This window comes from Fringilla coelebs (genome assembly GCF_963513975.1).
Source record: "Fringilla coelebs genome assembly, chromosome: 23".
Lineage (NCBI taxonomy): Eukaryota > Metazoa > Chordata > Aves > Passeriformes > Fringillidae > Fringilla > Fringilla coelebs.
Genome location: NC_140049.1, coordinates 5,785,868 through 5,922,009, shown reverse-complemented (window position 1 = coordinate 5,922,009; position 136,142 = coordinate 5,785,868). Strand labels below are relative to the sequence as shown.

At 49.0% G+C, this 136,142-nt stretch overlaps 4 protein-coding genes across 4 annotated transcripts in view; 1 reads left to right on the top strand and 3 right to left on the bottom strand.

Annotated features, from left to right (window-relative positions):
• Nucleotides 1-15,140: 15,140 nt before the first annotated feature.
• Nucleotides 15,141-23,453, top strand: RNPEP (arginyl aminopeptidase; the record flags this gene model as incomplete). The annotated part of the gene is made up of 11 exons (XM_084220535.1): nucleotides 15,141-15,563; nucleotides 16,092-16,232; nucleotides 17,869-18,017; nucleotides 18,562-18,678; nucleotides 18,795-19,030; nucleotides 19,790-19,903; nucleotides 20,142-20,254; nucleotides 20,586-20,694; nucleotides 21,265-21,489; nucleotides 22,088-22,230; nucleotides 23,184-23,453. 11 exons carry the CDS (start codon nucleotides 15,141-15,143, stop codon nucleotides 23,346-23,348), a joined length of 1,935 nt encoding a protein of 644 aa, XP_084076661.1. The 3' UTR covers nucleotides 23,349-23,453.
• Nucleotides 23,454-24,139: 686 nt separating this feature from the next.
• Nucleotides 24,140-60,170, bottom strand: LZTR1 (leucine zipper like post translational regulator 1). Its single transcript, XM_084220708.1, has 20 exons — nucleotides 59,978-60,170; nucleotides 59,843-59,905; nucleotides 59,540-59,596; nucleotides 58,845-58,924; nucleotides 58,393-58,501; nucleotides 56,675-56,758; nucleotides 55,165-55,222; nucleotides 54,482-54,621; nucleotides 54,105-54,306; nucleotides 39,982-40,092; nucleotides 38,736-38,828; nucleotides 37,745-37,840; nucleotides 36,518-36,701; nucleotides 34,515-34,684; nucleotides 32,559-32,715; nucleotides 31,148-31,274; nucleotides 29,930-30,079; nucleotides 29,610-29,715; nucleotides 28,836-28,916; nucleotides 24,140-26,087 (listed from the first exon to the last, which is right to left on the bottom strand). The coding sequence occupies exons 1-20, from the start codon at nucleotides 60,151-60,153 to the stop codon at nucleotides 25,971-25,973; spliced, it is 2,361 nt and encodes a 786-aa protein (XP_084076834.1). The 5' UTR covers nucleotides 60,154-60,170; the 3' UTR covers nucleotides 24,140-25,970.
• Nucleotides 60,171-62,545: 2,375 nt separating this feature from the next.
• IPO9 (importin 9) lies at nucleotides 62,546-102,305 on the bottom strand. Its single transcript, XM_084220731.1, is given in 24 exon segments — nucleotides 62,546-63,663; nucleotides 64,279-64,355; nucleotides 65,143-65,244; nucleotides 66,118-66,237; nucleotides 67,718-67,851; nucleotides 69,820-69,986; nucleotides 71,618-71,893; nucleotides 73,521-73,649; nucleotides 74,516-74,664; nucleotides 74,859-75,085; nucleotides 76,058-76,217; nucleotides 77,842-77,981; nucleotides 79,210-79,316; nucleotides 79,453-79,551; nucleotides 80,572-80,723; nucleotides 81,216-81,264; nucleotides 82,562-82,669; nucleotides 87,441-87,560; nucleotides 89,209-89,295; nucleotides 89,582-89,670; nucleotides 90,094-90,295; nucleotides 91,243-91,329; nucleotides 91,930-91,991; nucleotides 102,149-102,305. Coding segments are annotated over 24 exon segments (3,105 nt in total). The 5' UTR covers nucleotides 102,300-102,305; the 3' UTR covers nucleotides 62,546-63,552.
• A 7,781-nt stretch (nucleotides 102,306-110,086) lies between these two features.
• Nucleotides 110,087-136,142, bottom strand: part of KDM5B (lysine demethylase 5B) — a 56,824-nt gene continuing 30,768 nt past the window's right edge. The window contains exons 12-27 of the mRNA XM_084220827.1: nucleotides 134,594-134,756; nucleotides 133,500-133,619; nucleotides 131,671-131,865; nucleotides 130,941-131,122; nucleotides 130,080-130,204; nucleotides 129,604-129,754; nucleotides 125,490-125,604; nucleotides 122,917-123,272; nucleotides 121,676-121,814; nucleotides 119,753-119,932; nucleotides 118,739-118,897; nucleotides 115,892-116,377; nucleotides 113,928-114,039; nucleotides 112,446-112,600; nucleotides 111,478-111,804; nucleotides 110,087-110,940 (exon numbers count right to left, since the gene is read on the bottom strand). Coding sequence (XP_084076953.1) covers nucleotides 110,803-110,940; nucleotides 111,478-111,804; nucleotides 112,446-112,600; nucleotides 113,928-114,039; nucleotides 115,892-116,377; nucleotides 118,739-118,897; nucleotides 119,753-119,932; nucleotides 121,676-121,814; nucleotides 122,917-123,272; nucleotides 125,490-125,604; nucleotides 129,604-129,754; nucleotides 130,080-130,204; nucleotides 130,941-131,122; nucleotides 131,671-131,865; nucleotides 133,500-133,619; nucleotides 134,594-134,756 — 3,103 coding nt within the window. The 3' untranslated portion in view covers nucleotides 110,087-110,802. The remainder of the gene's footprint in view (nucleotides 110,941-111,477; nucleotides 111,805-112,445; nucleotides 112,601-113,927; nucleotides 114,040-115,891; nucleotides 116,378-118,738; nucleotides 118,898-119,752; nucleotides 119,933-121,675; nucleotides 121,815-122,916; nucleotides 123,273-125,489; nucleotides 125,605-129,603; nucleotides 129,755-130,079; nucleotides 130,205-130,940; nucleotides 131,123-131,670; nucleotides 131,866-133,499; nucleotides 133,620-134,593; nucleotides 134,757-136,142) is intronic.

Here is a 136,142-nt window from a genome sequence, read left to right as displayed (position 1 = left end):
TGTGCTAGGGGAGCTTTGCACAACTCAGTGAGCTCCCCCACCCTGCCTGCCCCTCTCCTCCCACTGCCCACTGCCTCTGGCCACTTCCCAGGGGACACCAGGGGTCTCAATGGGGCTTTCTGCCCACCCTGAGTGGGGACACCGGGGCTTCCCTCCCTGTCCTCGGCCGGCTCATGGCCAGCACCTTTGCCAGTGGCTTTGGGCTTGAGAGTCTTGGGACCGGGGGCTGGCACTTTCCCTGGCCGAGGGGACAGAGCCCTGTGGAGGACAGGGGACCCCGGGGTGCTCAGGGGGGCTGTGGGGTGCAGTTTGCCATGGGCTATGGCACGGGGCACCGGGATGGCAGACTGGTAATGGCTGCGGCCAGTAGAGTTGACATTGGCTGTCCCCTTCATCCTGGTGAGGCAGCTGCTGGCAAGGCTGTGGAGGAAGAGGAGAATTTGTTATAGCCCAGCTCAGAGAGGGCACCCACAGCCCCTCAGCTGCACCAGACCTTGGTCTTTGTCCCCACTGGCCATGGGTGCTCAATGTCCCCATCCTGGGAGAAGGCCACTGCACCCCACACCCCAGAGTGAGGACACACACGATGTCCCCTCACAGGGATCCACAGGACCAGGGCCTACGTGGTGTCCCCCCCTAGGGAGCCTGTGCAGCCCCACCCCTGTGTCCCCAGGTCCCTACAGCAGGTCCCTGCAGCAAGGACATTTGGGCACAGACCCTCAGCAGTTAAGGCTGCACCTGCACAGGCAGGATGGGGCCCTCTTGGCCACTCAAAACTTTTTCCTGGTCCCCAAAACCACCTCCCGATCAACCAAGACCACCTCCCAGACACCTGAGGCCATCTCCTGGCCACCTAAAACTATCTCCTGGTCATCTAAGACCAACTCCTTGTCACCTGAAACAATCTCCTGTCACCCAAGAGCACCTTCTAGTGGCAGGAGGACCAGCTGTGTGACCCCATCTAGTCGTGTCTGAGTCCCACCCCCACACTGGAGTGTCCTCCTCAGCCCCAATGTCCCCCCACATGGTGCCACCTGCCACATCTCTCCATGCTCCTGCTCTCATCTTGCTTGCCCCATGGTGACTTTCATGTCACCCCTCAGACAGTGCCCTGTGTCCCCACCCCCCTTGCCTTGGTGTTTTTCTCCATGTGATAAGGGTGGGGTCTCATGCCACCCAAAACACCCCCAAGCAGGGCCGTCCTTGCCACCACCAGTGACAGGGATGTCACAGCACAGTTGCAGTGAGGGGAGAAGTTCATCATTCGTCATGCCCACGGGATTTGGGCAGGCAGAGCAGAGCTCAACAAGGAAACCAGCCATGGAACAAAGCTCCATCTCGCCTGCAGCTCTTCAGGAAAAAAATCTCAAAACTCAAAGAAAAAGGTTTTTCTCCAGAGGAAGAATTGATCTCTAGAAAGATGTGGAGCTGTGATCCCGCAGGCACCAGGTGCCACAAATCTCCCAGGACATATATTCCACAGGTTGCTCCAGTATGGTTTCACTCAGCCTCCTTGAAGAAAAACCTCAGAGGAGGAGAAGCATTTTAGGGTCCCAGAGCATTCTGTGGGGACCATCAGCTCCAGGCTGGCCACCCATGGTAAGGGTTCCTCTACCTGGTGCTGGCTTAGTGTTGGATGGGTGCAGTGAGTGCATTGGAGGGTGTACTGGAGCCCACTGAGGCTGATCCTGGTGGGATGGGGAATGCAGCCTTCCAGGTACCCCCCCACACACCTCCTCTTTCAAACCACCCAGCCAAGAGAGAGCTTCTCCAGAGCTGGAGAGAAGCTGGGGGTGCAGGGAGATGGCTCCTTCACCCTGATGGGAACCCATCAGCTGAGCCCAGCCTCAGCCCTGCATCCACTGCATTTCCCAGCAGAGGGTATTACATAAACAGAGTCCAAAAATGTCCCAAAAAGTCCTGTTCTTCCCCATCCTGAGCTGCCCTGAGCCCTGCTCCCCCCAGGCTTTTGGGGGTCTGCAAGGACCAAACCATACCCCACATTCTCCCCACCCTGGGATGACCATCCCCTGCCACAGGCAGCGCTGAAATTCCCTTTTTCCGGGCCCGCATGAGCTGGATCATTTGATCGTGGAGCCGTGGGTCACAGGGAGAAGGGCTGATGCAGCAGATGAGATCAAGGAATCGCAGCACCAATTCCAGCACCAGCTGGGAGCTGCAGAGCTCCTTCCAAGGCAATTTTGATTAAGGGGCAGAGGAAACTGACACACACAGCTCTGGGCTTGCTCTCCCTGAAGCCTCTGAAACACTGGCATGTTTCAGAGGATATCTCCCCACATCCTGGCTGAGCTGGCTCTGTCTCTGCTCACATGGTCACGGCTGAGCCACGGCAGAGGTGGGGGAGGCAGTGCTGGCACAGGCACGGGGGGCTCTGGAGCAGATCTATCCTCGAGTCGCTGCGGGAGGTGGGATGGAGCACGGGGCTCTGCACTCCCATGTGGGCACACAGATCCAGCTCAGAGGGCAACCCCACAGGGGCTGGGGGCTGTGCTGGCACCAGCCCGCACCCAAGGGTGCTGCAATGTGGGCAGCAGGAGCCAGGCAGGGCTGGCCCTGTGCCAATGGGATTTCCCAAACCTACAAAGGTCACTCGTGGGAGTGTGGAGGCCAGGGCTCAGCACCCAGCTGGACACCAGCTCATTCTGGGGGCCTAATGTTCCCAAACCAGCTGTGAATATCAGCAGAGAGCAGCTCCCCTCTGTCCCTCCATCTGTGCCCCACAACCCACGCCTGCAAACCCCAACTCTACACTTTTTTCCCCTCTCTTTAAGGCAGCCCCTGCCCTGAGAGTGCTGTGCCTGGGGATAGAAGTTCACAGCCTTGAGCTCCTGCAAAACACCTTGTGCAAACAAAGTTGACCTTCACAGAACTACAGAACAGTTTGGGCTGGAAGGGACCTTACAGACCATCATCTCAATCCAACCCCATGCCAGGGCTGGGACACCTTCCCCTATTCCAGGTTGTTCCAAGCCCTGTCCAACCTGGCCTTGGACACTTCCAAGAATAAGGGAACCTTCCTTCCCATAGGTGCAAGGAGGACCCATGACCAGTTCCAAGTGACCCATTTCACCCCGAGGTCCCTCACACAAACACCTCCAGCACCAGCAGCTGGCACAGGTGGGTTTTCTCCTAACACAGAGGGAGAGCATCTGCCCCTCACTCCATAAAATCTGTCCCAAGCTCATCCTCAACCAACTCAGAGGCAAAATTTTTATCTAAATTTATGCTATGACCTTACCTTCCCCAGCACCCACTGAGCACCACCAGCATGCAGCACTTCTCCAACCCTGCCTGCTCCCTGGGCATGTGGCATCAGGGCTGTAACCAGGTTTTGTAGATTTTTTTTTCCACTCTGGATTTCTCTCTTGTGGACACAACTTCCATTTCTCCCCCTCTGAGCCCACCAGCGATGCCACACCTGCAGCAGAAGCCAAAGCTGCCACGCTGGCCACAAGAAAATCAATCCTTCTCTTGTGCTCACAGGGTTGAGGCTTCTCAGGAGGTGCCAATGCCTGCTGGGAGCCGGGCTCAGAGCAGCCCTTTTCCCACCACACACACCTCAGATGCCTCCAAGGATTCCACTGTGCTTGGTTCAGCACTACTGACCCCTCCCCAGGCTTCACCCTGCTCTAGAGATGCCATGGGCTTCCTGGGGGATGGTGAGGATGAAGTGGATGTGGCCCCGCTCCCCCTGTCTGTGACACCAGCTGCACCCTCATGCTGGGGTCCCACACCCAGGGATGCCATCAAAGGGATAAACCAAAGCAGCTCCTGCCAAGTCCCTATTGCCCCCAGCAGCTCCAGGAGGAGCCACTCCTTTGCCCAGGAGCCCCCTTCACATCCAGCATCAACCACGACGAACTAAAACCATTCCTGGGAAAGATTCAGCCCATCCTTGTTCCCAAAGAATTCTTCCTTTGCCTCCAGAGTGATTTTACCCTCTCTAGGACAGGGTGTCCCTGGCATGTGCCCCATGTGTGATGATGGCAGGGGAGCAGGCAGGTGCCCATCGCGCTGTGTCACGCTGTGTCACCCTGTGTCATGCTGCGTCACACTGGCATCCTGCTGCCTCTGCCTGGCTAAAGCAGGTCATGGCTTGACCCAGATAGACTCAGCAGCTCCTTTGCAATTAGTTCAAAAGGGAAACAACTTTCTCCTTCAGCCCAGGAACAGCTCTCAGGAGCAGGCTGCTGCTCCCCCTCTGGGTAACATGAGCCCTGGGAACATGGACCTGATTTAATTTGGGGACTTTCAGCTGCTGAGTGAGTTTTTGGCCCAATCACTCCCCTGGGTACCAGCTTGGGATCACTGGGTCCCGTGGTAGTGGAAAGCAGCAGGTACCCATGAGATGTTTTGGCACAAGGGGATATTGTGGAGCAGCCACAGCAGTGCTGTGGGCAGCAGAGCCATGCCTGGGCATCAGTGTGGAGCCTCCTGGGAAGCTGGAGGTGTTGGTCTCCCAGCCAAGCAGAGGATACTCATTTCAGGTGCCTCCAGAGCTCAGGTCTGGGGGTGAACTTCAGTTTTTAACCCCAGAGGTGAGGTGGGATTTGATCCCTTCGGACAATGCCATACACAGAGTTACAAGTGTTCACATTGAAGGAAAAGCCTTGGCTGAGCTGTGTCCTTCATCCCAGGAGAGACACAAGCCAGCACATGCCTGAAGGCATCTCCTTCAAAGAGGCATCTGTTGTGCCCAGAGCTTGAACTACTTCCTCAGCCTCGTGTCCAAATCCATCTCACACGTGTGATTTTAGCAGCCAGAAATGAACAGGGACCTGGAGCCTGATCTCCTTTCATGTCCCCATTTCCATGACCTAGAGGGGTCACTGGAGCATTCCCAGCACTGAAGCAGATCTGCTTTGGAGCCATCCATCACCTGAGCCGAGCTGGGAACAGCCTCCAGCCCTGCGGGGGCTACAATGAGTGGCTGAAGCCCCTGGCTCCACCTCTGTGCCTTGGAGAGGTCCAGGCACGGGGCTCCCATGTTTCCAAGAGAACAGTGAATGGCTCTGCAAGCATTTTGCTCTTTATTTTGTAGCATTTTGGGGTGACTTTTATGAGTGAGATAAAATTTATTTCTCTCCTCTCACAGCTTAAATCCCTGTCAGGGATGACATGCTGTCCTGTGTCCCAAGATTAATGTGGCAGGAGTCTGAGCATGGACACTGAGTGACAGAAAATGTGTTCAACCCATCAGCCTCTGCTGGCACCTTGCTGCTGTTCTGTGTGTGTTTCCCCACCCTGACTCAGCCTCTGGAAGGGGTAAGAGAGCTGAAACCAGGCTGATAAATAGGAAAGAGGGAGGATGGATCCTTCCCTGGGTGTGCTGGGATGCAGAACAGCTCTGTAAATTGGGACTCATCCTTGACACACCCTTGGGACCGGCAGCACAGGAACACCAGGGGCTGCAGCACTGTGCCAGGTGTCCCCACAGAGATGTTCAGGGGCTGCAAAGTGTCCTTCCTTTTTCTGGGTGAGGGTGGAGGGGGCAGCCTAGGGGTGAGAGACAGGAGGAGCTGAGCCCCTGCCAAGGGACAGGACCTGATGCTGTGAAGCAGCTGCCCCCAAAGGCTGCTGCCTGCACCTTGCAGCCCTGTGCAGCATCCAGCCCTGAGCTGCCATCAGGGATGGCCACGCTCCAGCACAGCCTTCTCCCTGGCACGCTTGGGAAGGGCGACAAAGAAAAGGCTCCTTGTGACACAAGGAACATAAAACTTTCCAAAGAGAAACAGAGGGAGCTGGGGCAGAAAGGGCCCTTCAGAGGAGAACAAGCTGCCGATTCAGGCACCAGGCCCAGCCCTCCAGCCCCCGTGCCCTGGGCAGGACCTGGCCTGCCCACCAGCCAGTGTCATTGCCTGGAACGCTGCCACCACCCGGGACACCAGGCTGGGTCCTTCCCCAGGGAGGTGCCACTGCTCCCCTCTCCCGTCCCTCCGGAGGGCAATGTCGGGCTGGGTGCAGGCAGGTGCTTCTCCTGGGTGCACGCAGTGGATGGGCAGGCAGGTGGAAGTGGAGGGCAGCCAGACCCAGCTCTGCCTGTCCTGGATGTCTGTTCCCCCCAGCACGATGCTGGGAGCTCTGTGAGCTGCTGGGAGATGGGCAGGGGCAGGCACTGAAGGACAAAAATCAGCTGTTGTCCAAGCAGACATCATAGAGAAATCACAGAATTGTCAGGTTGGAAAAGCCCTCCAAGATCAAGTCCAACTGCTAACACAGCACTGCCATACCCATCACTAAACCACGTCCCCAAGTGCCACATCCACACGTTTTTGGAACACTTTCAGAGATGCCCAGCCCATAGCCACAGCACTAATCCCTGCCTAAGCCCCTCTGCAGCAATCCCATTAGCCACTTAACCCACTTCAATAAAACCGGCTCTGAGCAAAGCTGAGCTCTGGGCTGGACCTGCTGAAGCAGCCGCTGCCACCGACCCGCGGGTACCCAGGAGACTGAGCTCTGCTCGGACTGAGCTGTGCCCAGCACAAATCCTGGATGGATGGGCTGGGACTGGGGCTGGGGCAGAGCCCGGGGGCTGTGCGGGGTCTGTGCAAGGGGCTGTGGGTGGGGGGGAGCGAGGGGGGGACGGTGCGAAGGGCTGGGCAAGGGTCGTCGATGCCCAAGGCTTCTCCCGGCCACACGGTGCCCGATTCGCCACGGCCCCTGAGTGTTCCCCCAGCCCGTGCCCACCCCGGTCTCTCACAGTCCTGGTTCCTCCTGGGCCGGGGTCTCGGGGCCCGGGGCAGGACCCCCGGCGGGTGGGTATGGGGAGTCCCCGGGCCCGGCGCTGCGGACGTTCAGGAGCCGCCGGTGCTGGACAGCTCCGCCTGCGGCGCCGCCCCCCGGTACCGCCCCCCGGGCCGGTGTCACCCCCCGCCCCGGCCGGTGTCGCCTCCACCCGGTACCGCATCCCGAGCCGGTGTCACCCTCCCCTCTGCCGGGTACCACCCCCTGAGCAGATGTCACCCTTTCCCCCCGAACCGGCGTCACTCTCCTCGGTCCGGCGCCGCCTCCCCCAGCCAGTGCAGCCCCCCAGGACGAGCGTCACGTCCTCGAGCCCGTGTCCGTCCCGTCCCCAACCCGGTGCCCACCGGGCCGGCAGTGCCTGTGGCCGGTGGTGCCACACGGGCCACTGTCGCTGGTGTCACTGTCCCCCTCGGGCCACAGCCGCCAGCCGGGGGCCGGCAGAGGGAGTCCCCAGGGACCAGCCCAGCGCCGGAGGCCCCCGGCCTCCCAGCTCCTCGGCTGCCTGTCTGGGACGGAGCCATCTGTCCGGTGCCTGGTGCCATCTGTCCCCAGCAGCGCTGCCTGTTATGTCCCGGTGTCCCCAACACCCATAGAGAAAAGGGTTGGGCTGTCTTTCCATGGGGTGACAGTTCACCAAACCCTCTCCAGATGCCCCTGCAGTGAAAGGCCACCTGGGAAGGTCTGGGTTGTGCCTGAGGCTCTCCCACTCTCCTCGGCCCCCCGCTCTTCCCGTGCTGTGTGGAAGAACAGCCATAAAGCCGTCGGTAGCCCTGCAGGTGCCTCCTCCAGCACAGGAGCCACCACTGGACACCACAGAGCCTGGGGTCTCTCCAGCATTCAGCACCACAGCCAAAACGTCTCCTATTGCACACCCCGAGGGCTTCAAAACCTTCCCAACACCACCCCAAAACCTTCCAGAACCTCAGTGCTGCCCCGGGGCCAAGGACCTCCCAGCACCGGATCAAGCCCTGGGCCAGGAGCCATCCCACAGCTCCGGTGACATTCAGCTGAACGCTTGTCTGGGCCAAAACTCCACGGAACCAGTTGCATCATTTATTCAGCCCTGTGTTCCTGCAGCATCACACACCTGGCCCTTTGCTCCTGAGAATTTTTAGCAAGACCAGATGTCGCGGTGTCTGCGTTCGCCGCCGCTGTGCGGAAACGGCCCCCCGGTCCTCGACCCATGAAACCTGGAAGGCCCTGATGGATTTTGGCTTGGCTGCTGGGCTGGCGGGGAGAGGCAGCTGCACAGCAGGGCTGCAAAACACATTAACTCAGCAGATGCTGTCACCTTTGCAGGCATATGTGAGCTCTGGGTGGTCAGGATGGTCGAGGGGGCAGCTGGGCTTGTCCCCCCCCTCCTGGCACTGGCAATGCATCCCCAGCACCCCCAGTGCTCCCTGTTGAGACCCTCAATGCCTGTCTGCTCCTTTCAGCACTCAGCTCTCTCAACATACAGCAGGCAGAGCGGAGTCATGGGGGTACCCAAAAAGCATTTTTCCCCCCTAAAGCAGGTTAAGGATTTAAAAATGCCACTGGGAACACAGGACAGTTATCTCTAGGGACACAGCAACAGGGTGTGCCAGCCAAGCGGGAGATTGAGCCCTAAGAGCAGAGACACAGAGCTGAGAATGTGCCATCATCACAGCCAAACTCCAGATTGGGGTGGTTTTAGATTCTGAACCTACTTTGGGTGAAGAACCAAGTGAATGAAATCAACCCATGGATCTGATTCCAAACTGAACCCCTCAATCCCTGCCCCATTCCCATCGCAGACCATTCCTACCATGAGCCAAACTTCCCTGTCTGGTCTCACCTGGCCAAGCAAGACAGGTCTCCCCTGATCCGTCCTGTAATAAACGAAGCCGCTCTTGCAGCCTGGGCTCTTCTGTGGGGTTTGCCCCGAGAGCCCCACACACCCACTGGCACCAAAGGGGGTTTCCCTAGGGATTACCAGGTATTTGCAATGGAAAGCAAAAGCCACAGGGAGCCCTTAATGGGATGAGTGGATTTTCCAGTAAGCTGTAAATCCACAGTGGCTGCTGGCAAACACCTCCCTGCTGGCTCCGGGGGCGGGTGTGTGTGTGGGGGTGTGTGTGTGTTGCAAGAGTCACCACTCCAGAGGGATCCACATCCCCAGGGTTTATCAGAACAACTCCAAGTGTGTTCATGATGCCAACATCCCAAGGGACTTGAGTACTCTCACTTAATAGATGTGTCTGGAAGAGGTTGCCAGGGGCTGGCAATGCCTGGCCCCAATACCCCTCGCCAGCCCAGCACAGCTCTAGTTCCACGACCCTCTTACACCTAAAATTAAACCTCCTCCCTCCAAAGGATGCAGCCAACAGAGCCATCATGAGGCCATCTGAAGGCTGCCTGAGTTTCCTAGAGGGGAGCCCAAGCATCCCTCAAGTTTCCCTTCAGTATCCCTCAGTCATCCCTTTGGCATCCCGCCTGCCCACGGAGGATGGCCGCACTCCTGCCTTCCCTCGCCCACCCCACACTGCACATCCCTCGGTACGGACGTCCCGGCAGGGAGCGAGGAGGGGATGCCGGGCCCAGAGGGGCGAGAAGAGAAGGCGGGGGAGCAGGGGTGGAGGAGAAATCGTGACTTAGAGCCTTGCCCTGCCCAGGGGGAGTTTCCGCTGCCGGAGGCGGCGCCGCCCGGCCGCATCCGCACGGGCCTCGAACGCGATCTGCGGATGAGAAGGGAGAACGAGCACAAACCCGGCTCCCCCAGCTCCCACCTCCGCTCCTCCGTGCGAGCAGGGGATCCGGGGAGCTCAGGCAAACAGCGGGAGGCGTTAACGCGAGCGCCGGCTCCCGCTCCAAACGCGCTCCGCAGCACAGCTGAGACCTTCGGAGCCCCATTCCCCGCTCCGGGGGCGGCGAGGGGATGCCAGGACAGCAGTGCCAGCCGGGCCCGGGCACGGGGGGCTGGTGCTCCCTCCGCATGCGATGCCTTGGGGCACTCCACTCCGCAGTGCCGGCAGGGTGGCAGCAGGGCCGGGGGCAGAGTGGCACCAACACCTCCTGCTGAGCCCTCGTGGGAGGGAACTTGCAGGACGTGATCCCACAATGAAACTCACGGCAGCCCGGCACCGAGATGGGGGGACCCGAGCCCCCCCATAAAAGTCCCGAGGGCAGCGATGGTGCCACAGGTGCTTTGGGGCCGGGATGGGGCACTGACCAGACAAGCTCAGAGAGGTGCAGGGGGACCAAGTCCCACAGCCAGAGACAGCCTCAATCCAGCTCCCACCCCACCAGGACCCCCGGGGACAGAGCAGAGCTTCAAACCCTCCCTGGGCCACTCATCCAGAACCTCTCCCCGCCCTGGTTAATGAAAATCTTGCTCTCCCCAATTATTGTCACTTCCTGTGATGGTGGATGTGGGTGCCACATGCCAGGGCAACCTCCAGCCCCTTTCCCAACAAGCGTCTCCTGATGCAGGCACTCAGTCCACAGCAGTGCCCAATGTCCAGAGCACTGCCCAGACCCTGCAGCACAACTCAGCAAAGCTCATTACAGGTCACTTGCTAATGAGCAAGACTCAGGCCGTGCCAGCAAATGCACCAGGGAAGCCACCAGAGCCTGCTGGGACAGGTTGGTGGCTGATCTGTCACCTGGAGCATTCGAGGAGTTCCTGAGGTGGTGGCAATGTGCCATCTCCCTGCAGCCTGTGCCTCAGTTTCCCTATGCACTGCCACCAGCCTCGTCACCACCAGTGCCACCGACTGCCCCAGCAGGTCCGGGCTCCCTGCAGAGCACTCCTGGGACTGGCACTCCTTGGTTAGGGCTTGGGGACCAATCCTGCCCAGCCAGGACAGGCCAGTGACAGGAGATGAGACATCCTAGGGACACACAGGGCAGAGGCAGTGTGGTCCCAGCTGTTCCTTCCCTGTCACTGCTGTTTTTCCCACTGCACAAAACACAAAGGGCTGTAGGAGGACAGAGGGTGCTGTACCTGCCCTGAGTGCCACTAAATGGATGCCCCAGACAGGTGAGGGGGGACTGTCACCCATTTGCCAGCAGCAAAGTGAAGGTGGTTCACAGGGTGGTGGGAACAAATGCTGAAGACTTCCATCCAATGCTGATGTCCCAACCCCATACTGGTGTCCCCATTCCAGACTGATGTTCCCAGCCCAGGCTGGTGACCAGGCACTTTGTTGGTGGAGCATTCCAGACCTCCCCAGGGAGCACATGCAGGTGAGGGGACATCCTGCTTGGTCAGTGAGCAGGAGTGGCTCTGCACGGGTGATGGGCAAGGAGAAACACTCTCCTCCCACAGTGCCCCCTCCAGCTGCACACGGATCCTGCTCCAGCCAGAAAGGAGGAACATGTCCCCAGGGTTCTCACCTGGTGGCTGCCCCAGTTGGTGGCACTGGGGACAGGACAGGGTGCCTCAGCCTGGTGGCATCAGGACCTATCCCCACAGTGGTGCCAGCCTGCCCCAAGCTCCTGCCACCAGCCCAGCCAGGGCCCATGGGGCTGCAGTGCCCCCACAGGCCATGGGATCAGTGGCTGCACCTCAAAACCCAGCCCTGGGGGTCACCTGATCCCCCTGTCTGTGGCCCAGGCCCCACATCCCGCCCCAGGCCTGGGCCCCGCTCCCATCCGCAGCCGGAAACACCTTTTTCCTGTCCGTGGGGCTGCATGGGGGGGGCAGCAGGAAAAAACCTCGTGTCCTGGCAGGTTATTTACATCCTGCTGCCAGTGGGGCCAGCCTGATTCCCTCCACGTCCCCACATGCACCCCAAGCTCTGCTCCAGCCCTGTCAGCCTCATCCCTGTCCCCATCCTATTCTTGTTCTCACCCCCCATCTCATCCCATCCTGTCCCTATCCCCACCCCATCCCTATCCTCATCCCACCCCCAACACATCTCATCATCTCACCTCATATCTCATCTCACCCCCACCCCTTCCCTATCCCCATCCCTGCCCCCATTTTAATCTTATTTCCCATCCCAGTTCTCATCCCCATGCTTTCTTCACCCCCATTCCTCTCCTCAATGCCACACCCCTCCCAACACACCAAGACTGGAGACCCCCTTTACTGGAAGGAGGATCCCAAATCCTGCTTTGGGGATACCATTTTCCTCCCAGTGAGCATCAGAGCTCACCCAGTCCCACAGTCCCCATCCCTGCCTGTCTCCCCTCTCCCTGGGCTCTCAGAGCCATCTCCCGTGTCCACGTCCCAGGAGCCTTCTGTCTCATCCAGTCCTAGGAAAATGTCGGGGGGAAACTGAGGCACGGGGCCGGCAGGGCTGGCAGTGCCCGAGGCCAGGGCCAGGGGCAGCGCCGGGGCGTGTGCGGGCAGCGCTGCCCCCGGGCGCGGGAGCCCCGCACCCCGGCACGGGCACTTACTCAGCGCCGCGAAATGACTCAGCCGGGATCCGGCCGGGCCAGCCGGGATTTCCTGACTCAGCTCCCCCGGCTGTGAAACTGGGGGGGTCCAGCCCCTCCTTCCAACAACACAGACACACACACACGCTGCTGCGGGGTGCAGGGAGCTCCCCCATCCTTGTCACTCCCTTGGGAGCACATGGACCCTCTCTGGCACCAGGGATAATGGCACGGCAGCCGTGGCAAAGCCTCGGGGAACGCAGACAGCGCCCCAAAAACCCACGGGCAAGCCCTGCCCGCACGGGGTCTCGCCCGCTCTGGGCAGTCGCGAATATGCAGCAGGGCCGGCTGCGGGCCTGGCATCCCGGCACACCCAGACTCCCCGGCTCCCCTCCCAGTTGTTTTTTTCCTAGGTGAAATCCAGGAAAAGAGTCGTCCCGGCACTCGGCGGGTCTTCACTGCCTCCCTCGCGCAGGGTGACGGCACCTCTGTGTCTCAAGGGGCACGGCCTGAGATGAAGTCATCCCAAAGTTTCCCCTCTGTCCTGTGCCATGCCGGTTTGGCTGCAACCCTCCCAGCTTCAAGCAGCGCGGGGATGGCTCCTTCTCCCTAGATGGTGGAGGATCCCCATGGGAAGCAGCCATGGATGCCTACAGCTCAGAAGCACCTTCCCATATCAAAAACGAGGGCAGACACCATGATCTGCCAGCACGGACCTGCTCTGCCTGTGGGGCAGCAGGACATTTTCGGCAGTCCCCGTGCTTCAGTTTTCCCCGTTACCCTTTGCTGGCCATTTTGCGCTCCTCAGGACTGAACTGGGGAGGCACCACAGCGTCTTCCTGCAGTCCCCCTCTGTCGGGGACAGGAACTGGGGGTGTCCAGGGGACACCGAAGGCACTGGGACACGGGAATTTGCCACGCTGCAGCTCCCACTGCTGAAACAGGGTCTCTGCAGAGAGGTGGGGACATCGTGGGGCACAGGAGAGGGGACGGGGGGGGGCTGCCCCGAGTGTGAGGCTGTGCCAGCCCCGACAGCTGCTGCCTGTGCTCCCCGGTCCCTGCCAGCATCTCTCGTGTCACCGCTGTTCCCCGCAGCATGACCCCAGCACCTCGGTGCTCAACAGGGTGTTCCCCATCATCTGCCGCCCGCACCGTGGCCAGCCAGTCCCCGATGGGGTGTCCCCCATCACCCCCCGCTGTCCCCTCTGTCAACGCCGATCCCCGCAGGATGACCCAGCCGGTGCGTCCCCGAACGTCCCCGCCAGTCCCTGTCGGGGTGTTCCGCACCAGAGCCCGTCTCCGTCGGGGTGTCCCTGCCTTCCAGGGCCACGCAGGATGTCCCCATCACCCCCACTCCCACCGGCGTGGCTCCCGAGTGTCCCCGCTGCCTCGGGGACGTGCCCCACGTCCCACCCCGGTGCCCCGCTCACCGCTCGCTGCCCCGTCCCGCGCGGCCCCGCCGGCAGCGCCCGGAGCCGCCGCCGGTGGCGGAGTGACAGCGCGGCCGGGGACCCGCGCGGGCCGGGCCGGCGGCCGGGGGAGGAGTCGCGCAGGCCCGTGCCCGGCCCCGCCGCTCCGGCCGCCCGGGGTGCCCGCCCCGGCCTCCGGCCCCCGGCCCCCGGTCCCCGGCCCGGAGAGGCAGGTGCGGGGCCGCCCGTGCTCCACTCGGTCCCCAGGGACGGTTCCGCCCGGTCCCCGCTGCCCCCGGTGCCGCTCGGCTGCCGAGCCGCGGCGCCTGGAACCGGCAACAGAGTCGGAGCCGGGGAAACCCCATGGACTCCCCCCAGACCCCCCCGGGACATCCCCTCCTCGGATTTCTCATGGATCCCACATGGCTGCCCTGAGCCCGTGGATCCCCCACGGATCCCTCTCGGTATCCCTCCTCGACTCTCCCCGGATGCCCTCACGAACTCCCTCCATGTGTCATCCCTCCATCCCCTCCCCATGGATCCTGACATTGTCCCCGCAAGCACCCCTTCACATCCCCCATGGATCCCCCCAGCGAATTTCTTATGGATCCCGGCCCCAACCACCCCCATCCCCCTCTTCCCCGGATCCCCGCCATGGATTTTCCCTCTGTCCCTCCCTGATTCCCTTCCTGGGTCGTGCCCCACCAGACCCCCGGCTCTGGATCTCCTCTCCATGGATCTTGACCCGCTCTGGATGCCCCTGTATTTCCCCGGATCCCACATGTATCCCCGACCCCTGGACACACCCGCCTGCACTTGCTCTTCCCCCGGATCTGTATCTATGGCCTTCCTCGAGGTCCCCCTGGATCTTCTCACGGACCCCTGTGCTGGGTCCCCCCTTCCCATCCTCTCTCCGCGGAGCCCGGCACGAACCCTGTAAGGGATCCCGTTTTGGGTCCCTATAGACAGCCCTGTCCAAGGGTGCCCCACCATGAGTTCCCTTGATCCATGGATTCCCAACCTCTGAATTTTGCTGCCTCCCTTCTGCTCCCCCCCATGGATCCCCACCCATAGATCCTCCTAGCTTCCTTGCCCCAACAAATTCCTCCCATCCAACTTCCCCCAGACATCTCTCGATTCTGCCCAACCCATAGATTCCCCCCTTCTCCTGAATTCTCTCTGGAACCCCCATAGGTCCTTCACAGATCCCCCTACATCCCCATAACATGGTTCCCACCCCATGTCCCCTCGATCCCCGCACCCATGGATCCACCCTATAGACGTCCCTCCATTTCCACCCATGGATCCCCGATGGATCCCACCCATAGATTTCTCTGCATTCACCACCCGTGGAACCCCGAGGGAACTCCCCATGGGTCCCCTCCATCCCCCACCCATGGACGGGTCCCCTCCATCCCCGCTCCATGGATTCCCGCCCCTTCATTCCCGCCCCTCCATTCCCGCCCCTCCATTCCCGCCCCTCCATTCCCGCCCCTCCATTCCCGCCCCTCCATTCCCGCCCCTCCATTCCCGCCCCTCCATTCCCCGCCCCGGCCCCGCCCCGTTCCCGGCCCGGCCCCGCCTCCGCGCCCGCGGGGCGGCCCCGCCCCCGGCGCGGCGATGGCGGCCCCGGCGGAGGACGTGGCCCCGGTGTGGGCCCGGGCCCCGGTGCGGGACGCGGCCTCGGCCAGCAGCGCGGGCCCGTGGTCGCTGCGGCACCTGCACCTGGACCTGCGCGTGTCCTTCGCGGCCGCGGGCGCGGGGCGGCTCCTGGGGCGGGCGCGGCTGGAGCTGCGCTGCGAGCGGGACGGCGCGGGCGGCGCGGAGCTGCGGCTGGACGCGCACCCCGCGCTGGCCGTGAGCCGCGCCGCGCTCCTGCCGCCGCCGGGCGGGCCCGGGGACGCGGCCGAGCAGGAGCTGCCCGTGGAGAGCCGGCCCTTCGCCAGCTATGGCAGCGCCCTGCACATCGCCCTGCCCCAGGCCCCCCGTGCCGGGCAGCTGCTCACCCTCCTCATCGACTACGAGGCGGGCGAGGGGCCCGGGGTGAGCGCTGGGACACCGGGGGACACCGGGCCCGGGGGGTGGGAGTACACCGGGAGACACCGGGCCCGGGAGGAGCAGGGGGACACTGGGGAACACCGGGCCCGGGATGAACAGGGGGACACTGGGGAACACCGGGCCCGGGATGAACAGGGGGACACTGGGGAACACCGGGCCTGGGATGAGCAGGGGGACACTGGGGAGTACCGGGCTCGGGATAAGGAGGGGGACACTGGGGAGTACCGGGCCCGGGATGAGCAGGGGTGGGGGTGAGGAGATACCGAGCCCGACAGGTGACCGGGTGGATGGAAGGGACGCCGAGCCCCGCGGGACACCCAGGCCCACAAGGACCGGGAGGACACTGAGTGTGGACTGGGGGCTGCCAGACCCGGGGGGAGCTGGGGGATGGTCCAGGGGACACCAGGCCTGGAGTGGGCAAAGCTCCAAGGGTGAGGAGCCCCTTCCCAGCTCCCTCCACGAGGAGCGGCTGTGGTCAAGCTGCCCCTCACTGGGGTCTTGGTCCCTCCCCAGGTGTGCTGGCTGTCCCCTGAGCAGACGGCAGGGAAGCAGAAGCCCTACATGTACACCCAGGGCCAGGCTGTGCTCAACAGGTCCTTCTTCCCCTGCTTCGACACCCCCTCAGTCAAGTTCACCTATTCAGCCACTGTGAAGGTAAGTGGAGCCCCAGGAGCTGCCCTGGCTGTTCTCTGACACCCAGCAGCAGCAAAACCCTCCATGAGTGCAAAGTTTGCTGGAGAAGAAAGTCCAAAGGAGGCCACGGAGATGATGCAAGGGCTGGAGCACCTCTGCTGTGGAGCCAGGCTGGGAGAGCTGGGATTTCAGCCTCCTGCCAGCCAGGCCGTTCACCTGCAGAAGAGAAGGCTCTGAGGAGACCCAAGAGCCCCTCCCAGTGCTTAAAGATTCTCCAGGAGAGCTGGAGAGGGACCTGGGAGAAGGATCTAAGTGCCAGGACAAGGGGAATGGCTTCTCACTGCCAGAGGGCAGGGTTAGATGGGATATTGGGAAGGAATTCTTCCCTGTGAGGGTGGTGAGGCCCTGGCACAGGGTGCCCAGAGCAGCTGTGGCTGCCCCTGGATCCCTGGAAGTGTCCAAGGCCAGGCTGGACAGGACTTGGGGCAGCCTGGGATAGTGGAAGGTGTCCCTGTCCATGGCAGGGAGTGAGACAAGATGATCTTTAATGTCCCTTCCAGCTGAAACTGCTCGTAGCTGTTGGGTCCCTTGCAGGGAATGTGCCAAAGCACTGGGGCATCAGAGCAAGGACACTGCTTCAAACCCTCCTCCTCAGGCTGAGAAATCACTCACCTGTACTTGGGCTGTTTTTCTCTTAGATGCCCTTTTGGATGGAGACAAGCAGCCCCAGCGTGCTGCTGCCTCTCCCCAGTTGCAGTGCTGGAGTGGGTGCATGTGCTGGCCTGGCTGTCCTGCCCAGAGCTCCTGACATTTGCAGCAGGAGGAGCTGAGTTTGGGGGAAACAGCTGGAGGGAGGTGGTGGTGCTGGGCCATGCTGGGTCCTGGTGGCAGTTTTGGGGCTGCCAGACTTCCGGGAAGGAGCAGCTGCTGTTCCCCAAAGATGGCACTAAATCCAGATTCCCCCCTTGCCTGTGTGTGGGCATGTGGTGACACTGGCACTGGGCTGCCATCCTGCTGTGGGCAAGGGGAATGCCTAATGGTGTGACACCAGCCAGTGCCAATGGCATGTGGTGGCATCAGCTGGTGATGCCAGGATTGATTTATTTTGCTCTCCCAGGGCAGAGCCCCTCTGGTGCCACAGGGTGAGCGTGGGATGGGGCTGTTGCTGAGCTCTGGTGTGAGCTCTGTATTCCCTGTGCACCATGAGGCTCACCCCCTGCTTGGCTAGGGCACACTGGATCACTCTCCCTGGGCTCATGGCAAATCCAGGCTGCTGGATTTGCCATGGCTTCTACACTGGCTTGAGAACAGGAAAAATGAGTTGTTGTGCAAGAACTGGGAGGGGAGTCAGTGGCTGAGGGATCTGCATCCTCTGCCCTTTCACACCTGCAGCTCCAGCATTTCCTTATCTCCTGGGAGCTCCAGGGGCACCCGGGGCAGCTCCAGGTACCCTGGCATTGCAGGGATGCAGCTGGGATCCTGAGTGGGAGCTCAGGGTGTTCCTGCTCTGCTCTGCTCCCCAAAGCCTGCAGTGCCCTGGGCCCCAGCACCTCCAGGCTGGGACACATTTGCCATCAGACACTGTGGTGTCCCAGCTGGCTTAGCTGGCCTGCCACTGTGTGTGCTGTGAGGCTGATGGCTCTGTCCACGTGGTCAGGTCCCCGAGGGCTTCACGGCTGTGATGAGTGCCACGAGCTGGGAGAAGCAGAAGGATAACACCTTTGTATTCAAGATGTCCCAGCCAATCCCCTCCTACCTGATCGCTCTGGTTGTTGGGGACATCGTGTCTGCTGATGTTGGCCCAAGGTAAGGGGCTCAGGAGGGCTCCAGAGCTGTGGGAGCTGCACAGTGAAGCTCCTGTGGCAGCCACTTTCTGCTTCTCCCTGCTCCATGGGGCTCTGGAGAGCAGAGACACTGGCCATAAACATGGCACAGTCAGTCCCTGTCTGTGTCACCAGATTGTGGGCTCTTGGCATGAGGGTCCTTCTCAAACTGGAGCATGAAAAGGAGCCTTGATGCTGGGTTCCCCCCCTTTCAGGAGGGTTCCTGGCTCTGCTCATGCCACCTTGCACATGAATGAGGGCAGTGGGTCCCATGCATGGAGGATCCCACATTTCCTCACAGGCTGGTGCTTTCTTGAGTTCTTGGCTGCCGCTGCAGCCATAAAAAAGCCCTTTGACATTCAGACAAGGAAAGAAATCACAGCAATTTGCACTACTGGTCTCTCTAGATGCCTTTATCAGCCGGGTTTTATTTTTCTTTGGAATAAACCTGTGCAATTTCTGTCTGATGAAGCAACAAGGTGAAAGTCCCCTAATGGTTAAACTTCCTCTTCTCTGCACTTGGCCAGGAGCCGTGTCTGGGCCGAGCCCTGCCTGATTGAGGCTGCCAAGAAGGAGTATGATGGGGTGATTGAGGAGTTCCTGGTGGTTGGAGAGAAACTCTTTGGACCTTATGTTTGGGGCAGGTATGGCTGGAAGGTTCCTGAAGGATCTGGCTCCTCAGGGACGGGGAGGGAGTTTCCTTCTGTCCCCAGTCCCGTCTTCAGTTGGAGCGGGGTCTGAGCCCAGCCTTCCCTGGCAGGTACGACATCCTGTTCATGCCGCCCTCCTTCCCCTTTGGCGGCATGGAGAACCCCTGCCTCACCTTCGTCACGCCGTGCCTGCTGGCCGGGGACCGCTCCTTGGTGGACGTCATCATCCACGAGATCTCCCACAGCTGGTTTGGCAACTTGGTCACCAACGCCTCGTGGGGCGAGTTCTGGCTCAACGAGGGCTTCACCATGTACGCCCAGAGGCGCATCTCCACCGAGGTCTACGGTGCGTGGCCCTGCCTGGCTGCGGGGTGCTGAGCCCTGCCTGGCTCTGGGGTCTGTCCCACAGCTCAGGGCATCCCTCCGAGTGCCAGTGGGGATGGAGCCCGTGCTGCATCTCAGAGGAGTTGAAGGGCAGCAGCTGCAAAGCCCTGTGGGGCTTTGTAAACTGAAAAAGAGTAGGTTTAGATTAGATATTGTGAGTTTGGGGAGGCCCTGGCACAGGAGGCTTTGGCTAACCCATCCCTGGAAGTGTCCAAGGCCAGGTTGGAAGGGGCTTGGAGCCACCTGGTCTAGTGGAAGGTGTCCCTGCCCATGGCAGAGGGTGGAACAAGATGACCTTTAATGTCTGTGATTTCTGGTAGCCTTTGCTCTGAGATGGACAGTTCCCTGCAACCTGGCCAGGAATGTGGGCACTGTGTCCTTGCCTCACTTTCCTCATCCTCCTGCAGCTCCCATGTGGAGCTGATACCAGCTGTCCTGAGCTCCCCCCTGGACATACAGTCCTGTCCAGAAGCTCGTGCTCTCCCAGCACAATTTGCTGTATCCACATGAATTTAAGTGGCTCGAAAAATCTCTCGCTGCCTGGGGCTGGCTTGCCCCACACCTTCCTGCAGCTCTGCCATCCCAGCTCCTCATGTGTGGGTTTCCTGCTCTCCCAGCTCGTGCACTGATGGTGTTCCTCTCCCGCCGCAGCGCCCGCTGTGCCCGCAGTGCGCAGGGCTCTGGCCAGGCTCCCTGAATGCCTCTGCTTGTCTCTGCCCAGGTCTGCCCTACACCTGCCTGGAGGCTGCCACGGGAAGGGCCCTCCTGCGCCAGCACATGGATGCCACGGGGGAGGACCATCCCCTCAACAAGCTGCGGGTGGTGATCGAGCCAGGTCGGTGTCCCTGGGTGTCCCTGGGTGTCCCTGGGTGTCCCTGGGCTCCGGGGGAGCGGGACAGTGGCAGGTGGGCTGGGGGGCCGGGCTGTCAACAACACCAGCACGGGTCATGGGACCTGGTGGCTGTAGGAGGGGTAGGATAGGCTGCACCCAGCACTGATGGAGGAATCTTGGTGCCTGTGAGGGCTGTGTTGCAGCTGGGCAGAGGATTTCTGATGGTTTTATCTTTTTCTAGGTGTCAATCCAGATGACACATACAATGAAACACCCTATGAGAAGGGGTACTGCTTCGTTAGCTACTTGGCCCATCTTGTGGGCAACCAGAGCAAGTTTGATGCCTTCCTCCAGGTGGGTGTGAGCTGCAAAGTCAAAATGCCACGACAGGAGGCCAGGGCACAGCAGGACCCTGGGAAGGAGAGGCTGAGAGGGTGGCTGGGGAGAGGAAGAAGAGGTGGGAAACGGAAATGTGAATAGGGGAATAAGATGAAGGCAGAGCCTCGCCTCGTGCTTGCAGCAGGTGCTGGGAATGTTAAGGGGTATCCCTGGGGATGCAGGGGGCTGGGAGCCCCTGGAGGGTACAGGGGTCAGAAGGGGTTCCCCAGTGAGGTGGAGCATACAGAGGACTGGGCAGCACTGCTGGGGTGAGAGTGTCTGGCATCAGCCCCATCCATGCCCACAGGCCTACGTGAACCGGTTCAAGTTCCAGAGCATCACTGCAGATGACACCCTCGGGTTCTTCCTGGAGTACTTCCCAGAGCTGAAGGAGAAAGGCGTGGACTCCATCCCAGGTCAGCACAGTGCCATCCTGGCCAGGAACAGGGCTGCCACTTCTCAGGCCCGCTCCCGTGGGTGTCAGAGCAGCCCATGTCCCCCGGGGCCTTTGCCTGTTGCTTTGTGTGTTTTACCGGGGATGCTGTTGCTGCCAGCCCGGCTCTGTTGGAGCAGGCATGGGTGGCACTGGCCAGCTGGGATCAGCCCAGGCTTAGGCATGTGCCAGCTCAGCCTGATTTTTTTCCATTCAAACTCAGTCCCTGCTCTGCACTTGGGTGCTGTTTCATGGGGTGTCCATGACTCAGCCTGGTGAGTCTGGTGAGCACTGGGATCAGGGCCAGCCAGCACTCTGAGCTTGGCCCAGCCTTGCTGGAGATCCAGGCTTGGCAGGAGCTTTCCATGCTGGAGCTGGTGGTGCTGGGGCTGATACCTGCAAGCACACCCTGAGCCTCACCCCATTAGTTTGAGGTGGTCACCATCTTTGGGCAGGTTTGGTGGCACTGGGAGGAGGTGGGGGAGTCTGGGCAGCAGCAGCTGGTGTGGGGCTCAGGGCTCTGTTCTCAGCTCTCCCTCCTGCCTCGCTGCAGGGTTTGAATTTGACCGCTGGCTGAACACGCCGGGCTGGCCGCCCTACCTGCCTGACCTGTCACCCGGGCAGCAGCTGATGAGGCCGGCGGAGGAGCTGGCAGAGCTCTGGGCAGCTGACAGCTTGAACATGGAGGCCATCGAAGCCGTGGACATCATGGGCTGGAGGACGTACCAGCTGGTCTATTTCCTGGATCAGGTTCTGCAGAAGTCCCCCCTGCCTGAAGGTGAGTGCCAGGGCACTCCCAGGGCTCTGGTGCCCAGAGGAGACACGGGGTGATGTGCCCAGGTCCAGCCAGTTGGCCGGGGGTGTGACTGGGGGGACACTCGGGTGTGTGGCCATCAGCCCCTCTCCAGCTGCTCTGTGGGTCCTGGTTCCAGGGAAGCCTCAGTTGGTGTGGTGGAAGATGGAGAGCCAGGGGAAGCATGTCCCTGGATTTATGGGGACACGTGCAGTCCTCTGTCCCCAGGCTGGCTCTGCTGGGCTGTTGTGTCCCCATGTCACTGCAACTCTCCTTGCCCTCTGCTGAGGAATCTCCCTCTACTTTGTGCTGGCACCCCAAGCCACCAGCACATGGCCTTGCAGGGCTACCCAGCCTGGGAGGCCCAACAAGGGCACTGTCCTGCCCAGGGCCAGCAAGTGCCTGGGGTGCTCCAGAGCTGGGGGTAGGGGGCACTTGGGCAGGGGCCAGGGCTGACCCGAGGCTGGGAGGACCCCAGAGAATTTGCAGCTCAGCTGGGATGGACTCACAGGGTTCCCTGGGAGCAGGAGCTGGGAGCTGGGTCAGAGCCCCCTGGGGGATGGTGACCGCTCCCCTCTCACAGGAAATGTGAAAAGGCTGAGCAAGATGTACCCCAAGATCTCCAAGGCCCAGAACGCTGAGCTGCGACTGCGCTGGTGCCAGATTGTCCTCAAGAACAACCTGGAGGCTGAGTACAGCAAAGTCAAGGACTTCCTGCACAGCCAGGTTTGTCCCTGGGCACTGGTGGCAGTGCCCAGCAGCATGCCAGTGGGGAAAGATGGGCATGGGGCACAAGGCCTTCAGTGCCAGAGAGACAGGGATTTGCTTTTGTTTTTGATAGTCCCACAGGATGGTTTGGGTTGGAAGGGGCCTTAAAGCTCATCTTATTCCACCCTGTGCCATGGGCAGGGACACCTTTCACTTGACCAGGTGGCTCCAAGACCTATCCAGCCTGGCCTTGGACACTTCCAGGGATGTGCCAGGGCCTCACCACCCTCACAGGGAATAATTCCTTCCCAATATCCCATGTATCCCTGCCCTCTGGCAGTGGGAAGCCATTCCCCCTTGTCCTGTCACTCCAAAGTCCCTCTCCAGCTCTCTTGGTGCTGGAAGGGGCTCTAAGGTTTCCCTGGAGCTTTCTCTTCTGCAGGTGAACACCCCCAGCTCTCCCAGCCTGGCCCCAGAGCAGATGAGCTCCAGCCCTCAGAGCAGAGGGGCTCCACCTCCATAGACTCCTGTCTTGCTCGGTCTTGTGCTGGAGACTCCAGAGCTGGATGCACTGCTCCAGTGTTGGGGTCTTATGAGAGGGCAGAATTTCCTCCTCACCTGCTGCTGGGGATGAGCCTAGGACACAGCTGGCTTTCCAGTCTGGGAGAGCACAGGGCCAGGTCACACCCATTTTGGCCTCCAAGTCCTTCTCTGAAGGACTGCTCTCCATTCCTCCATCCATCCTATCCTGACCCAGGTGCAGGACCCTGCACTTGGCCTTGTTAAACTTCTTGAGCTTCTCAGGGTCTGCTCCTTCTCCAAGGTTCAGGTGCTCCCCCTTCCCCAGATGCTGAGGTGCCAAGGGCTGCCCAGGGCAGCATTCCCCACCCTGTGCCATTTGCCACGTGCTCTGTGCCTCGCCGAGAGCAGGGACAGGGGCCATGGGGGCCGTCACGGCGCTGTCTCCGCAGGGCAAGCAGAAGTACACGCTGCCGCTGTACCGCGCCATGTGGGGCGGCTCCGAGGCCACGCGGGCCCTGGCCATGGAGACCTTCTCGGCCACGGCCCCGCAGCTCCACGTCAACGTGCAGAACTACGTCAAGAAGATCCTGGGCTTGGCAGCGGCCGAGGCCTGAGGCAGCCTGGGCTCTGCCCCTCCGCCGGTGTTCCTGCTGGCAGGACCTCAGTGCCTCCCTCTCGCATTTCCTTATTAAAATGTGGGATTTTTTTTTCTCAGTGTTCCTCCTGTTCTCAGTGTGCCACGCGCCACCTTAGAGTGACTCCCTGCCCCCTTGCCAGCCCTGCTCTGGGCACTTGGGATGGTGCTGGCTTCTCCTGGTGCTGGCACTGGAGGGATGGGCTTGGCCTTAGTGCCTGCTGGGCCGCAGCAGCTCCTGGCCCGGATCCACACTGCTCCTTGCCAGGCTCCTGCCCGGCTGCCACAGGTGTGGCGGTGGGGACATGGGGAGCTCATGCAGTGTGGCAAAGCTGAGACCTCCTGGCTTCAGTGCCCTGAACCAGGAAGCTTCTCTGCCTTGCTTCTCTGCCTTGCTTTTTGCCACCACTGGGGCTCACACTGGGTTGGAGGAAGGGGGTGCTCCTGCTCTCCCACCAGCATCCCAAGGGCTTTAAAGAGCCAGTGGGGCCTGCATGTGGCAGAGACTGTAGGAATAAGACAAAGCTGGACAGCCACAGTGTTCTTTATTCCTTATCAAATGCAGGGATATGACTTCACAAATTCCAGTACAGAACTGCCCAAGGCTGCAGGAGCATCAGTAACCTGAGAGCCTGCTGGCCATACTGATAGCAAGGAGCACCTAACTGCCCTGGGAAGCTCATGTGTACCCCACAGTCTGTGTGTGTGGCCCCTACAACACCTCCCATCCTGCCATCTCCTAGGAAACTCGGGGTGTCCTCTCAGAGAGCTGCATGGTCCTGGCACTTGCACAACAGCAGCCCACAAGCCAATCTCAATGGGCTACAAGTGTTGACAGTAAATCTCTGATCCAGCACTGTGGTCCCTACAGCCATGACTGAGCCCAAAGCCCCCCCCAGAGCCAAGACCCCATTGCTCAGAGGGTGCAGACGTTGCACATTCCCTCACAAGTGGACTCAGGATTTACAGAGGGCTGGTTATGGCATGTTCAGCCTGAGAGAATGAGGCTTCCCTGGGCAATGGGTGTCCTCTAGTGGATCAGCATTACTGGAAATAGACTGTAGTGTTGTTACAGTTGTTGCAGTGTAGAACCTTTCTCCAGCTGCCAACCTGGTTTCCCAGGAACACAGAGTCTGTCAGTACAATTATCAAGACCTCTGGTAAGAGACTCCACTATCTAAAAGGCATCTGGAAACAATCCCTCTGGTTTCAAAGGTGCCCTTGGCTCTCAGAAGCACCTGTCACCTCTGGTCTGACTCACCTGAGCAGGCCACCAGGGAGACAGGGTGGTCCCTAGAGCAGTTCCCTTGGATTAAATCTGTGATGTGTTCCCCCCTGCCCAGACTGCAATCCTCTTGGCACGTGCAGGTGTACCAGGCTCTGGGATGCTGATGAGGAGCTCACAGCTGCTGCCCCAGGAACACTTCACTGAATGGAAATCATGGCTGCACGGGTGGGAGTGTGAGGGCTGGGGGCTGCATGGCTCAACAGGGATCCTGCACCACTCCAGCTGCAGACAAGCAGAGAGCAGCCCCTGCAGCTGGAGCAGGACAAGGTTTTGACTCCCAGCTTGCCACTCCCTCCCAGGCCAGCCCCAAGGACTCTGGGCAGGGCTGGGACAGTTCCACCACCAGACACTTTACCAACAGGATCCAGCTGTGAGGAGAGGTGGGAAGCATCCAGCACGGAACTGGGGGCTGCAAGGGGAGGGAACAGCAGCTGCTCCTGCAGGGGCTGGAAATGGCATTCTGCCTTCGTTCACCTTCCTGCAAAGGCAAGGGCTCACAGAGACACTTCAATATAAAATTAGTAACAAGATGTAACACACTTATTTTTAACGATGTGACCTTCATCAAGTGCAGAACGTTTTTTGACTAATTTTTTTCCAGAATGAAATCCAAGTCAATCATGAAATGCCAGGAGATGATGTTAATTCTTTATTAATAAATAGATTTAGAAAGGCTTAGCAAGACAGGATTAATGGATTTGGTGGTCAGAGAGGACTGCTGTAATCTTCCAGTCTGACCTGCTGCAGAGCATAGGTCTGGATTCCTGCAGCCCACCAATCCAGGCAGCTGCACAGGGGCTTATCTGTTAATCTACACCATGGAGTCTCTGAAAAGTCACTACATTCTGGTCCAAGGGCCAGTCTCCCTGTGAACACCACGTGCTCTTGTTCCCAGTTTCGTTCTGACTTCCCCTTACAGCCCTCGGTCTGGGTCAGCTGAAGCTCTTTAAATAGTATTCTTTAAATATTGTGTTTCAAAGGATTAGTGACTCTTACTCATGACTGCTTGATTTTACAGTATGAAAGTAATAATGGGCTTGATTATGAACTTAGTAACTCCCCAAACCATGTGGAATTAATTCATGCCTGCAGTGATGTCAAGTCTACATTTGGGTAACAAATGTAACAAAGTCCAAACGCTGCACAAAGGTACAAACCCAGCAAATCCAGAGAGCACCTCAGCTCTCCCTGCTCCTCCAGGGCTGCTGTAGTGTGCAGACACTGAGCTACTCCATACACAACAGTACACCAGAGCCAGCTCTAAAGTGCCAGTGTTTTTCAGGAACAAATGAGAAGGTGGTTTCCCAAGGCATGTCATATGTCTGCACTCAGCTCTGCACACTGCTTGTCTGAGATGTGGGTAGCTAAGGAATCTATGATGTCAAGGAGGAGGAGCTGACTGAGCGAGCGGAGATTTGGCAACTTGGAGACCTTCAAGGAAAACAAAACAGAAAAACAGGAAGAAATTAAACCCCTCCCCAAGTCACAGCTCATGTTATTACCCTTTTACCCTTGGCACCCCATAGCAAGTCCAGCTGGGCACAGATGGTGCAAGAGATCCCAGCTGTGGGGCTGGGCTGCAGGGAACAGACCACAGGGCTCCAGACCCAAATTCAGACTGCTGGGAGTGGGGACCAGCAGGAACCTGCCCCCAGCACTGCCCCTGTGGGTGCTGACAGCCCCACTGCTACAGGACACTGACTGAGCACTCTCCTAAGAGCTGTGCTGACCAGCACAGCCTGAGCTCTGAGATCTGTGGTTTTGCACTCAAAATGTGACTCAGGGCCTGATCCCTTTGCTACTGCGCTCCTGAGGAAAAGCTCTTCTCAGTATCCATGCTGGTTCTGCTGGCATTCTTCCTGCAGTCAAAGCAGGTCACTGGAGCACTTGCCAACAAAAACCACCACATCAGATGGATGAGAATCTACAGCAAACTTTATGCTTTTGGACTGTTCAGAAGCTCAACTGTTTGCAAAAAGGAGCTCTACACATTCCTTCCTTCTCCTCAGCCTCATGGTAAGGAGCCAGTAGTCCCTCTGCCTAGAGGCACTAACACACAGCCAGCCTCCAGGCAGACCGTGCCCAAGCATCACTCCCCCTCCTTACCTGAGCTGACATTACCACCTTGCTCTAGGGAGCTGCACTGGGATAAAGAATAGAGATGTCCTGAGCAACCTTTGAAGGCCAGGAGGGAAGTGGCTGAGGATGCTTTCAAAAGGGCTCAGGACGTGCTTGCAGCAATATCCCAGTCTAAGGATCTGCCAGGACTGGGAGGGAGAGAGACCCCCTTAGCACTGGTGGGATGTGCCCCCACCCAAGGCACAAATGCAGAACAGATGAGGGTGTCACTGCAAACACATCACAACAGCAGGTTTATTAGGGCTTTTGCACAACACTGACACACAAGAGCCTGAAAACACATTGCCCAAAGCAGTGAACCTCTGGGAAACAGCTCTTCAGTAATGCTCCTGCTGTGGGGAAAACTCCTTAACAGTCCAAATCCAGAACAGGGTTAAGTAACTGGAAGAACAGGAGATCCCACAGCCAGGGAGCCAGCCTGCCTGAGCTCTGGTGACCCACAGGGCTTATGCCCGAGAACAAATCCCCCTCAGAGCTCATGGCTGGCCCAGGAGCAGAGCAGTGTGTCCGTGCCCAGCCACACTGAGTCACCCAGCCCAGGCCAAGAATCACACACTGAGGCCTCTCAGGCCAAGGGAAAACATTGCATAACTGAGATTTCTCTGTGCACATCTGCTTGACAGTCTTCCAGCCACGTTTTGATGAACACTGTTCTACCAGTCAACAGTTTAAATATAAAACATTTCCCCACATCCTGGTGAGGAAGTACAGCTGAGGAACACCCTCCAGCTCCCCTCACTGCCTCCCAGTGTTGTAATGTCCATTTCCCCTGTACATTCTGGGGAGAATCACACCTCTTTGTCTTCCCATGGCCTCCACAGGGAAGTGATACTGTGATATTTCAGCCTGCAGTGGCTGCAAGGCACTGACCCCAGCCCCAGGGATGTCCTGTACATGTCCTGTCCAGTCCAGTGGCACCATTCCCCATCCCTGCTGAACTGGGCTGCTCCAAAGGGCTCATGAGGCCAGAAGAAAACAGACAGGATGAATGAAGGCAGGGGCTGCAACCTCACGCTGTGAGCTCTCCTCTGGGACTGATTTCTGGATGCTGGCTCCACTCTCAATGCTTTTTATGCAATTTCAGTTATTTCTGAATGTAAAATGCGTCATGCTCCAGCAACTTTGGCATTTAATGAAGAGCCTGAACACCATCCTGTCTCCTCTCCAGACACTAATGGGACATAGCAGTGCTCTTCTTCCCCAGGAGGATTGTGAGTTTAAATATACAAAGCAGAGCGAGCTACTTGAATATTAACTAGGGAATTATTATCAGTATGTGTGTAGCATCCAGAAATCCCAATTCCTATGATTTATCTACCTATTTCAGCAATGCAAATAAGCTGAGCAATGAACTGATGACATGCTGGGGAACTCTCATGGAGGGATCACATCTCATAGGAACAATTAAATGACAATATCCTTATTCTCTCAAGTGAGAACAGGAGTATCAGCCCATCGGGCTCTTGACCTTTCCTGCCATGAATGCATAATCCCACCAAAACAGACCCACAGAATTTTTAAGATTGGAAAGGACCTCCAAGACCATAGAGTCCAACTGTTGAACATGGAAATCACAGAGAGCCCAGCCAGGACATGGTAATTTGGTTTAGAGCACATGACAATAAAACAGATATGACAGAGAATACTTCAAGGGGAGTATGAGGAGCACACTGATAACTGCTAGCAAGGGAGAGATTTGTGCCTCCAATATACAAAAAACTTACCCTGCTATACCCACTCCAACCCAACGAGGGCATGGCACAAAATTAACAGTTGGAACAACTGGAAATGGAAGCAATTTTGGGTAACTTCTGCTTGGAAGGGCTTCACATTTCTAGACTAGCTTGTTCTAGTCTTTAATCTACTTTGGAGTGAGAAATGTGCCTAGCAGTCCTGTCAGCGAGTGTCAGTAACATGCAGCCAGCTCTCAGCTGTCTCACATGAGGGAGAATTAAATTGATTTCTATATGAACATGTCTTTAACCAGGGCAGTGACAGAGGACAGCAGCTCTCAAAAGCCACAGAAAAGATGCAACCAACCTTGGTGAACTGGTGAACAATGATGTGCAGGCAGTGCCTCTTCATGTCCAGGGCCTGGGTCTTGTCAGCTGCCTCTAAAATCTAGAGCAGGAGCAAAAATGTGATTTCCTTTCTGCACAGCTCAGATGCACAAACAGCCCTGACCCAGAGCAGGTAGCTCCTCTTAGCTAGGGAACATCTCCACTTTGCATTACAAACTAAATATTTGCTGAACTATTAAAAAATAAGCCTTGGACTTAAAATGTATGGAGTCCTCAAGAGCTAATCAGCAGGACTTGCTTCTGCTTGGGCTGCAGAGGTTCAGGCTGCCTGCCTGGGAGCCAGCATTGGCTTTCTTACCACAAAATATCTTCTGCTAGCTCGAACTCCACTGCAAGATCCTGTCAGCATCACTGATAGAACAAGACTAAAGTCTGTCACCTGCACAGCACCATTTGCCCTGGAACAAATGTCTGCCAAAAAGGGTTTACAGCTGAGTGCTGAGCACGTGTTCATCTCCAGAAGACCCTTAGGAACACAGTACTGTAACAGGGAGTAAGAGCTCAGGAGGAGCCAGGTGAGCAGCACCTGCTGAACCCTGCAGCACAGGAACAGAAGTGACACTATCAGGCAAGGAACAATGCTGCTGAAGGCTGAGCTCCCACACATGTCATCACACAGGGCCACTGCCACTGGAAAGGTCTGGGCAGTGTCAGTGACCTGGCACTGGGGGTACCCACCTGACCAGCCCCCTTTTCCTCTAAGTGACTGACTGCAGTGCTTGGGGACAATTACCTGGAGCACATTCTCCACTGTGACATTCATTTCCAGGTTCTGCTTACAGTAGGCCTGGAGCCTGTTGTTGGAGAAGCCATAATAGTAAGGTGCTGCAAAGAGGTATCTGTTCATTCCATTGAGGAATAAACCAGAAAGAGAAGGTGAGAGCACTGATGGCAAACAAACCCCTGGGAGGAGTGGGAGTGCAGAGCCTGCTGGTGGCCCCCCAACAGACCACCCTCCCAAGCTGTGCCAGGCAAACCAAAGCTAACAGGAAGGTGACCTGCTGGGCATGCACTCAGACACATCTTCCAATTCCTTGGAATGTCTAAGGATACAGGGAGTCCTCAGGAGGCATGTTCACTTCTCCATAATAGATGTATCTAAGCATGGACTCGAATGCTTGCTTGCTGGGAACCATTTCACCTATAGAAATGTTCACTTGCCCATCTTCTGGCATGAATGAACGAAACATGGCTTCAAAGTAACTGGAAAGAGAAATAAAACTGATATAACACATTCTGCAGACAGATGGTTTAACCCAGTATTGTTCAAAGGCTGCTATTCAGAACTGCAGCTTCCAAAGCAACAAATTCAAGTGACAAAAACACCGCTCATTTATTTTTTCATGTATGTCTGCCAGTGAAACTCCAAATATAATCCCCCTAATTACCATCAGAACTACCTGAAATTTGTCTGTTTCTTGAAAATTAGGACACATGGTGCTTTGATTTTTTCTCTAATTTGCATAAGACCCAGCAGAGAGCTTAAAGCATTATGAATTTCCTTGGTATCTACAGGCTGCCAATCATCAGGACTGTTTTAAGAGCTGTGAAATGCTTCTGGTAAAATACCACACTAACTAATACTGAATATTGTTAGGGCTTTTTCTGGGAAAAAAATTGAGACGGTATTTGAAATAGAAATTTTACGTGAACCCTTAATGCTTGGTGGAACATAAGGTGCAGGTCCACAGAACACACAAGTGCAGGACAAATCCACTTCACCCACGCCCTGAGGAGGGAGAACAGTCCCACCATCAGCAGGGTGGACTCCTTTCTCTGCATAAAGCATGAGAACACTCTAGTCTCTGTCATGCACCATTTTTTGTTATGTTTATTCATAGCCAGTCTTAAATATCAGAAAGGGAGAAAGAAATTCAAGTTCCACATGATAAAATTGTTCACTGTCAGAAGGCTCCTTCTGACCTCAGTGGACATCTGTTGCTTTCCACTTCACTGAAACCACCTTATGCTTTCCACCCCTTTTCCCTTCCTGTGATTTTACAGATGCTTTGTCTTGCAGTGCAGCTTCTCACACACCCTCTGCAGAATCTCTGCAGTTCTAATTTCTTCCCATCTTTCCCTGCTGGGTATCAAATGGAAAAAAAAAAATTTAATCACTGCTGCTTAAAGGCTTATTACACTCTGAGCAAAGCTGCATCTTAGCACTTCATGCAGATTTAAGTTCCTCCCTGTCTTCTGAACCAAGCCAGCTGAGCACAGGCTGCCCAGCCCTGCACTGTCCTTCACACACAGCCTGGGTGCAGGGCTCACCTGGAGCGAGCTGCCAGGATGGCTTTGTGGGCTGGCCGTGGGTGCCCGTCCAGGAGCAGGATGATATCACAGAACTCAGTGCCAGCTCCTTCCAGGTAAGCCTTCATGTCCTGAATTAAAGATGTTCCTGAAATTAAACAGAATGAAATAAAGACATGATAGTCACCAGGTGACCAGGTACTATCCAACTAACACATGGCCAAGCCAGAGCCCCAGGCCCTCTTTTCTTTGGGATTCTCACTGTGAATTTGAGTCAAGTCCTTCCTCATAATCTTGGAGCAAAATGAGTTTCGTCCTTCCCCACCACAGCTGATTCCCTACTGCCCCTCCCAGAACCAAACGTGTCAGCTCTGCTTTCTGCCACTGACAGACTCCAGCTGTGGCCACACTGACAGGTACTCTCTACAGATATGAAAGCTGATTTTTCCCCTCCCTTTGCACTATTTCCAACCACAAGGAATGTAAAATTCCATGTCTCAATGAAAAATCTTTCCCACATCAGTAACAAAGGCTTCGTTTATCCAAAATTTTAATCAACCTTTGTAAATACACAACTGAGAATTTAGCACATCCAAGTCTGCTCCAGACTCACTCATATTTTTGAAGTTCATCTTTCAATTTTTAATGTTTGGGTCTCTCACACCATTCTAGCTCTGGATACAGAACTGGCTGTGCCACCTTCCCAGCCAGTGCACCTCACCCCCCTGGGACAAATGCCAGTCAAAGCCTTTCTACTTGACCTTCCAGGACAAGCCTCCTTCTCTTCAGTTCCCAATTATTTTTGTGCAGCACTCCATACCAACAGTGCCAATGCCTCTGAACTTTGTGGCCTTCAAAAATTTCATTATTACATTCCTTGTGTTGTGTGTCAGGATGTTAAAATGTTGAGTAAGACTAGTCCCAAATCAGCTCCTGATGAATTTCACAATAAAGCTGTAAATCACATCTTTCTCTTCTCCTCCCTATCTCCTGTTCCTTTCACACAGGCACACAGAGCAGTGCCTCATTCACAAGATCCTTCCTCCTGCTGCTCCTTGGTGAACACCTTCAAGCAGCCTGTTTCCCTGCTCAGCTTTGTCACCCTTCAGCCACTTACAGTGACCGTCCACTGCCTCTTTTGGATCATTCTTTACATCCTTCTGCTCCTTCTCTCGTGTCTCTGAACAGGATCAGGACGGTTCACTGCAAGAACACGACCCCATGTACATGGATGGGACACCATTCTGATTGAACCTCACTGGGAACAGAACTCTTATGCTCCATCTCAGTCCAGGAGAGAGCCTGAGCAATTATCCCAGCTGGGAACTGCTGGGCTGCAGGGGGCTGCTTCCCACACACCTCCCCAGGGCAAACAAGCCATTAGCAAAGCCAAAGCAGCAGCTGGAATGACTCCACAGAGCAGGGAGGGTACCGATGTCGAGCGGCTGGTCAGAGTGGGTTCGGACAGGAGGCTGCTGCTTCCTCCGGACAATCTCCACAATGAGGGATGAAGAAAGATGCTCAAACTCCTTCATCATTATGACTTGATTAAAATGGGACTCCTTCACGACGAAGTTCAGGCAATGTTCCTTAAAAATACACAATATTAATTAAGACACTGATGGTTTATTGTTTGAAGTCATCTTAGAGCATCCCATAAATCTTACATCAACCATCTTTTCCTTTGAACCTCCACAGGGATCCTGCAGCTGGAACTATCCAACAGTGATATCCTCATCCTTCCTAAAAGACCTTTTAGGCTCCTCCTTGAACAGAAAATTCAGGACAGTTCTAAGCATCTAGAAAAATTTGACTAGAAATATTAACAAGGAAGAGATTAACTGCCCACTGAACTGCTCCAAAGCTTTCTAAAACAGGAATCTCAGGAGATCCTGAAAACTTCATGGAGATAATGAAGATTGGTTGCTACCTCATAATAACTTTTAACATAATTAGATGCCAAAAGTTAATTAAAAGGGTGAAAAGATCTTAAGTCTTGACACTCTCCATCCAGGGTCCAAAGAGCTTACAGGATTCCTTGTGTGGGTTTTGCCTGAACCTTTTCCATAAAAGCAGCAAAGAGTTCAAGAGCTCAGGAAGGCCCTTGTGTAATAAACTTCTTACAAAAATCAATGTGGTGAAAAGGTGATAAATGAACCAGACCTAATGCTAAACAGTTAGAGACAAGAAAAGGGCACTTTATTTCCCAGTATGAACCAAGGCTTCCCCTCATTCCACTTTTATAAGCAATAAATACAATCTACACCAGCTCACCGTAAGATGGGTACAAGCTAACCCAAAGAATCATTTCTACTGTCTGTTTCTGGCAGTTTATTCCACCTGGGATCCAAAGGTATCTGTCAGGACTCTCCTGTGAAACATTTTAAATCATGACTGGGATTCCAGAAAGGACAGCTTTCTACAGAGGACCCACCCATGAGGACTAATGAGCACCTGAGCAGACAGGATGCCAGCTCAGGGTGATTCTGCCTGACTGGAGCCATGTGCAAGAGCTTCTGTCACTCCAGAGGTGACAGAGCAGGTGGGGGCACCAGATCCACCAGTGAGCTTCTGGGCAGCTGATGGCACCGTGATGCCATGCACCAAAGGCTGTGTCAGCATTTACATACTTGCTGCTGGCCCTGCTGCTTCCTCCTGGAGGCATTTCCTCTCCCAAATCCAGTGCACACACAGTGCCTGAGGAAGTGCTGGTGCACACTGCTTTCTGCAGCCTCTCTGTGCTTGCAGCCACCAGCACTATGGTCATTGGTGTGCACAGGCTGAACATCCTCAGAAAGCACTGCACAGTCCTGCTGTGGCTCTGGGACTGGGGCAGGAGTTGCTTCCCTGCAGGTTCAGCAGAACTGGCTCTGGGTACTGCTCTGGGATCAGCACAGCCAGCACCTCTCGGGCTGCAGCCAGGGGTCAACTCTACCCTGATTGTCACCTAACACCCAAAAGCCTCTCACCCACCACAGAGACAGAATCACTGGCACATTTTGTTTTTCAGCACAAAGGCCTGAGAACAGAGCTTAGTTTTTCTGTCTAGAAAATGATAGAACCTATCTGCAGTGTCAGTATATATAACACAGCAAGACCAGGAAATGCACTGGTTCCATCTTGCTGCAGCAAGAGTGAACTGATGAAGAGCCAAAGTCACTTTGTCCTTGACATTCTACAAAGCAGATATGCAAAAATACTGAGCATGTATTGAAAAAGCCTACATAATATCACAGGCCACTGTAGGACAAGCCATGCTAAATATACTCAAGCAACTGCAATTAAAGGAATGATGAATTTGCAAAAGCTGATACCTTTGGCCAAATGTTAATTACATAATTTTCTTATTAATTTCTTTTCAGTTACTTTGTATGCAGAATGTGATTACCTTTAGCTGATCCAGCTGAAGCTTGTTAGCATTCTCACACACAATGAGCACATTCTGCAGATCTACAGATGCTTCGATATACTGAAGGCAGAGCTGTTCCAGCCGAGAGAGCTTGAAGTTTAAGGCCAGCTTGTACACATCCATAATGAGTAACACATCCTGCACATGACCTGAAATTGCAAGAGGAAGAACTGCTGGAGAGCTCACAGAACAAAGAGAAGAACCCTTCTGAAAGTATGTTTTATATCAACTGGAGCAGTTGGAATAGTAGAAGAGGCAGTGTCTGGAGTATTTTTATAGAGCTAAGAAGTCCATTCCTGGTTAGATAAAATCTGAATCAATACTTAGAAGAGGAGGTTCAAATTTGAAGCATGCAAAAGACAAAGATTTTGTGACAATCTGGACCACAATTTTTTTAAACCCTCCAAAGAAAGTGAAGTGATTCTCTAAAATCCCTGACAAGGCCCAGAGCTTGCAGCTCAATGACCACAGTGCCAACAGCACTGCCAGAGTCCTTGGGTTTTACACAGTATTAACAATCAGCTCCCTGATTCTGACAGACCCTGATGAAGGTACTCTGTGCTTTCACTGTGTGCTTCAGCCTGCACAGACCTGGTCTACAGGGGCTCAAGTGAGAGAGGGCAGAGGAGACCCTTGCAGGCCACTGCAATGGGGCTACTGGGACACCGACTCAAGGAATAATCCCCCATGGCCTTTGCTTTCCTCACAGGAGATCTCTGCCCATCTGCTCCAACTACCTTTTAATAGAGAAAAGCCCTCTCCCATGTCACGTGCCTTCCCTGTGTCTAATTGGAAAATCCCATTTGATGAGCATGCCCAATTCCATTAGCTCAGCCTCTGGATGGCTCCCCAGGGTGCTGCTCTCTGAGCTGAGAGGAGCCACCAGGAATACAAATGGGCAGAGTAGGGCCCATGGAGGATCCCAGCAGAAGGGCAGGGCCCATGGAGGATCCCAGCTCCAGGGAGAAACCCTCAGGGGCTGGGGAAGAGGGGCAGGCTGCCTGAGAAGCCTGTAACAATGGGAAGAGCTCCGGGGTCCCAGCCTTCCCTTGGCCTGAGCCTGTCTCAAGGTGAAGGTACTGAGGATCAGTGAATGGCTGGGAGCAGGATTTGGCAATGTCAGCAGAATCCAGGGAGCAGTTTCCCACCCCCAGTCAGCGGGATCATTCTCAGATAGGCCTCCTCACCGGGAGAGCCTTGGCACAAAGGGACATGTATCACTTTTTTCCATTATCTTTGCAGAAAGTGAAGCTCTTGGAGTGAAGCTGAAGCAAAGTTCAGTGCTAGGACAGCTGTACCTCACTGTACTTCTCCAGGCCCCATGGCTGCAGCTTCCCCAGCCCCAGCAGCTGGAGTTCCTCACTGTATCCAGTTGTATCCAGCCTCCCTCCCATTGCCCACAGCCCTCACCACTCACACAGCCAGGAGCTGGATTCCCTGTGTGGAAGCTGTGAGATCTCTGGCTGTTACTTCCCCAGCCACAAGTGTTTTTAACTCAGAGAACTTCAACCAATGCACCAAAAGGATTTTTCCTTTCTTGAGGCATTCCTTCAGATTGGATTTTTAACAGGTGATAAATACTGGCTTGCACACCTCTCTGTGTGGGCTCAGTTTAAAATGGATCAAAACAATATCAGAAAAAGGAAATAAACCAAGCCAGGATAATATACATGGCCTTTCCAAGCAGGATGCTGTGATGTTCAAAATACCACAATATTTTTGTTTGTTTGGGGCTTTTTACACCTTTTGGAATGATCAAGAACTTGTTCTTCCTTGATATTTGAAAAGAATTAGGGGAATTGGGGGGGGGAAAGCATAGTTAATACTCTCTGATAAAAATCTGCTTTTTGTTTAATCTCAGGTTAGTAATGAAGCGCTCAGCACAGGACTGATCACCTGCAAAGGCTGGATCCTGCTGTTTCTGAACACGTTTGCCCCCCTCCCCTCCCTAGTGCCAGTGTGGGTTCAGCCTGCTGCCCTACCTTTGCGGGGATACTTGATCTTATCTGTGTACAGGAACTGCATGAGCACCTCAAAGGGCTGCGCCTCGGCCTCTCGGATGGGCACTTCCAGCAGCGGCTGCAGTCGGCACAGCTTGACATTCCCACCAATCCCATCCTTCTGGCACGTGCTGTGTCCCTCCTCTTCAATGTCTTGCTTTGATTTCTAATGAAACAGAAAAACCACCCAAACATGGCACAAGCCTGTGCCAGTTCACACAAGTTACCGCCAAACCAGAGGATCCTTCTCCTTACTCCACATTCTTCAAGACTTGGGATCACTTTAGCTTCAGGATTATCTTGAAGATAACAAGGAATTCATGTCTTAGACTTACTGTTCCATATCCTGGGACACACATGGATGAGAACACAAGCAAGCTCCTGGATACAGGTCAGAAGCAGGACATCAGAGCAAGGGGGGAATGAACTGCACTGAACTCACATTTCTACCCACAGCAGGGACAGCCTCACTCTGTGAAGGAGGGACAGGTGGGAGTAGATTCCACAAACCCTGCCTTGCAGAGGCAGAGCACAAACTGCTGCACAGAAGTATTTTAAAGCACTGTTACTTCAAGTTTCACTTTGACAGCCTTTTCCCACAGCCTTTCCAGTAGCAAAACAATTAAATGGGGGGCAGTGAGGCATCCACATCTTACTGCAGACTGTGTGCTACTACCTCCCCAAAAGCCATTAAATGTTTGCTGCTGAAAAGATGGAAATAGTCAAAATTAATAGACAATGATTAGAAGGCACCATACTTTCACCTCTGGAAAAAGTAAAAAAAAATACAAAGGTTAAGGGAACAGAGACAGCTGAAACCCTTAGCATTGCCTTTCTTCCCTCTAATCTGTCTGATCTTGTGGGCCATCCCCATGACACGGCTCTCACCACCCCCACAGGGAAGGGCACACACACCTCTCTGGGGCATTCCACAAGATTAGACCTCAGACAGCTGCAAGAGCTTCCAAGAACCACACTGTCAAATCCAGATAACTGGATTAACTCTGGCTCCTCCACGTTGCACTCCTGATACACATCCAGTAGCCTTAGTTAATACTAATGATCTTCTTTATTTTACTTGCTCAAGAGCACCTTAGCATCAGACACTGCTCCTGTCCTCCAGCTGTCTCAACAGATACTACTTTTCTCCTGACAACCTTATTCCCAAAGCTGGGCAGAATGAGCCTTACCTTGCTACAAAATACTCACCTGTTTCACCCTCTCCCTGGCCTGCATGATTTTCTTTTTCAGCCACTTGCAGCGAGCAGTGACGATCGCAGTGTGCCCTCGGACTCGCTCCTCCTTCTGCCAAAGGCAAAAATCACATTCAGCTTCTATCCCCAAATCACATGGTCATGGCAGAGGGCAGAAGTCACAGAAACCCAGGCTGAACCCCAGGTTATGACACATTTCAAGTTAAAGGCAGCCTTACATCTGCTCTGCACATACAGATGAAATTCAACACCTATATCCCCAAAGGCTAATGGCAAACACCATTTGGGAAAGAGCCTGTGTCACATTCACTGAGTGAAAGCTGCTGTGTCACATATAGTGCTTTTTATTCTTGCATCTGATTTTCTGTTTTAAATTTCCCTTTTCAAAATAACAGTAGAGTTTTTGCTATTGTTCGCCATAATTTATTTCACCTGTTGTTAAGGATTTCTTCTCTGAGCTTTGCAAAGCTTTTTCTGACTTTTTCCAAAAGGAATGCAGGTAAGTTCAAATTTCTCCTGTTTATATCTGAAAACCTGTTCTCTGTTAAATGTTTTAACTGTTTGCATTACTAGAGAACCATTCCCCTGTACTGCTTTTTCTCATTCTTTTATTTCAGTAATTAAAAATGTCTCTTGAAATGATAATGGGTTTGCAAAACCCTGACCTGCCTTCCTAGGAGGCAACTGGGACCTGGGAGTACAGAGGTCATTGGTAAATTTTCATATTGCAACTCTGTATAACATGCTTCCATAAATTCAGGTTAAGTCAGTGACCCACATATCTTCTCAGTTTAAAAGTTTCTTCTCCATTGCAGCTTTAAAAATTTATCTGGATCAGTGAAACTTACTAAACCAAGCAGACAGTTCACCAGTGATTCATTCCCAGGGTTTCTGGCACAACCACTGCACAATTTGCTTTTTCCCAGCAAACACACCACACACACAGTAACACCCCCATTGGCACCTCTCCAATAAATTCTACTCACCTCTCCCAAAACAAACTCCAAGTCACTGAACTGTCTGTTTTCCCACAGTCTTCCATAGTCTTCATGGAGAGTGCATTTAGGGTAACAAGAAAACTAAAAAAATAAAACCCAACAGAAGACAGAATTAATTTCAGTGGCTACATAAACTTCAAATCTCACATCACTTTGAAGCAGAGGAGCCTGAGGTCAGATCCCCTCAGGGTCTGCAGCTTCCTCACAAGGGGCAATGGAGGGACAGCTTCAATCTCTGCTCAATGTGGGACAGGACCCAAGGAAGGGCTGGAGCTGTGTCAGAGGAGATTTAGGCTCTTCCCCAGAGGGTGCTGGCACTGCCCAGGCTCCCCAGGGAATGGGCACAGCCCTGAGGCTGCCAGAGCTCCAGGAGTGTTTGGGCAGCACTGCCAGGGATGCCCAGGGTGGGACTGTTGGGGTGTCTGTGCAGGGCAGGGGTTGGACTGGATGGTCCCTGTGGGTCCTTCCAGCCCAGGAGATCCCTGATTCTATGATTCTATAACCAAAAGTGCCAAGGTTACATCTACTATCACTGGATTTTGTTACTCAGCCTCAGTGTAGCACATAAAGTAGAATGTCACAAGCAAACCAAACACACACAAGGGCCTCACCCACAGTGAGGTTAAGGACACATAACACAGTGTAACACGGAAGAACTGAGTCTCATCACAACTTCCACATATGAGGATTCAGAGGCTGGGAGTCCACCTGCTCTCAGGACTTGTCTGAGGGTGCCATGCAATAAAAATCAACTTGACTGTATGTGGGATTTAATCTAGTGTGAGTATCCTGAATTTAAAAATTTCAATTCCCATACTTCTGTCAGATGGGAGTGGGAGAGATTCATGGAGATAAAACCGCAATACAAAACACTCTGCCCCAGAGCCCTGAACAGGACAGCACATGAAGAGGAATAGCCAGTTTTAATGAAATAATATAGCAAATCCCATCTGCTACACTTTCCAATGATTTGTCAAAATTGTCATGATCTCTGTAGGACTTCAGAAGGGACTAGAGGGCTTGACCTTACCAAAATGTCTGTCCAAATAGCATTTCTCAAAAGATTTTAAAGACACACATTGACCTTTGAAAGCCAAATCTGAAATACAGAGGCTGCCTGTAAGAAGGACATGGACTAAACGCCGGGGAGCTCATGCTGAGCTAAACCTGACACTCCACAAACAGGACTCATGTGGAATTGGTGTGGAAGTGAGTATGTTTATCAGCAAATTACCTGGAACCTGTACATCTCTCCACTTCTGATGTTATTGTCCACTGTGCCACCAAAGATGTACATAGCATCTGAGATAACCGCTGCTGCATGGAAGAGTCTCCCACTGGGTAACTGGGGAAAGAAAATAGGGAATAAACAGAAAGAAAAGGACAAAAAAGGCAAGGTAATAAATAAAAGCCTATTCTTCTACCAAGAAAAAGGATCTGCTATTAACAGATCAATAGTGAAAAGGGAAAATCACAGAATATCTGAATTGGAAGGAACACACAGGGATCGTTGAGTCCAACTGTTAAGTGACTGGAGGTCAAACACCTCGGCATTATGAGGATTGAGCACTGACCAAACCAATGCAGCCTGGGCTCACACTTACACACACACAGACACACATACACATGCAGACACACACACACACACACTTGCACAAACACTCACTCTCACACACTTGCATCCTACGACTGACATTTGCTGTACCTCAGGATTTCCTAGCGTGTCTAGAACATATTGTCCAGTCACATTTAAGAACACCCCATTCACTGCACCTTCTAATCATAGTGGTACCTACACAGGTCTAACCATCATGGCAGTTACAAAATGTATCATTTACAAAATTAAAGCCAATGTCATTTACCACATAAACACCACAAATACTTCTAGAAATAAGCAGATTCTGCAAATGTGATCACTGTGCTTATTCCAAATGCTGTCAGCTTATTCCAAAGCTGTCAGGAACTTGAAAGGTGAATGATCATCTACCTCAGCAGGACTGAGCCCCAGGCCTGTGAGCGCCCACCTCCCCCACAGCTTGAAGGGCTGAACCATCTGGCTAAGGCCCCAGGAATGTCCAGTGCCAAACAGGAGCCCAGAGCTGTGGCTCTGAGGTGCCAGCTCTGTTGGCAGTGCTGACATCTCAGAGCCACAGCTCTGGTCTCCATCCTGCCAGCTCCAGAGAAAGAAAAGCCCCCCACACTGCAGCTATTTATAGGGCTGAGGGATCACACCATCCCTGCAACAAACCCCACCTCGGAGCTGCAGCACTGGGTGATTTTTGAAGAGCCACTACAAGCCAAAGCCACCATGACTCCTGCAGAGCACAGACTGCAGCATTTTTACTCATTTCTTCTGAGGCTACAAAGGTGTGTGAACACATCAGCATATCTCACTGAGAGCTCACAGAAAGCCTTCAAGTGGTGAGAGAAACTTCTTTTTTTTCCTGTAGTTTGATCAGGCTTTTCATCTTCCAGGCAGTAAATCTCATTAAATCTTTGCCTAGAAAATAAAAAGCCCTCTGGTATAAGAAATCTTGGCTTCTTGTACATATTTATAGACACCACTCCAGTAAAGTCAAACATGAAACAAGATTATGTTTATCTGGAGAGGCAGATTTTCCAGGAAAGCATGCTGACTGGCAATTCCCATTCCCACCAATTCAGCCCTCTCACCACAGTATCACACAACAGCCTCATTTAGCCTGTTACTCACCACACTTTCCATGACTTGTTCTTCTCCTCAAACTACGGCTTTTAAGGAGACAACCCCCCAGTCAGTAACTAGGACATTGGTATTTTTCTCAGATGTACAAACCACAGGCTTGCTCACCTGAAAAGGCACATTTCCCTGTGCCAGTTTAACAAACCCTCTGGATTCCTGTGGATGAACAAGATGCCTTCTGTATCCAGCATGTTTCACGGATACTTTATCAAGGAAACTTCAGAGTTAGCTCTAATAAATACTGTGATGGCTTATGGAATAACACTGATCTGCTAGTACATCCCTGCCTGGACCCACTTCCATACCTCTCTGAAAGAGGATGAGATTACTGTCAAATATAATCTATTTTCTATGGCCTCTGCTCATTCCTAGCAGTAATTTCATTACCTAAACAAGATGTACTGATTGAAATAATCAAACATATTATAATGGGTTAAAAATACATCTGTCACCCTCATCAACTGGAGCTCCACCCTCATCCCAAAGTAAGAAGTTTACTTGCCAAGACTCATTCCCACACAGCTGGGCAGGCTGGTGTTAGCTGTACTGTAACATCTTTCTCACAGCTAACTGTGACCAAAACCAAACAAAAAGAACTGTTCTAGCAGAGTCAAATGCAGCCCACCTGCTTTAGACTTATTCAGGTAATTTTCCACTTTTTCTAAATAAAGAATATTTTAGTTTTGCTTTTAATTAAAATAATTCTCAAAATTCTCTAGTATTTAGTTTCTTAAAGCTGCCATTGAATTTAACAACCACTTTTTTTTTTCAAACAAAAAGCCTTACAGCTTTGAAAAAACTGGTGCCAGAAAGCAAACACGAAGCACCTGAATATTTAACCAAGTAAGATGTACTTGCCAGTCACATCATATTCAACTCCAACAATCTCTATGGAATGCTGTAATGATGATTTTTCTTTTGTAATGGTTGGTATCAGCCAAGGAACCAGAGCTCTGCAGTTACTAATAACTTAAGTAATCAAACAACTTTACTTTCTAAATATACAGACCACATTTTTAAAGACAGAAATGTAAAACATGGAATGACAGCCATGGAACAGAAAAGGCCATGTCCAGTTCTCAAAACATTGTGCAGCTGAGAGTTTCAGGGTGTTTGTTTTACTGAATCAGAGCAGAATTCAGGCCAGCACAAACCCCCACGTGGAGATGACAACACTGCAAGAGGTGACATTTTGGTGCCACCTGCATGGGGAACAATGCTTGGCCCTGCCAGGACCAAGGATTTGGCCACAGCAACTTTATTCCAGTGCAAGGAAGGAAAGCTGGGTCCTCAAGAAAAGATTCAGGAGGAAAGAAAGGTTAATAGAGCTCAGGAGCACAAACAGCTTCTGAGACATTCTGGTCCCCACATTCCTGATCCACCAATACCAGACACCCAGAACCTGCCCTTATCTTGAATTTTTCCCTGGGAGATCTCTCAGGCTGCCAAATCCAGCTGCTGAATACACTCACCCCAGGCAGAGTTTATAAGAAACAGCTACAAAATACCATCTACTTTGCTAGCCAGGATGGTCAGAAAGGATGAGAGGAAATGGCTCAAATTGCAGCAGGGAGGTTTAGGTTGGATATTAGGAAACATTTTCTCCTTAAAGGGGTTGTAAGCATTGGCACAGGCTGCTCAGGGCAGTGATAGTTGCCATCCCTGGAAGTGTTCAAAGGGTGCATGGCATTGGGGATATGGATTAGAGGTGAATGTGGCACTGCTGGATGGATGACTGGACTTGATGATCTTGAAGGTCTTTTCCAACCCTGCCAGTTCTGTAATTCTATGATTCTAATTTCAACTGCTGGCACAGCTCCAGATGGTCCTGTGTGAATCCAAAGGGATTTGTCTTTCTCATTCCTGTTACATGCAGGAATGCTAAAAATCACAGACAAAGAGGCACTGCCAATCTGAATGTATTTGTCAGCTCTAGATCCTGTACTTACCTCTCCATCAGTGTGATCTTCTTACTTTATTAACAGTGCCTGACAGAAGAAATTCTGGATTCAATCCTGACACTTCCAAAGATGGGGGCTGGCACCCCTCTCTAAGCTACATCACCCTGTTTCATCTGTTGGAGTGGTTTCTCTATTTAAGGTTAATGAGATTTGCATCTGAGGATCTTTACAAGCTGGAATCTTTGCTTTCAAAAGCAGAGCTCATCAGTCACCTTTGCTTCCTTTTCAGTACACCCTTCCACACTGCTGGCATGACTCAAGCCATCCTTTTCAAAGTAAAAGTATTTTACCAGTCTTTTTTCCCCTCTCATTTCTTGTGCTCAGACTCACACTGTAGCCTGCCCAGGCTGCACAAATGGAGTTTGTCCTGTGCTGCTCATCAGGCTTCTAATCTGACTCCCAAAACTGGGCATTAAAGCTGCCTCTCCCTGTGCCAGAGCACCCAGCAATCATTCAAATAGGTGAGATTACAGCTCTGAGCATCACCTCTGGGCCTGAGCACATATACTTTAAAATAAACTCAGTAATACCTGTGCAAACCCCTTCATAAACTCATTGATTTAAATTTTGATCTCACCAGGAATATATTCAGCTTAGCTTGAAGTCCTTAATAAATTAAGTTGAAGCAATGTAAAGTAAAATTAAATAGTGAAAGAAGCAAAATGAATCATTTCCACTGAGGGGTCAATAGTAGCTTGCTCTATGCAATTTAGAACTTGCACATGCAGAGCCAAGGCTTAAATGGTTCTTGGATTACAGCTTAAGTTAAATAGCTCATGAGAAATTGCAAGGGGGGGAAAAAAGGAGCATAGAAGAAAAGGCATATATGAAAGTGGAATTTCTCTCTCCTATAATAAGTTTCATTTCCATTTTTAAAGTCTTTTTCACTTTCAAGTGTTTCTTTATTTACCTCTGAGTCTGCTGTAGGTCCTTGTTTTACGGTTGCTATGCTGAAATCTAAACCAAATACATCCCAAAATTTTTTTAAACCCCATTTTCTCGAGGGCACAGTGGGAACTTCCTCTGGGGTAGATACCCTTTCAAGCCACTGCTGGGTAGAACACCTGGTTACAAGGTTTAAAAACAAAAGTGTGTAAAAGTATAGATGGGAAGCATGAGAGACTGGACATGGAGCAGCAGTCCCCTGCAGCTGAAGCTCCAGAAGACCATCCCTATATATCCAGAACATTCAAGGTTAGCCCAGAGAAAGCTCTGTGGTTTGGAGCCCACCACTGTGATTGAACCATTAACATTTTAGCTGTGTGGTTTTCTCAAGGTTTGTTCAATGACAGACACACAGCAAAGAAATCTTTTGCACTAGTTGATTTTTGTCTGCTCTCTTTCTCCCAATGGCTCTTCACAAATCACAGAATCTGAGACTGGCTCAGGTTGGGAGGGACCTTAAAGCTCACCTTGTTCCACCCTCTGCCATGGACAGAGACACTTTCCACTAGCCCAGGCTGCAGCCAGGCCATGGACACTTCCAGGGACGAGGATGAGAAGCTGAGGGGTTTGCTCACTGCAAGCTGGCAAATGTGCTCTTGTTACAGATCACAAGCTAGGATGGTGAAGAGGGAATATCCATCAGCTATTCCCAAGTCTGAGACAGCCTTCCCACATTTTGCCTTCATGAAAAAATAGGGCAGATGGATCACCCCAAAGTGACAACCTGTGTTTTATGTCACACACTAGAAGAGGATGAAGTAAAGCCCTTTCTCAGCTGGCAGGCTGGCAGCACACACAGAGCCATGGCTTGCCCAGCTCTTCTGGAGGGCCGGCAGAACTGGGTCAGGGACAAAAATTCAACCTCCTTGTAGTGTGATTCACTCTCTTGGCTGTGAGGAATGCATTAACTATGCTATTATTGCAGGCTGTGACTACTTGTGCTGTTGCAGTGCTTATCTTCTCTCTCTGACTCCTTTCTCACAACATTTTAATATGCTTCAGTGCTTTTTGTTATAGAAATTTCAACATTATGGGCAATACTAGGACATTGCTAAAATCAAATCCTCTGCAGCTGTTTAAAGGTTCTCCTTTCTTACTCTCAGCTCCTCAGAAGCCTTCTTACATTTACAGAATAGATTTATAACTGTGTAAATGTTAATTTTCCTCACACTCAGATATGAATGAGCAGGTATTATGGAAGGAAATTGTTGCACTGAACTCAAAAGCCAGTAATGATGTGCTCAGTTTCTTTCACAACCCAGGAACATCAATGATCCTCTCCATCCTTCAGTATCATTAAAAGCTCAAAGCCAAAATTAAATAAGACCTAAAGTCATCAACAAACCAACCTGGTGAACCAACATAAACTAAGAGGTAAAAGAAGTATCTATTTTTCTCTGAAACTGGAAGAAATCCATAAGCTACAAAAGGTCCAAATGAGCTGTCACTACTGGGAGATTGGGAGCTGTTGATACCTGAGATGTTTCCACACTGTTACACCAGGCAACAGCATCAAACTCAAACAGATGGACAGACAGAGCTTTGGATAGTCTTTAGGTTCAAGGAGGTTTAAGGATTTAAAATGTTTTCCCATGCTGGGTGCAGACAATCTCTGCTTTCAGACAAAATTGGAACAGACACATGTTAGAGTGAACTTCAAGACATGCAGCTCTACAAATGAAGAGAAGCAGGCAAATGCTGAAGGATTTTACTGAGCCTTTCCATAGGCTGTTGTTCCTTTATTGGGCCTTTCCTTAAGCTGTCATTCCTTTCAGATTATGGCAATGGAGTCATACAGTTTATCACTGCAAGCACTCAAGAGTAACCGAAGTGCTGTTTATAACCCAAAAAGTACCTATTAATTTTAAAAATCTAGCCTGGTATGAACTTTGGGAACACAGCTAACCATGAGCCAGGCAACTGCACTGCTGTCCCAAGAAAGTTATAGAGAAAATCTTCCTGGAAGCTACTTGTACCACATGAAAGAGGTGACTAGTAGTACCAGTCAGCAAGGATTTACCAAGAGCATATTTTTCCTGACTAACCTGATCACCCCCTTCAAAATGCTTCATGGGTTATAGGAGGGCACTGCATTCTCAGCAAGTCTATGCTTGATAGCAAATTGTCTGGAGCAGCTGAAATGCTGGAGGCTGATATTGCAAAGGACTTAGCCAGGCTGGAAAATGGGCTGATGGGAGCCTCAGGAAGTTCTGCCAAGTCCTGTCCCCAGGACAGTCATTCCCTGCAATGATACAGACTGGAGACAGGCTGTCCAGAGCACAGATGTGGTGGACAGGGAGCTGCAGAGGGTTCAGCAGCATCCTCTGGCAGCACAGCCAGCAGCCCCTCAGCTGTTCCAGCAGGCTCAGGGATGGGACTTGTCCTCCTCTACTCACCCTTTTGAAGTCCCCAGCTGAAGCACTCTGGGATCCCCAGTACAGAAATGCACTGATCCAGGTAAGTCCAGTGGAGGGACACCAACATCAAGGTTGTGATCAGGGGCTGGAGCACAGGATGCATGAGAGGAGAGAAGGCAAAGGAGGCCCCTTCCTGCAGGGAAGTCAGAGCTGCTCTTCAGAGAATTGCCCGGCGGGAAGAGAGGAGCCAGCAGACTCAAATCAGCACAGGAAGTTCTTTCTTAGTGTGAGAGGAAAACATCTTTGATCATGATAGTGGACAGGCACTAGATGGAAGCCAGGAGAAACTGCTGGATTTCCAACCCAGGAGATGGAATGGAATGGAATGGACAATGCCCTGAGCAGCCTGCCTCAACCAGACCTGCTCTGAACATGAGGCTGGATTCAAAACCTTGGAAGTCCTTCCAACCCACCTGCCTTTGTGATTCTAAGACTTCCTCCTGTTGTTTAACATGTTGCAGGGCTGGGAGGGCTGGGAGCTCTGATGTGCTCTTGTTACAACAGAAATTTAATTTACATCCAAGATGGAAACTTAGTTTTTACTTTTCTCCTCTGATGGTAGAGACAAGAAAACAGGGAATGAAAGCTCTATCACAGAATGAACCTCTTCAAAGGCTATTTCCATTCCTTTGCCCCACATAGGACCAACAACACTTATTCTATTTCTGAGAGAAAAAAAATTCCAGCCTGTTCTTAGAGATTTCCTGTGGTAGACTTCTCAAGACATCTCATGAAACCTTCAACAATATACTAATGTCAGAAAGCCAAAACTATTTTGTCTGCAGTTTATTTATTGAGATTGCCATAACTACACTGTCAACATAAATGGATCTATTGCAGCTTAACCATGATGAAAAGCAGAGGATCACCTCTGTAAGCACCACTTCCTAATATGGAGCATTAATACAGAAAGAGACTGTCAGGGATTGAAGAAAGAAGATAGAAAGAAACCTACAACTTAGCATAAAGCACAGAATCACAGGATGGTTTGGGTGGGAAGGGACATTAAGGCTGATCTTGTTCCAATCCCTGCATGGCAGGGACACCATCCACTAGCCCAGGTTACTCCAAGCCCTGTCCAACCTGACCTTGGACACTTCCAGGGATGGGGCAGCCACAGCTTCTCTGGACAGCCTGTGCCAGGGCATTACCATCCCACAGCCAAAAATTCCTTCCCAAAATCCCATCTACCCCTGCCCTCTGGCAATGGGGAACCATTCCCTCCTTGTCCTGTCCCTCCCCTCCAGGCCTTTGTCCAAAGTCCTTCTCCAGCTCTCCTGGAGCTCCTTTAGGCTCTGGAAGAGGACTCTTTCTTCCTAGAGCCTTCTCTTCTCCAGGATGAACATCCCCAGCTCTCCCAGAGGGGTTCCAGAGCAGGGGGGCTCCAGTCCTCAAAGCAGCTCCATGGCCTCCTCTGGGCTCACTTCAGCAGCTCCAGCTCCTTCCTGTGCTGGAAGCCCTGGGCTGGAGCAGCTCTGCAGGTGGGGTCTCACCTGAGCAGGGCACAGGGGCAGAATCCCCCCTGCCCTGCTGCCCCTCTGGGGGATCAGCCCAACACAGGGGGGAGTTCTGGGTTAAATCATCACACACAGAAGAAAAGTCATAATAACAAAAGCTTGCACCATTATCAGCTCTGGTTATGATAAGTGACAGGGGATGCAACATAGACATCCTTTGCAATTGTGCTCTACACTGAGGATGAGATTTTTCCATTTGGCATCCACTGGAGAACACAGAATGGAAACAGGAAGGTAAATCTATTAACAACAACATCCAAACACGTGGCAGCATAACCACAAAGGTCAGGGTATGAGGCTGTCTGTAATTTATTTACAGCTGTAATAATAGTAAATGTTATTTCCTTTAAAATTATTTTAGTATATATCAGTTGCAAATTTAAAGAGCAATGTTAATGTATAATTAATCAGAGAGGATGAGGCAGTTTGAAAAAGAAGCCAAACTCCAGCCAAATCCAATGAACACGTCACAAAAGATCATATACTGAAATCTGACAAGAGCTGACAGAAATCCAGTGACCAACCATTTGCTTCTCTTTGGCATGTGGTGTGCATTCAAAAATCCAATAATCCTAACAATAATACTCTGGCTTCCTGAATACACCAACCTAACAAACTTCTGTGAAGAGGTACTGAAATTTAGACTTGTTTTGAGGAAAACATTCTTTTTAAAAAACATCAAATCCTGGTTTAAGTGTAATGAAGACATTACAAAAAAAAACCAGATAAAATGTTCCAGTAAGTAATTACTCTCATTCTTTACAATTTGTAAACATTCGTTTTCCTTTCTTTTTCAGTATGGATATTTCTAGTTTCAACTTGAAGTGGCTGGATATTGTTTTATCTTTCACTGATAGATTAAAAACTCTCTGTTCCCCAGGTAAGCCAGAGATTTATTTTCCTACACCTGAAAGAGAATTCCCTTCATAGTTGGTCACTGGGCTTCTCATCTTCAATCATTCTTCTCTGAAGAACCTCTCTGGTTTGCACACCCAACGTGGGGAGATATTATACTGCAAGATCCAACTAATAAACACAAGGATCATGTATTTATGTTACTTAATGACACTACATTGTATCAGCTTCTAGAATGAAGAATATCACAGCACTTCCAGCCATTTCAGACCACCAGGAGCTCTCTCAGCTCCCCACAAGAACTGGGAATTTAAGCGATTGTTTCCAGGGATGCTGTAAGGGAAACCATGAAGCCCAGACCACACACTCTGTTCATAAATGCATCCTACAGCCAAAGTGAAACACAGACTGCTTGCACCCACCTAAAGAAGAAATCAAAATCCCTGAGTGGACTGTTACTGTAATCAGTAATTGGAAAAACTCTGGACAATTGGTAAATATTGGAGGAAAGCTGTGACTTTCTGTTGTCTTTTAAGGTTGGTGGCATAAGTTTATCCAGAGTAAGTGCTCCTCAGTCAAAAAGCATATTTCAACTCCTTCTGTTACTTAATTTTACACCACCTTAATGCGGGTGTTGTTAAATCCATGGTGTTACAATTCCTTACCAGTGAGTGAGTTACAGAAATATTCCTTCTGCCTATCATCCACATCATTTGCATTTTGCTTTCTCTGGGAGAATACTGTAAAAGGATATAATAATGAACACCCCTCAGAAAGGATATGAACACAGAATTGACAAACAGAAGTGGAGCTGTACAATAGTATTATCTACAGGTACTCTGATGTGCAGATTCTTATAAACAAAAACATTTTCAAGATGTCTCTCTCCAGTTCACTGAGCACAGACCTGCAAAGGGCACTGGTATGAAGCTCCTACATATTTAAAAAGGATGCAAGCCTTAGCACAGCACATTATTTATAAACATCCAAAGCATCAGTCTTCCCCCAGGATTGTGAAATGCTCAGTTTTATGTCTCCCAGCAGAACATGATACCTTGATAACTACCCTGCCCACGTGTGAGGCAGATCTTGTTAAGGGGCTCACTGCAGGAATGTGGGCCATTGTGCACACAGTAACATGTTTCTCTTGCCTGAAGGTACCTCAAGGGGTGTAACTAATCTCTGCACAGGGGGACTGGGGCAGACTCATCCCCAGAAGGATGACTAAGTCCTTTTAATCTTCCTCAGCTGCCCACAAACCACGTCACTGTAATCTGTCTGAAAAACCTCCAAAACTGAGCCTCCAAGTAAGCCCAAGAAGGTTACCAGCATATTAACCTCCCTTTTGGCTTATTAAAAGAAAAATTAAGAGCTTTGAAAATTGGAGATTTTTATTGCTCTTGGCTTTGAAAGCCCTAATTGTGAGACTGAAATGTTTCCCAGAACAAGTTTTAGAGATTTCCCTCATAACTTCAGGAGAAATGGATGACTCGCCAGTCCCTGCAGCCACAGGGAGATGATGGGAACTGTGAGGAGGGAGAATTTTCTACTTCCTGACATAACACCCTGCCTCTATGAGGCAGTGGTTGCTCCAAACATCACCTTGGATTTTGTGGGTCTGTGTCCACAGCTGGCTGTGCTCCCTGCCAGACCCAGAGCTCCTGTCATTCCCTGCAGAACACTCCTCCCTGTAGCACAAGCCATGACTGCCACGTCCACACGTGTCTGTCAACTGTGCAATTTTCCTCTTACTGCCTGATGATTTCTTATGCCACTCCAACCTTCTTCAGAAAGTAAAGGATATTTTGAGTTCAGTAGAAAAACTCAAGGCAAACAAAAAAATCTATTTCTTGGAAGCTTTGGCAGTGTTATGCAGGCAGGCAAGGACTCAGACAAGATATTCCTGTGGCTGCCATAGAAAAGGAGAACCTGCAGCTGTGAAGATCATCTCACAGCAAGGATGGGGAATAGCTCTGTGTGCTCTGTACAATATATATATGTACATGTATTATATATAGGTTTGAGGAGCGACAGACTGCAATTGTGTAGCTCAGCAAGGATGTCTTGTTATTCATTCTGGAGACATCCTAAAGCATAAAATCACAGCTCCTGGTTTATTTTTGACGTACTGACCAGTTCCATCTCAGTTTGCCCTCTTCTTCTCAATAAGCCATTTCCCATCCTCCATCCCACAGTGAGGCACTACCAGGAATTCTGAGCACTCTGGGCAGAGAACTACAACAGGCCCATTGCCAGTTCTATTCCCAGGTTTGTTCTACCTGTTTACTCAAAATGCAGAAAAGGCCAGACTGTCCCAGGGCACCTGCAGCACCTGCAGATACACTATAGCTGTCTGGGCTCAGGGGGTGCCTCCAGGACCTTCCCAGTACTCACCCCACTTTGCTGTAATTAATGCCCAAACTGTGTCACCTTTTCCAGGTAACAACCCCAAGATTCTTCAGCCTTGTGTGACTTGTCACCTTCTGTGTCAGCCATAACAGGGTAGCAGAGGACATACAATTTCCACCTGACACCTATTCCTGCTACTGGCATGAATAGGTCTGAAAAGTCCAAATCACTCCCTGATCACCTTGAGAAGCTCCTCAGGGCAGCTCAAGTCCAGAGAACAAGACTGGAATGGCAGTAATGACTCTCCTACAGCATAAGCAATCTCTTCTGTAATCTTTCATCATGCACTGTAAAAATCACCACTGAATTAAAAGCTCAATCAGCACCAAACCTTATTTTGGACTCCAGAGGCTCTACCCATTCCATGCTAAACATCCAAGAGAAGAAAGAATTAAGGATATGTATCACATGACCATAAGTAAGAAAGTAACCTCGCCACAGTGCAGTCAAGCAGAGCTGTAATGCAGCATTTCTAAGATCATACCACATAATACTGAGCAAGCAGAAGGTAAACTCTACTATCCATCCATTGGAAAGGAAAAAACCCAACCCTAAAAGTCAAGGTAGGTCATTCTGCTGCACAATAAGAGAGGTCGCTATCACTTCACACACAGCAGAAACCCTCAAGTGCTGAGACAGCATTGCACTTACTGACTTCTATTTTGTTTCAAATTAACATGAGTAATTTTGTTCACAGAGATGGATAAAAAAGGAAAATCCAAGTTCAGAGTGTTCAGGGAACAGGATGGTATTACAGATTCATTGCTACCTTTAGAAGTCTTTGCCAAAAGCTCATGGAAACTTTAGGAAAATTATTTGGAGAAATTACCTAGTTATGACTCCAGAAGACACACAATAATTTAAAACTTACTTGAAACACCAAAATTCTGCAGTTAATCAGTCTTTTAGGAAAATTTACTAGCACATGTTTCAACAGCACCAGTTTCACCTCCCATTTCTACCAAATCAGTTTCTAGATGCTGTACCAGGGAAAGAAACTGCAAAACACAACATGGGCAACTAACCTGGGATTACAGACACATGAAGAAAAGACCTTTGAAATCTGAAATGAAATTTAGCAGGAGATAACTCAGGGGAATAATGCTGGTGTACAACATTGCCAGGAGCAGTTCTGGAGCTCCTGGAAGCATTAAGCAACCGTGTCCCAAAGAACCAATGCCTGCTGAATCCTCACATGTCAAACGGTAACAGTGGCAGGAACAGAACAGGTTCTACAGTCCTGAAGGCAACTGTGGCATTAAAAAGTTGAAGAAGCAGCTTTATGAATTTCATGTGACAATAAATCACTTTGTAAAGCAATAAATGCTGTGAAACACTTTGGTCAAATAACCGTTCCCAAAGAGGCCCATGTGCACGGTTAATTACAAGCTCTGTGTGTGTGGGATTCTCCAGCTCATCCAATGCTGTGCCTGCAAACACAAACAACCAAACACCCCACACAGCTCTGGGGGTGAGTCCTGTCACACCTGTGCTGGCTAAATCAGTAACTCTGCACCTGACCCCAATTCCTGCAGCACTCAGCTGTCTGAGGTGTAACCTCAGGCTGTGCAGTTGCGTGCACAGCAGACACACACACAGAGCATCTCCTCCTGCAGAGCAGCTCATACCCCACACCCACTGTGACCTCAGCTGCAGTATCTTAACATGGCTTAAGGTAAAATCTATTCACATTAATAAACACAATGAATGCTGCTGTTCCAAAGCCAGGAATTACACACACTGGTATGGGCTTCAGGGAACAACTGCTTGTGCGTTCTGGGATGAAATGATCCTCACTTACATGACCTGAAATATGCACTGAAACCAGGTGAGCCCTTGGCACTTCCACCTAGAATACAAGCTGATCCCAGACAGGATCTCTGAGTGTGCTTTGAGAAAAAAACAGACATTTTATCACACAATCGCTGCCCTGTATGAGTAGCAAGTAGCAAAAGAAACAGATTGATATGTTCATCTTTCTTTCTTTTAAATATTGTCTCATTTGGAGTGCTTCCTTGGCACTCGGTGGTCTACAGCCTTTTGATGTCCATGTAAAACCAGATATTTTAAAATTTGTATCTCTTCTTAATCAAAGCATGTTAAAGCAGCCCTTTCTGAGCCTCCATATTACTATTTGCCAGCCACACCTCTATGTATAAACAGAATTTATAAGATTTTATGCACATGGGCATTATAGTGATAAATCGAACCTCATCTAGTTTTGAATTCTGCTTCAAGAACCACTGGTACACACTGAATTATTGTTCAGCTTTTGACTGAACAAATGATTGAAACACATATCAAAGTGTTTAATGGTATTTCTTTAAAATGTGTTAAGAGAAGTTTCAGATGTGTCAACACTGACTAATTTTTAATGACTGCTACCCACAATATTTGAGCTGATTAACCACCAGTGGGAAAGAGTTGTTACTATTCAGCTAAAAGCCAATGCTCCTGTCAAAAAGCGTCCATGGCAAAGATGAGTCAAAAAGAAGGAGCATAAAGGAAAAACCACAAGCTGAAGGTTTTACCTCACTGTCTGGGCTGGGCTGGATGACCTCCCAGGTCTGGGAGTCCACGTCGTAGCAGTGCAGCTCGTTGGGCAGCGTGTTGTCGGCGGCGCCGCCGAACACGTAGAGGTGCCGGTCGAAGGCCACCATGGTGTGCCCGTATCGCCGCTGGGGCGGCGGCGGCGAGCCCCGCAGCAGGTGCTCCGTGGGGATCCGCGTCCAGCTGCGACAGCAAACAGGAAACACGGGGGTTTTTACAATGCTTTTAAATTTTCTCACTCTATCCTTCGTCACCAGGAGACACGGCATTCTCCCTCAAGGCCCTGAAGTATTACATTTCACAACTCAGGCAGTCAAGGATTATGTGGATTTTGCACGACTTAACTGTCTACACTCACATCTTTTCCTTGAATTCAAACTGGAAGAGATTATTGGTAATCTTTGCTCCACTCTGGCCAGAGAAAACAAACATCTTGTCTTTGCAAACCGCCACGGGAAAATTACAGCAGGAAGGAGGAATTTCACCACTTTGTTCAATCTGAAAGGTAATTAATTCAGAATCAGAAATGTATTGTTACAGTGCACAACTCCACATGCTGAGGACACTGCAGGGCCACGGGACACAGGTGTAGCCAGGGCGAGCACATGGCATGGGCCCTGTAAATCTGGCGACAGGTAATTGACTCCTGTTGTGCTTACATGCCTGATTTTCCCTGGATAAAAAAGTTGAGAGGCCATGTTTTTAAAGCTCCCAGTACTGCAGGGATCAGGACTTGGGTCAGCTGGCCAGCAAAGCTCCCAGTCTCTGTCAGTAGTCTGAGCAGGAATGCAGTCCCAGCACTCCCCCGTGGGAAGTCCAAATCCAGTTCACAGATTCACAAGCAAAAAAACCACCCTTTCATACACAGTTGGCTTTCCAAATACCCAAACCAAATCAAATTTGAACTGTTTCTTTTCGCTGTGGATCAAAAACACATTCTGAAGAAAGAGCAGCGCAGTCTAGCATGGGAAATTTTAAATAATTCTGCATCAAAACCAAAAAAGAGAATTTTATGTGTTAGTTGAAATTAAAGCTTCTTACCTCTTCCCAGCAGGTCAGCTCTCTGTCCTGCAGGCCTATTGTCCACATATCATTTAATCTGTGCCATGACACAAAAAATGCTTGATTTGAAACAATTCATTTTTTGTAACAGTGTTGAAAGAGCAGAAATCCTATTTCATCAACATTCCTTCCGCACAAGAAGAATCTCCGACTTCCACTGACAGAAAAACAATTATTAGAATCCCTTTGTCCTATACCTAAATTTTACAGCCCCACCCCAGCTTGCTTCAGCATCTTTCTAGTTACAAGTACACTGCAGTTAACTGCTACAGTCTGGAGCTTAAGGATTTGAGCTATTTAATCTTCAGGATTTTTACAAAATACCCCTTTTTACCCTGCTCCTTCTGCTCATCCCTATTAACTACTGAGACTGACCACAACAATTATTTACAGGGCTGAATTCTTCCTTAAATACAGAAAGGAGGACGAAGCAGGTAACCTAACACATCTCTGACTGTGCTGTTCCTGGAACAAGTTACTCACAGTAACTACAGATGTTTCCTATGTTCAAATCTGCCTGGAGGCTCAAGTTCCATAAAAAGACATTTTTTTAAAGTGATTTGACATATTTAACATAAATTAGACAGCTCCTCTCACCCACTCCTTCCTTTCAGCTACCCAAGGCCCAGGGGGACTCCCTAAGCTGGCACTGAACAATCCCACAGAGTCATGCATCTTATACCAATTCCTCCTCCAGAAATAACAAAGACTTCCCATCAGTATTCCCGATTGTCAGCAGTTCTCCTGGAGACTTTGTGGAGCTGGACACAAAGTTTCAGCTGTTTCTGAAGATTCTTCTCAAAAGAGGAGGCAATCCAGCTCCTCATTTGTGAAAATCTCTGTGTGCTCTCATGATGCAAATATTGTACATCAACATTAATTACTCCTCAAGTTCATCATGACAGAAAAAAACATGGCATGTCCAGAACTGACTGTTCCCTGACAGACCAACAGCAAACGCAAGGAGCTACTGTGAGACAAAGCACCAGGCTCCCTCTCATATCTCAGCACCACTCCTTTACAGTCTTTCCCCATAAAAAATCCCACCTCCCTTCAACCTGAATATTATATATTTCCAGAGACTTCTGAGAAAAAACTGACACGTTGCTGTTAGTTCTGTCAGATGATTTCATAGCAAATCCAGGCTTTGCTCTCCAAGTATTCAGCAACATCAGCTGGCCTGTGCTGGGGATCTTTCAAGAAATGTGTATTTGCCAAATTCAAAAGATCATCTTGCAGTCTTACAACCAAGCATGCTGTCAAATTACACATCCACAGCCACTCTGAGTAACCAGATCTTCAGGCTTTACACACACACTCATGTGAACATGAACCAGTGAACTGCAAAAGTGCAATGCTCAACAACAGACTGGGTTTGCAAAGCTCCAGTTGAGTGTTTAAACCTCTTGGAACATGGAAATGTCTCTAAAAGGTGGAAACTGAGGGGCTGGGATTTCACAAAGCAGGAGAGGGTGATAGTGCCCCATACCGTGCGTTGCCATCGTATCCAGCAAAGATCCACAGCTTGTCACTGTACACTGTTGCACCATGAGCTGACCTGGCCACTGGCAACCTGCAAGGAAGAAAATGCAGACAACAATCTTCCCTCTGCAGCTGCAGAGGGGCTGCACGAGGATCTAAGAGCTAAAATGCACGTGTAAAAAGAAGAAGAAAGTTCCCCTAATTGTTTCTGCCATGTGCCCTCCAAACACTAAGTGAGCCTCTGAAGGCATGCATTAGTTTTGCACTCTGTCTTCAATGGAGAGAAACTACCTTAATGCAGACAGGAAAAAAAAAAAAAAGAAAAAAAATCCCAACTAATTCCTTGTCAAGACCCAAATACTCTCAGAATAATTTGCATAAAGTAGTTAAATAAATGAAAATCCATAGCACCACTGGTAAAGCAAGGTGGCAATCAACTCTGGCTATGAACATCCCACACCTGTTCCCACAGACTAGGCAGGAGAAACACAGAAACGAGATCAGGACAGAGCTCAGGATGCTCATTTGGGATCATTCAGGGTGGATCCCCAGATGTAGTGCCCACAATGAAAGATCAAACCTATGATTTCTCCTCCACAATCTTGGTTGTTTTAACTAAATCAGCAAGGCTGAACAAACCTGTGATGCCACAAGGCATCTGTTGGCTTGTCTGAGGTCACTGTGTAACATGAACACTAACTCTGGGGAGCAACAAGCAAAATGTGAGTTTGTAAACCAAGTAGGAGATGCTCTCCAAGATGTCCCAAGTCACCAGAATTAACCAGAAAGAGAAATTACTAATGCAGTCTCTGTTCTGAAATATAATGTGCTCATCAGAGGTGAGCAACAGAAACACAGGAATGGATGGGACATTCCTCTCCACAAATCACAATAACAAATGTTCCCTTCCCTCTCCCCACTGAAACCAGCATTCCAGAAACTTCAGCTGTGTAAAGGACTGCAGGTAAAGATACTACACAACCCTTACTGGGAAGTGGTAAACACAGAAATGTTTGGGGCAGAAAGAGCCCATCTAGTCCCACTCCCTACCATGGCAGGGACACCTTCCACTTGCCCAGGTTGCTCCAAGCCCTGTCCAACGTGGCCTTGGACACTTCAGGGATGGGGCAGCCACAGCTGCTCCTGTGCCTGAGGGCAACCTGTGCCAGGGCCTCACCAACCACACAGCCAAGACTTCCCTCCCAATATCCCATCTAACCCTGCTCTGCCAGTATGAGGCCATTCCCCCTTATCCTGTTCAAGCCCTTGTAAAAAACAGTAAGAGTTGGATCACAATCACCGTTAGAAATCACATTCTGAAATGTGCACAGAGTCAACTTTAGGAATGTGTTAGTGATTTTGATTTTCCTTGAACACTGAATCTCAGGAGCCCTTTTCTTCATAAGGGATCTACAATTTACAAGCTATTCTTGAAACTGAAACAATTCAGAAAAAAAGCCCAGCTCCCTTTGCTCCCATTCCTTCTGTTATGGACCTGAAACATGAAGAGGGGATTTTGGACAAATTTTCATTATAGTGCATTCTGGAATGGAGGCCTTCCAAAAAAACTCCTGCAGAACCAAAAAAAGTTAACTGAGAAAGCAGAGCAGCAGTCATGCTGCAGGCCTAACATCAGCACTGTAACTAGGTCTGACTGTGCCATGTGAAATGATGCCAAGCTACCCTCACTCCCCCAAAGCATGAGGCAATGATACCAGCTCTTACCTTCCCTCAGTCTTCCACTCTGTCCACTGCCCCGTTGCAAACTTATACTCAAAGAGGTCATTTTTATTCTTCAGGTTAGAATTGGAATAGATATCTCCAGTATAACCACCTGGACAACAAGAATTCCATTAGACTCCCAGGCAATGGAGCACACACACTCCCAGGCGTTGCATTAGGAGAAATTTTAGATTGCATAAAATGTTTGGCTAATGGACTACTACAGAAGGAGACTTCACTCCTTCTCCAAAAGAATCATTATGGTAATGAGCTTCAAGTTGTCTTTAAACAAAACAGCGCCATCTTTCCAAACTAAAGTTGAAATCACAGCCATAAAAAATACTGGATTTGCTACTGAATGAGATCTTTGGCACCTCCTAAAGATCTCACATTCTTTTTCCAAACCAGTACAGCAGCACATCTACCACTTGCAGTACAACCTGCTGCTGCCTTACCGAAAACGAACATGCTGCTCCCATAGACCACGGCGGAGTGGTGGTACCGTGGTGCCGGCGGCGTCCCCGTCGTAAAAGCCCTGCAGGGGTTACAACAGCAGCAGTCAAACACTCTGGCTGCACTCTGGGCACTCAGAGCTACTGTGCAGACTCAGAAAAGAAACAACTGTTATCAGTTATTCTTTTGTTCCCGAGTGTTTCCCTGGTTTTGGATAGTTGATTGCAATAAGATTTTATGGAACAGCAGTATAGTATAAATGGTTACAAACATGCTGCTGCTGAAATCTATTTGGCAGAGCTGAAAAATGAGACACAGATGAGATAAGACAGAGTGCCTACTGCAGAGCAAAGGAGCCAAGAAAGCTGTGAGGACCCCTGGCACCTTCCCTGGCCCGAGGGGTGCAGCAAACCTGGTCCCTCTGCCCTCCCACAGGCTGCAGGAACAGAGGCGACCGTGCTGCTCTCCCTCGCTGTGCTGCCCGGCCTCCCCTCGGGCAGGATCGATAAGCCCGACGGCCCAGCACACCGCAGGCTGGCAGGGAGCAGCTGTGACAGTGCTGGGCGGAGGTGACACTTCCTCCCGGGTACTCAGATAGTGCCACAAACTTCTACACCCAGCCCGAGGCGCTGAGAGAAGCCGCGGCGTGTCCCGGCCCTGCCAGCGACCAGGGATGGCGAGGGGATGCGCTGCCCACCTGCACCACGAGCAGTCCTTCACGTCGAAGCGCAGAAGATCGTTCAGCATCGTCTTCCTGCGGGAGGGACGGGAGAAGCGGCTGAGCCAGGCCGGGGGTCGGACAGGGGCGGCCACGGACCCTCAGCCCTGCTCCACTCACACCCATCTCCCCTCACACCCACCTCACCTCCCCTCACACCCATCTCCCCTCACACCCACCTCCCCTCACACCCATCTCCCCCCAGACCCATCTCCCCTCACACCCACCTCACCTCCCCTCACACCCATCTCCCTCACCCCCGGCGTTCCCGACTCCCCTTACCCGTTGTCCCCGCCGAACACGTAGATCGCATCCCGATAAGCCACCACAGTGTGTTTGCTGCGCCTGCGGGCGGCACGGACAGGTCAGAGGCGCCGGGAGCCCCCCTCCAACCATCCCGTCCGCTCCCCAGCTCACCGGGCCCCCACGAACTCGTCGCAGGGTGGGAGGCGGCGCCAGCGGTGCACGGTCTCGAAGGGCCCGAAGTTGAGGGTGAGGTACTCGACGCTGTCCGAGCAGCTGTGGTCGAAGTCCACGCTCGGGGCCACCTTCGAGCGCCCCGCGCCACCCGCCGGGGCCGCGGCCGCCGCCATGGCCCACGCCTGCCCCCCTCGACTACAGCTCCCGGCGTGCCCGCCAAGAGAGGCCGCTTTCCGGTGCCCCTGACGTCCAGCCGTCAGACCACAACTCCCGGCGTGCATCGCGCCCAATGCGCAGGCCTGACAGCTGCCAACCGCTGGACTACAGCCCCCAGCATGCACCGCTAGAGGGGAGGGGGCGGGGCCCGAACGCCACCGTGGAGCTCGAAGCGCCGCGCTCGAGGCCGGGGCGGGGACCGAGCCCGCCGGGCCGAGCCGGGACCGGCGCTGCCCCGGTAAAGACTGCATTACTCGGGTTTACTTGTTCATTCAAAAACAGAACAATACTGATGAATATGCATAAAGTCTCATTCCAGGGTCCGAGCTGGGCGGTTCGCTGGTTAAACACGGCCCGTGGGGTCGGAGCTTCGGGAGCGAACGTGGCCAGTTCATCCCCACAGAGCCTGAGCGGGACACGCGTGCCCGGCACCAAGGCAGCAGCGGCATGTGCCCTCGGCTGTGCAGTCCCCCACAGCCCATCCTCTGCTTTTCCTTAGTTTATGTTTCCTAAGATGGTGCCAGTCACCTCTATGATTATTAGTTTAGTATCTTCGCAACAGCAGATAAAAGAAGTGGTGCTACACCTCAAAACCAGAGCTCAGACGCTGCTTCACAGATTCCAGCAGTTTCCATGCTGAGCAATTCTGTTTGACTGGTCAGAGGTTTTTCAGCACAATTCCCGCAGCAAACATAATCCTTATAAAGACACACCACAGAGCAAGCCTTCAGAATTTTATTAGGGAAGATGACAGTGGTTAAGCAGAAAAGCAACGAAGTCACGAGCACCAGCAGGACTTTGCTGAGGACTTTGCCTCAAACCTTCTCCCTCGTGCACCCTCAGATCCTATCCAGCCTCCTCCTAGGGATTGCTTGAGTCAGAGTATTTCTTGCCCAGACCACCCTGCACACGGTGAGGGTGCTGGCAATAGCTGCTACACAACCACACCATCCCTGTGCCAGTCCTGCCCCTCAGGCTGGCCCCAAGCTTCAGCTGCCATGCCCAGCCAGCTCAGGCTGCATCTGAGCTGAGGATGAAGGAGGGAGAGTGCAGAGCACCAGCTCAGCCAAGAGGAACAACCTTCCCACTTCCCAAGCAATCTGTAAGGGACACAGCCTTTTTCTGTCCATCTGTTCTGTGGGAAACTCAGGTAAGTGAATCTTTACACGTAGAGACAATGCAACTTATGCCCCCATCCTTCCCTTCTCACACTCCTTGAAAAAACACTAATAACTGCAAATCAAAGCCGTTTTTACCCAAAACATGGATGAGCTCCAGCAGGAACATGGCACTGACCCATCTATCTTTTGGAACTTACAATGATAACAGACACCTTTAGATGTTTCAGTTCAGTGTCAGTACTAATGTCAGCCTCATTTTTCATGGACTTGTTTAAATCTAGCATGTGACCTGGCTAAAGCCCCACAAGGCACAGGATTCCAGTTCCCACTGGAGCACACACAAACCCCAGCAGCACCAGGCTAAGCTGTTTGCTGTGTGCTGTTTGCTCCTGACACCCTGAACACACCTCAGTGCTTCCAGACGTCTGGCATCCACTTTTGTCCAAGTATGGATGCCTGGGTTTGTGCCTTTGCTGCTGATGCACACGGCAAAAAAACTGGTCCTGCCTCTCCCCAGAGCTGGGACCAATTCTTGCAAGGACACTCCTGATCCTTCTGGAACAGCCATGGGCACACACCACTGTAGTCATCAGCTTCTAGGTGGGTTTTCAAAACTGCACTGTTTGGTTTAACTTGTTGGCACTTTCAGTGGAAGCTGAGAGGCAAAGGCCTCAGAACAAAACTCCTACTGGACTGTGTGACAGGAGGGTCAGGTCAGGGCACCCCTTCTGTTACATATTCTTGTAGACCAGAGAATCCCCAGGGAAGAAAGACACTGACACTCAATGACATGGGAAGAGCTTGTACCTTATTAGACACATAAAAATCAGGTTTCAAACTCTGCTTCTCATAGAGTTAGTTAGGCACTCAAAAAATTGAGAATGGCTCAGAGGAGTCTGCAGGAGATGGGGGATTCCCCCCTGGCTCTGCCCACTCTCAGGCACAAGGTGAGACCAGTGAGAGACAGAAGGAGTCCAGGTTATGGAGGTTTTGATACAGTGTCAAAGCAAATGATTCCACAAAGGAACAGCAAGTGCCTTTCTTAAAAGGAAACTGTAATGGCTCAGCCCATTTTAAGCAGCAGATATATACAGCACAGGACTCCCCTTCTGTCCAGGTGGCTCCCATGAAACACCCAAACATCCTCTAGCAGCATGTACAGAATGTGTCCTAAGTAGAAATATGTCTTTAAAAAGTGACTTCAGGAAACAAGCCTTTTTTCTTTTAAATCTGTTTTATAAGAAGGATACCAATGTACATTTTAATAGTTTTATTTCATTTTTCCCAAAAGGGAACCAAAGGCAGAGAGGTGTTGTGAGATACATCACACTGTTCTCATGGGGAAATCAATTTGCAAATGGTACTTTACCACTCTATAAAAATACACACAGGAGTGTGAAAAAAGCAAAGTAGTTCAGAGTGGCTGTCATGGAGCAAATCTGTTAAATGCAATCAGTTCTTTTTTTTTCCCCTAAAAACTGTGGCTCCTTGTGTTCCAGAAAACCAGTCTTTCATAGCCACATGCCACAGGAACAGAAAAGTAAGTGATGGCTTCCTCTGAGCATGTGCACACACAAGTGTTAGTGAAGAACTGCTCCCAAGGGAGATGTGAGCAACAGAGCCCCATCCACACCAGGAAAGAAGAAACGCACTCAGGTCCATTGTCTCAGCTTCCCCTCCAAACTCCTGTGAACTGGCTCCATCCCATCCAGGCAGCTCTGAAAAGAGTCTGTGGTTCTATAAAAGAAGTCACCTTGTAGGATCAAGATATTTACCCTGTGTTACGTGAGGAGGAACGACAGCCAAGAGGAACAACCTTCCCACTTCTCAAGCAATCCGTAAGTGACCCGGGTCCATTCTCTGTCGAACTGTGCTGTGTGAAACTAAAAGTGCCTCTTCACAGGTAGAGACAGTTTCCTTTTGAGACAGTTTCCTTTAAAAAATATTAAGGACGCATTATTTTTTATTTTTAAGAACTTCCTGGAAAGTTACTGTGGAAAATGAAAGTGCTCCTGTAGTGAGACCAATGTGCAATGTCCTTGCTGCTTTCTCAAGATTCTTTTCCTTAGCATCCTTTGATGTGCGTTAAGATGAGGCTCAAAACAATGAGGCCATTGTCAACCTGGAACAAGGCAGGCAGACACTGGAAAATGTTTTATGTCCTATCATAAAACGCGGAATTAGCCAAAAATAACCTATTGTTCCGATCTGGTAGGTGTGGTCTCTGGAGTAGCTCTAGATCCCGATGGCCTGCAGCACTCGCTTCTCGTTGTCGTTGAGGTGGTCAGAGAACATGGCATAGCAGGGCTGCTGTGCAAACTGGCACAGGAAGTCGGTGAGATAGGCCTGGGAGGGACAGAAACACCCTGTCAGCACCACCCTCCTGGGAAATCCTGCTGCTTCCACCTGGCAGGACACATATCCCAACCAAGTAACCAAGTAACACCCTGGGACTGGAGGGAACAGAAAGGAGTGTGCAGGAGGAGGAGTGGAATCAGAAGGAAGGGTTGGAGCAGGGGAAAAGGGTGGGAGCAGAGGGAAGGGCCCATCAACAGCTGCAGGTGGTGGGAAAAGCAGGAGCAAAGGGTAACCAAGGAGCTGACTGGATGGGAGCATCTCAAAGTGGAATATCAAATTCTGTCATGTTCACTCTCCAACCTACTCCTGATTTCTGCCAGTAGCTGTGAAGCTCACAGGTAGAAAAGTCTCATCTCCCTCTGTTCAAAGAGTTTTGTTCATTCATATTTCCACGTTATAGATATTGATGATAAGGAAAAATACTCCAGAAGTTCTTGGAACACTTGGCACTTTCCAAAGTAATTTCAATTAGCAGAGTGCCTTCTGGATCACAGTAACTGGTGTTTCCAGTGGTTAAATATTTGTTAAAGTACAACATTAAAAAAATTAACGTTTATAGAGAATTATTTGAATCTGATAAAACCCCTCATTCTAGAGCATCACCTGGAGATCTATTTGGTAAAGAGGGTCCTTTAATGCATCTGGATCATCCTCTTCATCATCTTCATAGTAATCTTCATCTGTCAGAGGCAAATCAGCAGGTTTTAACATCAAAAAGAGCAGACTATCTCAGGAAATTTTCTGTTAAGCAGCTGAAACCCAAGGATCCAAAAGTAAATAGTTTCAGTGCTGCTGGGAAAAAGAAAATTGTATCCAGAATATTCTCCTTTAGGTGATGTGATAGAAATCACTAAAGCCCAGAACCAGGGCCAGTGGAGGCTCGAGGAACATGCAGGTGATGAGCCAAGCACACATGGGACACTCCCAGGCAGGTCTGGGAATTCCAGGCACCAGGATGTCCTCCTGCCTTAATCCCATGTGAGGGTGGCACTCAGCCAGTTCTGAGCTAATGTGAGCAGTATCCCTCACTGTTTCCTGTAAAGTTCTCCCTTCTGAGGTTACATGAACCTGAGGAATGATGCACCCACTCATCTCTTTATGCAGCACTTGCTCCTCAAAGTCTCCACAAACAAGATCACCCATCCCTAGGACACTGTCACGCTGAGGTCACACCTACACCTTGAGAGCAATTTTGTCTTCAGAAGAAATACCTGCAGGAACCTCCCAGGTGTGAAGCCTGTGCAGTATGTGAACTCCCAGGTGATGTTATTTATAATGCAGCAATTTAATCACCATGTTGCTCAAAGCCATGGCTTCTCCAGAAAGTCCTTATTCACAATCCCAGAGCAGAATTCCTTCCCCATGCCTGCAGCCTTGGTTTTGCTGCTGGCAAGGGAATAAAACCTTGACTAGGATGTCACCTACTTGATTATTGCTTTGAAGAAGGACTTTCAAGCTGTTACTCACCATACTTGTTTGTGGAAAGAATATCTGACAAGAACTGTCCTGCTAAGCCTTCATCTTCATCCTCATCTTCTTCCTGATCCTCCCACATATCATTTGAATCATCTGTTTAGAAAAAGAAAATTCTAGAAATGATCCAAATCCAAGAGGTCTGTGATGACTCCATAGGGGACTGGAGTTTGTAGGCAAACACATCTCTGCCTGTGTGGGTGGACGAAGAGAAACACCTACAATCCTCTTTATCCTTTTGGAATGATTCCAGAGCTGGAGCTAAGCAAAAGGCAACACCAAGAACAGATACTTGAAATAGGAAGAAAGGCAAACCAGATACACCATGAAAGGGTAATTTTATTTGCACATGGTCAGATCCCATCTTCCAAACTAGCTCAAAAGAATTTTTAGGTCTAAGGATACACAACACTGATTGATCTTATTTTCCCATTTTTTTTATTTTTACCTGGAAGAGATTGGAAGCACTTAAATACAGCACAGGCAAGGAAGAGATATTGTCCTAATGATGAATTGTACCACCAAACAAGAGATCTGGAGAGGGACTTTGACAAAGAGGAATGGCTTCCCACTGGCAGAAGGCAGGGTTAGATGGGATACTGGGAAGGAATTTTTGGCTGTGAGGGTGGGCAGGCCCTGGCACAGGGTGCCCAGAGCACCTGTGGCTGCCGCACCTGGATCCCTGGCCATGTCCAAGGCCAGGCTGGACAGGGCTTGGAGCAGCCTGGGACAGTAGAAGGTGTCCCTGCCCCATGGCAGGGGGAGAACAGGATGAGCTTTAAGGTCCTTTCCAACCCAAACCAGCCTGGGATTCTGTGATTCTATAAGCTTATCCCTCTGGATCACTATTCAAGCCTTTGTAGGATACATGATTTACTGTCACAAAGTTCCTATACCAGAAATTCTTCTCAAGAGAAGATCGAGTAGATTTAAGCCATGCAAAGAGAAAAAGCAAACCCAGTATTTTACCTTGGCTCCAATCTGCAGTTGTCTGTCTAGATGCATTTGCTTCCATGGCATTAGAAAGTTCATTTATTATTAATTTTAAGATTTTTACTAACAAAGGAATGTTTGTCCAGCGCTCAGGATCTGTAAGAGAAAAAAATACACATATTCATGTTGCTTTTAATTAAAAGTTATAAAACAGGCCCTTTTTTGTTGAGGTGGGGATTTTTTTATTAGGGAGGTTGGGAGAGAAAACCTACTGACATAAAATCCCCAAAGCTTCTTTCCATACACCCTCAGAGCTACATTCCCAAAGATCTCAATGCAGTATCAACCTTGCATATTCTGAGTGAGGAGGAGGCAGGGGGAAAATCTTCACAGCTGAATGAATGTGTGACTCTACTCCTGCAGGCTGCTTAACAGTCAGCTGGAGTCAACCTTTCTTTCCTGCAGTCCATTTGCACATCCGCCAATGCTTTCATGTAATAAGCAGTGCATGCTCTCAGTCTCTGCCACTGCTGAGGCACTGTAAGCTCCAACTTTTCCTTACTAGTGTTCCTGCAGGGCTTAACTATTCCACAGGGACAGCCAGACAGTGTTTTTGCCCTTAACTACAAAAGTAAAGGTCCTAGCAAATAAAAAAATCTGGGAGCATTAGTTTTAGCTCTCACTAATGCTAGTATTAATCTTTGTTTAACTCAAATGCTGGCAGTTGCCATTTTTCTCTCTGACCTTCATTGGTTTGGTTTTTTTTAAGCCAAGAATAATCAGGCAGCAAGTGATTTGTGACCACCACTCACCTCTTAAAATCCCTAGTGCTTGCCTCTATTCATCTCCTTAGCTGTCCCCTTAGTCCTCCACTGCAGATCCCAAGCCCATGGCAGCTTAAGGAGCACTGACTGTCTGGAGAGGCTTCCAGTTTGGATCTGTACAGACTCCACATCCCATCCCACCACGGGGCACACAGGAGCTCTAGCACAGCAAGTGGCACAACCAAGGTCTGACTGATGGCTGAGGACAGCAGCCCCTGAGCGTCCTCCCCCTGGAGCTCAGTCCTCAGGAAAAGCTGCCCAGGGCTCTGCACTAATTTAAAAGATTAATCTCAACAGCAACCTCCAGTCAAAGACCTTGAGTTCAACTTATTAAAAATAAGACAAGTCTTATGCAGGAGACTGGTCAAGGTTTCCTAAAAGAAATCTCTAACTTGTTGAATCACTGCTTTTTGTGAAAGTGTCTCATTGAAAAAGACACCCCTTTGTTTTAAATCTCTGCATGCACTAAAGACACCTTCCTCTCAGAGAAGCTACCAGACATCCAGAAATATCAATTCTGTCTCATGATACCAAACAGCAGTGAAGAACTCTCCATCCCATAATCACCTCATCCAGTTATATTAAATCAGACATCAGGAGTCCTCCAAACCAGTCTTTGGCAGAATTAAGTTGATACAGGTAAACAGATATATTAAGCACATGATGTATGAATTAGCTCTAAAAACCAACACATGCCTTCTGCAGGAACTATCTCCCACAGCTCTGTGTGATCTGCCAGACCTATTTAAGGCCTTCCATAGCATCTACTTACAGGAAAAAGCCCTGTTAAACACAGCAGAATGATTACTCACTTTTGGCCGACTTGGATCGTGTCCGAATTCCCTCATCCATATTAAATATTTCTTCTCCCTTCACCCTAATGTCCTGGAGTCTCTTGTCATCTGTGTTGATGCCATACTGCAGGAGTTTGCACAGTGCTACAGAGCTGGGAGCAGAGAATAGGAAAATTAGAGATCAGAATTTCCCTGAACTGTCTGGCTTTCACAGCCCCTCTCTAACAGGGAACACACCCCAGAGCAGACACCCCCATGCCCTTTCTTCTGCATCTTTGCCAAGAACAAGCATGACAGAATTTTCCCATGTCTCCTGTTTTATGTCAGCATCTGAAACTGGACTCAGCTCCTGACCTGCACAGCAAGCTGGGCACTGGTCAAGCTCTGGATTTAGCAGCACCAACAGTACAGACATCCACCCACACACACATCAAAGGTTTCTCCGGGTCAGAAGGGCCGCCAGGTTAAACGTGCCCCTGCAGCACCATGTACACATGAGGATGGAATTAAGAGAAGAGCAGTGGAATTAAGACAAAAGCAGTAATTTGGCTGATCTGTAGCAATGATCTGCCCCCTTTCTCCAGTCTCAATGCTCATTTTCACTTCTAGTCCTTCATGGCTCTGCCACACTCAGACCTTCCAGCTTGCTCCTCTCCTTTACATTTCTTTCCATCTCTGATGCTCACATTTCCACTCCACACTTCAAACCTTCTCCAGCTCCACACTGTTTTCAAGCACATTGAGGATGATGCTGACTATAGGTCAAGGTATCTCTCTCTCCTGGCTCCACAAATCTCAAACTGAAGTTTTGGAGTTCTGTGGAACTCTTTCTGTGCTTTCACTTCTCACCCTCTCTCTGTCCCACACTATGGCTCTGACTTCTGCTGGTTTGGACCCAGGTCATACCTGCTGCCCCAAGCTGCCCAAAATTTTCCCATCATTTCACCAAGACCCCACAGCCACTTCTTCAACCTGGCCCCAGTGGCTGAGGACTGTGCACACAGGAGATGTCAGCTACCCTCAGGGTCCTTCTACTAACCCTGAACAAGAGGCTCAGAGCAGGCCCTGCTTTTCCTCAGGACAAAGAAACTCCAAGCATTTACTAATGTGGTAAATGTCACCACAACCAACCAAATTCAAGTGTTTAATATTAATACAATGTGAAGCCCTGTTACATCACCTGTACACAAACATTTCTTATTTTGGACAACACAGCTCTAAGCAATCACCTTTAACCTTGTTCTCCTGGTCAGCCTTGGCTTTTCCCTGTGCCATCAGCCTCAAGAGATCCTGCAGACAGGCCTGCACTGTCAAAATGGGGATAAACCACCAGGCTTAGGGCTGAAAGCAACAAAACGTGGCCAAAAAGACCACTGGATCCCAAAATCTGCTCCTTGTCCTTCAGGGACACTATTCACTAACTTCCATTTTGAACTTACTTTTTCTCATTATTTATTTCACAGGCTATTTGACAGCCCATAACAATGACATAACAACACACACTAATAAGTGAGTTAACAGCTCGTGAGACCCCTAAGAGTGGTCTGTGAGGCCTCATGATTCCAGAAAAATCTAATACAGCAGCTGTGACAAAATTTAAATGAATACAGAGCATCCCATGCTTTGGAATACAGCACGCAGCCTTCAACAGAACACAAACACGCTCCCACAGCAAAAGGGAGAGAACACTGTTGCAATTGATTTCTTGATTGACTTTTAATAGATCAATAAATCCACAAGAAATCACCAAATTCTCTCAGGAAACCATCTACAATACCCCAGAACTCTACAGTAGTCTACAAAGGCAATTCCATGTGTGGAAGCTCTTCTCATCTCATTCACAGAAATTCAATCCCAAAGCAGCCCTGTATTTGCAGGAGACACCCCCTTCCTCCTTGTGTCTCTGTTCCAGCACAGGAGCAGCAGGAGCACTGATGAGGAAGATCAGAGCTTGCTCCAGTTACCACAGCTCTCCTGAGCAGAACTGACAGTGCAGGGAGCAGCAGTTCTGCCCAATGCTGGCACACACTGCTCCCACCCGAGCCAGCTCCCCTTCCCTACACCCAGCACCCCAAGGCAGTGGGATGAGGGCAGCCAGCAGGGGTTTCTGTGGGTCCCACCTGACTTTGCCTTCATACTGCCCATAGAAGAGGTGCTGCCTGCTCATCCACTCGGCCATCACAAACTCCAAGGCGGGCTTGCCAGTGGGGCCAGGCAGGCTGCACAGGAATTCCAGGAGGGGCTCCAGTTGTGAGTGAACCAAGTGAGCAAACACCATGATCAGGGACTGCAGGAGGAGAAAGGCAATGTTAGCTGTACATAATTTAATAGCTGGAAAAGTTTTATCAAATATTTAAGGAGCTGGAGTGAAGCTGTGCTTGCTGAAGGAAGCTGAAGCTCCCTGCAGGACTGAAGGCTGTGCTTACCAACCCCAGGAGGAAGAGCAAGTACAACCAGCTCCAAAACACTGTGCTACAAATGCAGGAAATAAACACCACCTCATCATCACTCAGCAGCACCTTCCAAATTCTGCATGCATTTTGAACATGATTTTAGGGAAAGAACTACAACTCCTGAAAAGGTTTCATTACAATATGCAGTTTTACAGTCTGAGTCCTAATGACCAGGGCAGAACTCACTTGCTGTGTATGTCTAAATGTCACTTTCCCAGCCTGAGGGCCTCTCTGTAGCCCTCCTCAGGAAAAAGCTGCCCATCTCCATAGGACCATCTTCCAGGCTAACACAGGGAAGAGATCCAGCACTGCAAAATGCTTGGCTACAAGGGCTGCATGGGACTGCTTCAGATTTAAACTTCTGTATCTTTTAAATCCAAAACCAAGCAAAGTGAGAGCCATTCCAAACAATTATCATCAGTATATCGAGGGGTAAAAAATCCTAAAGCAGGTGAGATCTGCTGACATTGAAATGGCCATTGTGGCACCACATGCTGTCTTGAAAAAATCATTTTCAAAAATCAGAGAAACAAAATAAAATAAAATAAAATGCTTAGAGCAGAGTGGAGCTCAGCTGAGTGCTGCATTGGGGGCAGAGATGGGATCTTGCTCAGCAGTGCCAGCAAAATGTCTTCCCCCAGCTGCTACCAAGGAACCAGGGCAGTCAGCATGAGCTGTTTTACATTGAGGGCACAGGCAAAAAAAGACAGGAGACAGAATGAAGACCACTGGGAAAAAAATCACTCCAGAAAACTGTGTCACTACAAGTAGGTCAAGGCTAGAAGAGATGGTGGTGCTTTTTGTCTGGTGTCTCACCTCACTCAAGTCAATCATCCCTGCCATTCACCAAAAGCTCATCTTGTCTCAAGTCCCAGGCATTTATCCTTGGAATACAGAACAAATCCACTCAAAAACAAATGCTGCCTCTGCCATAACATTCCTAGTGAGGCAACTCCTATCCCTCCAAAGAGGGCTTGCAAGTACAAGGGCATGAGGGACTACTGAAAGTACATTACAGCTTATCCAGGAGAAACTTCCTTACCCTTTAACCTCACAAAAAATTTTGGACCTGAGGAACAGCATGGAGCTGTGTCACAGGAAGGTCAGGTTGGGAATCAGGAAAAGGCTCTTCACCCAGAGAGTGGTCAGGCACTGAACAGGCTCCCCAGGGAATGATCATGCCCCCAGGGCTGCCAGAGCTCAAGGAGTGTTAGGGCAGAGTGAGATTGTTGGGGTGTCCTGTGCAAGGCCAGGAGTTGGACTTAATGATTCTTCTGGGTCCCTTCTAACTCAGGAGATTCCATGATTCTCTGATCAGAGTAGGCATTTTCCTGACTACTTCAACAGGATACACAGACCCTCCAATTGCACGACCCATAAATGAACAGACATGAAATGAAAGAAAATTGTGACAGTTTCTTCTCCTGGTGTTCTCCTCATTCTCCTGTGTGCCAAACCTGCTCACCTGCATCACACTAAGTGTCTCTGCTTGCTGCATTTTACTCAGGATGGCTCTCAGGATCTGGTCCAGATTCTCTCCCAGCTCACTCCCAGCTTTTGAAATTAAAGTGGAGACCAGTCTGCCCACAAAGGCAGCGGTGAACTCCGAGGTCCGTGGGTCCAGGAGCTGGCTCACCACCTGCATGACGTACCAGAGCCCGTTGTGGCCCTGCTCGTCGTGCCACTGCGCGATCTGCTCCAGCGCCACCGACACGTACGCGCGCAGGCACTCGCCGCCGTTCTACGAGACAAGAACGGGTAAGGGAGCGGCCATGTGGCATCACATTCTCTTTGAACATAACTCTCTCTCCCAGGATTTTTCCTGGAGAAGCACAGAGAGAAGAAGAGAAAACAATTCTTATCTCTACTTGCTGCTCCTGTTGTTTTTGCACCTGTAGAATGTTTACCTGAAGGGATTTGTCAATTGGGTTCTGCTGAGGATTGTTTTGTTTCCTTGGCCAGCTGGGTCAAAGCTGTGTCCTGGCTGTCTCAGACAGTCACGGGTTTTTCTTTAGTATTCTTTAGTGTCTTTTGTTTTAGTATCTCTTTAGTATAGTTATAATATAGTATTAATGTAATATAGTATAGTTTTAATAAAGCAGTTGTTTAGCTTTCTGAATCATGGAGTCGTTCCCAGACGTTGGGGTCTCCCTGCATTTGATATGGGCAGGCATGGGAGACAACCCCTTCACTACCCCAGAACCACCCTGAACCATGATGCAAACAAGGGTGACACCTGTGAAAGATTTACAGGTAAGTTCTACAGACTCCAGCTCATTAACACATACACTACTCCTCACTGCCCAATCAGCAGCAATCAAGATAACCAATAAATACAACAACAACCTCAAGTAGCTGCAGTTTTGTGCCAATCTCGGTACCTAAAGAAATTCAAAGAGTTTTCAACAAGTGAAAGGTAAAGACAGAAGTGTGACATGAACAAAACACAACTCAGCAGCTAAGCTGCAGTCCTTTTGAATTCTTAGCACAAAGATCCAGCAAAGCAACCAATGTGCAGGTCTACAATTTCTCCCTGCTGGTCGCTCACTTATTCTTACTGGTTTGTTTTTCAGGCAAAGACCACATTCCAATGGTCTGTATTCACATGGCAAAGAGTATCTGCCACTATGGAACTCCTCACCTAAGGAATGAAACCACCCTTGTTATTCATATTTCAGTTGGGAGCTGGAATGAAAAGGCTCCCTGCACTTCTAGCCTCTGATGCTTTTTTCTTGCTAGATACTCCAAAGATATCAGGCCATAGCCAAGCCTGCCTGCAAGCACAGCTCAGGCAGTGCTGATGCTGGAGATGATTCCCTGCTTTCCCTCCATCCCAAACCTGGCTCAATCAAAAAGAAGTTTGCCTTCCCCTTCCCTCATAAATGAGTACAGCAGAAAGCTGCTAGAGTAGGAGGGCTAGGAGGGTTTTTGCTGTTCTGTGCCTGTGAAAGCTCCTGAAGATAGCCCCTGCCATTACCAGGTGTCATAAATGTTATGGGGGCAGAAAAGCATTACAGGTTTGCCTGGTTGTTTGGTTTTGTTTTTTTTTTGGCGTTGTGGGGCTTTGGTTGGTAGGTTTTGTAACATGCTCCAGTTCACTAAAACAGAAAAAACATCCAGGCTGCTGCCTTTCTCACTGTAGTTCTCCACATTCAGGAATGATCAAGAGAAGTCACTGCAGGCCCTGAACAACAGGACTTTCATGGTAAACTGGAGGTGGCAGAGGCTCTGAGGGGCTCTTGATACAGCACCTGGCAAGAACAGCCTGGGCTTCCTCAAAGGCTGTGTCACCTCTCTTGGACTGGTACAGCCCTGCAATCCTCTCCCTCCCCACAGTGCCACCAGCCTCCCCCTTCCCACAGCGGTACCTGCATAGTAGCATTGTCATCTGTGTTCAGGCTGCACTGTGCCACTGCAGGGAATGCCTGGCAGATGAGGAGTTGGGACAGAGGGGGTTTTGTATTCCTCACAACTGTGGTCAGTATATCAATAGAAGTCTGAAAGGAAAGCACAAACTGTCACTGCAGCAGCCACAGAACTTGAAGTCAGCACTACCCACCCCTGCTGCAAACATGAAAGGTGTGAACTGCAGGGATGTGGCCACTGAAGCAACCACACCCTGAACTCACAGTCTAGAATGGTTTTTAAATGCAAGGACCCTGGAGTCACACACCCAAGCATCACTGCTTGGTGAGCTGCAGAAATTCCCAAGACAGTTCCCACATTAAGAGCAGTGTCACCACTCAAACAGGGCAAACAGATGCATGTTAATCAGAACAGCCAGACAACTGCTCTAGCTGACTTGCTCCATTTTGGCTATATTGATTTAAATTTATTTTAATTACCCATAAGCAATTGTTACAGTCATACCAATTAACAGATTATATGCATATTGATACGGATGTTTATGGATTTAATTCCATACAACTATTCTACACAGTCAGCGCTCCATCTTTTATTAGGGCACCTGTATAAATTATCTCCAATTCATACATCTGTGATGCATAAATCAGAAAAAGCCTTAGGAAGAAATGCAAGGAAAAGTTGTGTAGGGAGAAGACTGGGAGAAGAGACTGGGAGAAGAGACTGTTCCTGCTGAAAGATGGCAATGTCACAGCAAAATGACTGGGGATGACTGAAACTGTGGAGACTAGAAGAAGGCCAGAGAAGCAGCTTAAAGCAAACTTTGGAAGCATCTTCCTGCACTTGCAGTTTGCCTCCTCCACAGAGAAACCTCCCCCAGTGACTGAAGCCATTGCTCCAAAGCATGTCCAGAGCAGCCTTTCTGCCCTTTGCGGAGCAGCCACCCGAGGTGTTACAGAACAGGGAACATCTCCAGCCCGTGCCCCACTGAAGCACTTACTGCACACAGCCCTGCTGGGATCTTGTCAGCTGGGGCCTGCATGATGCTGACAAGGGTTGGGATCAGCCTCATCTGCATTGGACCCTGGCAGGCTTCTATTTGAGCTAGCTCCTTAAAAATATCCTGGGCAAGAGAAGCAACAACAGGATCTGGAGAGAGAAAGCATAATTTACTAAAACACACACATCTCAATCTTTGCTACCACTATTTTGGCTGGGCAAGGCAGCAAGTTTCCCCTCTACCACAGGAATCAGTGTTTATTCAATGACCACTGATTCAGTTTTCAGCTGCAGGATTCAACAGCAAAACCAAGTGTGCTTTGGGATGTAAGTGGAATGCATACCGTTACTGTACTTGAGGAATATTGCAATGGTGAAGGGGCAGATCTTGTTCTCCATGCTGGCTGTAAATGCTGCATCCACCGTGCACACGATGCACAGTGTCTCCATCACCAGGTTCAGCACCTCGGAGCTGAACTGAGTTGCCAAGTGGATCAGGCCATCCAGAATGCTGGGAAGGAAAGGCTGCAACACGTGGGTGCTCTCAGAGATCTTCAGCTGGTCACAGTAGCTAGATGAGAAATTTGTGATACAAAAATAGATTCCTACTTTATTGAAGTAACTTAAATATATTCCATTGTGGATAATACATAAGGGGTTGTTCCATCCTGTCCATTCTTATTCCTTAAATTCACTCCTCTAGGACTTCTCTCCTTCAGTCCACTATTGCTTGACCTCCCAGCAGCTCAGCAGGAAGGAGGAGGAAAGCTCTCACCAGAAATCTTCCCTCTGCACTCCACACAAAGCAGAGCTGAGCTGAGTGATGTTAGAAGCTTCTACTGCCCCTCAGTGACAGATCTCTCCTAAGAACTCTCTGCCCACTGAAGGAGAAAATGAAAAAAATCCAGGACAGACACTGTTTACAAAGTGTTTCATTACCATGTTCTACAAGTGAGCTGGTGTGTGATAAAGCAATTTCAGGAATAACTAAGTCATAAATCTCTGACTTTATTTATTCATTAACATTTTAGTGCAAATAAGACAACGTGCTCTGTTTGGAAGTGATGAACAGTTAGGTTCTGGCAGATTTTTTTGTGACTGTTTTTTTGATTTTACACTAATGTTCATCAAGTACAGCAGAACTTCCTCCTGACAAAAATGGGGTAAGAAAATCAAACCCCAAACACTCCTTATTGCTGTGATTGGCTCCGTAGGCCTGTGTGATGTCAGTCACCTTTATGACCAAAAAGGACTAATCTGGGTTTCATCCTCATGCTTTCCAACACTACCTAGTGCTGCTCCTCCCTGTGACCATATCCATCACAACACTTTACTGCAGCCAACCTTGAATCTCAATTCCACATTCCTCATTAGAGTTATTCTATTTTGAACCTGTTTGCTTACACTTTTTAAGCTGACATCTATTTCATTCAAAGCAAAACCTCTTACAGCCTGGACAGAAATGCCATTTTAACAAACCAGCTTATCAGTGTGATTTACACCCCTGTCCCTGGGGCTGTGGAATAGCCCAGGGTTTGCTTACCCCCAGATGGCTCTGACTGCAGAGATCCTGACAGAGGGGGGCTGGGTTTCGTGCAACCCACTGACAGTGGCTTGCAGGAACTGCTGGATGAGCTCTGGTGACATGGCCACGGTGAAACGGCTGGCAGCCCACAGGGCCCGGCCCAGGAGGAAGGGAGACACTGCAGCAAAACAAAATACCTCAGTTGTTCCAGAATAAGCTTTATGAGTTTCAAATCACAGCTGCTTCCATCCATTATTGAAAATCTTGTCATCCCAATAGGAAAACACTGAAATGGGACACACAAGACAAGTGTGCCGGCATACAAAGAATTTTTGTTCATGGGCAGAATCCGGTTTATTTTCTTAGTTATTCAAAGAGCAATTTCTCATTTATTAAAAAACCTCCTTCCTTCAACTATTTACACTTGAATTTGTTCATCACTGAACAAAAGCAAAGGAAGAGAACAGAGGCTTTGCCACCAATTCCCATTTATCCAGCTCAATATTCTGTCCCCAGCTGAAGAAAGCAGCATCTTAGGGAGAAGCATTAGAATAACAGAGCTCATACCCAGGGACCTTTCACAGATTCCATTACTGGTTTGCAGCCATCACCCTGCAGTTACAGAATGGAATTCTGTGGTTCACCAGCACCGCAGAAGCAGTGGACATTCAGTATCCACTCACCTGCTTGCACTCTCTAAGGTATGATATATCTTTATCACACTTAATCCTGCTGCCTTTCAGACTATGAATCTCCTTACCTATCTAGGCTGGCCTCAAAGTGATGATGCTCTCTGTTCCTCAGCATCTTTACTGCCATTATTTATGCTCCTGCAAGTACTAATTTTAAGATGAGGACATAAAACACTCTGTGCAAGATGTACAGCAAGAGAAGAGCTTTGTTTTTAAAGTCAGTATCATAAAACACAACATTTCTTTGTCTATACTATTACTGACCATTAAATGGATATCCTTGGAGAGCCATCAACACACTGACTCTGGGAGCCCTTCTAAAGCACAGCAGCTCATTTACAACCCAGTGCCACTCATGTAAATGAATGTAAATATATGTAAATTGTGGAGTCGGTTCCTTACATGCATTGCACACTATGCACTTTGCACACTAGTTCTTCACCCAATATTAAGACAAAGAAAAGAAAAAAACCTTCTTTATAAAGGGCTAAATAAGCATTTCTTTGATGAAAAACCAGGGAACCAGTTTTTTCTACACTGACAACTCAATGTGGACTCATCAATGCTGCTCAAATTAATGCCTTAAACTTCTAAAATTTTAATTTGCAAGGACTTTTGAGGTCTGACTTTCAACAATTCCTCTGATTTTCTTGCACATTGATGTACGATAACACAGAGAGCAAAATCCTGCTGAGTTCCCAGTAACAGAATCCCATTTAGCCAGGAGCGTTATTTGAATTCATGTGCTACAACTAGTGTCAGCCTCAGCATAAAACAAATGGGATGACATGGTGCAGCAGGAATTCTGAAGGCAGTTAAACAGTGCTGGTGACTTTCCCAGGAACAGACACAAGACATCAGAACAGCTATTTTCCACCCAGCTCATCCAACCAACAATGAGATCCAGCTGAAAGCACAGTCCCACAGATAAAGGACTTACACTAGAACTGGGAGCATATGGGAACTCACAAGATTTATTCTTTTCACATGAGCAAGGTGCACGAGTGCATTTCCCAATCCCTCATGCACATATCAACCTGATTGATCCATCAGAGACTCCCAGTGTCTGGCACCCAGCAGTTACTCCCAGGGATGCAGGGTCCCACATACCTGAAAGGTTGAGGTCTGCCAGGACCACATTTGTCAGGAAGCCATGCATATCAAAGTGTATTCTCCCATTCTTCACACTGTCTGTAATTATAGACTTGACTGAGCCCAGGGCCAGCATACAGGCTTCATGTATTTTCCACCTGCAAAATAGTTCAGATGCCTTAAGACTTTTCCTCTGTCATCACTCAAGAAATAAATAGATATTCTGAAGTGAAGTCACAAGCAGTTTTCTAGTCTAAGCTACAACAACTATTTCCTTGATCCCAAAAGAGAATTTAAAAAAGCCCTTAAAGAGATTAACATTCACAAACTGCAAGATGGGGGCTTGGAAACTCCCTCAGGATGGGCAGCATTCTCAGTCACTCCCTAAAATACTGGTGGAATAGTTGTTACTTGTACCAATTTTGTTCTCATAATAAAAAAGAATCTCTCCCATGAAAGCTTGTGTTCCAGCCATGACTTCATAATTTAGGTACAGAAGCACAGGGATACCCAGTACATTAAAGGTTTAAGAACATCTAATTTTGCATTAACATTTTGTTAATTATGATGATATAGAACTCTGTGCAAATACACTTCTCAGTTTTATTTGTGAAGCCAAGAACCTACTTCACAACTTCTCACAACTGAGGCAGATGGGAACCTTGTCTGATTTTGCAGCCATTCCATTGCTGCTCATTATCAGAGGGGCTCCTCTGACATAAACATTCAAAATAAACACAAATACTGAACCAGTGCCCTGTAAAACCAGGAGAGAATCTCTGTGGACCAGCAACCAGGTACTCCTGCAGTGGAATTTTCTTCTTCTATCCCCAAATAGCATTAAAAACTGCAACTCTGAAGTTCTAAAATTGAACACATACATCTGCATACAGCACCACTCGACATCAAGTGAAAAAAATATTTTTATACATACATACATACACACATACATACATACATACACACATACATATCCCTGAAAATTTTATCCCAAATAACTGAACATGAAGTATTGCAAATTTCTCTTCTGATTTTCTATAAGTAATTATCATTTCCCATGAGATGTTTTAAGGAACATCAAGCTCTGAAGGGAGGGAGCCTTGGCACAGATAACTTGTGCTAGGAACTACCCAAAGTATTCCACATGAAGATTTCACCATCTGGCTCAAGAGCTGCTATACTTTCTTTTTCTTCTTCTAATCAGAGCTCTCCAGCTCCATCCTTGCTCTTCAGCAGCATTGTCACAAATGAAATGTGATTAAATCATGAAGCACCCAGCGCTGCAGATGAGCTCAGCACCCACCCCAGCACTGTCCCCTCCCCAGCCAGCACTGTCCCTTCCCCTCCCCACTCCAGCCCCGTCCCCTCCCTGCCCCAGCCCCTCACCAGTGCTCAGCACCGCTGTTTTTAGCCTGCTCAGCTTCCTGCAAATGCCTCGTAGCTGCTGCAGCCAGAGCAGTTGCACTCTCATTCTGGAAATCAGCAGCCACAGCCTGTGCACAAGGAAATGGTAACACTCATTTGGGTGGACTGTTAAAAGTTGGCCTTTTTTCTAAATGCCCCTCCTGAGGGCAGGTTCTATACTTGTTATTACTACTTCAGTATCTAAATGTGGAATATGTTTCATACCAGCAGGAGATCCTGAGCAGCAATTCTCACTGTGTAGGAAAATGTATCATCATCTTCATCCTCCACAAACTGCTGTGGATTAGCAGTCCAAACCTTAATCTAGAAGAGACAAAAAGGATAGGGCAGCTGAGAATTCAAGAGACCATCAGTGAAAGGCAGCTGTTCTGTTCCCTGCAACCTGCTTTGGAAAACTACTTTCAGAATTTTTCTCTGCCATAAGAAGTCTTCATCCTCAACTGATTTTTCTTCTATTCCATTGGAGAAACCTTTGAAAAGAAGAAACTCTCTTTGTTCTGAGCTCATCTAGCTCTTCTGCCCCTCATTTGAGATCTTAGTTTGACAGAACTAATGACTGACCTGGAATCAATGCTATGCAGCCTTATTTTTAGATGAGGAATGGGAGAAGCAGATAAATCTTTTAACAGAATGTTTGTTTTTATGCATGTCTACCTAAACTAAGAGATGATGGTTGTGACACTTGAGAAGCCAGGAGCTATGCAGAATTTCAGTATAAATTATTTCACCCTACTAGCACAACATTTTTGCTCTCACAGAAAGCTGTTTATTCCTTTTAGCATGAAAATCCACATTTTCACAGCACATGGAAGAATGAAGAAAGCCTGAAAGAGCTGAGGTTGTTCAGCCTGGAGGAGATTCCAGGAGGACCTTGTAATTGACTAAAAAAATAAAGCCCTTTTACCAGGGCCCCAGAGCAAGGGCAAGATGGTAGGTTGAGATTACAGATGAAATTCCTTACTAAGGGGGTGCTGAGACACTGGATATGTTGCCCAGAGAAGTTGTGAATGTCCCATCACTGAAAGTGTCCAAGGCCAGGCTGGACAGGGCTTGGTGCAACCTGGGATAGTGGAAGGTATCCCTGCCCAGGGCAGGGAGTGGAACAGGATGGGCTTTAAAGTCCTTTCTGACCCAAACCCTTCTGTGATCTGTGATTTACTGTCCACCTTGTACATTTCTGGAACCTCTAAGTGCTGCCACAGCAAAGGGATGGAACAGCTTGTTAGATTACAGCAGCTTCCACACACTGAAACTCTTCCCAGGACACTTGCTGGTTTAAATCTCTCATTTCCTTTGTTTCCTACACAACACAAAGATGCTCACCTGCTCCTCTGTGATCTGCATGTAAAGCAGGATGTAATAGATCAGGTCTGGCAAAGCCTTCTTCACTGTGCTCTTAAATTTGTTATTTTCCAACAAGGCGTGAACAAATTCAAATATGCTGAACACCAGATTTTCAAAGCCCAGAACTTCACCTGAACAAAGTGGAAAAAAGAAAAAAGAACATGACTGAATATGCCAACATACAAAAAGGCACAAATGGCTGTGAAAATAATTACAAACTGTTAGCTTCTCTGAGCAGGTATTTATTCATTCTCCTGGACTAGCAAGTGCAGCAGCAGCCCCAGGAGGATTTTGGATCTCATCACTTTCTGCTCTCTTCCCACCACACACCCCTCATTAAAATTTATCAAGTTCAACCTAAAACCAATTTGATTTTCTTTTGTCCCACTACTTTTACCTCAAAATTGTTGCCAAACTCACTCCTTGAGCTATTAAAAACTTCAATTGCATGCCTTTATTCAACACAATCACAAGTAATTTGCAAAGAAGTGATGGACACCACTCTAACATGGTAAATGCACCTTTAGCACTATTTCCCATGGTGTTTCAGTCACTGTTTTGACAGCAATATTTAGGTAAATCCATTCCTCTTCAAATAGCAGAAGTGAAGTGCAAGTTCTTACCATCAGAATCCACAGGATCCTCCACCTCTTCTGTGTAATTTACTTCTGTTCTCACATAAGTGAATGGAGTTAAGGAAATGCTTTTTTCTAAAGAACAACATCTATTTTGGAATTAGTCTATTCCTGTCTTAAAATTGCTGATAACTTGGGAAGATTTCATTCTTTAAAAAGCCTTTGATTTTGTGTAGACTCCTGTGCTTCAGGACAGAGACAGCAACCCCAGGAGCTCCTGGCTTTGTGCATTGCCCAAGTTCAAAGACCACTTTCCACAGACCACTCACACATCACTTCAGCACATCTTTCTTATTATTTGATTAACTTAGATCAAACTCACCAAGGTAACCCAAAAACTTCATGTATGTTAACTTTGCAAGAACAGAACCCCCCAGACTCATTCTTTCAGGGGATGTGAACCAATTCAACACCTCACTGCTGCCCAAGGGGGAGGAACCACCCCATGTTCCCACATCCTACCTTGGATTGGCTCTGCCCCTTACCAAGCTGCTCCACAAGCACCAGCCTGGAAAATGACAGAAAACTAACCTGGAGGTAAGAAGGAAGGAGTTTTCTTTGCAGATGGTGAACTGAAGCTCCAACAAGTACCAGAGCAAGCACAAGGACAGGAAGAACAAGACTCCCCCCTTCAGCAAAAAAAAGCCCATTTTGTTTGCCCATACCAACAGGACGGTAGTGGGAGTCAGGACAGGAGAGGGAGAAATACACCATCAGAAATCCAACAAACAGCTCCTTGTATTTTCATAGATTCACAAAACAGTTAGGGTTGGGAGGGGTCATAAAGACCATGTAGTTCCAATCCCCTTGCCATGGGCAGGGACACCTTCCACTGTATTTTAACAGGGGTCTGAAAAACAATATGGAGAGATTTGAATTGTCATTTTTCAAGTACTGGACAATGCACCCACAAACCACTCTGACACAGTTGGGTGTGCAGTGGAGCACTGACTGAAAATTCAAATGGCAAATCAGCTTCTGCAGCAAGTGCAATCAGCCATTAGTTCTGCTGCAGCAAGGGGTACTGCTGGTTCTCCTTCTCCTAAAGTCTTTACACTGTGACCTTTTTAAGAAGACAATTTTAATCAAAATTTTTATCAAAAAATACCAGAAGCAATGCAGAGCTCGTGGCAGTTCTACAGAGCACATGCATCAATCAGCATACATTTTAAGATAAAAGAAATTTAATGGAGCCTCTAGAAGTAACAGAAAGATCCTGTTTTGTCTGGCAGGGCAGAGCACTCCATGAATTGTGGTTCTTCATCAGTCAGGTCATTACTGGGTATGAGACTGAGTTTGTCTCATTTGATTCCAGGTAAACACATTCACTACCAAGGATATAAAGCAGCACTTTCTGTAAGGGTGTTCCAGACGATGGGCAGGATCTGCTGCATTGATGAAATCATGTGCTTTGGGTAGTTTTTCACAAGTGCTGTCACAGCCTGGAACCAAAAAGAGTATCAGTCAAAAGTGAAACTGGGAAAGCCATCAACACACTCAAATCACAGGCTGCTGTTTCATTAACGACTGAGATCATCCAAAGGCTCCCTGTCTCCGAGTTCACCTCTCACTCCTGACCACACAATCCCCTCTCTTGCTCAAACACTCAGCAGCACACTTCTCTTGGTGTCTCCTCTTTGGCAGGGAAGCAAGGGGATAACACAAGATGTGGCACTCTGGAGTGAAGACAATGCCATAATGCAGTGGTAAGACAATGACTCAAATCCAAAGCACATCACTGTGCAGCGCAGTCTGGATACGATTATCCTGGAAGCGTCTTGTCCCAGAAAAAGAACTCTAATATAATGTAAAACTAGACTACTGCCCATTTTCCACACTCCTACTCATGCAGACAACACATCCACTGCACATCCAAGGAGCAGCTGGAGAAGCAAACACACCCATCCAGATCAATTCCCTTCCCATTTCGACTGTGGGCACCGGTGGCTGTGCCAGCCCAGCACAGGGGCTGCTCTGGGAGCAGCTTAGCAGCTCTACAGGGGATTGTGCCTGGATTTTAATGAGGCTGATCATCCTGACTTAGGGGAGCCCTTTTGACACTTGCCAAAAGCCTTCTGGGGCTCTCCAGGAGTGAGAGAGCTCTCACTCACCCCTCTCCTCAGCAGGGGCACAGCTCCAGCTGTGTTACACTTGTTACAGAGCAGTGTACAGTCCCTCACAAACTGCCTGAGAGGTGGCTGCTCCCAGACACACAGGTGTCTGTTTGTGCTTATCCAATACAAACCACTCTGTGCAGTTTGTTTGTTTGCAGCACTCGATACATTAATAGAAACAAAAAAATAGTAATTCACCTTCCAGAAAAACAAGAGCAATCTAATATCAGTATTGGAGATGACCCAGTTACATGGGTTTGGGAATGAGTCTGGCAGGTGCTGGAAGGAAGCATTACAGAAAAGTAATGCTGAAGTCTCCAGGGAAAAAAAATTATGCAGGTGCTGGCAAAGGACATGAATCTGATCTTCAGGACTGCTGCAAATTCAACACCCTGCCTAGGGCCATGGGAGCATCCAACAGACTTGTTCCATATGCCACTCCATATGAGCCCTAGGTAAATGTTTCCAAGCTCTATGCCCAACCAACTCTGCAGGAAGAGCTGCTGGAGTGCTAAGGGAGCTCCTCAATGGTTCTGCAGTTGTAACAATAGAAAGCTGCATTTGCAAGGTCACACAGTCCTGCACAGCAAGTCATTAAAAAACAGAGCACTCTCCTGTCAGATGTTATGTTTCAACCCCTGGCCCCACATTCTGCCAATTCCCACTGCTTGTCTGAACTCAAAGAACTGCTTCACAGATCCTCTGCCAATCCCCATGTATTGCTCCACCACCTATTAATCCTTCAAGAAAGCCCTTATCCTTCTCTCTTCAGAGCACTGCTCCTTCAAGTCACTCTATCAAAGCCTTTTATTGCTTCTCTTCCTGTCTGCATCTTTAAACAGAGAAGAAATCCCTAAATTTTTGGATAAAAAGGTTAAAATACACACTAGAGAGCACACTAAAGCTGACTGTCAGTCAAAGTTCAGCAGTGGCAGGTGAAGTACCTTGTTCATAAAATTGGGAAGTTTGTCCCAAGACACAGATCCCACCTCATCTTCCATCCAAGAACAAAGAGGCTATGATTAATTTTTTTTTTTGCTAGTTATTTGTTTCGGTGTCAGGAAAAATGTAAGCATAATTTCTCTGACCCACAGTCGTTGAACAGCTTCTAAACACGAATGAAGAAGCATAACAGCAAGGCTGCAAGATGCTTTGATTGTTGGCTAATTGGTATTCCTGATATATTACTGCACACTAAGTACACCATTGTATTCCAACTTGTATTCCATTATTGTGAAATTTGCCTTAAATTTGTCACCTGTCACGTTTGATCAGTCTGTTTCTCTCAAAACAATCAATAGTAGCATGTTCAACACTGGAATTAGGATTCAAGAATTGCACAGTTGCAGCTCACTCATCCTTAGAGACACCAATTTAATTCATGCTGAACTATCAAACACAACAATAAACTACCCCATGGGTATTTCCTTCTAGTCCTCACACTTAGTATTTTTGTTGTGGAAAAACCTCCCACCTCCTCCAAGGATAAAAGGCCCTGATTTTCTACTGAAAACTGTTTAAAACCTTGTAACTATTCTGGGAACAACGTGGGACACCATCAGTGGCTCCCCATGATGTGATCCAAACCATTCACTCCCCTAACCAGGATAACTGTCCCAGCAAATCAGGCAGAGGTGCACAGTGCAATAGCATTCCTTAAAGCTTCTGCCACTGTCCTGCAGAACATTCTGACATGGACAGCACAACAGTTTAGGTCAGGACTGCCTCTGACTTCCATCAAGAACTCCATGAACCTTGGAGTACAAAGCTCTCAAGTGACAGGGAAGGGAAAAAAAAAAAGTCTTCCTATCATTTGCTGCACAGCACTTCATTAAGGAAAAAAAATGGAATTGAGTTTGCATCTGGTTGAAAATGTGCTATAAAAGTCTCAATTCCCTCTTCCATTGCATCAGCTTTTCAAGGGGTTTCTGTAATGACCTCATCTGTAGAGCTGGTTTAAATAATCCCCTAAGGTTTCTTACTTCTGCATTACAATGACTATAAAATCCACTTCTCTGGAAGTGAAGGCAATTCACCTGAATCCTTTTTTCCTCAGAAAATTGCTATCATCAGCTTAGAAAGTTACAAAACCATGAATTGCCTTAAGTCAACAGCCAGAACACTCATCTCTTCTAAAAGAGCCTCCTACAAACCACTTGTCAGCAGATCTCCTGAATTTCCTGTTTGAATGCACACCGATTCTCTGCTGCCATCGATGCCACCTGACACACAGCAGTGTTTTCAGATCCAAATCCTCTTGTGCTGCACCTTCCCTGCAGAGGCCAAAGGCAGAGCCGCTCACACAGCTAAGGAGCAGAGCAACAACAAGGTGACATTTCCTAAGAGACTTTCCCAGCCTGTCACATTGTTCAAAAACCTCCTGGTGGGACCAGTGCTGACATACCCACGCAAAGAGCCCAATGCCAGCAAGCACTTACTTAAATAACAGAAAAGGCTGCAGAATGCATGGCTGTAACGAGAACAGAACTGGCCTGGCCTGGTTTAGAGTGAAGCCATCAGTTACAACTGCTTTCAGTGGAGGCTGAAAAATACCACTACTCATTAACAATCCAAATGTGAGAATATGGAGTAAGAGATCCAAATATTCTTGAGCTGCAGCCTGTTCAAATTGAGAGGATACCCTGCTGTGTTCCTTTCATGTTGTTGTTCCTATAAATCACTGCCCCAGGAATCCCAGTGTGGAGGCAACAGAAATGAAAAAAAAACCCACAAGAGACATTCTCTCAACAAAAACTGCCAACATCCTTACCCAAACTGCTTTCCAGTAGTGCTGCACAGCAAAAACAGCTCCAGCTGTTCCCAGAGTACAGCCCCTCACTGAGAAGCCACAAGATGCAGACCAGTACTGCTGCCTTGAACAGGACTGAGACAAGTTCTGCAAGACAGAGCTCAGGAGCTGCTGCTTTGTGCAATACAATAGCACCCTCCCACCATGTATTTTCATTACGTCAGTGTTGGAATGTTGGGGGACACAAGACAGATGATGGACTTTGGACCTGGTTAACATAAGAGATTTGATAACAGAATGCCTTGGCAAAAGCAAACGGAACTTTGAAAATTAGACCTGGATTGCAAGAAGATTCAATCAAATGGGTTTACTGGAAAAAGAAAATCCCATTAAACTCTGCAAGCAAGAGATGTTGTTATATACATAAGTTTGTGTATGTGATTTTAACCTAACCATTGTAGTACACATTCCTAGTCTCCCTAAAATAGTATATAAGCACTTGTATCCCACAATAAAATAGGATTCTGACCACTGAGTCAGTCTCCCTGTCTCTCTCCATTGCTGACACTTCAGCACAAAGCTGGTCATCCTGACTTTTCACACTTGTCTTCAGTAACTTCCTTATTGCTTTCTTCATGGAACTGAATGGGCCTCAGCGCCCATTCTCAGAAACCTGTATACTGACCTGAGTGTTGCTCAACCCAGCACACAGGCAGGGAAATTAAAGATCTGGATTTGATCCTGCAACTGATGCTTTTGGCTCTTTGCTCTCCCATGCTGCAGGCAGCACACCCTACAGTCCAGTGCTTTCCAAGCTGTTACAGGGGTCTGCACAGGCCCTTGTCCCCATGCACACAGAGCTCTCCAATCCAATCTCCTTTCAACAGGAAAGCAGCACAGTACAAAGACCTTCCATCTCTCTTTCCAGAGATCATTTAGCATTAAAGACCAGGCAAGTTCCAGAAAAACACGTGCACTTAATAAGCTTTTACAGCTTCACTACAGCAGAATTCTGCAGCACCTTTAGAAAAGATTGTTATTTAACTACAGATTATGATGTCCAAGGCATATCCAAGAAACATTAGATCAACAAATGACAGAGACAGATGGTCCTATGGGCCAGATTCCTGTGGATCATTTTACAGACAGATCCTCATGGATCTCATCATAGCTATCTTTACTACAGGTGAAAAAATTGTTTCATTGTTGATGGTGCTGGGAGGCAAAAGCCTTCACTGTTCACCCCATGAGCATACCGGGAGATGTGCCACTTGAGTTTGTTTTCCAGCACATCTGAGTGTGTGCTGGTATTCAGTTCTTTCTCCACTTAACCAGCCCTAAGTGACTGACCTTTAAAACTTCCATTTTAAACCCGCTGTCCGATGTTGGTCCATCAGGCATCTGCAGGGCCTGGACAAAGGCTTCTGTGAACTGCTGCACCACAGGAAAAATCAGGACCTTGGCAGCACCCTGGTTACAGACAATGCAAGCACAGCTGAATACCAGATACAGAACCCCCATATCTGACAGGTAAAGCACTAGAAGCAACAGCAAATGCACTTTTCTGTTACAAAATAGAAGAGAAACTCATGGCAACTGCAGAATATTGCAAAGTCATGTTAAAGCTGTTTCAGACGTCACTGGGGTTCTCTCTTTTAGGTAAGGAACTAAGCTCATCTGAATCCCACGCTGCAGAACACCACAGCACAGGCTCCCACAAAACACACACCTACATGCAACTTATCACTTTGGAGTCTCAATAGAGATCCAGACAATCCAGTCTGGAGAGCCCCAGGAGCAGGGCTCACCCCATCATTTCATTTGATGAGCTGAATCCTGCCCTGCACCCCAGAACCCCCAGGCTTCAAAACCAACCTGGGGTGGCTGCATCACACACACAATCACCCCAAACCCTGAGGCTGGCATTTATCTCCCTGCAGAGCCTCTGTTCCCCAAACCAAACAAGCTGAGTATCAACAGCTGGCCTGAAGATTAACAGGATGATTCTTCCTAGGAAAATGCAGCAAGTATTTTTCCAGATGTCAGAGTACTCCATAAGCAGTCCTTGGCAGAACAAGTAATACAGGACCAAAATAATTTTATTGAGATTATTCCTCATAAATCCACAGCAAGGACAGTGAAGTCCTATGTTTAAATCAATTAGGAAATGTCATTTATAAAAATATTCCCTTTTTATTTTATTTTTTTTAAAGTAAAATTTCAATAGAAAAGGTTTAGTATTCAATGTAAAGGACACTTTCAGCCCTTCTCCAGAATAAGAGTAGGAAGTTACTACTATCTCTTAGATACTGGTATCAGCTGCATGATACAGTGCATGAATTACTTTGTCATGGCAGTACACATGCAATGTAATTACCAGAACTTTCCAAAAGTCTGCACTGGATGCTCCCTGTGCAAACAGGGAGGGAACAGCCACTAGACTGAGAGTCATCCTTCCCTATCCTCACACTCCAAAAAGTTAAAAATAACCATTTATTGTCTGGGAGTGCTGGAAAAGCCACTTGTCAAAGGCCATTTACAATGCAGATGTGCTCAGTTAGAGCCAGACAGCAGACTCATGTCTAAAGCTGCTTGACTGCTGTGTTTGTTTCTCAACAGCTATCTTCCAAAACTGGGCTGGGTTTGGCTTCCCCCACCCCTTCAGGAACACAAGGCCAAGGCACCTCCTGAAGCATGGGGTGAAGCTCCAGGAGCTTGGAACCAAAGCCTTGCCCAAGGGTCCCCTGTTACCCAAGGCCTGGCAGGTGACTGGGACACGGCTCAGCTGAAGGCTGGAAGCTAAGGTACAGATTTATAAATGAAGAGATGATACTCCATCTCCTCCCCATGCTGACTCCCCCCTTTCCTGAGCTCTTACAAGCATGTCTGTTGATAAACCATAAATTAACCTTAATTATGGAAACCAAGTCCCACTATCAAGGCATGCATGTAAAGCAGGGAGTCAGCTACTTTATATGAATTAAATTACAGCCTCTTCCCCCAAATTCCAGCTGACACAATATGTAATTTCCCAGTGTTTCATTTCCATATTAACAATTATTTAGAACCTCACTCAGTTTGAATTCAAAGCATCTCGTATGTCAAGTTAAATTCTTGCCTTTTCCAGCTCCTCCATGTTACAGATCATGTGGGCACACGTGGTAAATATCTCCACTGCACGTGACCTCGTGCGAATCCCATACACCTAGACAGAAGTTAAACATCAGGAACACAACATTCTTCTTACACAAGATACTTCCTTTAATGATCTTTTAATTGTATTTTTGCTTTAGCTTTATTCTCTTATTTTATTATTGTCTTCAACTCTTCTGTTGCAACATTAGCTGCCATCAACTATCATATCATCAAGAAAATTCTTTAAGTCTAACTCTTACTACAGTATGACTTAACCATTAAATCTGAAGTTTCTCTGTTCCAACAAACATTCCCACTAATTTCATCCAATACCAACCTCACTGTGAAGATCATACCTCTGCCATTGTGAAAATTTTGTACATCTCTGGAAGAATAACTGGAGCTACAAGTGGCATCTGTATGTCTGTCACTTCTCGGGTAAATTCTAAAAAATTGAAAAAAAGTTGTTATAAGAAATCAAATTTGTAGGGAACAGCAACAATAGAACCATTGGGAAACATTAAATGGATTAAAACATGCTGATTTGCACTTCACTAGACTAGAGTCATCTGATCTACCTGAGGCAATCCTCAAAGGCAAGCAGAAAAATATCACACCAAAAACTGCAGGTATCTGGAAAACAGGGTGTTGTTACAGTCAAAGTCCCTGCTGAGCACTAACCTGCAGCACAGCACCTCCCATGACACCTGCTGAGCACAATTCCACAGCCAGCAACAGGCACCAGGGGAAGAGAGGAAGAAAATTCTAATTTCTTCAGTTTGCATGAAACATGACACAATACTGGCACAAGGATAAAAGCCTAAACAGCTTCCTAGAGCAGCCTTGCCCAGCCACGGCACCCACAGACCTGTGAGCACCCTCATGGCTCCGTGCACTGCGTTGACATCCCCGCTGACCAGCATCTCCATGAGCAGGTTGAAGAGCTCGGGCCAGGCCTCGGGCCAGTCCCAGTGGGCGATGGCCGACACGGCGTAGGCGACGCTCGAGCGCACCTTGCTGATGGACTCCCGCAGCCCGTTGGGCAGCAGCTCCCTGATGGCCACTTTTGCCTGTAGGGAGCAACAGCATTCAGAACAGATCCACAGCCACAGCACAATCTAATTTAAAAAAAATCTAGACCTAGGTCTGCATCCTGATATTGATTCAATGCTGGGTTTACAAAATGAACATCCGGGAGACAAAAGCACTCTTGCATACACCCTGTAATTTTTTAGGGAAAACTGCATGGTGTGTTTTAACATAGCATCATCTCCCACACAGCATCAGACAAGCACAGAGTAAATAGCACACAGCTGCAACTACACAGGATGTACAGATCTACATGGAAAACATCCAGAGTTAGCTGAGATAAATCCCAGCTCCAGTGTCACGGACTTTGTTTGCTTACTTTGGAAGATTTCAGTAAACAAGAACAGTCACCCAGCCCTGAAGGGACAGGAAAAAACAAAGCCACTTCTGGGACATAATTCAAGCAATTATCTCTGGATGGGATGAATCATATTCTAGATATGAAAGATGCTCCAGTCAACAGTCAGAGTGGAAAGGGCTGGAATCTCTGGCCATCTTAGCTGTTAAATACTCCTGCTGAACAGATTCTCAATGAAACACAGCAGCTTTAAACTCAAATTTGTCATGGGAAAATAAAAACTTTTAAGTCTCAAGATGTATAACAAAAGATTTAGCAAACTTCCAAAATCTTCCAGAATCAGTATTTGTAAAACTTAGGAAGCAGCTTTTCTTCTAGTCTTATTCTGAGAGTAACAGGAGCATTGAGGCTGAACTTTCCCTACAGGAAGCAGCCCAAGCTTCTCATGCCCAATGTTGTTTTAAGCAACTGAAAACAGATTTCTGAAGTGCAAAATGTCGAAAAAACCTTAACTGAAGCCATTAATCCTCAAAATACACATGAACGCTGGTACTTCAGTAACTGTCTAAAGAATTCATATTCTTCACGGATAAAGTGTTTCAAACCAGATAATGTGAAACCAATTCTTACCCTTTCTGTAGTCTCTGGAGGTCTAAACTTTTCAGACTGAGAGCACCAGTGAGTTTCCACATACTGTTTGAGAATAACGGACGCCAGCTGTATCAGGAGAGAGGTCAGGAATCAGGGACATATCCTGGAACCATTGCAAGGATCACCCCTGACCCATTTGCTCAGCCTCCTGTCCCATCATGCTTCTTTTAGAGGGGCATCAGGACTTGCCAAAAATGCTAAAAATCCATCAAATGGACCACAAAGTTACTGTGGTAAAAAGAACTGCTGGGTATGCACTGAGCAGCAATGGCCTGCACAGCACTGACCCAAGGCAGCAGCTCTAGAAAGGCACAAGATTCAGGTCACAAAGTAACTAAAGAAATACAGAAGCAAAACTTCCTTTCAAGGAGCAAAACACCTACAGAAAAAGCTTCTGCAAAGAGAAGCCACACTCCTGCTTGCTGATGTCTACCACCCACCTCCCAAGTTGTGTCCATTTCCAGTACAGTATTGCCTCAGCACCAGGTTTATTAAGTTAAAAAAAAAAAAAAAAAAATCAAAAAATATTAGAGTATAACACCAGAATAATGTTGAAAGAAAGACTCAGAAAGCTACTTCCAATTTTCACCTGAAAACATGGAAGAATATTTTAAAAAGCAAGAAAATTTCCATCTAAATTCTTTCTGCAGTTCCAGGAAAACTCACCTGCCGGATGGCCAGAGCTCCCTGAGGATCCACAGTCAGTTCTGCTAAATGAACACCAAATTCTGCAAGGAAAAAAACCCAAATATTGGTATTGTAACTTTTACTGCCATACAGCAAAATTCATCAAGATTTTTGGAGAAGGACATCATACCAATTGAGTGACTCATATGCAGGAAGGAGAAGGCAATTCCAAAGCACAACTATTTAAATAAATCATAACCATTAATTCTCCCCTGTGCTCTCCGCAAAAATTTCATTTATTTTCTTGGCATCTTATTTTCTTCTCTCATGGGCAAAAAATTTTGCAATGCAGGCTAATAACGAGGAAATTATTTAAATACATATATAAAAGTCTTATCTACAACGTAAAATCATGACTCGAGTTTCTACAGGAGAGATGCATGGAAAAGATCCAGGATGAAGGGAGACAGCAGCAGACTGGCAGGCAGCAGCCCCTTTGTGGACACCCTGGGCTCACCCACAGGGATTGCTTCAGCTGTCCCAGCCCTCACCCCACCAAACACCCTCCTGAGCAAACCCTGCCCAGCACAGTGACACCAGCACTGCCTGGACAACCCTTGGGGCTGTGGGACCTTCTCCTGCAAAGAATCTGAACAGAAAAAAGCAAGAGCTTCTTGTGGCTTCTTGCCAAGCAAACTCCATGACAAATGCAAAATTCAAACACTTGTAACAATCCTGTTGATGCTGAGCACAGGAAATAAAAGTCTGGAAGAGCAGCTGTTCTGGTATGGTAAATCCATACAACTCAATAAATTTGCTTAAAATTGCAATTTTAAGTTCCAGGCAGCTGATAACTGTCCTAAATACTTCATTTAATTTCACTAGTCTGCTTAAGAAACACATTTGTGATGTTTTAGTTCTTAGAAGCTGTGGAGCTGAAGTTATGCCCTGGGGTCCTGTCAGCACACGCTGCCTCCTGCAGACAGGCTAAACGTGCTGACAGCATCCCTGACAAACACAGACTAAAAATTCTTCTCAAAAGGAGTTCTGTGACTTCCCTCAGCAGCACATCTGAGTGCTTCACAAATGGCTGAGTGTCTCCTAATACCCTCCTCAATGCTAAGAGGCTTTTCTGGGTTGGGAGATAATTGCCTCTCACTTTCCACAGCACACACTGAACATACCCAGTTCCTTTACCCTTCCTTCATAGATCATGCATTTAAGAAAGAGGAAAATAACCCTCTTATCCCAGCTGTGAAAGCAGGGAGCCTCATTCCAAGATGTACTTAACATAATACTTCTCTTAACTGAAGCAGTCATTATTCTTATGTGCTATCTGTGATTTTCATGATCAAGTGTGGCATTGCATTTCAACCCCATCTTTAAAGGTAAGTTGGAAGGGTATAAGGAGTATAAATGGAAAGCTAAAAAGGGTAGAAATAGATATAAAGGAAACCAGAGTAACTGCAACAACTCAGTATTCTAGCTCACAATCATTAATTTGTTTACATATATGCATTTGATGTATTCTCTCTGCATACACTGGAAAGCTGGAATGGACCCCAAGGATCATCCAGTCCAACTCTGTTGAATGGCTTACACTCTGTGGAGAGGAGCAGTGTCTGCCACACAGCCCTCTAAATCATGTGGATAAGGAGGTTTAATGGCAGGAGGAGGAGGTTTAATCATGGCCTGTGATTTGCAATATTTAGTTCCTCCATTTTCCAACACCTTAGTTTTGCTCCCCAGGCGGACTGCAGTGCCATTGTTGGGACACCAGACCTACTCACTGCTGCAGTGACCAAGAGTTCTGTCCTATAAACCCCTTTGGTCTGACAATAAGCCACTGACAATCCCCTCACACACACAGGTTTTCAGCCCGATGTCCTGCTCAAAAATATTACAAAACTTCATCTTCTTAACTGATAAATTACCATTGTGGCAAATTCCTATCAGGAATCCTGCTGAATTCAGATCACTCACACCCAGCACTTGTTTAAGGAATAAGCCAGCTCTCCTGTCAAACCAAAATTAGATGGATTTATCAAGAACAGATCACATAAAACAGTACTAGTTGTGCAGCAACTATTTATCCTATTGTTATAGACAGTGACGAGCTGTTTAATGAGCTGCTCCAAGAATACTTCCAGGGACTGGTATTACACTGATCCCTGTACAGCTCACTGGCTCCTCTTTTCTCAAAGGATGGTTTATTATTGGGTTCTTTCCCAGTTGGCTGGAAATATAATGGGTAAATGCAGTTCAAATGGACCTTAATAGGCAATTCCTTCACTAATGTTTTGTAAATTTGAGATATCAGAAATACCAAGTCTTCTCCCCAAGATGAAGTCTGTAAACCTCAAAGATTAGAAGCTTTGAATGAAGCTTTTTTTAAGTGCTTTGGCATAGACAGCACTTAGCAAATACATTTTCTCCCGTCTCTGCTTCTCCTCCTCATTAACCTCAATATTAATAAAATCAAAGTCTCCTCCTTCACAACAAGCTCTATCTACCATGTAACCAGTTTATGTAACCTCTTCACCCCCAACATTTTTGCAAAACTAAGCCACACGAAACCAAACATTACTCGTAAGCAAGCAGGCAGGAATAAATGAGCAGAAGTTGCTACTGAATCTTTGCACCTACCTGCCTATCTGAAAGGGGTCAGCACTGACCAAGTCCTGCTCAGCACATCCACACAGAGCTGGCTCAGGAGCTGCTAAAGATCCCTTTGGTTCTGCTGAGGGCAGAAACAGGGTGAGGTGGAGAAAGGACTGTGGCAGTCTGGTGAACCCAGGTGGCCCATGGCCACTGACACTCCAAACTAAAGCAACACTTGGTCTGCAGAGGCTGGATCTCACCACCACCACAGCAGCACCAGAAACTGAGTTCCCTCTACCAGTACTTGACCACCTTTGTGCATTGTGGTCCTCAGCCACACAGGCACAGATGTTTTCTGCAGGACTGGCTTTCAATAATATCATCACAAATCAACTTGGGTTGAAAGGGACCCCAGGAGGTCACCCAGTCCAATCTCCTGCTCAAACAGGACCAGTCATGAGATCAGACAGACCAGCACAGAAGGAAATGAGGATCTGCAGACAGACTAGGAGGAAACACCAAGCAAGACTCTAATGCTTAGCCAGAGTTCTGACACTCTACACTCGTGCTGCCTTGAGGAGCTTCTTCATCCTCCACCATGATACTTAAGAACTGCTCCAAAAGCACTCCTTTTGTTAGCCACCTCTAAAACTGCATTCGTATTTTACTCATTTCTCAGCAAAAGACAGAAATATTGAGGTCACTCTTCTCCAGAAGCTGTGCTGGTTTTAAGTATCTCCTTTGAAACCCTTCTTCACAACTTCTCTTACATTCAACAGACCTGCAGCATTTCACAGAGCAAACACTAGTGCTTGCTGCTGGGAATAACCTTTCTTCCTGACAGGCAGTATCATATGTCGCAATGTGGCCATTTCTTGTTTCAACTTCCCTGTTACAAATCAGTTCAATGTTTAAGTTTACCCCTGTTAAGAATTTTGCTCAAGCCACCTACAGGACTTCCACTGGTTTCTGCCCATCACTCACTCTACTACAATTCAAGGTACAGCCAAAAGAGCGCCACAAAACCATATGTTGTGGTCATGTTTTCATATTCTCCAGAATCTCTCCTTCCAAACAATGCTTGGGTTTATGGCATAAAATCATGGACTCACAGAGTACCTGAGGCAACACTGAAATCCCTCCTGAAGCCATATTAAAGCAGTTCTGTTGGGAAGGAGCTGACCATAAGCAAGAACATGCTGAACCAGGCAAGCACAAGTGATGCAATATGTTTTGTGCCATTATGGCACCTGTAGGTGATCTGGTACAAATAGACAGCAAACTGTACCATGAAAATACCATCAGAGTTATAAAGCACCAAACTGAATGGGCTGAGCCACGTGCTCTGGAAGAGGAGATAGAACATTTACAAGACCCATAAAACCAATCTTCCATTCTGAAATCACATTCAAATCAAAGCACTGGTTGTCTCCTAGACAAGATGGACAAGAGGGTCAGCATGCCCAGAATGACACAGGAGTCAATCTGCCAGGGTCAGCCCCATCTTCACAGCCACCTACACATCTCAGCTTCTGGCAACAAGCAACCTTGTAAATGACTGAGCCGAAGGTGCCTTTTCACACAGGGAGTGTCACAACATAAGCCAAGCTGAAGATGGCCTTATGATGCCTTTCTACCTGCAAAAAGGACACAGAGAAACACATAAAACACACAGGCAAAAGAAGGGCAATTCTCCAGCCTGGAGCCATTCATCTCTCACCACCACATTCCAGAGCACAAGAGCCAACAGCTCAGAAACTAAATACTGTCACCATAAAGCATCAAACCTGGAATCTAACCTGGCAAGCAAGGAACAGTGTTTTCCAGCTGTTTGAGAAGCTGCCATTAAAGCTCCTTATCCACATAATTTAGAGGGGGTGTAAGCCATTCAACAGAGTTGGACTGAATGATCCTTGTGGATCCATTCCAGCTCAGAAGTCTGTGATTCCCAGCAGTCTGAGCCCTCCTGTTGGACATGAACTCCTCAGAGTGCCACGGCCCTACTCTGGCATTCCTGGAGATGACTTGGGCTCCACACATGTCCTCCAACACAGTTAAGACCTAGAGAAGAGACCATTTTTCCACATTAGGTAATTATCCTCAGGTGATATGACACTGGCAGTAGTGCCCACCACCAGGGTGGTGAGTGGTGCTACCTGCATGGACCAGATGAAGGCAACAGAAGCCCCACTTCACCAGCAACACGCTGATGCCACGGTGGAGCCAAGTCAGACACACTCACAGCAGCACCACTCCACAGCTGCAGCTCTTATTTCTCTGCCTTCCCCCTGCAGGCTCAGCATTGCTTTTATTTATGTTCCACTAAAATCTAGAGACAACAAAGGTCACCAGGTGAACTCTCCTCTTTCCAGAGTCTGACAGTTATGCATCTCCCATCCCCAAGCTGCCAAGTGGTGCCTGTTCCCTCAGCAGACAGAAGATGCAGAAGCAGGTGAGAGACTGAGTTGCTGAGGACATCTGGCAGTTGCCAAAGGGTGACATGGTAGCAAGAAACTTCTACCATGTCCTTATTCCAGAGGAGACATCCCATATTCCTCCAGAGCACGTGTACGGAGTCAGACAGGACTCTCCCCTTGAACAGTTCAGCCTGTTCCAGAGGCTTTGACTGTGCCCTGCTACTCATCTCCTTGTACAAGCACCGGCCAGATCCACTGCCAGCCCGCTGCAGGGAGCTCCACTGCATCCTCCAAACACCTGAACCATCCTGACCTGGCTAAAACCTGCCTGGAAGAGAGAGCAGCACACACCACACAGGAGAGCCAACGGCTGCATTGGCCTAACTACATTATACAGCCCAACCCATGAGCAGCTTAGGAAAAGAGCAATGCTGCCCCAACACACCCAAGGAAATGCTGGCACTAGGAGCCTCCTGAAGTGGATGTTATATCCAACCACTGTGTTCAGTGGTTCTTGAGGAGTTTTTTCCTCCACAAATGTAAAATAATTTTAAAATTAATTCTACTTCTAAAATCCAGCAGCAATGAATTCCACAGTTTGCACACTGGGGTAACAGCTTAATTCGGCCTGTTTCAGATTCATTTCCCCTGACAGCCCAGGATATTCCATGATTCTGTGATCTCAGCTTTATGAAAAGTCACAAACAATCCCTCCTCACTCACTGTAGTTTATTATTTCAGGGCCTCCATCTCTGTTAACCCCTTCCCAGGCAGAAAAGCCAATGGATTATGTCTTTGAAAACAGAAGCTTTTCCACACTTCTGTGAGTGTCTGTGCTACCTTTTTGCTGCCCTGCTTGATCCCTGTAGGAGCAGCAGGCCAGTAATGCATGCAGCACTGGCATGAGGAATTTATGACGGCTTTGTTCTCTGTTCCCTCCTTAACGGTCCATTTGGCTCATTGGAGCATGACAGAGCAGTGATTGGGTATTTTCAGGGAACTCTCCACACAGACAATGGGATTTCTTTTCCCAGGGACAATAGTTAGGACCGCCCATAACTTTTTAGGGCATTATCTGGACTGGCTCCCCTTCCCCCAACACTACTCTGCTGACCAACACTGACTAGCTACACCTTCTGTGTCTGCACTCAACACACCTTGTGGAATCATCTTGTACGTTGTGTCACTGATTCTCACTCTGGCCAGACTAAGCAGCACTATCAGCAACTTTGTCCCACCACTACTCACTCTGTTCCACATCACTTACAGATGTGCTGAGTAGCTCAGCTTCACCTGGGACTCCTGACCCTGCCAGTCAGAAGCTGTGGTCAGGAGCTCAGTTTCTGCAAAAAAAATTTCAGTAAATTAACATTCTAAGAGCTTTCTGGGAGTCCCAGGACTCCTTCAAATAATTTTCTGCCACAACAATTTCATGTGTCTGTCTCTTCTCACTCCAACAGCTGAATTTTAACCATAACAGGCAGTGCAAAACCCACACCACTCCCCTGTACTACTCCCTGCTGCTCTTCACCTTGGAGCCCTCACTTAAGGCAGTTCCACATTTACCAGCTAAGTATTAAGCTGTGGAAGTTTTACAGCCCAACTTTTGCACAGTAATTGAAGGTTTGAGTCCCTCTAAATTCTGGGAGATCCATTCTTTAGCACTTGCTGTTTATGGCAAACTGGTAAGTGGAACTGCTTCTGCTTAGGCTTCAATCTGACGTGGATTCCCCAATGTATCTCCTGTAGAGGTTCCTCAATGTTGCAAGTCAACATCAGCACAAGGAATTTGGCTCCTCTGCAGTCCTTCTGTACTGAATGTACCTTCCCAAGTCAGTCGCTGGCTTTGAACACTCCTGAAATCTTTTCTGCTTCTGCAACATTTGAAAGCACTTTAAGTTTTTACGACTTTAACTAGTTCTTCCTCGATCTCTTTTTGCCCTACTTTCCTTTGTTTTGCATTAAAAGTGCCAACACTTGTACTCTTTCCTATTCCTTCACTTCAGCATCTTCTTCACGCTACTTAATGATACTATTTTTGGTCTTTTAAAGTACTTGTGACACATATTATCTACATTTCTCTACCTCAATAATATGGCGCTGGCACCTCCTGGCTACTCCTGTAGCTCCTCCTCTTGGTTTTTGCAACCCTCTCCATACCAAAGACAGCACAGAAAGGGGAATATAGCCTATTCTTCCCATGCTGCTTGACTAGTACAAGAAAGGAGTAATCAAAGGTGTGCAAAATAATACCCTGAAAGACACCTCAGGAGGTCTCCAGACAAACCCCCATGATCAAAGCAGAATCTGCAGCATAAGATCAGGGTGCTCAGATTTTCTAGGCAGGTCTTAGAGATACTCAAGGATGGAAACAACACAGCTTTTACAGACAATCTGCTTAAAAACTCCTTATATCCAGTTGGAACCTCTTGTTTTGAGTTTTGTGTCCATTTATCCCTCATCCTCTCCCACCTCTCGGTTCCTGACAATCTCCTCATGGTTACTAGAAGTTGCTGTCAGACCCACCCCCAAAACCCTCTTGCTTCCCCAGTGGAAAACCCCTCCACCCCAGCATCACCTCATGCAGTGAGTGCTGCAATTCCCCCGCCCAACCCATGACCCTTTGCTGAACTCACTCCCCTCTGCTGCTGTGTCTCATCCCGGGGGGGGGGGGGGGGGGGGGGGTGGGCGGTGGGAGCAAAACCGCCCAGGTATTTCAGGTGTGGTGTAATGAGCACTGACTGCAGAGGGCTGATCACTGCCCTGACCCTGCTCACACAGCCCAGAGTGCAGATGGCCTCCAGGGCCAGCTCACCAGGCACTGGTATTTCCTGGCCCTTTGTCCCAGGGCTGCTCCCTGGCCAGGCAATGCCTGACCCACATCCCAGCAGTGGCTTCTCCTGTCCCAGGAGCAGAACGTGCTGTCTGTCCTTGCTGAATTCTTCTGGTTCTATTCCTACAGGGCTCTCTGGAGAGCAGCCCTGCCCTCAGGACATCAACTGCCTCCCCTCCGGTTTGGTGTCACCGGCAAGCTGCTTGTGCAGGTGTCCTGCAGCCTCCTCCAGGTCACAGGGACAGATCCTGCACCAGACCTCAGAGTCCTGGCCCTACAACCACAGAGAATTATCAGGGACTTCAGCAAATTTGCAAAAGCAATAGAAGGGTAGATGACTCCATTCCTCTTACCATAACATCCACTAAATACAATTCTGCAATCCTGGGCTCTCAAAGGCACCTCAGGGACATCCATTGCCTAGAACCCTCAGAAAACATTCTTCTCTGGGAATCTGTCACCCAAACAGATTGTGGAAAGGCTCAGACTCTTTGGGGACAAGCTGCCACTGCCACTGAAGTGGTAGCTGTGAAGGCCAAGGCTCCATGGTCAATGAAGCTCCTGTGAAGGCCAAGGCTCCATGGTCAATGAAGCTCCCAGCACTTCCAGACTTGTGCTGCTGCAATGTCATCAAACCACTCCAAGAGCTGTGGGGGCAACACACAGAATTCCTGCTAATGCCAGGAAGAGCCAAGCTGAGCGTGGAACAAGCACTTTAAGGGAATGCACAACAACAAACATTTTATCAAACAATCTGCCTGCCTTCACTCCCAGAGCAGCAAAATCACAGCACCTCTTGACCCTGTCTCACCCTTACACCTTCCCTCTTTGTACCACAAGCTGCCTCTGGTAACACTTCTGAGCTGAAGTTCAGGAGCAGAAAGAGTTCACAAAAAACACTCACAAAACACCTTCAGAACAGTGCAATCAGACTATAGGTAAGGCAAAATTTACTGGAGGGTCCACAAACAACCAGCCCATCAAGTTGCCAGGCCACAGGTAAAACTTCAAGCCTGGGGTTGCAGAGCTGCACTCTCCAGCTCCTGTCACAGCAGATCGTCTGCAAATCTTCCCATGGGTTCTACAAACTCCAGTGATTTGGGCTGAAGCAAAGTAAAATGTTAGCATTAATAGGTTTTTAAATGTATCTTCCACACAGAAAAAGCAGCCAGTACATGAATTAACCTATTGCCACCATAAAAAGGCCAAAAGAGCAATGGAATGATTAGAGACACTACTTGAACTTGGGGTGTTTGCTCATTTAAAACCTCTCTTTCCAAAGCTATAGGCCAGTTGCCATCCAGCTCCACTGTCCTGCTTGTCTTCAGCTTTCCATAACAGACAATGGAGCTCTGTCACTGGAGTTTCACACTGGATGAGGGCACAGCTACATCCTGGCCACCCTGAACCTCAAACACACCATGCAGAGATGACAGCCTGCAGGACATGGGCACACACCAGGACACACATCCGGAGGTGAAGGAGATCCCTGTGGGAGCAGGGCAGGGTCTACAGATGGAAGGGCTCTCCATGACCCTCATATGACCAATCCTGGGGACTCCAGCTGAGATGGACCAAGGCGCTGCTTCACCACCCCGGCCCCTCCAGGGGTACCCTGGTGAGCTCAGAGCACTCCTTGGTGCCCAGCTCTCACACAGCAGCCCAGACTCACCCGGGGGCAGAGCCCCGCCGTGCCCCGCTGCAGGCGGGGGCCAGCCCATCCCTCCGGCACCGAGCCCTGCGGCGGGGCAGGGGCTGCTCCGGAGAGAGACACGGAGCTACTGGAGCGGGTCTAGTGAGGCCACAAAGATAATGAGGGGTCTGGAGCATCTCTCTGGTGAGCAGAGCCTCTGGGAGCTGGGCTGGTTTAGTCTAAAGAAGACTGAGAGGGAAATCTCAGCAATCCATACAAGCACCTCCACGGCAGGTGCCAGGAGGTTGGTGCCAAACTCCTCTCAGCAGTGCCCAGTGACAGGACAAGCAGCAATGACCATAAACTAAACGACAAGAAGTTCCACCTCAACATGAGGAAGAACTTTACATTGAGGGAAGCAGAGCGCTGGAACAGCTCCCCAGGGAGGGAGGTCGCTCTCTGCAGACATTCCAAACCCACCGGGACGTGTCCCTGTGTCACCTACTCCAGGTGACCCTGCCTGGGCAGGGGCTTGGCCTGAACGATCCCCAAAGGTCCCTTTCAGTCCCAACTGTTCTGTGATTCCGGGAGAGACATCGGGCACACATCGACAACCGGCAGGAAACCAGCCGCAGCCGCCTGCTCCCGCCGGCTCGAGCGACGGGGCTGGAAGTGTCGGCCGAGGCCAAGGCGCAGCCATGAGGCGCCGGTACCGGGAATGGCTGTGGCGGCGGCCTGGGGTCCCCCCATCCCCTCAGCGCGGCCCTCACTCACCCTCCGTCACCTCCAGCACCTTCACCTGCTCCTCAGCAGCGGCTCGCACCGCCTGCACCGGGCACAGGATCCCCGTCAGCGTCTCCACCAGCGCCTCCTTCAGCCCCTGCGCCACCGGCCCGGCTCCGGGCCCGCCGCCGCCTCCCGCCATCGCCGCCCCCTCCGCGGGCCGCGCGCGCCAAACGCACCGCGCGCCGGGGGGAGGGGCCGGGCCGGCGCCCGCGCACAGCGCCCCCTGGCGGCGCGGCGGACCGCGGCCATGGCGGGTCAGGGAACGGCGCCGAGCTCGGGGCGGCCCGGAACGCCTGACCGGGCATGAGGGACGGGACGGGCGGGACGGGGGACGCTGCGGGGCCAGGGCCGCGCTCCTACGGCACAAACCGCCCGGCTGGGCTCCCGGCGGCCAGCACTGCCCAGCGGGGCCCCGGCGCAGGGCCGAGGCCGAGCAGCAGCACGGTCAGAGCCCCCACGGCCCCCGAGCCAGCTCAGGAGGGCCCGAACGGAGGGGCTGGCAGGAGAGCTCATTGCGGGAGAGCCCATTGCAGGAGGGCTCCCTCACTGCAAGAGAGCTCCCTTATTGCAGGAGAGCCCATTGCAGGAGAGCTCTCTCACTGCAGGAGAGCTCATTGCGGGAGAGCCCATTGCAGGAGTGTTCATTGCAGGAGAGCCCATTGCAGGAGGGCTCCCTCATTGCAGGAGAGCCCATTGCAGGAGAGCTCATTGCACGGAAACAAGAGACCTGCCGAAACCTACCCAGAAAACGTAACCCCCAGGCAGCACCCTGCACACCCATGGGCTGGAGTTGACAGCAGGATCAACGTGCTGGAGCCAGGACTGCTGACTGACTGATTGATTGATTGATTTATCTTTAATTGATCTGCTCTTTTGTCTCTTCCCTTTCCTCCTACCCCCCACCCAAACTCCACTGCCATGGGCTTATAGAGTAGATCAGGGAATAACAGAGCAATTTCTGACAAGTGTGTGATTTACTAATACAGCTTTGATTTTTTTGTGGGCTGATTTTTGTCCTTTTCCACTAGGAGCATCCAGGGCGCGTGGGTGCTCCCTCCCTCGTAAGGGTGGGATACCACAGGGGGATCAGGGAGTGAGGCAGTGCTCAGGGTCCTGTGGAGCCCCCAGAGAGTCCAGTGAGCCCCAGAGCAGGGACTGCCCCAGAGGGCAGGGACCAGTCACAGGGAGGAAAAGCCTCACAACCTCTTTTCCGACACATAGATTGGTGAACACTCTGTGTGAGCCTTGAGGAGCCCACCTGTGTTCTCTGCAGCTGTTTATTTAGGAAATATAAGCAATTTTACAAAGCATTACAAGTATTAAAAAGCAGTATTGCCCCGTACAAAGCGGGCTTCTTACCTTGGGATGGTGATGGAGTTGTGTTTTGGGATGGGGATAGCAGCTCCCACACACTGGGAAAAATACTGTGAGGTTTTCTGTATCCAGGAATGGTTTGGTCATTAAGTCCCAGGAGTATGACAGTGATTTGTCCACAGACACATCCAGAGCCAGGGATGAGCCTGGCAGCCACATTCAGAGAATCACAGAATCACTCAGACTGGAAAAGCCCCCCCAGGCTCATCCTTGTCCAGAGCACTGAGTGCTGTGTCCAGTCTTCCCTTGGACACCTCCAGGCACGGGGACTCCAACAGGAGCCCCTTGCAGTGTTTCTTCAGCCTCTGTCCAAGAAGCCCTGTGCTGCTGCCGATGCACTTTTGCACTCAGATCACCCCCATCCTGGGGGAGCACCTCTTTCCACTGAGAGCCCATCACCATCCCAGTCCATGGTGAGAGATGCCCTCCTTGCCCACAGCACCTCCAGTTTGAAAGCTCTGGAATTATCAAGTGAGCACCTGGTCACTGATGTGCTTCCACCAGCAGTATTTGAGGTTCACTCCTGTTCTTGTGCTCTCTAATAACAAATGTCCAAGGCCAGGCTGGATGGGGCTTGGAGCCACCTGGTCTAGGGGAAGGTGTCCCTTCCAACAGCCCAGGGTGGAACAAGATGGGCTTTAAGGTCCCTTCCAACCCCAGCCAGTCTGGGATTCTGCAATTCCACCCATGTCACTTTTGCAACCTGAACTGAAGATTTTCTGTAAAAGCAGAAGGAGCAACCTGGGATCCTACACAAACCCAAGCCTGGGTTCAGCTCCCTGCAGGCTCAGTGTCCTGCTGCCTCCCATCCTGCAGCCCCACAGCTCCAGCCCTTCCCTTCTGCCAGCACACATCAGCACCAGAACCCACAGGGCAGAACCCACCTGCCCAGCACCAGCCCCCAGCCCCACTGCAGTCCCCTCCTCACCCTCCCTGCCTGGTCCCCAGGCCTGGGCAGCAAAGACAGCAGAGGGGACACAAAGTGCCTCTGGAAGCTCCTCTGTGCTCACCTGAGACACAGCCTGGGCAGCCGTGGTGAGAGCAATCAATTCCCACCTGACTTACACAAACTTCCCAAGAATGAAGTCAGATTTCCTTCTGCAGAAGTTGGGCCCCATCTTTCCCCCCAAATAAACAGGAGCAGGGGCCCAGGCCATGCCCATAGCCCAGGCAAGCCCTGCTCTCCCTGGCACAGCACAGAGAGGCCACTCCCAGCCAGAGGCACGGCCACAACCACGACGGGCTGGGACTTCTGTAGAAGACAAGGGCACACTTCAGCCACGCTGCTGCACCCAGGCTGGGCCCTGCCCTGAGCAACCAGAGAGCTCCTGCCATTCCTCTGCCATTGCTGGCCCCAGAGAGGTCTCTGCAAGGGGAGTATTTCATTTTTCTCTCTTGCTCTTCCCCATCCAAAATGCTGCTTCTGCTGGAGGAATAAATACCTATTTTTTATGTGTGACATCTGCAAGCTCAGGGTCATTACTCATCTCTGCACTGTCCCAGGATTTCAGCCTAATGGAAAACATAAGTGAGCTGCTGCTGCCCCAAAATCAGTGAGGCAGGAGCTCCCGATCTCTTCTCCCAGGAAACAAGGGATAGGACAAGAAGCAGCAGCCTCAAATTGCTTCAGAGGAGGTTCAGGTTGGGTATGAAGGAAAATTTCTTCCCAAAAGGGTGGTCAGGCCCTGGCACAGCTGCCCAGGGCAGTGGTGGAGTCACCAGGGTGTTCAAAGTATCTGTGGATGTGGCACCTGGGGACAGGGTTTAGTGGTGAACATGGCAGAGCTGGGGTAACTGTTGGACTTGATGGTCTTGGAGGGCTTTTCCAGCCCTGTTGGGTCTGTGGTTCTCTGATCCCATCACAGCAGGCTCTCACTGCCCCTCAGCGCCAGCATCAGATCTGACACATCTCTGCAAGTATCTGTTAGGAAGGGACAAAAATGATCACAATGGCAACTGTTTCCTCTGCCTTACAAACACATTGCAAAAAAAGAGGATGAGGTTTAGGGAGAGGTGGGGTATCCCAGAGCAATGCCAGCCTAACCTGAGCTCCTTTTAGCTGAAGGGATGCATAACCACCCTGAATGTGCCAACTCATCCTTCTGTATTTGTAGAAACTCCATTTATTTGAATCTTCCAGCCTTTTCCAGGTTTGAATTCCCACCTGTTTGGGCATTGCACAGGCTCTTCACAGGTTTCTGCAGGGATCCCTCATGCAAAGTCAGCCCTCAGAGCTTCCTGGTCAATACAAGCTTGGCCTCCAAGCCAAATCCCAGGGCTGTCATCCCTTCTTCTGACCTTCTTTAGGAAGTTCCCTCACCACAAAACAGTTCCCTCACCACCAAAAAGACATTCTTGGCATGCAAAGGTATTTTATGGTGAACTCCCTGTTTCTGCCTTTGCTGTTTCAGCTCAAAGCACAGCTCTGAGCTCCCCCTGCAGACCCATCCCCAGGAAGGCCCCACAGGAAGGTGGCATGGGACTACTGGAACCAGCAAAAAACCCCCAAGAAATATAGGGCAGCACATGGAGCAGGGAAAGGATCAGCCTAGGTTAGAAGGTGCTAGCTCAGCCTGTCCCCTGCTTGGTTGAAATTTAACTACAGTAACAAAAACATGAAAAGCCAAAATCCTAACAGACACCAAAGCAGCCCTAACACTTGACCCCCACTCTCCAATATTGGTTTTATCTTCAATAAAGCCTGGATGATGGAAAGAATCTTCAAGTGAATTCCATGTGCTTTAGACAAGGGGCTGCTGCTTTTACTTTTACATGTTTAGAAGCCCAGCTCTCACAGATGTCAACAAACAAGTATACACACATAATTTTACATCTATATAAATATATAGATATAATATATAAATTTTATATATATATATATATAAATCTGGCCCAGTATTGTGATTGAACAAACAGCTAAATTCCTTTAAAACACCACTGTAAGCAGTTTTTCAGAACTTGAAAAACTGAGGTGCACAAGGAGCCTTTCTGAAGCTGCACCTCTGAATTTAGGGTATGTCACTATTTCTTTTCAACCAGCTTGCAGCAATCCTTCCCTCTAAGCAAGTGGAATTTTGGACCTGGCAGTCCATCACATGATCACATGGGCTTTTCTTTTTGTCATAAAATATTTGTTCCTTCTACCCAAGGCCTTTTTGCAGGAACTCCCTGCTCTCAGTCTTGTCTGGCTCCAAGAGCAGCTGAGTGTTGAACCCGCAGTTCATTCTTCTGTGGCTGCTTTATCTCCTCTTCCAGACAGATTTTTCTCTCCATTGATGCTCTTGGTGAGGAGCTGTTTCTTCACAGACTGAGGTGCTCACATCCCCAAGGAGAGCTCTCAGTATGAGACTTGTTCCCCTCTAAGTGAAGTGCATTGCCATTTGTCAGGGCTGTGCTTCAGCCACTCTCTCAGAACAGCACACTCATTTCTGGATTCACAGAAGAGCTGTCTCAGCTCCTTATGTTGCTGTGTGTGCATTCTAGAGAAGGTTCCTTCCTGAATCCTGTGTGACATGTGCAGTTGTGTCCTACAGACATATCTCCTGCAGCCAAAACATCCACCATTCTTGTTTGTGGGTGCTTTGTGTGCCCTGGCAGGCTCCTGGCAGCTGAACCCCTGCTGGAAGTCCCAAATCCCTGAGCTGCACTGACCCTGGAGCAGCCCAAGAGCACCCAGCAAGTGCTCCCCAACATTGGTTTTATCTTCCATAAAGACTGGATGATGGAGAGCCTTCGAGTGAATTCTGTGTTCTGTAAGGATAAGCTCATAGAATCACAAAATCACAGAATCCCAGCAGGTTTGGGTTGGAAGGGACCTTAAGCCCATCCAGTTCCACCCCCTGCCATGGCAGGGACACCTTGCACTGTCCCAGGCTGCTCCCAGCCCTGTCCAACCTGGCCTTGGACTCTTCCAGGGATCCAGGGGCAGCCACAGCTGCTCTGGGCACCCTGTGCCAGCCTCCCCACCCTCACAGCCAAGAATTCCTTCCCAATATCTCACCTAACCCCACCCTCTGCCAATGGGAAGCCATTCCCCCTTGTCCTGTCCCTCCATCCCTTGTCCAAAATCCCTCTCCAGCTCTCCTGGAGCCCTTTAGGCACTGGAAGAGGCTCTAAGATATCCCCAGAGCCTTCTCTTCTCCAGGCTGAGCACCCCCAGCCCTCCCAGCCTGGCCCCTTGGAGCATCTTTGTAGCACCTGAACAGGTGGAGTCAAAGCCCTGAGTCTTCCTTGGGGAGTCACTGGTGCTGTGTGAGCGCCCTGGGCTGTTCTGATGCTCCTGGAACACAACACAGGAACATCCCATGGACTAAGGTGGCACACTAGGTACAATCTCAGGGTCTGGGCACACGGCACAGGCAGGATTTAAACCTGAAGTTCTCAGCCAGAAATCCACAGGTAGGGTTACTTAATTTAATTTTTGTCCTGTTTTATTAGAAACCATAAACTATTTTTATTAAATAAAGTTCTGAGCAATTCAGGAAGGCTTGATGTACTTGGTTGGTACATTAGAAAAATGAATAAAATAAAGCAGCAGAATGAGGAGAGAGAGACCTGTTTCCTGTTCTGGCTTAACCTTTGGAAATCTGGGGGGCACAAAAGGAGGGGTGAAAAGGGCAGCTCATCCTTCCAGACTCTGAGCATGATCTGCCCTCATCATCCTCCCTGAGGATGAGGAATGTGCAAAGGGCACACAGCAGAGCCCACCCCAAAGTGAACAAATCTCTTGTTTTGTTTAACAGAAGTAAAACCCCAATTTCATCAAGTCTGAGCATCCACATGGGGAAGAAACCCAAGGGCAAGGTCTGTGGCATGGCAGGCACTGTCACCTCTTCCAGCCTCCAGGCACTGTCCAGGGGCCAGAGCTCCAGCAGGAAATAAGACACCAATCCTTCAGCAGTCCTGGGCTGCAGCACAGGCCACCCATGGACTGGGGGCTCCATTTCTTGAAAAATTGCAAGCAACAATGTGGTCATTTCCAAAAAGTTGCACTCCAATTCTACTCAGTCAATAATCCTGATAATAAATGCTGCTGTTGGGACTCCAGAAGTCTCCTCCGACCTCCCAAGCCCTCGAACTGTCAATGGTTTGTCCTGTATGGAATCACCAAGCTGAACTTAACTGCATCCCATTTCCTCTGGCACTTTTTGATAAACAGCCATTTCTTCAATGGAAAAAAATAAAGGGGACACAGAGAAACATCTGTAATGATTCAGTTGCATCAGACACTGTGCCAGCTCCATTTCCAGCTCCAGTTTGTCTGTCTGTCCTCTCTGAAAGGAAGTTACTACAGAGCAGTGTTTTTCCCCAGCATTGCACAAAGATTCTTCCAAGCAAAAAGAGGAAAAAAAACCCATTTCTCATCCTTTTGGTACTTAATAAAAAGCACCAGTTATATCATGGAAGCACAGACAAACTCCTGTACACAGGCTCAAGGCTCTCCCTCACCCCAGCACTTTCAGACAGATCACTTGAGCCAGGCTGAAGATTCTTTTAATAGTCAAAAAATTAATGTTTTTAAAAAGAAACCCAACCAAACCCCTGTGGCACCAAATTCCTGCCTAGTTCTGATCCCACCCACAGACCCTCCCTGTCACCATCAGGCTCTGCCCTACCCCCGTGACTCTGTGCACTTCTGCCCATGGGGAAAGAGGTAAAACCAGCAGGGAAAAAACTTACCAGCAAATTCCTCCTGCTGATGAGTGGAGGGAACACCAAGCCCACCACGGTTCTGCTGAAGAGAAGCTGTCCTGGAGAGTGCTCTGGGACAAAGATCTCCAGCCCTCCTGTCTCCCTGGGCTCCAGCAGTTCCAGCTCTGGCAGCCCTTGGAGACACATCCCTGCCAGCAGGCCCCTTCCAGCTGTGTCCTGCAGCATGGCTGCTCTCCAAGGGATTTTGGGGGCAGCCCTGTGTGGGAAGTGCCCTGTGGGCCTGAACACCCAAAGCTGAGCTGCTCAGAGCCCCAGGCTCCTCTGGCAGCAACACCTGCAGTGGCCCAGCTACAGGCCCCAAACAGCCTTGGGGAGAACCATAAATCTCCTTTTCCTCAGGCTTCTGGGCTAAATGCAGGTGGGAGCAGCTGCAGGGATCCACCCAGAGCAGAGCAGAGCAGAGCAGAGCAGAGCAGAGCAGAGCAGAGCCTGCTGTGGCCACCAGCCTGGGCAGTGAGGGAAGGGCTCTGCTTTGTTGCAGCTGGGCAGGGCTGGCAGGAGAAGCTGCCCCACACCTTTGCTTCCTGTGTGAACCCTCCATTCCTGCCCCTGACAAGTCCCAAATTGTACCTTCAATTCTTCACACATTCAACCTGCAAATAATTTCAGCTTTGGAAAAGCTTTGCAAAAATCTTGGAAAACCTTTTTTTTTTTTTTTTTTCTTTTTGGTGTAACATTTTGACCTCCCTCCTTCTTCCAAACCTGAACTGACAAGAATCACCACAGCTTCTGCATTGCTTCTTTGGAAGGTGATTATTTCTTGGCTAAGAGAACCCAGCGATGTAGTGTGGATTCAGAGGGAAATAAAACTGCATTTCAAACTCTCTAAAAACACCAACATTTAATTTTATAACATAACCAGGGGTTTATTCCACAATATAAACTGCAACATTTGATACAAGCTACCCAAAAAAGGAGAAAGCCAAAATACAGCTGTGGCAATTACTTTACAGATTTTTTTTTTCCTGTCTTCTACATCACAGGGCCCTCAGTGACACTAGGATCTAACATTTGCTGTCTGTACATCAACCAATGCTAGAAGCAACACGCTGTTCAGTTGTCATTCCAGTCACTGAAACCAGACATAGAAGTTATTGCTCAGATAAATAAACCTAGTCTACGAAAAACGAAGTGGAAAAAAACTAAAGTCTCCAAAGAGTTAACAGAGTAAACAGGGATTTCCTCAAAAGAGGATTATTGGAAAATTCATGGTGCAGGGGTTTTTTTGTTTGTTTGTTTTTGCACCCAAACCAAGCTGAATTAAATACGTCGGTAAATCCCAGAGGTAACTGAATGCTGTACAATAAAGGTGCATTTGTCAAATGCCTTCCCAATCGGTGGAAACCCCTGCAAACAGTCAGCATCTCAAACCTCAACAACCACAAACAGATCAAGGGAAAATACAAAAGTGTCAAAAATTGTTCTGAGTTCTGGAAAATGATCCCATAAGGATAGAAGTAGCACCATTTGCAATCTGGTTCTTAAACCAGCCCCTGTGGCTTAACTGGAAAACTGGGAACCTTCTTTACTCCAGTCCTGAAGGGTTTCTGGGGGTTTCACTTGCGGCCCTGGGCGTCCTTGCCGGCGCAGCTGGCGCAGATGTAATCCTCCTTCTCGGCCATCTCGGGGGAGATGCCCACACACACCTGGTGGAACCACTGGTTGCAGCTGCCGTCGCACTGGACCCAGTCGACCTGGTGAAGAGCAGACACAGGGGTCAGAGCAGGGCCAGGCAAAGTGCCCCACACTCCTGGGTCATCCTGGGGCTCCTGGTCTATGAGAAATGTCTGATCCACAGCTGGCTGGTGCTGGATATTCACTGTGCTCCCTGCGCTCCTGGGCTCTGGGCAGGGCACACTCTCCCTTATCTCCCCACCTAGCAGAGACTCAACATCCCTCTTCTCCATTTCCAGTGTGAATGGGCCTGAGCAGAGCCCCAGGCACTGCCCTGTGACAGAGCCCATCCACACCTGGGTCCCAAGAGCAGCCAGGACACAGTGTCTGCATGGCCCCACCTGCCCCCTCCCATGGTGTGCAGATGTTCTGATGCCACATGGCTGCCCCAGGGCAGGTGGGGCTGGTCATGCCCATCCCAGCTGCACAGACACCGGGTCAGCCAGGGCCTCTCACCCCCCTCATGAACAGCTTTCCTGCAGCCAAACAGTCCCGGGGCAACTCCCTGCCCCAGACCCCAGCACTGGGAACACCATGGTGGGTCAGCCCCTCCTGACCTCATCCCCCTCGGGCTGGAGGCAGTTCACAGCTGGGCAGATGGCATCCTCATCCTCAGAGTCCTCCTGCTCCGAGAAGGACGTGTCTGAGGGCAGCAAGTGGCTGTCGCTGGAACGCTGCAGCTCCAGGAGCCGCTCCCGCTCTCGCTCCAGTTTGTTACTGCACAGATCCTTTGAGTGACTCAGTTTCAGTTTCTTCTTTTTGGGTGTTCTCATCTTTTTTACTCTCGCTCTCTTCTCACCACAGAAGGTCTCTCTCTCGAAACGCCGCTTCAGTTTTCTCTCCATGTAACTAATCCCATCCTTCTTCCCTCGGCAACACTCGTTCTATGGGAAAGACATTTGGCAAGGTTGGAAGTCTGCAGCTAACACCCATTATCCTGTTATTTCATACCCTGATTTTAGGAACAGCTTTAAGTACAAGTACAGTGTTTGACAGTGCTGCATTTTCAGTAGCATGAGATGTGTAAGAGGAGCCAAGGGCAGGGTCAGGCACCAGGGACAGAACTCAGAGAGAAAACCATCCTTATTTCCTGCCCACAGCTTCCACAGCAGCTCCCTTGGAAAGCCTCAACATAGGACAAGAGTCAAGTGTTCAAGGCCAGGATGGGACTTGGAACAATCTGATCTAGTGGAAGGCACTCCTGTCCTTGGCAAGGGGTGGAACAAAATGAGCTTTAAGGTCCCTTCCAACCCAAGCCAGTCTGGAATTCTGCAATTCTATGAAATCAGGACAGATGTATGTAAAGTACAGACTGACCATAAACACATACCTAAATTTCAAAAATGTATTAGGTCACAAATTGTATTCAGTATTTTGTAACTAATTTATTATACTGACTTCTTGACTCCTTTTGCACAAGGAAAATGTATTTTCATGGAAGTGCAGCCACACTCACAAAGCCCAGTGAAGCCCAAGGACTGAGGCAGAGCCCTTCCCCAGCTCAGTGCTGCTGTTGGACACTTGCCTTGTCACCTGTGGCTGTGCTGGGTGACCTCTGCTCTGGCTGCAGGGCTGGGCTCTGCTTTGTGAACAGGGCCTGGTAGAGCTCCTGGATCTCGGGCAGAGAAACCTGCAGCAGCTGGGCTTCCATCATCAGCTCGTCCAGCTCGGTGCTAACCACTAGTGTGAAACACAAGGAGACACAGCAGGAATTCTTCAGTGACAACAACTGCACAGACAATGAAAAATCTCTGGTATCACAACAAAAAATGGTGAAAGACTTTAAATCTGCAACTGCATGAGTTAGTTCTTATCTGCTCCCTCTTGACTGCTCATTTTTAACAGCAGGGTTAAAAGGAAAGACAAAGCTCCTGCAGTGTGGCTCAGAACCCTGCCATGCTCCCATTCCCTGTTGGTTCAAGGATAAGGCATTGCCATCATTCCTGGCAAATCCTCCTGCTTCAGGAGCTGCAGGAGTGTGACAATCCCCTCACTACCTAAGGATGGGTAACATGAACAAAGTGACTGAGGCCTGTACAGGGAGCCATGAGAGGAGAAGAAGGAAGGCTGAGGATAAGCCTGATGACAAGGTCCTGCTCCATGGTCACTACCCACTGCTGCTACTGGCTCAAAGCTCCAAAGCTCATGCAGGGCTCTGAAACAGTCCTGGCTGGGGAGGCCAAAATCTTTGTATAAATAAAGCTTAATAATACACTACAACTCAGATGTGAAAAATAAGCCTGGTGACACAAAGAACTGCCTTGTTTGATGTGAACTGTAAGATTCCTCTGATATGGCTTTTCTAACACAGGTAGGGACTGAGCTGCACAGACAGGAAGGTAAGTTTAGACTTGTGTCTCTGGATAATTGTGCATGAGGAGAGAAGAAATGATAAATAATTTCTGTTACTGTCAAAAGATTATGCAATTCACAGCTTGTCTGTTAGTCCAACCCACTGAGTCTGAGGTGAGGATGGTCCAGAGCTGTGCTGAGTGACCCCAGCAGAGCAGAGCAGCCCCATGGGGGCTGGGGCAGCTCCAGCCCCTGACAGCTGGACAGTTGTGCTGCAGCAAAGCTCACATGGACTTGTGTCCTGTGCATTCAATATCCCATGGCCGCCAGCACCACAACTCTGCTGTTCCCAGCCACCTCCTCCACTTCCAGTGGCCCCTCCTCTTTCCTTCCCCCTTCTGCAACTGGGCTGGGGCACAGCCTGGAGGAGCTGTTCTTGTGGGAAGGGGACAGCTCTCCTGATTCCTCATCCCATTGCACCACACCTTTTCATCACACATGGGAAATTTCTATCCTTCAGCAATGCACCCCTCTGCCAAAGCTGGACACTGAGCTCCAAAGTTGCTGAGGAGATGGAGAAACAACCAGCAGGGCTATGCACAGGCCTGCTCAGCCACCTCCTGGGGACCAGGACACCCTCTCTGCCTCACCAAACATGGGAGAAAAAAGGAAGGGGCAGGGGGAAACCTCCCAAACCAAAGTGAAGGTTACAAACCATGAAGTGGGATGCAGTGCTGTCCTGTAGAGAATGGAGAATGCAAATACATGGTTCTGTTATCCCAGTCATGAGGCATGGAGAATGACATTGCCCCAATTGTCTGTGACACCTAGAAAACAAAACACAGATAGTTTCACTAAACATGGAGTTTGAAATGCAGAATAACTCTGATAGGATCAACACTTGTTTCTCTTACAGCTATTGAAATCTTGTATCTGGTCCAAAAGACTGCAGGGACACACCAACAGCAAACTCTGCACCTCCTGACACCGCCAGGGGCATCTCACCAGGAATTTCTACAACACCCTCTGCCTCACTAACCCAGGTGCCTGAGCCCCTTGCAGAATAAGGCTCTCCTCAATCCCCTCTGCTGCTCTCAAGAGAGTTTTTCAAACTCACCCACATTCCTCACTTTGACCAGTATCAAAGCAGCCCAGCTCCAGAGATTGCTGAAGAGCTTCTTGTGTGGAAGTGAGTGCTGAATTAGCCCAGATGACAGGGAGAACACAACTGGGACAGGACAGGACAGCCATGCTGAGACACCAGATTGACCAGAAAACCACCTCAAATCCACAGAGAGTGAAATTTCAGCTCACACCTGCTGGGGCCTGGTTCAGGAGGGGTCCCTGGCTCAGGCACACTGAGGGACCCAGGCAGAGGGACCTGGTCAGAGGCTCTTCCACTGAACTCCCCAGGGACCTCTGACTTGGGAAATGCAGTCACAAGGACCTGGACAAGCTCAGCCAGAAACACCCTGATTTGGAAGCTTTACTGACTTAAGGTCCAGACCCCTCAAAAATGGTTACACTGCTCTGGGTGGGAGGAACCTCACAGCTCCACTCTGAGCTAACACCACCAGGCAAATAAAATGAAACTGTTTCAATTTCTGGCCGAAACATCAACTTCTGTTTCCAAAATCTTGGCCAGTTCTTTTCAGCTACACTAGCTGACCTAGCAAAAGGATACTTTCAGACCTAAACGACCAGAAAAAAAATTCTCTTAAATACCTAAAGATATTTTAATTTCTATATCTTGACTTGCCTGTTTGAAAAATTTGGTCCCCTAGCCACTGGCACAGCTGGGTGAATGAGAAGCAGATGCAACACCCTGTCAGGTATGGCATGGTTTGTGTTTTAACATAAGTGAACGTGAAAACAGAAGCACAGCCTAACTGTAGTTGGACTAGACTAGCAAAACTAAGGTGTTTCAAAATGTAAAACCAAAAGAGCACATTCCATTTTGGGGTGTTTTGTGCTCTTCATACAGCACAGAACTTTGATTTCTGCTATTCTTCTGCATTTTTTATTCTCAGGAAATTTTTTTACCTCCTTTCCTTCTTCATGTGTGCTTTTTGCTGGAAGATCTTAATTGAAAAATTACAAACTCCCTCACTACCCCACCTGAAACAGCTGCTGTGGCTAAACCCAGCAATATGACTAGGATATTCAGCTTGGGAGGTCTAGCAGAAGGAGGAAAGGCAGCAAAGGATGAAGACACTCAATTGAAAGCAACTTTGTCTGAGAACCAGGCTGGTAATGCACAGGACAGTTTGTGCCTCTGTCAGTAATTCTCAACACTTATTTGAACAGTTGCGGGAGCAGAATATAAAGACCAACTGAATAGCAAGCACTCCAGAAACAATAACTCAGCAGCTCTGTCATTTGTGGTGTCACAGAAGAACACAGGAGCTGGAAAAGGAGAGGGAAAAACAGGCTCTTTGGGAGGAGTTGTTCCTGGACTCCAGCAGAAAGGAACACAAAGCCGCTGCTGGGGCACTCGCACATCCTGGCTGAGGGGCACAGCAGGACCCAGCTCCTGCCAGGTGTAAAGCAGGAACAAACCCTCTGCCTTTGGGGATTTGTAGGGAGCTACAGCAGACCCAAACCCAGAGCAGCGTCACCCCCTGTCCTCAGCGACCCCGCGCTCCCAGTGCCAGAGGCCCATCCCCGGCCCAGCCTCACCTTGTTTGTCTCTGGCAGCTGTCCTGCCGAGGCTTGCCACCTGCTGTACAGTAATCCTGAGCCGACTTTGTCCTGGATGCGTTTTAGATTCCCTGAATACAACATTTGTTGTGCTCTGTGCTGCCAGTTCACAGTTCTCTCGATCATGTAGCGCAGGGCGTCCCCCTCGGGCAGCCGCACGCGGATGCGCTGCAGGGACGCCAGCAGCGGCAGGATCTTCTCCAGCGGCGGCTTCTCGGAGCGCCGGCACTGCGGGCACAGCCACACGCGCGGCCCCGGCGCGGCGCCGGCCGCGGGCACGCAGCCCGTGTGGAAGAAGCCCCTGCAGAGCTCACACTGGATCATGGGAGCAGCCGGCTCCTTCTGGCACAGACACACCTTGAGCTCGGCGTCCTCCTCGCTCGACAGCACCTTCAGCTCGTTGGCCGCTCGCAGGGCGCGCAGCGCCTCCATCTCCCTCAGCCGCGCCTCTCCCAGCGTGGCCATCTGAAAGGGAGGCAAAGGATGGCTGTGCAAACCCAGAGCACCACAGGGAATATTTCTCTGTCTGCTCTGGGGTGCCCTGACCCCAGGGCAGCTCTGACTTTGACCCTCATTCATGGAGAAACTTTCCCAGACTTCAAGATAGACTGGAATCCACAAAAGTGTGAAATAGATTCTAGAGAGCAGTGCAGGGGGATCACTGGGTGAGAAATTGAGGGTTTGGGATTTTTAGTGTGTTGTGGATGGAAGCAACATGGAGGGCACAGGGTGTCCTCCTGTGTTTCTTCTTCATTCTTCTTCCTTCTTCTTCATGGGTTTGGGTGGCATTTTGTAATTGGGCAGAAAAGTCCCCATTGGGGTTCTGTGGGATCAGATATTGGGTTAAAAGGGAAAATAATCCAGGTGTCAGTTCTTAATTGGATAGTTTAGTCTTAAAAGACCTTGTACCAAGAGATTGTTGGCCATTTTGTGCCTTCTAATGAAAAGCTGCTGAACTCACAGCAGTGAGACTGTTTTACTGATAAGAAATAATGAACACCTGAGTCTGAACATGAATTATCATCTCAAGAGCCTTCAGTCCAGCCCCAGAGAAACTGACAACCCGTACCCCAGCAACTGGTTCCCCCACAGATGGCATCTCCAAGGGAGCACTGCTTGTTACAAACAGGGTGTCCCCTGCTCTGCCACCCCACAGACACACCAGGCTCCAGGGCTTTAAATGTTAGAACGAAGGAAGGATGGGGATATGCAGTGGGGCAGCAAATGGGATTGGAGGGGCAGCACTGGGGATGTGCCATGGTGTGACTTCAATTCCCTTCCATTTTCTTGTGAGGCCCTGAGAGAAAAAGCTTAACCCTTCATAAAAAAATAACTCCTAACCCCTTCTCTCTACCAAGCTTTTGTGTTTTGTAATACAAAAACACGGTCTGCCTTCAAGCAGCTCAAATCCTGAAGAAGTGCAAGTTTGGATTGCAGACACTGCTCTTGGAATGCGTCTCTCAACTGTCTGACTCTGGATACTCAGAAAAGCTTCCTGGGCAGCTTTCACAAATGCAAATGTACCTCTCATCCTCACTTTGTACATGCTGCCCAGTGCTCAGGGCCTTGCCCTCACCTATGAACGTGCTCTGGGGATTTGAACAGCAGACAAAGTTCAGGTGTACCCTGGATTGCTGTTTACCCTTTCTGCAGATGTTCATGATCCGTTTTTCAGGAATCCTTAGCACCAGCTCCTATAAAGACAGCTCCTATATATTTCAGTTCCATAAAGGCTGTGCAAACCAGCTGCAACTAATTAATTCTATGCATTTTATAATGTATATAAACACACTGAGGAGGGTTTATAAATATATACAAAGTAGTTATTTCTCACACCATAGCTTTCAAGCATAATTCCTGGACTAAAATCAGCTCTGGAAAAATTGGCCAGCTGTGTCCATCCTGGGCAGACATGGGACTGGGGCACAGCACATTCCAATGTGCACACAGGCGCTAAGCTGGGTTGGGAGGAAGGTTCTGGTTCCCCTCGTGTGTCAAAAGCAAACCCTGCCACACTGAATGACCTCCCTGTCCTGGGTGCAGCCCCTGGGAGTGCCCTGGGCCTCCTTGGCCAGGGTTGCCCGTGTCACCGAGGGCTGAGTGTGCCCCAGGGCCCAGCCTGTCCCACAGTGCCACAACAGGGACACTGCTCCAGCTCTGGGGGTCACACAAGAGAGGCCAACACCAAAGCACTGAAAGTACAAGCTTCAAGTAGTTGCCATAGGTTAAAACTTGATTGTCCCACATTAAATGACACTCAAGCCCTACCCAATGAGCCCCTCCTGCATCTCATGAGCCACAGGACATCATTGCCTGGCAGAGGCTCTGCACTAGGTCTGCTGGAATGAAGCCCTTCCCCACCAGCAACTGAGTCTGGTCTGCTCAGAGCAGTGTTTCAGTGACTCCATAATGCATGAGGTTTTCTTTAATTATTTAGAATGTTTGTTTTAATTATAAATGGTGCTGGATTATTGTGTTCTTTGAAAGGATCAGACCTGGCCAAACCCCATCCCATTTTTAATAAGGTTTAGGTACGGTGGGGGAAAACAGGTCTCCATTTTTTGTTTTTCTGTGCTTTGCTCAGCTACAGGCACTGCCTAGCAAACTGTGAGGCTGCTTAATGCACAAAGCAACACATGTTGTTTCAACTGAAAGCAATTTTGGGAAGTCTGAAACAAACACAGCCAAGTGCAGTTCCAGAAATCCTGCAGAGGAACACAGCAGCAAAAACAGGGTGGAAGCCACATTCCTGCACAGGAGGCAAACAGAAACAAGGATTCAAGGAACTCAGAAGACATTGCAGGTAGGAGAGATCTGAGCACATACCGCAGATGCAGTGTCCTTGCTTTCAGAGAGCGCCCGCTCCAGGTCGCTCAGCGTCTCCAGCTTAGTGCTTTTCTTCTTGCCACTGGGCACTGGCTCCTTCAGCTTCTTCTGCTTCCTCTTCAGACTGAGCATCCCGATGTCACACCAGGGACACAACACCTGAGGGACAGAACAGCAGTGTCCCATGCAGCAGTGTTACACCTGCACTGTTCCTAACAGACCTTCCTGCCTGGATGCAGCCACAGGCAACTGGTGAGAACTACAGTTCCTGCAGTTATTCCATCAAAGATTTGAGGGATTAGGATGAAGTTATCTGGAAGGTAAGGAGAGCTGGGAAATTCAGTTTTGTAAAATGTCCAGACCCAAACAACCCTTGTGTTTCACACAGACTGCTGGGACAGGGGCGGGGGGAGAGAGAGAGAGAGAGACGAAATGCTGAACAGCCTCCATGGGACTGAAACTGCAAACCCTGGGAAAGAGCAGAGATTCCAGGGGCTGCCCTACATTCCTGTCTGTCCCAAGAGGAGGGGGCTCAGAGGGCCTCAGTGCTGGGCAGAGTGTACATTGCTCATGGACTGCAGGTGTGACACAGCCACAGCTCCAGAGGGGCAGCAAACAGAGCCCCAGCCTCATCCTGGTACACCTGAACCTGAGGAGGATGGAGCAGGTAGGAATGTGCTCACCTGCAGCTTGGCCTGATGTACTGGAGTTAATCCAGTGCCACAGATTTGTCAGTATTCCCATATTCATATAGAAAATGTTAGACACTGGCACTGCCTGCTCTTGTTAGCCACTGATTAAGAAGAATAGAGAAAACACCGCTAAATCTTAAGCATTTTAGAAGTTTAAAACTATTATTAGAGCTATAGGTCACTAACACGAGTTCTTATTAAAACAGTTAGTGTAATCCTAAAGCAATTCTGCAAATATACTTAATATTTACTGCTCCCTCCTGGGCACACACTGAGTCCCTGCACCACGCATGGCTGAGCTGATCCCCATGCAGGCTCTCACCTCCAGAAGGGAATATGGAGAGTTCTCACACAGGAACGTGTTTGCTGCACACTCCTTCCACGCCTGCACTTCAGCCACCAGGGCCTCCAGCCTGGGCAGGTGATCCAGGTGCACTGGGAGGGACCGACCCCTCGTGACGAGCTCCACCAGCGTGTCCAGCACGGGCACACGGCCCCCAGCCTGCCAGGTGGGAAATGAGGAGATGCTGGATGCACCCAGCACACAGCACTGCCCAAGTCACAGCAGTCACTAAAGGAATTCAGGGCACAGCTTGTAAAAATTAATTAATGATCAGACAGCTCCGTGACCTGCACTATCAGTCCAACATTTATGCTGCTTGTGCACTTAGTCATTAACTATCAGACAAAAATAAAATCACATTTGGGGGCTGGGAAGCAAGAATACACTTGCCAAGTGACCCTTTAAAAAGAAAATAGAACAAAATCAGACTGCCAATAATATAAGCAGTCTCCCAGTCTCACACTGCATTCACAGTAGAAAATCAAAATAATTCTGAAATAGTAAAATTACAGTTATATTATCATTGAGAAAACATCTCAAAGATCAATTTCAGCAATTAACCCAGCATTGTCAAAGCCATCACTTGTCCCCAAGTGTCACATCCACATACCTTTTAAATCCCTCCAGGGATGGTGACTCTACCCTGGGCAGCCTGTGCCAGGGCCTGATTACTCCTTCCAGTGAAGAAATTTTCCCCAACATCCAACCTGAACCTCCCCAGGTGCAACTTGAGGCAGTTTCCTCTCATCCTGTCCCTTGTTCCCTGGGAGGAAACTCTTGATTCCCCTGGCTCCAGCCTCCTTTCAGGTACTGCAGGGAGCTCCAGCATCAGAGGGCAAGTTTAACCCAGGCTGTGCCAGGCCAAGAGTGAGAACCACCCCCAGTATCCCGTGTGCCACTTGGGAGCAAGCTCTGGCCATTCCCTCAGGCAATGCAGGCACCACACACCCAGAGGTAAAGCAGCACAAGAATCATTCCAGAGGTCATTTTTAGAACAGGCAGTTGATGTGGGACTGGAGACTCAAGCAACTTCAAAGTCCTGATGCCAAGAACTTCCTGCAAGTCTCAGTGACTACAGGCAGAACCACAGCAGAAATTCTTGGCGCAGACAGAAATAATTTTCCATATTCAGGAGGCAGAATTTCAGAGTCCAGACCAAGAGATTAGCAAATGCCAAGGAAAAAAAAAAAATCACTCAAATTCTTTCAAGACAGCCCTCAAATGAAAGTTAGTATTACATGAATTTTATTCCTTAAAAATATTTAAATCCAAGAATATTAGTGTTTTAAATAAGAGCTCAAAATAAATTTTTATTGAAAGCCTAATTTAGGCCAGACAGACCTGAAAATACCCCTAAGTTAGATCAGACCTCACTTTATAGAAAAAAAAATGAGGACAAATGAAAATATCTGGCAATTTACACCAAAATGGGAAATCAGGGCTATCCCAGTGCTACCCTGGTCTGATCTGGGCAGTCTGACCCCTGGCTTGAGCACTTTGCAAGGCTGAACCAGGAACTACTTCTGTATCACCACTGTGTATCTCAGTGTACTACACAAAAAATGTGATTAACAGGGAGTTGTTACTGAGCAACTCAGAAAAAGTGACCCTAAGGTGAAGTTCTGTAATGCAGTAACTTTTTAACTTTAGATTTTTGCTAATAGCTGTTTTATAGATTTTATTGCAGGCAGTTATTTGCAAAGGTGAACGAAAACAGACCAGAAACAGAAGCAATAATCAGGGCAGTGGGTGGAGCTGCTCCATGGCTGAGGTAAACAATGTCCTGGACTGGGTGCTCAGAGTCAGAGGGACACCAGAGCCCAGGAGCACACTCTGGGTGTGGGGTGGCTCTGGTGACATGAGCAGGGTCACCGTCCCTACCCAGCAGCCAGGCTCACGTACCTGCAGAGCCTCCACCTCCTGCAGCCAGTCCTTGGCCTTCTGCACTGCATCCTTCAGTGCTGCTCCATTCGGGAGGTAGGCTGGGATCTCCTCCAGCTCCTTCACTGCTGCTGCCAGGCTGCTCAGGGACTGCCGGGGCCTGGGGGAGCACAACAGCCCAGATGGGAGATGCTGCTTACAGGGGGGCTCTTCCACTCACCTGGGTTGTTAAAATCACAGGGCCACACCAACTGATGATGTAACTGATGATGTTCAGTACTGGCTGCACCCAGCAGAGTTGGGGTGTCAAGAGCAGGGGAGGTTTAAAAATTTTCTTACTCTAGCCTCCTACTAGAAATATTCTCATGTTTGGACTTAAAGAAGATGTAACTTTTATTAAGTTTTGGATGACAAACACCCACCAAACCCCAGACCAGTACCAGCTGAGAGATTCTGCATCAGAAGGTTAAAACCCTGAAATGGGCTTTTCTGTATTTCCCAGTTTGATTCTGAGGTTATAGAGAGGTAAAAACACAACACAGTTCCCTATCAAATGTTGAACCCAAAGCTTAATCACTAATGTGCTATATGAAGTTGTCTTAAAACACTGTGGTTAGTAGTGGGTAAGATATGTTCCATTATTTCAAGTATGACAAAATTTAAAAAATAAAGGAATCTTGAGGGAGGAAACCTGGCACATAAGTTTGTGCCACATTCCTAATTTTACGTACACTGCACTCTCCCCTGTTTTACTTTATAAATCAGAAGGCAAAAACCGCAAGAAAATTTCTCTTAGTAAGGATGTATTTGGCTTATTTCCTTCTTCCCTGCACCAATTAATCTGGAAAAATCTCCTCCCTCTTAGTGAGAAATAGTCCTACATGGACCCCTATGGACTATGAAGTTTTACCTGCTGGTGGTACCTATCTGAGCTTGATCTGAACACGTGTCCTCCAGCCCGAAACTGGGGAGGGGAGAAGGTGGAAAAGAAGGAAGAGGCATCTTAAACCCCTTTCCTGTGGCACAAGGAGAATTTACACAAGATGGTTGAGCAACACAAACACTGCAAGGCAACCCCAACACCTGAAGCTGCTCCATCCCTCATCCCCCTCCTCCAGCCCCGTCCCTTTTGGCTGGCACAAACTTTGCCTTCATGCTGGGAGCTGGATGAACAAAGGGGAGCCCCTCCAGGAGCCAGGGCACTTCCATCTGAAAAAACTCATGGAACTACAATGTGCAACTACACCGACATTTAGCTCTACCTGGCCTTTATCAGGTTCCTGGCTTTGTCATCCCAGTGCTCAGACACGGTGAGGAGCTCCTGCAGCTTTGCCATGGCCTTCTCCACGGCCGGGTAGGGCACGAGCCCCACGCCGGAGTCGATGAGGCGCCTCATGTCATCCAGGGTGAGGGAGCCGTGCTCGGAGCAGGCCAGCTGCACGTCCTCCAGCCAGCGCGCCTGCTCCAGCCGCGCCCGCAGCTCCGGCAGCTGCGGCAGGTCCACGTCGAAGTCAAAGCTGACGTCCAGCAGCTCCTGCAGCTCCGCGGCGCTGGGCATCTCTTCAGAAAGGAGCTTCTGGCTTTGCTGTTGGAAAGCTTCCACACGGTCAAGGAGATCCTGAAATGCACAAATGCAACAATAAAGCAGATGAAAGTCCTTTGCCGAGTCACCTGAGCAAGGGAGCAGCAAAGTTAACCTTGGAAGCGCAGGGTTAACAACAGGAGCATGGGCTCCTGGCAAACCCCCTGCTGCAATGCACACAGTGCACACGGCAAATTATCCGGATGGATGTCTCCTGTTTCCTTTATTTTATGAAGGATTTAAGAATTTGAATTTAAACAAGAGCCTTAATTGCGATAGTCTAATGTTATAGCGTTACTCTTTTTTTTCTTTTTTTTTAATAACTTACATTAAACCGTACGTGCCAGAGAAAGGAGGTGTGGAAACATCAGAAAAAGTACCAGGAGCTTTTTGTAAATGGCACATGGCAAATTAACCTGAGGGCTGAAACACTACAATAGTGTCATTAACACACAGTGTTGCCAGCACCTCCTCATAATGCAGCATGGCCACAAGCTTGGGTATCCCAGAACAAGGCAATCCCAGTGCCAGGGGTGTCAGAAAGAGGGCTCTGAAGAACAGAAAGGATGGAAAGAGAAATTGAGCATTCCATGGGTGTTGCTGTCTATCCTTGTTTTGGAATGGTTCAGGCAGCTGAGGAACAGCAAGGTGAGGAATATGAAGACTTTACAAAACACTGGGAAGGGCACAGAAGTTCTGAAGCTCATTTCTGCTGCACTGCTAAGGCTTTTGAGCTGCACCCCACAGTCCCAGTGAGCCACAGGCATTTTACTCCCTCATGCAGGGCAACACCTTCTCTCTCTCCATGCACTCAGCAGCTCATTACCCCAAAAGGTATTTCTGGGGCTGTTTGCACTTTCCCCAGGATAAAGGACAGTCATCCACAGCAATCCCACAGTGAAGGCTGGGACTATTCTGTATGAAGCCACCTGCCCAGTACTCCCAGTGCTGCCTGAAATGCTGTTCCTGCAGGAAGTACTTCCCTCACAGCTGACACCTTGGCATTTTGCCAGTGAGGCTGTTTCCCAGGGTGGGTAACCTCCCCCAGCAGAGAATAAAACATTTTTTAGAGATAGACTGAACTGTGAACCCATCTCCAGTAATGTTGGTCATTTATATTAACAGCCTAATTTGCACAATGACACATAATTGAGGCTTGTTGAGGATGACACAAAGGAACACTCTGACCATATGTGTTTGCTATTCCCCTGTTCAGGAATGCCAGATGGAGAGGAACTGTTTGCATGTCTGGCATTTCCAAATTTCTGCTTTTCAACCAGCAAGAAAACTTCACAGCTTCAGTACTATAAACAAATAACTGTAAATAGGACTGCATCGAATCTGATCCACACACTGCAGGGCAGATAAAGCTTCCAAAGCAGCAGTCAAAGCTCAGTAGAACTGGTTTATTCCCATTCCTTTCCATGGCACCATCTGGTCTCTCAGTGTTGGGTGGATACCTCAGGGACAGCTCAAGAGCTGGACACGGAATCTCGTGGTTTCAAGTGTTACAAATATGCAAGCTCTTCTCCTTTAAGACAGGAATTCAGCTGCACAGAATTTTTTTTTAATTACCCCTCAGTGTGATATGGAACATTTTGGCAAATTCTGAAACAAGATCTTGAATTACTTTCGGTTTGCCTGAGGGCTCATCATGTGGGGAGCACAGAACCAGCACAGCTGGTGGTAGTGGGATTCAAAGTGATCTGACTCCAGCCAGCAGCAGATTCTCTGCTAGAGAGAGGATTTGGCCAGCCTGGGCTGGGTTTGGCTGGAGTTATCTGTGGGGTTTCCTGGAATGTGGGTTGAGAGCATGAAGAGGGATCTAATTACAAGACTGAGAAAGCTGATTCTGGATTAAATAAGAAGAAAAGTGGTAAGGATGACAGAGCTCTCCCTCAGAGCACTGGGGAGTTTGAATGTTCTCAGATTAACCTGGTTTTACTCATAAGAGCAGACCAGTTAACTGACCCCAAACTTTTAACTTGTAGTTACCTAGGTCATCCCGCTCCTTCTCCTACAATCCTTCATAAAACATGAATGGTTTGATTTGCCTGTGCAGAATAAAACTCTGCTGAGAACAAAGAGCAGCTGGTCAGAGCTCCTGTCTTCAGCATCTCATGTGAACGTCCCCCCAGCCTGCCAGAGCCCAGGTATGAACTCTTGGAGCAAACAGCGAGATGGGAGATGAAGGCAGTGCAAACCCATTACTCTGTAAATGCTCCTGCTCCCTCCCAAGGCTCCCCCAGTTACCTTCAGCAGTGGTGTCTGGCTGAGGACACAGGGCAGGGCGTGCAGCTGCCTCACGAAGAGCCGCAGCTCGTTCACCGTCAGCTGGTTCTGACACTTCCCTCCCCCGGAGCGGTACCTGCAATGACACATTCAGCCTTCTGCTTATCACTGAAGAGAAAAATAAACCTCAGAACACTCAGCTTCGAGGCCAGGCTGGACAGGGCTTGGAGCAACCTGGTCTAGTGGAAAGTGTCCCTGAAGGGAGTGGAACTAGATGAGCTTTAAGGTCCCTTCCACACAAACCATCCTGTGATTTATTGATTCCCTGACATCTGCTTATGATTTCATGTCAGCCAGGCCTTCTTCAGGAACAACAGAATATTCACCAGCATCCAAGCAGCCCAGGGCTCACACACATGGGAAACCTCAGTCTGCCACTGCAGAACGAGCTTTTGTTGAAACACTCATATTAAACAGGATTCTGGAACAACCACTCAGCCTTGGAAGGGCACTGGTTATTATGGAATAAAATTAAGCTTTTTTTTCCAGAACACAAAGCAACTGTGGATAAACTATTCAGTTAAGTTGCAGTAGCTATTGTAGTCAGCTCTGCCCATGTCGACACCAAAAGAGAACAAATCCCAATTCTGAATGGGTTTTATATTGACAGGTTGTGTAGGCACTTCTGAAAAATCCTCTCTACACTGAAATCAGCATTTTTATTTTTATCTAAAAGCTTTGTAGCAAATGAGTGGCTTATAAGTGTTAACAAATTGCCCAATATTAAAAGCCTCTCTAAACTCAAGCCAGTATTAATGAGGTCTGAGAACCCTGAACAGAAAAGGAAAGAGATCCCTTACAATGCTGGCTCCAACTGAATCCACAGTGGGTTATTTATACAAAAGAGGAGAACAGCCCAGCAGGACATGCCAGCATGACTGGAATGTGAACACTATAAAATAAATTTTAATTTACTATTCTGTATTAAAAATAGGTATTTTTAACACAAAATAGGTATATAAAAATAGGATACACAGGATCACATGGAGAGTTCCAAACCCCACAGTCAGCTGAACAATAAAATGAATTCAAAGCCTCAGGTACAACACAGGTTTCTTTACAGGCTGCTTTGTTCTGCTGGTTTTTGAGTAAGCTCCACAGTGTCTTCCAAGTTTTAAAATACATAAATATTTATATACATATACATACACACATCTAAATGGCAAAGCTGTCACAAGATGTTTTTGAAAACCAGAAATTACACGAGCCTAAGAAAAACCATTGACAGAAGCCAAATTCATGTCCATCCACGGTTATTAATCACAAAGCACAAATTCTCAGAGACTCTAAGGAACAGAATAGGCTTCAGGAGACCTAGAGAAGAAAGGGGATAGACAGGAAAAACATGGCAGCAGGCAGGAACACTGTTGCCTTCCAGTGCCAGGAGAACAAGGCCCACACTGTGCTCCAGCCCCATTCAGATGCTCACAGAACATCTCCAAGCCTGCATCTGTGAGTGTTTAATCCCCCAGCACCAAGAGAACCAGAGAAAACAGGGATGTAGAGCCCATTTGCATCTCTTCAGGTACTGCAGAGGAGCTGGTGAGCAGGAATCACAGGATTTACTATGATTAGTAAATCAGGAGTCACAGGATTTACCTTCTGTCCTGGTCTTCTCCCCATGAACTGCTGTGTTTACTGCACTGGAGAAGATCCCCAGTGTCACTGACTGCTGTGACTGACAGGGACAACCTTCCTAGAGGACACAAGTCTCCTGCATGACTCTTCTAAACTCAGGATCAGACTAAAATGCTCAGTCCACAATAGAAAGTTTGCCAAAAGCACAAATTTTTAGGCAGAATCCAGAATCCTTCCTAACCAACACCTAGCACTAGGTGTGATGGAGGTTGTCAAGCATCCTGCAGATGTGAGCTCCAGGCATATGAATCTGCATGTGATGTAACATGTATTAAGATTTTAAGCAGGTAATTATCTTTATATTTTCCTTCAGAAGTTGTGAGCATTCCCCACTTCAACCTTGTAAGAAAAAAAATAATTAAGTAACACGGGTTTTAAAACAACTGAAAATTATGAAGACATGAGACTTTTCCCAGAAACATGCCAAAAAAAATTCAAGAAGAAATTGTGAGAGAAGGACTAAAACCTCTTCTAGAGCAAATAAGAATCTCAATGCAAGTTCTGCCTCAACAGTGTGTACAGCAGCAGCACAGGGTCAATTACTTGTCACAGTCTGGGATGCTGCAGGAGCTGGCAAGCCCAGCTGTGAGGAAGGCTGAGAGCCTCTCATGGTGACAAAAGAACAGATCTAATCAAGGAGATGCAGACAAAAATTGCTCCCAGCTCTTCCCAGGCCAAACAAAGTCGGGGACACATTCAGTACAGGAAGGACCCATGTGGCACAGAGGAGCTGGGAAGGGCCTGGCTGCTGCTCCCAGTTCAGCACTGGGAGACCTGAACAAGCACCAAGGATGGGAGAACACAGACTGGGGATGCCAGATGGCTCAACACCAAATGAATGAGGAGATCAGACATGGACAAGTCCTTTGATGATGGTGCCTAAATTCTCTAGGTTGGAATTTGGAAGTTCCCTATCTGGCAGAAGCCATGCCTGTAGGAAGTGCTGAATTTCTCATTCCCTGTTGCAGTATTTTTATGCTGCTGTGATAGAGGCTTCATCCTCCTGTGTGTGCAGGACAGCAAAAGTGAAGTTTTATCAAGTTGCTACTACAAAGGCTTACAGAGGGAACACCAGGAAGGAAGACAAGAATCATATCTATGTGTGACAGCAATATTCAGCAACAGGCAGTGTGACAGAACATTCTGCCCCCAAAGTCCTTCCAAGCCAGTCTTCAACATACTGCAAGAGCACAGGAGCGAGGAGCTCTGACCCCTGCTGAGGCAGTGACATGCAGGAACCACATGTGCAGTTCCACCAGCACAAAAGGCAACTGCTCCAATGAACACCACGTTGTGCAAAGCAGCAGAAATGGGTGAAAAGTCTCCAAATGGGACAAATGACAATCCATTTTTTCTGAAGTTCATCATGCTTAAGATTGGTGGACATGAGTCATACTGCTCTCCACATACATAAACCCAACATTTTCTTAGAAATCACCATCCTGCAAGGCTCAGTTGTGCCCATGGTAAGTCCTGATGAGTGCTCTGATGAATGGCTTGAAGGTGAAAGAGGGCAGGGATAGATGGGATATTGGGAAGGAATTCTTGGCTGTGAGGGTGCTGAGGCCCTGGCACTGGTTGCCCAGAGAAACTGCAGCTGCCCCATCCCTGGAAGTGGCCAAGACCAGGTTGGACAGGCTTTGGAGCAACCTGGGATAGTGGAAGGTGCCCCTGCCCATGGCGGGGGGGTGGAATGAGATGAGCTTTAGGGTCCCTTCCAACCCACACCAGTCTGGGATCTATGGGTAAAGAATGACACAACAGAAGATAGCAATTAGTGAATCCTGAGAGAAAGGCTCTTATATCAATCCAGGCACAACTAGACATGTGCAATGAGGAGAACTGGTCTTAGTATTCTGTTCTGGCTCTTTTCAGCTAATTTCAGACATGGAATGCCAGCAGGACCAGGTAGGCAGTTCACAAAGAACACTGCCTTACTTCAAATCCCTTGAGCAAATAATCTGTCTGAAAGATTCAATGTAAAGAGCAGGTATTTTTTCAGAACTCTCATGCAACATTCCCACCAGCAGCAGCTCAGCGAGTTAAGGCACTTTGTTTTTCCACAGCACAGAGGGTAAGGAATACAACAACACCTGCACTATGGACAGATTTACAGTGCCCACAGCACAAAGACAAGGGGACTGTATCTTGCTGAGTGTTACTTTGTCAGACATACCACACCATTCTTTGTTTTCAAGGAACACTGGAATGAATTTACAGACCGAATGTCAAACACAGAGGAAGAAAAAATTTGAAAACTCAGGATGTTCACCTTATTACATATAGTAAAGCTGAATCTCCCTGTCAAAGATGGCTCTGCTGAGGAGACAAAGATTCTTTTAATTTTTAAGTCTTGCAGAGCACTAGCACCCATCACGCGCCACTGACATCCATCTCTGGTGGCCCAATTTTGCTGCAGACATGGAGTGGCACTTACCTGGTCTGTCTCTTGCCATTCAACAGCTGCTGGGCCACCGAGGCACATTTGTCTGCGTCCTGCGTCACCAGCCGGAGGTGTCGCAGCAGGTCATTGTCTGGGAACTTTTTCATTTCTGATTCTTCTATCAAAGCCTTGAAACTGATGAGACCTGTTGGGAAAGACATTAAGTTAAGAAGTCTCCTTTTGTGATGAATTTTCCATGGTAAAGATTTGAAACACAACACATTAAATGTATTTCTATTTCTACTTCAGTTATACTTTTGTGTCAAAATGATTTACAGTCTTGTCACACAGAGACAGCTTAGCATCATTTCTGGGACTGTAACAGCTAAAATATTTACTTAATAACATGAAGTGATAAATGATTTCTTTTGATTATCACATAAGAAAAAAGTTACTACAGTTTGGAAACTAAACACTGAGAAAATAGTCGTTTTAAATGACGTGCTACAGGCAGTAGGTAAAATCCTCACTTTTTTTGTTGTTGATCTTTGCCTCCAGGGCCTCGTTGACGTTGGAAGCCCACTCGTTGTAGGATTCGGCGCGCATCTTGAGCGCGTTCATCATCGGGTACAGCTCCTCCAGGGTGTAGCGGTACCTGCGGGCAGCACACGACTCAAACCTCCAGCAACACTACGGCTGCAGGAGGGTGGAACGAGGGCACCAGCATGAGGACCCAGGCTGGATGGGGCTCAGAGCATCCTGGACTGCTGGAAGGTGTCCCTGCCCATGGCATGGATGGGATGAGATGAGCTTTAAGGTCCCTTCCAGACCAAAGCATTTGGTAACTCTAAGGTATGTTGGTTCGTACACAGAAATAAGCTTCTGTGCACTCAGGGTTACACAATTAAGACCTTACAACCACATCACGTTCCTTTTGAGATAATTTCAATGTTGTAATTGCTTCAAAAAGCAATTTCTATGGGGAAATGAAGAAATTTGGACACTGTCTTAGAGCAAGCTACGTTCATGTAGGACAGAGGATGTACTAAAGAGCACAACAAAGTTAACAACGGGAAGGAAAGATCCAGAAAGCGAAACGATACTCCTTGGCAAGGACTGGATCTAAGGGACAATGACCTGGTTGCTATAAATAAAAATGCAAACTAACTTAGCCAGCAATTTTTGCCATTATAGAGCAAGAAGAGCTGAATGCTGAAGAGGCTTTGTGTGTGAGCACAAAACAGGCCCATTGTTGTGGGGGCACTGGATTTGCAAAGGACTGAAACAGAAACAGAGAGCAGCCCCACTGGCAGCAGAGATTACCAAATCACAGTACCTACACCGACAATACTATCTCCAGATCATGGTGTTAGTTACTACCTCAAGCTTACCCCAGTTTGTATTTGTAGGTGGGACAGGAGCAGAGGTCCTCAACATGGTACAAGCACACCAACAACCCAGGTTTGCAGGGACAATAAACTGCTGACATGAAGCAGGTGGTTTTACACTTCAGGCACTGTCGCTCATCATCAGGGAACAGCTCAAATGTCACCCTCTCCGAGTCAGTCACTCCCTGCAAGAGTGTCACATCAAAGCCTAATGAAGAAGTGATTGTTCCAAAGAGGAGGCAATTCCAAGCTAAAACATCAAAAGGTGAATTTACCAAAAGAATAATGAAGTTTAGATATAAGATATTCAACCCAGGTAGACAGAAATCTTGGTTAATGAAAAAAACCAGCTTTTGTGACCAAATGACTGGAAGTACAAATATTACCTTTAAAGTGACATTCTGAACAACATTAAAGGGCAGGTACTAAAATAAGGTGCATGATCAATGATTCTTTATCCAGGTGTTCCTCTGAAATCCCCAACTTAGGAAGGGACTAAGTACATCTAAGCCTCTGACACCCCATTACAAGAACCAGCATGCTCTCACATCACTGTTTCAACTGTTACTGCATTAATTATAACGAATTCCATCCCTCCAAGTGCTCAAGCCCAGGTTGGATAGGGCTAGGAACAACCTGGTCTAGCAGAAAGTGTCCCTGCCCATGGCAGGGGATGGAACAAGATAACCAGTGAAGTCCCTTCCCACCCAAATCATCATTTCCTACAACTCACCAGTTTATCAACCTTCTCACGCAACCTCTTCTCCTCTTCAATCATAATAGCCATGTCTTTCTGGACTGTAGATGCCACCACAACATCCAGGACATCTGCTTTGGAAGCCATTTTACAGATCATCTCGTCGTGGGAGAAGACGCAGTAGCGGTTGAGCAGCCGGTAATGCTCCACGCACTGCCGGCCCAGGGGCAGCTGCGGGGCAGACACGGCATCACAGGGTGCACGTGGGAAAGCACAGCAAGGGAATCCCTCTGTATGCTACTACCCAGAAACTGCCCCCAGACAAACCCTTCCAGCAATATCCATACTTTAGAGTGTAAAACTAGAGAAATCAAGATCCCAAGTTGTGCACACCAGGAATGCTTATGGCTCTTTCTCAGTGGCCTCTATGGGTGTGAGCTGAGGGAGGTGCCTTCTCTTGCAGAGGTTGTAATTAAAGGCTACTAAATCACTAAACCACAGTGGGCTCAGGAAGATCCAAGATAAAAATGCACTGAGGCCAAGGAAGCATCAAAAGGACAAGCACATAAGCCTGGCCTTTACCCACCACTCTAGGGATGCCCCATCCCACACAGGTGTAGGGCACCCTGGGCCTATTCCCTGCTGACATGAACTGTGCTGCAGCACGAGAAACTGCTGGCTCAGGGAGCACTGATGTCCCTAACCGGCTGCAGGCAGAGCACACAGCTCATCCTGAGCTGGGCAGGTCAGTCAGCTCTGTTTTAGGAGCAGGCAGACAGGGATGCTCCGAGTACAACGAGGTTATGGGCTGGGTCCAGTGTGAAACTCATAGAAGGACAAAAGGAAAGACCAAACCAAACCAACTGACATGTCAGCACAGTCGAGTGCAGAAAGCTTTCTTGCAATATCAGTCATCTCCCTCTTCTAGGTAATGTTTTTTACATATAGCAATGTTGTAGTTGGGCTACACTTACAAATAGCCAAGACCTTTTTGGGGGAAAAAAAAGATTCACAAGAGAAGTAATTTGAAATATCAAAAGCTTAGAACCTCTGTGAGATCAGACAGCACTGTGTGTCTGAGTCACTTTCTCTGAAGGTAAAATTACTTGTAACTTAGGAGCAACTGTCCTCCATTTGTGTTTATTTTTTAAAAGACAAGGATCTTATTCAATAACTCTAACCTAATAACTGTAATGTGCCCATCTTTGCTGGTTCAGTGAGCTGAGTGAAGCTTACTGGGAATGATGCACTGCTCTGTAAACCCCGAACTTGAGGACTTTCTGCTCTCTTCTCATTAAGGTGATCTCCCCTAAAAACTTAGAGCACCTCTGCTACCTAACAGGATGCTCTCACATGAGATGCAATTTCTTTTTTTTTTCCCCCCACAAGAGGGCTATCAATGTCTAACTGTCAGTAATGTGCTACATGTATTATCTAACTTTATCACAGAAGCTAAAGCAGAAAAGATATCCAAGCTGGATTTGGTTTCCAGCTGCAGAAAGCACTTAGAGAATTCCCAGTGCAATAAGCTAGGAAATTTTATCATTCCAGCTTTTGATTTGAGATGGAATTTGGGGACACAAAAATTAGCAACACTGGTGCATCTCATACACCAGCCATGCACGGAACTGTGCCTTCCTCCCACTGCAAAAGTTACATCAGCCCTGACACATAATTCCAAATCAAATCTTCAGAACCAGAGGCAGCCCGCAGTCCAGTGCGCGACAAACCTTCAGCAAACACAGTAACAGACTCCTTCTGATTTGTGGCCTAGATTTGTGCACCAGCAATAAATGAGAGCTATACACCAGCTAGGAACTGCTTTAGAACTGCTCACTTAGGGAAAAAACTGGTTTGGAACGTACCCAGTCCACGGTGCAGAAGTTCACAGCTTCAGCAAAGTTGAAGCCCTGGTTGAAGCCGCTGTGGTAAGCTCTGGGAAAGGTGATAACAAACTCCCCTGCACACTGGTTGGTTCTGTACACCTGGGGGGACAGACAGGCCAGTGTCAGCTCACTGAAACAGCTGGCGAGGAGAACATGGATTTCCAACTCACAGGAACTTCTGTGAGGACTTCTGAGAGTTTAAACCACAAGCCCAAGAATTACAACTGGCAGCTGATGAAGAGTCACATAAAACCCTGAAAAGCCAAGGGCTCCACTCAGCCACACCCCTCTCTGAACAGTTTCAAGTTCGCTGCCTGGGCCTTGTGTTCCTCACACCTCAGGGTTAGGGTCAACACACATCCAGCTCTCTCCAACGTGCAGCTGAAGGGGAAGAGAAACTGGGAACCTTAACATTGATATTATTGTTCATCTAAGACTGTTGGGGCCATATAGCCATCATGAAAACAGGCAAGTCTTCCTGCATCCTTCCATTTTGGGGGCTACCATAGGAGACAAACAATTTTGCTGCTATTTCCAGATTTTTCTTTAAGTCCCAAGGCCAGCTCATCAAAAGCCAATTAAGTTGTAAAGGGACATAATTCCCATGAATAACCTAGTATGGAATAAGATGAAATCTGATGAAAAAAATGTTTTTTAAATACCTAAGGACTTATCCAGGAAAAAAAAAAAGAGGATGTGGATGACAAAATAAAGGAAGAATGGGGTTTGGGGCCTCGACAGAAACTCTATGCCAAAAAAACAGTGTCTGATTGAACAGACATACAAGAGCTCCTGCCATTGTTCCAAAGGTAAAGCCTAAACCTTTCAGCTGAGACACAAATAGAAATATCCAAGATAGATCTCCAGAGAAGAGTCTGCCAGTCGATTCCAAAGGCAACAATTCCATTGCCCATCTGTTCACACTGGCACATTTTAGTGGATAAGGAAGATGCAACACACATGGAAACCACCACACCACCTCTGTAATAAAAGTGGCCTCAATTATCAGCTTTAAGTAGCGTTCCAATCAAAGAGGGTTGGTTGGGGGAGTAGCACAGGAGTCCGACACATACAGGCACCCCGTGGGCCATCAAAGTGTTCGGGTTCATTATGGTGACAAGTTGGTGCAAGAGATCTGGCTGGGACTCAAATAGCTCTGGAGCCAGTTTCTTCATTACATCCTCCAGCTGCTCAGCTGCGTACCCTGGGGCTCCATACCACGTTTTAGGCTCCCCCCTGCAAGATTATTAAAAAAAGTTAAATATAAGCAAACTTTAAGTTACATTTTTAGTCTTCTGCTTTAAAATACACCATGTCAAAGGAAGGGCATATCACCAGGAAGGAATGCAAAGGTTCTGTACATTCCTGAATCTTCACATTTTACACAGGTCCCTCTTCTCCAGACCTGTTGTTAATTGTCTACACTTCTGGGCAGGTACTTCAAATATTGTGGGGGAGGGAGAAAAAGTCTGAAGAAGCCCTCAGTGAAGTTCTGCTGATTCCAGCACAACTTCAAAACATAATCTGCCTGTCTTTTCCCATGAACACAAACTCCCTCTTGGGTCCAACAACCAAAGCCAGTTCTTTCTGTCTTATGCATAACTGCCATAAAAGCAACACATAGGAAGTAGAAATCAAACTTCCAAATTATGCAAGACTTCAAGGGAAAAAAAAATCCATATCCAGAGTAGGAACAAAGAACTTTCAGCACTCGATGCAAGCCAGCTGAGAGAATTAAGGGGATGCAGATGTGCTCCAGCAGATACTGTTACAAGCTTACACTGACACTGGCTCACTGCAGCACTGAGACAAAAATGCCTTCAGGGCCTCAGAAAGAATGAACTTAGAAAAGGTATTTAGAAAGGAAAACAGACCTTATTCCAAGACTTCTGAAGAGTTGGCAGACTAAAACTGACCCAACAGTGCTCTTTTCTTCCATCAATCATGAAGCAATTGGGAGGATTCCAAAAGATAAAAATGAAGTGTGAATCCAGAAGTCTATCTCTCATCCCTAGGAGTGCATTCCTGAACTTACACAGCCCCTGTGTCAGGGGAAGAGGACAGCCAGCAGGATGGACTGTGGAGGGGCAGTTACACACAAGGAGTGGTTACAGAGTATTAAATGACTTTGCAGCCTTGGACCTGGCCATCATCCTGGGACAACTCTAGGAATCCAGGAAGACCAGCCACAGATGCAACTAAAAACCATTCTGTGTCTGGACTGGGCTAGTCAAGAGTTCTGCTCTCTGACAGATGCCAGCACTGAGGAATGGGTAACAAAACAGAGATGAACTGTGCTAAACTTGAAGCAGGATATTGGAACTGGGGGTCTCTGGACTCAGGGGAAGAAGTAACAGACAGTTCTAATGCAAGTGTTGAGGTGCCAGCAGCCTGAGGGAGCAGCAGTGGAGGTCACAGGTCTCTTTGCTGTGCTTCCTGACTGCTCCTCCACATCCCTGCCTGCACAAATACTAGAAGCATTGATGGCAATTCTTCCTCTGTCCAGGACTGACATCTTATTTATTTCCAAGCATCTTTAGAGGAAAGGTTTGGGTTTTGTTTTTTTCCTTTTACCATTTCTAGAACCAACACAGAATTCAGAGTTCTGTAGGAGGACTATTG

Excerpts from the sequence above, each read along its gene's own strand:
- LZTR1 (XM_084220708.1), bottom strand. The coding sequence starts at position 60,153 with ATGGCGGCGGCCGCGGCCCCGGCGGGTGGCGCGGGGCGCTCGAAGGTG. Across the intron at positions 59,906-59,977 it reads GACGAGTTCGTGGGGGCCCG|GCGCAGCAAACACACTGTGG; the intron begins GTGAGCTGGGGA and ends TGCCGCCCGCAG. Across the intron at positions 55,223-56,674 it reads GGATACGATGGCAACGCACG|ATTAAATGATATGTGGACAA; the intron begins GTATGGGGCACT and ends GTCATGGCACAG.